Raw genomic sequence first — 144,179 nt, 5'->3', positions numbered from 1 at the left:
TTCAAAGTAGTGTCTCAAGAATATTTGAAAAATAGTCTTGGAATTTTTGTCTCCTAAGAAAGCCCATGGTCATAAAGTCTGAAATAATTTTACACTTCAAATATTTTCTTAGATGTTTCAGTATTGGAAGTTTATGGAATTGTGGAAATCGTAAGAATTATGTAGACATGTTTTCCAGAAAACTGATATCTCTTACTTTTAAAAAAATTTTTTTTAAATTTTATTTCTAAGTAATCTCTACACCCAACATGGGTCTCGAACTCATTGAAGAGTGGCATGCTCTACTGACTGACCCAGCCAGACACCTCAAGGCTGGTACCCCTTATTCTTTTTCCAAAAACTTGGATATCTCCCTCCCTATGTTCTTCTACCCATCTTTCTTTTTTTTTTTTTTTTAAGATTTATTTATTTATTTGACAGACAGAGATCACAAGTAGGCAGAGAGGCAGGCAGAGAGAGAGGAAGGGAAGCAGGCTACCTGCTGAGCAGAGAGCCGGACGCGGGGCTTGATCCCAGGACCCTGAGATCATGACCTGAGCTGAAGGCAGAGGCTTTAACCCACTGAGCCACCCGGGTGCCCCTCTACCCATCTTTCTAAGGAGAGATAGTACAATGTATTATAGTGGTTAAGTACTAGAACTTTGGTATCAGACTGCTTGGGTTGTTCACATATTGGTTTTTAACACTTACTGAGTGACCTTAGGAAAATTGACCACTCAGAGCCTTATTAGTTCATGAATAAAAGGAGGTAATAATTGTACCCTGTCTCATAAGATTTAAGGATAAATGAAAGCACCTTGAGTTACTGGCACATAGGAAGTACTTTGTAGGGTTATCCTAAAATTTGCAGCCTAAACCAGGACATTTCTTGAGAGTAAAAGGGAGAGTTTTAATAATTATGCCAGGACAATAGGCTTAAGGTGCAGCAGTCCCCAGCAAACCAGATCATACTATCAAAGTAGGCTGATAACAAAATACTTAAATAGAAGAAACTGAATGAAAGACTCAAGGTCATTAATTTCAGCTTTATAAGGTACTAGTATGCTAAGATTGTCTTGAAGTATATGGTTACTTTTTTTTAAGAGTTAATTTTTTTTTTGAAGATTTTATTTATTTATTCGATAGAGATCATAAGTAGGCAGAGAAAGGCAGAGAGAGAGGAGGAAGCAGGCTTCCCACTGAGCAGAGAGCTGGATGCGGGGCTCGATCCCAGGACCCTGGGATCATGACCTGAGCTGAAGGCAGAGGCTTTAACCCACTGAGCCACCCAGGTGCCGCAGTATATGGTTACTTTTAAGTGATTAGCCTCAGAACAGTCAACTTTGTATTTTTTTATGCTTTTTTTTTTTTGGTAACTTTTTTTTTTCCTTAATTAGGTAGAATGAGAGAAGTGGGGGAGGGGCAGAGGGAGAGAGACAAGCAGGCTCCACGCCCAGCATGGAGCCCAGTGTGGGGCTTTATCTCACAACTCTGGGATCATGACCCGAGCCAAAATCAAGATTCAGACACTTAACCAACTGAGCCACCCAGGCGCCCCTTTAGCTTTCCTTTTGACTTTAGAACTTGTAAACTCTCAGATACTGCATTTTGCTGTTAACAGTATGCTTTACTTATAGTGGCTTGTCTTAATTGTTGCTTCTCATCTCATGTGGACTTGGAAAGCCAGTTTGTTTAGAATTGTGCATAAGAAAGTGAATAGACTCATTATAGGCTTGAGAGCAAAGTTCCTGAACACATGAACCTTCTAATATTTCTTTTGGCTGTTTAAAGAAATTCAGTGTACTTTCTGAATTTTTGGTTTTTTAATAAGTATGTAAGACAGCTGAGCTGTAGATAAAAGAGGCATCACTGTATTCCTTTGAGGTGTCAAAAATATCATTAATATTTTTTTAAAGACATTTATTTGAGAGCATGAGTGGGAGGGGCAGAGGGAGAGAGAATCCCAAGCAGATCCTCTGAACATGTAAGGCTTGATCTCACAACCCTGAGATCATGGCCTGAGCCGAAACCAAGGGTTGGAAGTTTAACGGGCTGCACTACCAGGCGCCCCTATCATTAATATTTTAAAAAGTCATTTTTTGTCTTTGACAATACTTATATCGTTAAAGGCACACAAATGAACTTGTTCCCATTAAGAGAAAAGGTTTAGGGGCACCTGGGTGGCTCAGTGGGTTGAAGCCTCTGCCTTTGGCTTGGGTCGTGGTCTCCGGGTCCTGGGATCGAGCCCCACGTCAGGCTCTCTGCTTGGCGGGGAGCCTGCTTCCTGCCTGCCTCTCTGCCTACTTGTGATCTATCTCTCTGTCAAAAAAATAAATAAAATATTTTTTAAAAAGAGAAAAGGTTTATTCTAGATTATTGAAACAATGGAATATGAGAACATGCATTTGATAAGAAAAGTAACTCAAAAAACGTAAAATGCCAGTTGATTTTTTTTTTAGCTTATTAGGTTTTTCTTAAATGTACCCTAGACGTGTTCACTAGAAGTAGATTTGACTACTCTTCATCTAGATATATAGTTTCATTTACTTTTGACTTCTGATATCTAATTTGATTATGCATACACAACAGTTTAGTAGTTTATTTGGTATAACATGAAAGTTAAGAGTAGATAACAGAATTTAGAATAGATTTTTGTTCAAATGTATAATTTTATTTTTAAAGATTTTATTTATTTATTTGACAGAGATCACAAGTAGGCAGAGAGGCAGGCGGGGACAGGGTTGAGGGGGAAGCAGGCTCCCTGCTGAGCAGAGCGCCCGATGTGGGGCTTGATCCCAAGACCCTGAGATCATGACGTGAGCGGAAGGCAGAGGCTTAACCCACTGAGCCACCCAGGCACCCCCAAATGTATAATTTTCTAACATGAAAAAGCACTTAAGTTATGGTAGTATCTTCTTTTTCTTCATTTTACATAGTCTTTTTTTTTTTTTTAATTTTTTTTTTTTTAAAGATTTATTTATTTATTTATTTGACAGAGAGAGATCACAGTAGACAGAGGCAGGCAGAGAGAGAGAGAGGGAAGCAGGCTCCCTGCTGAGCAGAGAGCCCGATGCGGGACTCGATCCCAGGACCCTGAGATCATGACCTGAGCCGAAGGCAGCGACTTAACCCACTGAGCCACCCAGGCGCCCCTTTACATAGTCTTAATAGTGGAATTTCAAATATTTCCTTTGGGAAGTTGATAGTTATTGAATGAATCACAAAATTCCTGGGCATATGGCCCGTAGTTCCTATGTGTTCCTGTGAGCTGATGGGGCCTTTTTAAAATTATTAGCAGCAGCAAGCTAAATCACTAGATCAGTCAGTTCCCAAATTGGCATAATTAGTTTTATCAAAGGTAAAAATGGCAATAGAGTACTTTGTTCTAGAAATAATAAAACTTTGCTATACTGTACAAGGAATAAGATATGAGAGACTTCATGTAGATTTCATGAAATAAGTGTAAAAGAATTTTACGTGAAGATTAATACGTAAATCTTTTTTGTATAAAAAAGCTATGGATCAGGGACTCCTAGCTGGCTCAGTTGGTGGAGTGTGTAATTCTTTTTTTTTTTTTTAAAGATTTTATTTATTTATTTGACAGACAGATCACAAGTAGGCAGAGAGGCAGGCAGAGAGAGAAGGGAGGAAGCAGGCTCCCTGCTGAGCAGAGAGCCGGATGCGGGACTCGATCCCAGGATGCTGGGATCATGACCTGAGCCGAAGGCAGAGAGGCTTTAACCCACTGAGCCACCCAGGCGCCCTGGAGTGTATAATTCTTGATCTTGGGGTTGTGGGTTCAATCTCCACACTGATGTAGAGATCACTTAAAAATAAAATCTTTATTTTGTTTAAGATTTTATTTATTAAAAAAATTTTTTTATTTATTTGATGGAGAGAGAATGTACAAGCAGAGGGCGGGGGGAGAAACAGGCTCCCTGCCGTGCAGGGGACCCTCTGTGGGATTTGATTCCAAGACCCTGGGATCATGACCTGAGCCAAAGGCAGACACTGAACCGACTAAGCCACCCAGGCTCCCCTAAAAATAAAATCTTAAAAAAAAAAAAAAGCTTTGGGGCACCTAGGTGGCTCAATGCGTTAAACGCAAGACTCTAGTTTTCAGCTCAGGTCACGATCTCAGGGTTGTTAGATGGAGCCTAGTGTTGGGCTCTGTGCTCTGTGAGGGGTGTGCTTGAGATTCTTTCCCTCTGCCCCTCCCCTGTGTGCTCTCTCTCTAAAATAAATCTTTTTTTAAAATAATGAATAGGGGCGCCTGGGTGGCTCAGTGGCTTAAACCTCTGCCTTCGGCTCAGGTCATGATCCCAGGGTCCTGGGATCGAGCCCCACATCAGGCTCTCTGCTCAGCGGGGAGCCTGCTTCCCCCTCTCTCTGCCTGCCTCTCTGCCTACTTGTGATCTCTGTCTGTCTAATGAATAAATAAATTAAAAATAAAATAAAATAAAATAATGAATAAATAAAGCTATGGATCAAAGAAGTAGAAAGAGTGACAGTCCCTTTACTCATTACTGCTTATCGATAATTGTGTTACGAACAGATGTATAGTTACTTTATAGTTTCCATTTCAAAAAGTCTTTTACATGAGGGGGAAGGGGATGGGAAGGTAACAAAACTGGTGTTAGTCATTTCCTAATTTGCAGTATATTTAGATTATAGAATGTTTGTGGGTTTTTTAGGGTTAGTTGATTTTTTTTTTAAGATTTTATGTGTTTGACAGAGATCACAAGTAGGCAGAGAGGCAGGCAGAGAGAGAGAGAGGAGGAAGCAGCCTCCCTGCTGAGCAGAGAGCCCGATGCGGGGCTTGATCCCAGGACCCTGAGATCATGACCTGAACCGAAGGCAGAGGCTCAACCCACTGAGCCACCTAGGTGCCCCAGGGTTAGTTGATTTTTAAAATTAAAGTTGATTTACGATTTTTAATACTATTGCATATTGAGTTGTGTACATTTTAAATAATTGCTGCATTAGAATTAAGTTTGTTACGAGGTTGATTTAGCAGTACTTACCTCCTTATTTTTGCTTTGTTTTTATCTTCCTGCTGAAGAAAAATGCCTTATGGTTATCACTGAATAGTAATTTTTAAGAAATTAAAAATATTTTATTTTTATTTTATAAAAATATTTTTAAAATATCGGGTGATTGAATTAGATAATCTTGTGTCCCAGCTATAGAAAAGCATTGGGATCAGTTGAAGTGTCATTTAGCATCATTGCCACTACAACATAAAATTTTTCTTCTCTGAGCTGGATATTTTATTTCATTCAGATTTTCTCTTGGCAAGATGTAAAATAATGAATAGAATTCTGAAAAATGAGCCTTAGGTAAAACAGAAACTAATGACATTCTCATAGGAAAACCCTAAAAAATGGGCTAGGCTGGGGCGCCTGGGTGGCTCAGTGGGTTAAAGCCTCTGCCTTCGGCTCGGGTCATGATCCCAGGGTCCTGGGATCGAGCCCCACTTCGGGCTCTCTGCTCAGCAGGGAGTCTGCTTCCCCCCTCTCTCTCTCTGCCTGCCTCTCTGCCTACTTGTGATCTGTCTGTCAAATAAATAAATGGAGTCTTAAAAAAAAATGGTCTAGGCTAACATGGTTAATATTTTTCTGCATAACTTTTTTTTTTTTAAATATTCTACCCATTTATTTGACAGAGAGAGAGAACAAGCAGGGGGAGTGGCAGGCAGAGGGAGAGGGAGACTTCCCGCTGAGCCGGGAGCCCAATGTGGAGCTCAATCCCAGGACCCTGGGATCATAACCTGAGCTGAAAGCAGAAGCTTCAACCAGCTGAGCCACCCAGATGCCCCTGCATACAGAAAAGAGCAAATTAAATTAAATCATGAGCTGATTTTAAATATTGCAAACAAATTATTTGTTAAGCTATTATGAATGTATGGAGATATCTATAGCTAAAACTAGTTTTTAAGTCATTTGTGCATGCAGATAAAAGGGAAGACTTTATCCTTCAATATTGTTTGCGTAAATTCCTTAGTATTTTTTATGCAAGAAAGAGAACTTTGTTGTGGCTGTAGTCACAGAGGAGCAGGTTTGGAGCTAGAAAATAATGCATCCCACCTACCTGAATGCTTGCTGTATGACTTGGTGTTTTCTACCGTAAATATTTGAAGCCACAAAATTTCCCTGTATTTTTTATGTCATCTCCTTTGGTTTCTTTGGGACTTGATAAAAGGCACCCTTACATAACTTTCACTGTTCCCCAAAGGAATTATTTTACAAAATAGTTTCCAATATATATCATATATATATATATGAGATATTAGTATTTTTTATGCAAGAAAGAGAACTTTGTTGTGGCTGTAGTCACAGAGGAGCAGGTTTGGAGCTAGAAAATAATGCATCCCACCTACCTGAATGCTTGCTGTATGACTTGGTGTTTTCTACCGTAAATATTTGAAGCCACAAAATTTCCCTGTATTTTTTATGTCATCTCCTTTGGTTTCTTTGGGACTTGATAAAAGGCACCCTTACATAACTTTCACTGTTCCCCAAAGGAATTATTTTACAAAATAGTTTCCAATATATATCATATATATATATATGAGATATATATATATATCCAATATATAGGACTCTACAATACAAAATATTTTCCAGTATATCAGGACTCTACTTTTCTCCTGGTATGTGTATGATAAAGGTGAATAAATACTAGTTCCTAGTACACAGTGTAAACAAACCATCCTTTACTTTGTATCCTGTTAAAAGATTAAAGATAAAACATAATGTATACATTTTAAACTAAGCGAGGAGCTGGCTATATTTAAGCATTTGTGTTCTGTGTGCTATTCCAAGAGGGTCTGGTAATCCCTGTGATTAAAGAAACATAAGATTTATGTTTGCTGTGGAGAAACATGATCCTCCTGGCCACTGTGAATCATTCTGGAAACGTCCCATCTCTGTTTCCCAATTACTCAGATCATTAGATCAAATTTAGTTCACTTCAATAAACATGAAGCACTTTTCACGGTCTCAAAAAGTCTGTGGTGATACAGGAAAGGCAAGCCTATAAACCATTACAATGCAATGTGATAAGTAGCATGATATGTTACAAGACATAGAAGAGGGAATGATTAACACTGAATTTGGCTGGGCTTCAAGAAGGTTTTATAGAAGAAGTAATATTTGAGCTGGATTATAAAGGGTAATAGAGTTGACCAGAACTCAGTATGAGAGGATGGCCCTGGAGAAAGGAAAAAACCGTCCAGAGGCTCTGCAAATAGTTCTCACAGCTGCTTAGTCTAGCGTGAAGCCCTGCGATGAGAAATGCAGGAGAGATGAGTGTGAGCCATATCACTGAGGACCACGGATACTGTGCTAACGAACATGAAACCTGTGCCTGATAAGGAGCCAGTGCAGGGTTTTAAGCAGAAGAGTGTCATGATCTTTCTGAAACCCAAGTCTGATCATTTTATGACCATGTTGAGAATGTATGGGAGGGTGAGGAAACTGGAGGCAGTTAGGAGGCCTAAATTAAGGTAATGGAAAATGCACTTGGAATGAGTGTATTTAAGAGGCATGTAGGAGAAGTAACAGGACTTGATTGATTTCAGAATTAAAGGTTAATGGTTAAAAAAAATTAACCATTATTTGGAAAATGTTAGGTATATTTTTAGTGTTGTTGACATTTAAGATCTTTTAAACATCGGATTGGCTCAGAAGAGACTTAATAGGAAATTTATAAATGTGGAAAGAAAATATTAACACCTTTTTAATGAAAGTAGCATTTTGAAATAAACCATTGGTTAAGAAGTCATAGTTCCACTTGAATTTAGATTTCAAACCTGCTTTGCAGCAATGTTCATAAAACAATAGTTTTAATAGATAAGGAAAAATTAAAACTACCATAGCTATAAATAACATTTTTGAAGTGGAATATATCTTACAGTTTTTTAAATGATGGCTGTATTTTTCTATCCTGTGCTAGAGCCTTTATTGTAAAACTCTTATTTGATCACTTACAAGCCATGGCTGAATTCCTGGATCAAAAAGAATTTAGCAGTATTCATATAATTTGCTCATTATAGACTCATTATAGAAAGTCTGCCCCATTCTGCTGGTGATAGAAAATGGAATTTTTGGATTATCTGAAAGATCACTTTCTATTAAGGGAGAGTTTTAATTCTTACTAGTAAATAAAAGCTATTTATAAACATATATCTTAATTCCTTTCACCAAATAGTATCCAGAATCAAAGATTTCTCTTTTTGGGAGGCGCCTGGGTGGCTCAGTCATTAAGCGACTCAGGTCATGATCAAACCCTGCAGCTGGCTCCCTGCTCAGCAGGGAGTCTGCTTCTCCCTCTCCCACTCCCCCTGTTTGTGTTCCCTCTCTCGCTGTGTCTCTCACTGTTAAATAAATAAAATCTTTTTAAAAAAGATTCCGCTTTTGGGGCGCCTGGATGGCTCAGTGGGTTAAGCCTCTGCCTTCGACTCAGGTCATGATCTCAGGGTCCTGGGATCGAGCCCCACCGGGCTCTCTGCACAGCGGGGATCTCTGCGGAATAAATAAAGAAAAAAAAAAAAAAAAAAAAGATTCCTCTTTTTTCAGCACCTTGTAATAAATATTGCTTAACCATATTGGTTTTTATTATTGCTTTTACGGCAAATAAGTTCACTTTTGTGAAAGGCCTTATACATACCAGGAAACAATTATTGAGTGTCTATTTGTAGAACACTATTCTCGCCATCCTGAGAAATAAAATTCTCAAGGGCACTTTTATAATCCAGTTGGCGAGACAAAATAGACCTGTGAACTAGTAAGTATTCGGTGATAAGCAATTGGATAAGCACTGAGGGAATGCAGGAAAAAAGAATTGAAAAAGAAAAGATTTTGTAGAAGTGAGTTTTAAATAGCATTTAGAGAAAAATGTTTTTTTAATAAACATATAATGTATTTTTATCCCCAGGGGTACAGGTCTGTGAATCGCCAGGTTTACACATTTCACAGCATTCATCATAGCACATACCCTCCCCAATGTCCATTTCCCCACCACCCTCGCCCGTCCCCCCTCCCCCCAGCAACCCTCAGTCTGTTTTTTGAGATTGAGTCTTTTATGGTTTGTCTCCCTCCCAATCCCATCTTTGAGAAAAATGTTTTTTTTTAAAGATCAAGACATTTTCCCTTCAAATAAAGAATTATTATTTGAAATGAGCTTCCAACAGCCTCTTTCTTCACTGAATATCTCTTTAAAATTCAAAACAAAAAGGGCCTTTTTATCACCACTTCCCTTAAATCCTTTAGGAGAAGGACTAGGGCCAAAGTAGAGAACTTACTTTGGGAGTTCCGTGTTCCATATGGTTGTCACAGAACCCTGAGTTTCTACAGGGGTTCTTAACCTCTTCTTGTACCATGGATCCCTAGTTAGAATGTTTGAAAATTTATATGTATATCTGTATTTTATTTGTATATATATAAAATGTATCCACCAAAAGTGATACCTTAATATGTATGCTTCTTTATTAACACATTATGTAACAGTGTCTAGTGGCAATATAATAACTACCATAATATGTAGTGATGAATGTAAGTGATACTTTGAGATCTGCAATAACATAATATGACCTGAATATGTGATTTCTGTTGTGACGAACCCATAAGAACTGGTGATAGTACTGTGGTTTATGATCTATATTCATAATATCTTTTGGTCTATAGTCCATTTAAGGAAGTAATAGATTTCAAGTAGTGATCAGTTAAAGTAAAAATGTAATTTTTCAGGGCACCTGGGTGGCTTAGTCGGTTAAGTGTCTGCCTTTGGCTCTGGTCATGACCCCAAGGTCCAGGGATTGAGCACCCTCCCCCACCCACCCCCACTCCACTGTCTGCTTCTCCTTTTGTCTCTGCCCCTCCCCTGTGCTTGTGCTCTTGTGCGTGCACTCTCTTTTTTCTCAAATAAAATCTTTTTTTTTTTTAGATCTTATTTATTTGACACAGAGAGAGAGATCACAAATAGGCAGAGAGGCAGGCAGAGAGAGAGGGGAAGCAGACTCCCCGCTGAGCAGAGAGCCCTATGCGGTACTCGATCCCAGGACCCTGAGATCATGACCTGAGCCAAAGGCAGAGGCTTAACCCACTGAGCCACCCAGGCGTCCCTCAATACAATCTTTTTTTTAAAAAAGATGTAATTTTTCATAGGTCCCCTGAATTCTTTCCATGGGTCCCTTGGGCATCCAAAGACCCCTGGTTAAGAAATCCTACGGTAGGGGTTTCTGGCTAGCTCGGTCAGTAGAACATGTGACTCTTGATCTCAGAGTTCTGAGTTCAAGCCCCATTTTGGGCATGGAACCTACTTATTACAAAAAAAAAAAAAAAAAAAAAAGAAGAAGAAGAAAGGAAGAAAGAAAGAAAGAAAGAAAGAAAAGAAACCCCATGGTTTAGCAATTACCTGAGAGCCCCAGGAAGTAAAGGACTAAAATGACTAGGGTTCTCATCTATTTCAGAGAATCTGCTTTTATTTTGTTTTATATATTAGACTTTCATAAAAGATTTCATTTGGAATAAAAATGGTTTCTGGGACTAAATGATGTGTAATTTTTGAAAATCATTGTAAATGAAAACTGATTCTCTATTTATCTTGCTTTTTTAACTTAAACTAATTTCTTTTATAAATATCCTAAGCACATTAGTGTACCATCAAGTTTATAACCCCGGAAATACAGATTTAGAAGTCAACAGTGTATAGTCGAAACCATGGAACATCAGTAAGATTGCCCAGCAGTAATCTGTGTGAGTGTAACATGAGAAGAGAAACAGGCCAACAAGTAGGCAGAAGAGAAGCCTGGAGATAAAGAAGGAGCTGTTGGCGAGGTAGGAGAACACAACTTCTGTAATGTTACAGAAGCAAAGGGTGTCAAATGCTGAAGATGTCACGTAGCATGAGGACAAAAAAGAATCCACCAAATTCGGCCATAAAGAGGTCAGTGAAATTTCCTGTGGCATTTTCAGCAGAGTGGGGAAGGCTGATGCCTCTTTGAAATGGCTTGAAGACTGAACAAGGGATGAAGTGGAAACAGTGTGGTATAGACCAGTGCTTTTTGAATGTATGTGGTGAAGCACAGTGTCTGTAATTTCCGACCTGTCATGGACTGACAGTAGTCCTGCTGTGCGTGACTATAATGTCACTTGCACCTGGTGCAAGTTACTCTGAGAGTTGGATGATAGCCTAACTGGGTCTACACTCTCTTCAACAAGACGAGTTCATTGATGACAGGCTTGGAGGTCATGGTCACGTCAGATTGCTGTAAAAGTTTCTAAATGTTCATTCTTCATTCTGTACAATGGTAGAGGTATAGATTATTCTTTTTTTTTTAAAGATTTTATTTATTTATTTGATAGAGATCACAAGTAGGCAGAAAGGCAGGCAGAGAGAGAAGGGGGGAAGCAGGCTCCCCGCCGAGCAGAGAGCCTGATGTGGGGCTTGATCCCAGGACCCTGAGATCATGACCTGAGCTGAAGGCAGAGGCCCAACCCACTGAGCCACCCAGGCGCCCCTAGATTATTCTTTTTTAAAAAGGTGTATTTGAGAGCACGTGCACAAGGAAGGGGAAGGACAGAGGGTGAGGGAGAGGGAAAACCAGGCTCCCCACTGGTCAGGGAGCCCCACATGGGGCTGGATCCCAGAACCCCAGGATAATGACCTGAGCAGAAGATAGGTGCTTAACCACCACTGAACCACCCAGGTGCCCCTACATTATTCTTTCAAGAAAGTTATCTGTCAAGGAAGAGAAAGATTAGTCAGTAGTCTGTGAGGCCTTACAGGGTTGGGAGAAGGTTTCTACCAATATTGTTTCTTGCAACTTTATCCTCTGAATATTTCCTGATGTTCTTCGTGCTTCACATCCTTTTTAGCCCCGAGCTTGGATCTCCAGGCCCTAAAATAGTTCCTGGTATATAGAAAGCATTTAAATTAAAAGGTTGTTGAACAAGAGAATGAACTTTCGTGTAAACTGTGGAGGATCCAAGCAGTCCTGTGCTTCCACACTTTACGGTATATCCTGCCTCATTTAATCTCTGGGTATTTATTTGGCCTGTAGCGAGGGAATTGTCAGGGAGGCTCATAATCTTCATAGTCTTTGAGTGCATTAAAATGTTAACCTCATCTTCAAAGATGACATCCCTGACTTTTACTTAGTAGGACCAGAGGCCTTTTTCCCCCTCAAAACTGGTATTGGATTTCCTTTTTGCTTTGCCTTCCCTTGCCTCTTTAAGGGTATACAGTAACAAAGATGAGAGGTTTGGTACCATACCATGGCCGCAAAATAAAGAGAATTAAATATCCCTGCACAGAGCTCAAACCCAAAGATAATATCTTGCATAAAAGAACTCTTGTCTTGGGGCGCCTGGGTGGCTCAGTGGGTTAAAGCCTCTGCCTTCGGCTCAGGTCATGATCCCAGGGTCCTGGGATCGAGCCCCGCATCGGGCTCTCTGCTCAGCAGGGAGCCTGCTTCCTCCTCTCTCTCTCTGCCTGCCTCTCTGCCTACTTGTGATCTCTGTCTGTCAAATAAATAAATAAATAAATCTTTAAAAAAAAAAAAAAAGAACTCTTGTCTTTTATAAATCCCTTCACCTTCCTCTTTCTCTAATCAGACTGATTTTCAAATATCCCTCTTATTTTTTCATCTAAAGCCTTACCCCTAGTCCCCACGGTGGAACTCAAATCTACCTGGGAAAATGAGAATTCTAATACAAAATGTGGGCAAGATGAAGAGGAGCCAAAGGAAAGCAGACAATTCCAGTCATTCACGCAACAGACATTCACTAAATGCTTAGGATGTGCCAGACACAGCCCTGAGTGCCCATATGAAGATGCGCCTCAGGAAGGCATAGAACTCAGGTCCTGTTGGCTGGAGCAGCCCAGACTTCTAATCCACTGAGCCACCCAGGTGCCCCAGGCCAGACTTCTTTTAAACACTCGACTAGACTGGTTTCTCGTGGTAGCAGGAAGGCTCTTCACAGTGTGTACCATGTAAATACAGCTCTAGTACAGTCTACACTAGATTGTTACCCTTAATCAGGTGTTGTTAAACAAATTTAAGGAAGAAGCAGGAAAATCTCAGCTGTGTACACGTGTATGGTTTTGGGGCTAGGGTAAAGAGGAAGGAGATTAAACGGGAACTTTCAGTACTTCTGGAAATATATGGTAGTTCCATTTATAGCTTAATCAATAAGGATTATTAGGACTTTTTGTCCAAATCTGGGATGAGGAGTACCTGAACTCTTTAGCTGAAAATCTTCTCCACCTGGCTTTTAGCATGAAGTGCACAATCTGTAGGGAAATATATTGCCAGTATTAGACCCAGAAACTGTTGAAGTGTGCAGCTCGCATGTAATTGTTCATCTTCTCGTTCATTCACTCACTCGTTCAAAAACAATCGCGTGAATACATTCTATGCTAAGCCTCCTTCACTGCCCTAAAGGAGCTGGGCTGAGAAGAGAAGAAATATCTGTAAATAGCTGTTAACACAAGGTGGGAAGTGTTCTGTGCTGGACCTACAAAATACATGATTAATTCCATTAACCTGGCTGTAAAAATAGCCCAGGGCCATTCAGAGATACCACAGGGATAGATGGGAAATCTGCTTGTTTTGCACAGTGACAATTTGTCATCTTATGGATCCACTTTGTGCCAGAGGCTCAAACTAGAGCAGTTTGGGGGATATTAAATAATATCACTTTGGCATAAAAGACTATGTCAAAATTAGATGTGTTTTTTAGCATATTAATTTCTCACATGCAGTTACATAGTTCCTAAAGCACCTTCTATAAATGCATATTATACCACAAAAGATACATCTACTCTGGCAGGCAAAAGAATTATGGTGGAAAAGCCTGGCTTCTACAGTCATGTGTCGTCAGAATACCTGCTCCTATTACCTGTTAGGTGCGTGACTTTCAACAAAGTACTAACTTTTGTGGGCCTCAGAGTCCTCATCTGAAAAATGGGAATAGTACCAAACTAGGGTTATTGGATAGTCCGTCCATCATCATCATCATCATCATGGCCAACATTGATGGAGAACTTACTATGGGCACTTCACATAGATTATCTCACAGATTATTCCTCCAAACGAGGCTAGTAGTGGTGATATTATTTCTCTGTTTAGTTTAGAATCTGTAGCCTAGAGTTTAAATAACTTGCCCTAGGTTACATAATGAAGAAAGGATAGAGATAGGATCCAAACCCAGGCAGTTTTGACCTGTTGTCCTTTTTTTTTTTTTTTAAAGATTTTATTTATTCATTTGACTGACAGAGATCACAAATAGGCAGAGAGGCAGGCAGAGAGAGGGGGGGGGAAGTAGGCTCCCCGCCGAGCAGAGAGCCTGATGTGGGGCTCGATCCCAGGACCCTGGGATCATGACCTGAGCCGAAGGCAGAGGCTTAACCCACTGAGCCACCCAGGTGCCCCCTGTTGTCCTTTTTTTAAACAATTTTATTGAGATATAATCCATATGTCATACAATTTACCCATTTAAAGTGTATAATTTGGGGCACCTGGGTGGCTCAGTGGGTTAAAGCCTCTGCCTTTAGCTCAAGTCATGATCCCAGCGCCTGGGTTTCTCAGTGGGTTAAAGCCTCTGCCATCAGCTCAGGTCATGATCCCAGGGTCCTAGGATGGAGCCCCGCGTCGGACTCTCTGCTCAACGGGGAGCCTGCTTCCTCTTCTCTCTCTGCCTGCCTCTCTGCCTACTTGTGATCTCTGTCTGTCAAATAAATAAATAGAAATCTTTAAATAAATAAATAAAGTGTATAATTGAGTGGTTTTTAGTATAGTCACAGTTACATAACTATCGCCACAATCTAATTTTAGAACATTCTTATCCCCTATGCCCCACAAAAGAAACCCTATAGCCATTAACAATTACTCCACCTCAACCTCCTACTTTCAGCCCTAGGTAGCCACTAATCTGCTTTCTGTTTCTAGAGATTTTGCCTATTCTGGACATTTCATATAAATGGAATCATAAAATATGTGTTTTTTGTGACTGGTTTCTTAGCATAATTCTTTCAAAGTTTATCCACGTCATTGCCTGTATCAGAACTTCATTTGTTTTTATGGTACAGATATATCCCTTTGGTTTATCCATTTATCAGTTGATGGCCTCTTGGGTTGTTTCCACTTTCTGGCTATCATAAATCAGAACATTTGTGTACAAGTTTTCTTGTGTACAGATCAAGTTTTCATTTCTTGGCTATGTATTCAGTAATTATATGCTAGGTCATATGATAACTATATTTAAGTGGTTGAGGAAATTTTTTTTAATTGTGAAATCATAATTAAATTTCACAGCCCTGAAATCAAGAGTCACATGCTCCACCAACTGAGCCAACCAGGTGCCCCATAATTGTGAAAAAAATTTTAAAGTTGAATAATAGTACAGAGGACCGGGGCACCTGGCTGGCTCATTGATTCAGCGTCTGCCTTCAGCTCAGGTCATGATCCCAGCATCCTAGGATCGAGCCCCATACCTGGCTCCCTGCTCAGTGGGGAGCCTGCTTCTCCCTATCCAGATACCCTGTGCTTGTGTTCCCTCTCGCTATCTCTCTCTGTCATAAATAAATAAAAATAAAAGCTTTTTTAAAAAGTAGTACAGAGTACCTGAATACCCTCCATTTGGATTCCGAAATTGTTAACATTTTGCCAGTTTTATATCCCTGCTTCCCCCCACACGTCTCCCTCCCTTCCTCCCGATCTTTCTCTGTCTCCAATTTCATTTTTTAGAGCCAGCTCTCTTAACTACTACTTTTTTTTTTTAAGATTTTTATTTATTCATTTGACAGAGAGAGAGAGAGAGAGATCACAAGTAGGCAGAGAGAGAGGGGGAAGCAGGCTCCCAGCCGAGCAGACAGCCTGATACTGGGCTCGATCCCAGGACCCTGGGACCACGACCTGAGCCGAAGGCAGAGGCTTTAACGTACTGAGCCACCCAGGCGCCCCCAGAAAGATAAATTCTACAAATTCTTACATTAATAGAAAACAAAATAGACAAAATCCAAACCATTGCAACTGCTTGGGGCTTTGTTTTTGTTTTTGTTTTGTTTTGTTTTAGGATAGCAGGAAATTTAGCTACCAGGATACATAAGCCTATTCTAGAGCAAAATAAGAAATCCCATTTACCAATACAGATGTCCATATCCCCACATTATGTGTGGGGACATGAAGAAGCTATGAAAAAAAAACTGACCAAAGCTGAAGTTTTACCAAGAATGCTAACAAGAAGGGTTTATTTCTTCCTGGACAGTGACATAGAACACATGAAAAGTAGGACAGCACATGACCTACTTATTATTGATTTATTTAGAAAAATCAGTCATAACATTGGATCCCTGGGGCCTCTAGAATAATCTTCATGGCAGTGAAATTCACTTGCTTTCTAAGAAACTACAGGGATTTCTGGAATTTTTATGAATTTTATGAATACCATCCATAATTTTTAGACATCAGATCCTGAGGAGCCACTTCTCATCCAGCTATATTCCTGGAGCAGAGGTTTTCTCCTCACTGCTGAGATAAAACCTGGGATATTATGCCTACTGTTTGGTCTTGTAGACACCCAGGTCTGCTGCTTGAGTCCCACTGGGCCTGACCATGAGATTCTGAGACCTGGCTGTGTACCAAAGAGAGACCAATATTACACCTAACAAATTGATGGTTTCTTAATATAATCTAATATCTGATATATATTCAAATTTCCCTAATTGTCCTCAAAATGTCTTCCTACAGCTTGTGTATTTAAACCACTGTCCAACAAAGTCCACATATTACATTTGGTTTTTGTTATTCTTAAGCCTCCTACAATCTAGAGTAGTCTCCAACAACCTTTTTTCTTTTCTTCTTTTAATGCCACTAACTTGTTGAAGAAACTCAGTATGTCCTATAGAATGTCCCACCTTCAGGATTAGTTTGATGGTTTCCTTTGATGTCATTTCCCTTGTTTCCCTATTCCTTGCATTTCCTATAAGCTGGCAGTTAGATCTAAAAGGTTGGTTAGACTCTAGCTAAATATTCTTTTTTAATAAATTTTTATATTTATTCACTCAAGAGAGAGAGAGCACAAGCAGGGGGAATGGCAGAAGGAGAGAGAAGCAGACTCTCCGCTGAGCTGGGAGCTGGACATAGGACTGAATGTAGGGCTCAGTGAAGTCCTCGATCCCAGGACCTGGAGATCATGACCTAAGACGAAGGCAGAGGCTTTACCATCTGAGCCACCCAGTTGCCCCCAGGCTAAACAGGAATACTTCCTAAGTGATTCCGTGTCCTTCATACTGCATCACATCAGGTGCACACACTATCTTTTGTCCCACTGATAGTGAGTTCGTGATTGATCAGTGTGGGCAGATGATCACAGTCTGACCCCTCCCATTACACAGTTGCGTCTTCCCCTATGACCAGTAAACTGATCTGTGGGATGATACTTTGGTTCTTCTATTAACTGCCACCATGTGCCATGTGAGTCCTGGAAGATTAAAGGGAAAACAAAAGAAAGAATTATCTTTGCCTTTCTGGTTTGAATCAGTGGATTGAAACAAAATATGTTGTCTGATCACAATGTAGTGAAATTATAAATTAATAATGACAAGTAAATTAGGAAATCCCCAACTATGTGAAAATTAAACTCCTAAATTTTAAATTAAACCAAGATTATAAAAATTGGTTCTTGGCAAAAGAAGAAAAAGATTTCCTAACCCAGAGTCATGGAGGTACTACCTCCCACAAACTTGCTTTTTTGTTCATGTTCCTGATTGAAGTCTGTGCCTTTAGTTGTGCAACTCAGAATCCAGGCGGCAGTCCAACATCTTCTCCCTCACACTTCCTTAACCAATCCATCACCGTTCTCCAAATCTTCTCTTCTAGAAGATGTCTAAGACTTGTTCACCTCTTCCGTGGCTCTGGCCTAGGCTGCCATCATCTCTCGCCAGGATTCCTGTCAAGCTTCCTCACAAGCTTCCTCATGCTGCATCTCCCGCATGTCCTTCACACTGCAAGCAGAGGAATCTTTCCCAACTCGGAGTTCATCCTGTTTACAATGCTTCGATCTCTTTACATTTTAGGGTAAAGATCAAGATCAAGATCCTCAATGAGGGGCTCCTGGGTGGCTCAGTCAGTTAAGTGGCTGGCTCTTGATTTTGACTCAGATCATGATCTCAGGGTCATGAGATGGAGCCCTGCAGTGGGCTTCATGCTCAGTGGGGAGTCTGCTTGAGATTCTTTCCCTCGACTCCCCACCCCTATGCCCTGGCTTAGACTTGCATGTGCGTGCGTGACTGTGGTCTCTCTCTCACTCTCACTCTCTAAAGTCAGTCCATTAATAAATCTTTAAAAAAAGAAAAAGACCTTCAGTGAGACCGGTAGGCACCAACCCCCAACTCTTTTGCTACCTCCCCTACCTGTCTAGCTCCTATACCCTCTTGCTTTCCAGGCTACATCTACTCCAGCTGTGCTGACTGCTCCCCAAGTGCCCTGTGCTGCTTCATGTTACAGGACTTTTGCACCTCCTGTTCCCACTGTCTAGAATGCTCTCGTCCAGCATCCCTGTTCAGCTAACTCCTACCTTTCACTCAGATCTCAAGCCCATTATTACTTCCTTGGAGAGGTTTTCTGTAATCCCCCAGATGAGGGCAGACTCTCTGGTGGTACATGCTCTCAGCAATGTGTGCCTTTCCTTTTTATCACAGTATGTCTTTACAGGGTTTTTTGTGATCAGTGGTTTAATGTGGATTAAATCACCTTCACTAGATTGCTAACTCCCTAAAGGATGAGACCGTGCCTCTTTTGCTCACCATTGTCTCTCTTATACCTAGCACATACTAGGAGCTCAATATATATTTGACCATTCCTAAGAATAGAACAAAACTAGGGGCGCCTGGGTGGCTCAGTGGGTTAAAGCCTCTGCCTTCGGCTGTAGGTCATGGTCCCGGGCTGCTGGGATAGAGCCTCACATCGGGCTGTCTGCTTGGCGGGTAGCCTGCTTCCCCCTCTCTCTCTGCCTGCCTCTCTGCCTACTTGTGGTTTCTGTCTGTCAAATAAATAAATAATTAAAAAAAAAAAAGAATAGAACAGAACTATATGTAGATGTTTACCACAATTTTATTTATGATAGAAGAAGAGGTATCAACATAAAGATTAAATAACAGAAAATTTATATAATGAAATATTGTAGCCATTAAAAATCATGTTTCTGAGTAATATTTAATGATATTGGAAAACACTCGTTATATCATGTTAGATTAAAAAGACATGATGAGGGGTACCTGGGTGGCTCAGTAGGTTAAGTGTCTGCCTTGGGCTCAGGTCATGATCCCAGGCTCCTGGTCAGGCTTCCTGCTCAGTGGGGAGCCTTCTTCTCCCTCTCCCTTTGCCCCTCCCCCCCATTCATTCTCTCTCAAATAGAATCTTTTTTTAAAAGATTTTATTTATTTTTGCGAGAGAGAGAGAGAGAGAGAGCACGCAGCACATGAAGGGAGGGTGGAGAGGGGAAGGGGCAGAGGGAGAATCAGACTCCCTGCTCAGCAGGGAGCCACTGAGCCCCAGGTGCCCTTCAAATAAATAAAATCTTAAAAAAAAAAACAAAAACAAAAAAAAAACCATGATGAATGTGGAGTAAGAGTCCTATTTATTGATACTTTTAAAAGTAGAATGACTCAAAAAATAAATAAATAAATAAATAAAATAAAAGTAGAATGACAGTACAGTTTCATTCCTTGCTTTTCAGTTAACGTTGTATGAAAATATATATTTTATATATTTAAAAGATATATATGCAGAGGAAAAGGTTGAAAATAATGTTATTGGTGGTTTATTTCAGCAGACAGGATTTCAGGAGAATTTATTTCTTCAGACTGTATTTTCCAAATATTTTTCAATAAACACATAAGTTTTTATAATTAGGAGGCAGCTATAATCAAGAATATGGACTCTGCTATTAGCTAGACCTGAGTTCCAGCCCCAGCTCTACCTCTGCCACTGAGACATTGAGTGACCTGGGCAAGGTACTTAACTTCCCCTCAGAGCAGTACCTACCCACAAGGTGGCTGCAGGAGGCAAATGATATAAAACTTACAAATCACTTAGTACTATTTCTGCCATATCAATAAATAGCAGTTCTTGTTATAGATTCTGATCTGTTAAAATGTTGCTTTTAAAATTTAAAAAACAACAACACACCCTTCCCTTGGAAAAGAAAAAATGAAAACCAAGGGGTGGTTCAGTGTCTGCCTTCCGCTCAGGTCATGATCCTGAGACCTGGGAATCAAGCCGCACAGCAGTCTGTCTCTCCCTCTGCCTTCTGCTCTCTGTGCTTGTGCTCTCTCTCTGTCAAATAGATAAAAACAAAATCCTTATGTTACCAGCTTAAAGAGAGGTGAGAAAGCCAGCTTGGAGTGGATTCATCTACTGAAGTCCAGCTGCTACAGCAGAGCCCCTCAGCGCTGTTAATACTGTGCTCTCAAGCAGGAAAGAATTCAGCCAAACCGTTTGTCAACAACATCGCGATGTCAACATCGCGACCAGCTCTGGAAGCCAGATAACCCCCAATTCGAAGGATACAGACTTATGCGACCTCCAGCTTCTCCATAGCGAAGGCAATTTGGCTCCACAACCAGGTGGGTCAGATGTAAGCTATCCAAAATTTGTGTTCTGTGTTCCAGTCAGGGCAGTGTGGAGTCAAAGAGACCAATTTTATAACAAGGGTTAGGTTTTCTGTGTGGAAAGAGCTGGTTTGAATCTCAGCGCCCACGCTTTCCCAGTTTTATGACTTGGGGCTAAAACTTCATCACTCTTGAGCTTTGTTTTCTCCCCTGTGGCTGGGAATGATAATTCCTACCTCACCAGCAGGCTATGCAGAAGGAGGGACATGATGCTTGCAAAAGCTTAGGACAGAGCTTGACAACTGGCAGGAGCCATGTGTTACTTCCCACCTCCAGTGGTGACCCAGTGCGTGGGGCAGGACCAAGAGCACCATGCCTGTATCTGACCACAGGGAGACATGCGGCCCAATTTCTTCTCAGGGCACATGCCCAGCCAACGGGGCTTGCTGCCAAGTGGTGGAGGCCTTCAGGGAGGGGATTGATGCAACCCCCGCCTTCAGGAAGCAACATTCCTACAACATTCCACCCATTAGAACAGTTCAAACTGTTATTAGTTTTAAATAGACAATGATCACATCTGCTTTCTTGAATGGTTATACCTCCAAAATTTCTAAATATAAATTTAAACCATGATAACCCTTACGTACACACACACAGAGTCCTTGAATCAGAAGAGTGATTTTTCATTACCAGTCACAGCGTTTCCCCAACTTTTCTGTTTTTTTTTTTAAAGATTATTTGTTTATTTATTTATTTGACACAGAGAGAGATCACAAGTAGGCAGAGAGGCAGGCAGAGAGAGAGGGGGAAGCAGGCTCCCTGCTGAGCAGAGTGCCTGATGTGGGGCTCGATCCCAGGACCCTGAGATCATGACCTGAGCCGAAGGCAGAGGCTTAACCCACTGAGCCACCCAGGCACCCCTCCCCAACTTTTTCTTTTGAAAAATTTCAAACATATGGAAGAGTTTCAAGTAGTACAATGAATACCATGTGCTGTTCCGTTAGAGGTACCAGCAGAATGTCACCGCATTTGTTTTCTCTCGTTCTGCTTTTAAGTCTTAACTTTTTGGTGAACAATTGAAGAGTTAATTATAGACGCTGTGACACTTCATCCCCCAAAACGTGAGTTTTTCCTAAGAAGTGTATTTCCTAAGAAGAAGGACATTCCTTGTCCATAAACACATAATTAGTATCTCACTCAGGAAACTTAACCTAAATGCATTAGTATTATCTAGTACACAATCCATATTCAAATATTTCCAGTTATCCCTATAATACCCTCCACAGATTTAAAAAAGATCTTGACTTCAAAAAGAAAAAAGGAAAGAAACCACACATTGCATTTAATCGTCATGTCTCATCCTATTCTGAAATTTAGCACTTCCCCCTTTGGTGCTAAAGCTATTGTTTTCCTCTTAACTTTTATTTACATAATGGGTCTCATTACTAAATGTGGACCCTAGAAATTTTTCATCTTCCTTTCTGATCCAAGTACTTTTTTTAAAAAGTGGCTTGCACTGAAAATAATCCCACTCTTTTTCAGTTCTTAACTTTTTCAGTCCTTAGCACATTGAAATGGAATAACATATGTTAACAGCATCTACACAATGACAGGTTTGAGGAGGAAAGGGATGGGGCATTCAGCTTGGGACATGTTCAAGTCAAAATCATGACAGAACTTTCAGGTGACAAGCCCAATAGGTTGTGATTGGAGATGGGAACCTTATCCTCTTCCTAGGTAAGGTAAAGAAAGTCACTTACAGAGAAGTGAAAGGGGAAGCCACAGAATGGGTGACTTCCTCAGAAGAAGGACTATTCTTGAGGAAACTCGGGAGACTTCCAGGCCAGAGGCAAAGAAGCTGGGTATGCTAAACACCCAGCAGAACCAGGGGGCTGGGAGCAGAGGTAATGAGGAAGAAACAACAAATCCCACCCTTGAGCTGCTTACAGTTTTTAATTCCAGGTGCAAATTAATTCTCAAAACCAGGCCGGGAGAGGGGCTGGAGGACTCAGAGCTATGCCAGCTGAAGTCAGATCAGGTAACCGTCTGGAGGAACAGGGTAGAGGTTAGCCTAGACGTACAAAGCCTCAAATCTCCTGGGGCAAAACTCCCCTAGGTAAGGAAACCAGAAAAAGAACCAAGAATAATCATCAAGGGGGCGCCTGGGTGGCTCAGTGGGTTGAAGCCTCTGCCTTCGGCTCGGGTCATCATCTCAGGGTCCTGGGATCGAGCCCTGCATTGGGCTCTCTGCTCAGCAGGGAGCCTGCTTCCTCATCTCTCTCTGCCTGCCTCTCTGCCTACTTGTGATCTCTGTCTGTCAAATAAATAAATAAAATATTAAAAAAAAAAAAAGAAGAAGAATCATCAAGAAGGGAAGTTGCAGAGGAGACCGGGAAGGGACAAGCTGGGGGACAAAAGCCAATTCAGTTGGGATGGCCAGAGAACAAATGGAAAGAATCTGTGTCCTTGACAACATTGAGACACCAAATCAACCAACTCCAATACCGCCCCACCTCTGAACTTCTGGTTCTGTAAAATAATACATCTCCACATTATTAAAAAATAAGAGTTAACCTAAATCGATGGATTAAGAAACTCCCCAAAAGAGCCTATTTACCAAAAAGTCTTAAGAACCAAGAGAATGAGGTAAAAATATCAAATAGGTGAACAGAACATAGTCACAATGACTGCAGCAAATCTTCTTGGCTTATGAAATCTATCTTATACATAAGATTACATTAAAATTTATGAAGAACAAGCCTGTTAGGCAATAATTCGGTTTTTAAAATTTTTTTAAACATTTTATTTATAAGACAGACAGAGATCACAAGTAGGTAGAGAGGCAGGCAGAAACAGGGCGGCGAGGGGGGAGGGGAAGCAGGCTCCCCGCTGAAGAAGAGAGCCCGATGTGGGACTTGATCCCAGGACTCTGGGATCATGACGTGAGCCGAAGGCAGAGGCTTTAACCCACTGAGCCACCCAGATGCCCCGTTTTCTAAAATTTTTTGCTTATTTTTTTAAAAGATTTCTTTATTTAAGTAATCTCTACACCCAATGTGGGGCTCAAACTCACAATCCTGAGATCAAGAGTCCCATGCTCCACCGACTGAGCCAGCCAGGTGCCCCTTGGTGATTTTTCTTTCAAAGATTTTATTTATTTATTTGAGAGAGAAAGTTCGAGAGAACACAAGCAGGGGGAGCTGCCGAAGGAAAGAGAGACACAGACTCCCCACTGAGCAGGGAGCCCAATGCAGGACTCCATCCCATGTCCTTGAGATCATGACCTGAGCTAAAGGCAGACACACTCAACCAGCTGAGCCACCTGGGCACCTCCCCTCAGTGATTTCTAAAGGACCAGAGAGAAAAGTCCAGCAAAAGGAGAGTCTGCTGTATAGGCCCTCAGTTTCTTAAGACAAAACATATGAATATATATGTATATACATCAATGTATACAATACATAAATGTGTTTATTGTGTATACACCCACATATATGTGCATACACTCACATATACACACACACCTGCATGTAACACATTATGTATGCACATACACACAAAATTTGCCCTATGCAGGAGGCACTGATGAATACATAAACAGTTCTGATTATTCAGGTGGTGCCAGGGAATACCGACCACTGGAGGTTGAAAAGAAGTTTAGGGTGCTCTCGCCACCCAAGGAGGGGATTTTTGCCAGAATAACTAGAATAAATAGAGCTTTCAGAATGCTCCGGTTTTAATAAGGTTTCAAAAGCAGTGTGAGTAACGGAGGGGGAAGTGTCGTGCTCTCTTCCCATGGTCATGCTTCCCGGCAGTAAACTCTTCTCAGCGGATCCTGAATCATTGGGGGGAGATTAATAAGCCCTTTTCCTGTCTAACAATTAACCCCAGAGTACTTCGATGTACTGGTGCGGGTTTTACTTCAGAGCTGGTTACAGGACCGTGAATGAATTTAACAGGCTCTAGATTACAAATTTAACTGTAAAATTTTCAAACTTATTTCCTTCAGCGAATTATAAAGATAGTCTGGGGGCGCTTGGGTGGCTCAGTGGGTTAAAGCCTCTGCCTTCGACTCAGGTCATGATCCCAGGGTCTGGGATCAAGCCCCTCATCGGGCTCTCTGCTTGGCAGGGAGTCTGCTTCTCCCTCTCTCTCTGCCTGCCTCTCTGCCTACTTGTGATCTCTATCAAATAAATAAATAAAATCTTTAAAAATATATATAAAGATAGTCTGTGCTGGAGTTACAAAGAAGAAAGGCGGTGCATATTTTCACCCCTCTCACCCTCAAATCAACAGCACCACCATTTAAATGAGACAGCCATAGTTGATTTAGAGACTAGTAGTATTGACTAGCTCTTTCCTGCTCTCCAAACCCTCTAACCTCCGGGGGTGGTGCTTCTCGGGACTCAAACAGCTGCACATTTCCAACATAGTATTCCCTACATGGTGTCAAATGACAGGGGAGGAAGTTTTGGTGACTGGATGATTTATTCACTTAGTCATCGTTCCATCAGGGGAAACAATAAGAGGCTTTTGTTTGTGTTTCTGTGTGTAGGGTGTGAGGGATGAAGAGAAGAAAATAGCCATATAATGAAATCTTGGTCCCCTTTTTTCCTCTCTCAAAAGAGGTCTTTATCTTCAAACTACTGTACATGTATCATAAATATATCATAAAAAACTACACTGTGGTTGTTCCTACATTGTTTCTTCATATTTTCCTGGAAAGTTTCTTTTTTTCTTTTTTATTAAAAAAAAAGGAATACATGAATACGTTTTCATCATAAAACATTCAAACATTACGAAAGCATACAGAGTGAAAAACAAAGGTCTCCCTTCATTGCCCTCGCCCAGTCCTCCTCTCCCACCATTCAGCCCTTACAAAAAAGTTCTTTTTTTTTTTTTTTTAAACCTCGATTACCACAGTTTGGGGCACTTTCGTAACAACAGATGGCACATTGTAAGCAACAGGCAAATTCCAAAATACAAGCAATCAGAAATCACTGAACATGAACCTCACTGTGGAACACATTCCCAGAAAGGGCCAGGACAAGTCATGGCAGAGTGACTCAGTACAGATCAGGGACCCACTGGAAAAACAGGCACACGGAACCAGGAACATCTGGGTGTGCTTCTGGATGTCCTTGAACTAGCTTGATGTCCTTGAGCAACTTTTGTTTCCCCAGGTAGGCAAGTCAGGAGGAGCATGAAATCAGATTTGTGTGTAAGTGCCTGATGAGTGCTAAGTTTTTGGCATCTATTAGTTTTCCTCTCACTTACAGAGGAATTTCTAAAGCACACATTAGTTTATTTCTATTGAAGTTCTAGTTATGTCTGCATGTTTGTGGGGAAAATTATAATCCTATTTTATACACTGTTTAGAAAAGTTGAAAAAGAGCATGCTTTGCTCACCTGCCACGCTGCTCAAAGCTCATTGGTGTTTTTATGTAGAGGCTGATGTAGAAATAGATCTGCATTGTATTTGGGTTCAGGCAATGTATGTGGATTCAGGCAAGAGCATCCAGGATCAAGGAATCCTGATAATCATGTGTATGTTATCTCCCGGAATCCTGTATCATTAAGCGACTGATTCAAAGAAGTTGAGTAATGGGGCAACACTGATGCAAGAACATTGGATTACTTTTAAGTTATTCGTGTAATATGAACATGGCTTTTTGGGAGTTCAGAAGTTTTGGGTTTTGTCACCAAGAAAACTACTCAGCAATCATCCAAGAGGCAAGCTCATAATAAGGTGAAGAAAAGATGAAGGCTTCTGAACGGATCCACGAGCGTTTTCTGCAGTCTATGAAGCCTGGAGTGCCCTCTACTGGTTACCTTCCAGAAAGCCAGGCCTCTAATGGTTTCACGAAGGAGTCCAAGTTTTTGAAACACCATAAATATAACACGTTCTCTCTGTAACTTCTCTACCGAGTGACTTTTTTCTGAAGGCTTATCCTCTGAAAGAGAGAGCAATAACTTTTTGGGGGGGGAAACCAATTTGATTCCTTAATCATTAGTGTGTCTGAGATGCCATTTAAATGTGATCAATTATCTGCTATATCATAATTTTTTTTTAAGATTTTACTTATTTATTCGTGAGAGAAAGAGAGGCAGAGGCAGAGGGAGAAGCAGGCTCCCCGCTGAGCAGGAGCCCACTGAGGGACTCGATCCCAGGACTCTGGGATCATGACATGGGCTGAAGGCAGATGCTCAACCATCTGAGCCACCCAGGTGGCCGATTCTAATTTCTAAAATAATCAGCATGTTGGAAGAAAAACTAAATGCAATGAAGTGACCCCAAAATATTTAACTGGTTTTTACATTTTAAAAAATATCTTTTGTTGTAAGGTACACAGTTTCTAATGTACACTAGTCTCTCCATACTAGTTTTTCAACTTCCTGTGAACGTGTAATTATTGTAAGATAAGAAGTTGAAAAAAAAATCTAGTGACTACTTTGCAGCTTTAAATCATTGAAATCTCTCTTTGAACTTGTTGAACCCTAAAAGAAAGAGAATGCCAACAACAGATAGAAAAATGTGCGTTTGAGACTTGTATTCTCTGCTATTTTTCCTTCCCTGCTTTGGCTGGTAGCCAGTAGCCCTTCCTGATGTCGTGAAGGACCTGCAAGTGTCCAAGAACAGGGACGCCCACACTCATTGGCCATCACAGCTAACTGGACTTCTAATATGAACCAGCTCACTGCTTTTCACACGTGTGTTTAAAAGCAGAACCCTTATCTTCTAGTGCAGCGTAACCCAGAATTCATCCACTTTTCATTCATCACGCGTTCATTTGTTCCCGTTACTGAGCACCTATTCTCTCCCATGCTCTGTCGACATGTCATGAGGTATGTGCCGCTTCCACCAGACAGGGGTTCCAAATAGAATCGCATTCCTTTTAACACTAAAACTAAACAACTCTACCTTCCCCCCCAACACACACACCCCAATCCCAGGAACATGTCTGTTTTTCCTTCCTCAGAATTCTCTGTAAAATCCATAAACTCCAGGGGGCAGGCTCGGGCTGGGACCCAGTCTTCCTTTTGCTTGCCTACTGGTCTCTGCTGGGAGTGTGGAGACTCAGATTTGGACTAGTTTCCATCGCCCCCAGCATTGTTCTGGATTGCCCCCCAAACACACACAGACAGCTGCAATGAGTCCTAGAAGAGGGAAGGAGGATGTCCTTCCCCGCCCAGTTTAATGCACACAAAGGGCAGATATCCCAGACTGCTCTTTAAACACACACACACACACACACACACACACACACACACACACACACACGGCCAAAAGCACACCTTCCCTAGAGGACTGGCAGCTAGAATACCCAGTCTTGCATCCATGACCTCCAAAGTCTCTAAAATCAAGTAGCCTGTCTTTGATTTGGAACCGTCAGTCACCTCCTTGGTTACTTTGTTCCACATAAAGCAGACAACAGAGCTGCCTTGACTGAAGTAGGGGTGGGGCTCTGTCTCTTTCCTCCTGTCCTTTCTGTGTATCTCTCCCCTTCCAGGTTGGTGGGCCTTGAGGTACCACTTGGAACTGTGACGTTTTGTGAAATACAGATTGAAAGCCACTGATCTAGGGGCGCCTGGCCGGCTCAGTTGGAAGAGCAGGCGACTTGATCTCAGGGTTGTGAGTTCAAGCCCCCCGTTGGGTGTAGAGAGTACTTAGAAATAAAACCTTAGAAAGAAACAAAGAAGGCCACTAATCTATTTTATTTTTTTAATTTTATTTTTTATTTATTGGACAGACAGAGATCACAAGTAGGCAGAGAGGCAGGCAGAGAAACAGGAGGAAGCAGGCTCGGAGCAGAGAGCCTGATGCGGGGCTGGATCCCAGGACCCTGGGATCATGACCTGAGCCGAAGGCAGAGGCTTTAACCCACTGAGCCACCCCAGTGCCCCCACGAATCTATTTTAAAACTCTTATTTTACAGATGAGAAAAATGAGACCCAAAGTATTGTAAACTGTTGATCTGGAACTCAAGCTAATTTCTGGTTTCACACCCCTTGCTCTTCTGGTTGTATTATATTGTTTCTTTTTTTTATCTCTATGAAGATTTATTTGTTTTATGTCTCATTCCCTCCAAGAACAATTTTAGGTAGTTATACCTTGAAAAGAAATCTCATAAACTAATTTATAATTGGATGTTTATGGCCAATAATATCTTGGTAAATTGCTTCTGTCAATCCTGGGTGGCCCGGTGGGTTAAGCGTCTGCCTTTGGCTCAGATCATGATCCTGGGGTTCTGGGATCAGGCCCCTGATCAGGCTCCCTGCTCAGCAGTGAGTCTGTTTCTCCCTCTCCCTCTGCTCTTCCCCCATTCATGCTATCTCTCTCTCAAATAAATAAAAATTTTTTTAAAAATGTATCTAAGTCAGGAGGAAACAGCATCCTCAAATGAGGATAATTCAAAGTAGTTTAATAAAGGTACAATTTACACAAGTGTGTGCAGTGTGTAGGGAGACCACCAGGGGTAACTGTATCAGGGCTAGTCCCACCTGTTGGCCAGGGAGGGAGCACACTCTCCAGAGAGATTTAGAGCCTGTCAGAAGAGGAGTGTGACCTTTGGTCAAGGGACCTGAAGGTGGATAATTATAACACCACCTTCACTGTCTTCTCTTCCCCTAATCTCTACTGGAGATCTTCATTGGCTGAACCCAACTGGAAGTCAAAGACATTCAACAAACCATATGGGCCAGTCACTCTACAGAGCATGGTGAAGAAGAATGAAAAGTAAATCTGGAGAGCAAATGGTAACCTTTCTACAAAATTATACAATTCAGCAAGTAGTCAGAGCTGGGTATTACACCAAGATTTTAGAAGGGAAACACACACACACACACAAACCGTTTTAGTCCCTACCTTTCTTGCCATAGCCTATCAGTCACTTAATGGAGTCAATCCTATCTTCTATAAACACTTCTTTATTTTTTAAAGATTTTTAATTATTTGAGAGAGAGATCACAAGCAGGGGTAGGTAGGGGGAGAAGTAGACCCCGGCTGAGCAGGGAACCCAAAGCAAGACTCGTTCCCAGGACCCTGGGATCATGACCTGAGCCAAAGGCAGATGCTTAACTGACTGAGCCACCCAGGCGCCCCTTATAGACACCTTTTGGTCCATTTTGGTTTGCCACTCAGTTTTGGTCCCTACCACATCAAACTTGGATGTACGATAGCTTCCTAACTAGTGCCCTGCCTTTAGTTTCCCAACTTCCACGCCACAGATGGCATCATTTCTAAGGTGCAAGTCTGACTATGTACTTCTCCACTTAATACCCTTCAATGACTTGACATCACCTCAATGCATTCTGGATCAGTAACAATTTATCTTAAAATGTAGTGCCTTAAAGCAACAATAATCATGTTTTCTCTCTCACTGTTTTTCTGAGTCAGGAAATTTGGAAAGGGCTTGGCCGGGAAGTTCTTCCTTAGAGTCTTTCATGAGGACGCAACCAGATTTTGGCCAGGCTCACAGTTATCAGAGGCAAGGATCCCTGGGGGCCATCTTGGAGCCTGGCTATGACACATACCTGGATAACGTCTAATCCTAAGGTTTCCTACAGGGCCATTCTCTCTTGTCATCAGGAAAAAGGACCTGCCATGTCCCAGCACATCTCAAGTTTGCTATTTTAGAAATAAAATATTTCTTAATTGATTCATTTACTCCTCAGTCCCAGAAATTAGAGGTAAGGTGTATACTCTAGTTGATTCATTTATTTTAATGTTTTTGGGGAAACCATGTTAGTGCCACTTTAAAAGAAAGCATTCTTAGAGCACCTGGCCAGTGGACAATGCAACTCTTGATCTCAGTGTTGTGAGTTTGAACCCCACATTGGGCAGGGAGATTACTTAAAAAAAAAAAAAAAGTTTAATTTAAAATATAAAGCATTCTTTGATTAGTGTTATTGAGAAAGGCAAAATTATCTCTGAGTCATGTATATAAAACAATACATTAAACTAAATAGGCATATTAGAGCAACATAACATATTTAGTTTAACTCTTTTAATGTAATTGATAATTTAGATATAACATCATCAGGGGTGCCTGGGTGGCTCAGTCCATTAAGCATCTGCCCTCAGCTTGGGTCATGATCTCAGGGTCCTAGGATCGAGCCCCACATCAGGATCCCTGCTCAGTGGGGAGCCTGATTCTCCCTCTCCCTCTTCTGCTCACCCTGCTTGTGTGTGCCCTCTCTGATAAATAAATAAATAAATAAATAAAACATAATTAGCATTTAAACCCAAAATTTTGTTAATAAAATTAAACTTACTGCCTCCATCAGAAAGGACGAATACCCAACTTTTGTAGCAACATGGACAGGACTGGAAGAGATTATGCTGAGTGAAATAAGTCAAACAGAGAAAGTCAAGTATCATATGGTTTCACTTATTGGTGGAGCATAACAAATAATGTAGAGGACAAGGGTAGATGGAGAGGAGAAGGGAGTTGAGGGAAATTGGAAGGGGAGGTGAACCATGAGAGACTATGGACTCTGAAAAACAACCTGAGGGTTTTGAAGGGGCGGGGTGGGAGGGTGGGGGAACCAGGTGGTGGGTATTAGGGAGGGCACAGATTGCATGGAGCACTGGGTGTGGTGAAAAAACAATGAATACTGTTATGCTGAAAATAAATAAAAAATTTAATTTTAAAAAAAATAAGAAAAAAAAATAAAATTAAATTTACTAAATATTTTTCCTCTGCTTTCTTTTCCTAAGACAAGATAATCCCAACATTCTTCTTTATTTCCTCCCATAGCAGCTCCCAGCCAAATTCTTGGTACAAAGCAAATGGTCATTAAATATTTGTTGAGTTAGACTGAATAATACAAGGAGCAAATAATCCCCAGACTTTCCTTTGTTGTTCCTTCTGAATTTCTTAAGAGCAGTGGACACTCTTGTGTTGTAGGCACTGTGCTAACAAAGAACAATGAAAAAAAGAGACAAACCAAAAAGCAAACTCTTAACTACAGAGAACAAACTGATGATTACCAGAAGGGAGGTGGGTGGGAGGGATGGGCGAAATAGGTCAAGGGGATTAAGAGTACACCCATTATAACGAGCAGTGAGTGATGCATAGAGTTGTTGAATCACTATATTGTACACTTGAAACTAAGATAACACAGCATGAGAACTACACTGGTATTTTTAAAAGAAATTTTTAGTTAAAGCCACATCATCAAAGCAAAGAACTGTGATATGTTAAAATAAATAAAAATTTTTAAAAAATAAATTTTGAAATCAGTAGGTTATTGTTGATGTGAACGTTTTATACACTGCCTTTTTTGTTTCCTTCCTATGCTGTCAGTATATCCTAGAATTGCAGAAATATATCATGTCAAAGATGTGGCCCACGTCTCTTGCTTCCCTGTGGTTTGTCCAAGAATGTGATGACTATGACAATTACATATGCTGTGTAAAGCTAGACTGACATCCTGTTGTCTTCCAGGAACTTCCCAGCTTTCTGCCGCATATATACATTTGCAAAATGCATCTGCAGATTAAGCATTTTCAATCTTGAGAGTATTGTGCACTTTAGAGTAAGAAGAGGGGAAAAGCACTTTAGAGACTCTGGTTTCTATTCTGTAGTAAACATGGGTATAATATGCAATCTCTTACATGTTAAAGAAAGGACCGTTGATTTTCCTGGAAAAAACATTTTTCTCTTCATATAATAGCTTAAGCATATTTATTTACTTCAGGGCTGTTAGTCATTATTTCATCATTATCACCATCATTATGATATATGTATAGTGAGGGGGAAAAAATTAACACCCCATTGTTCCTTCCCGAGTTAAAGCTTTTCTACTTTAGGAGCACTTTTTTTTTATTTTTTTCAAGTTTTTATTTAAATTCCATTCAGGTAAGGGGCACCTGGGTGGCTCAGTCGGTTAAGCAGCTGACCCTTGATTTTGGCTCCGGTTATGATTTCAGGGCTGTGGGATTGAGCCCCACACCCCAGCTGGGCTCCACACTGAGCAGGGAGTCTGCTTGAGATTCTTTTTCCCTCTGCCTCTCTCACTCATGCTCCCTCTCTCTCTCTCTCTCAAATAAATAAATCTTTAAGTTACAGTTAGTTAACATACAGTGTAGTATTAGATTCGGGTATAAAATTAAATGGTTCATCGCTTAAATAGAACACCCAGTGCTCATCACAAGTGATACCCATACCTTCTTCATAACCGTCACCATCTAGCCCATCCCCTCACCAACTTCCCCTCCAGCCGCCCTCAGTTTGTTCTCTATAGCTAAGAGTCTGTTTTATGGCTTGCCTCTCTTCTTTTCCCCCTATGTTCATCTGTTTTGTTTCTTAAATTCCACATACGAGTGAAATCATATGGTATTTGTCTTTCTCTGACTGACTCATTTCGCTTAACATAATACACTCTAGCTCCATCCACATTGTCGCAAATGGCAAGATTTCATTCTTTTCTATGGCTGAGTAGTATCCTCTTGTGTATATATACCACATCTTCTTTATCTACTCATCAGTCATCAGACATCTGGGCTCTTTCCAGAATTTGGCTATTATGGATAAGACTGCTATAAACATCAGGGGCATGTATCTCTTTGAATCAGTATTTTTATATCCTTTGGGTAAATACCTAGTAGTGCAATTGCTGAATTGTAACGTTGTTCTGTTTTTAACTTTTTGAAGAACCTAGGACACATTTTTAAATTAATTATGAAGATGAGACTTTGGGGAATAACTCGGATGGCCTCGAGTCAGTAAAGGAAGAGCTAAAGTGCTCTATAAGAAATGAACAAGAGGGGCGCCTGGGTGGCTCAGTTGGTTGAGCCTCTGCCTTTGGCTTGGGTCATGATCCTGGCGCAGTGGGATCAAGCATTGGGATCCCAGCTCAGCAGGAAGTCTGCCTCTCCCTCCCCCTCGGGCCCTCCCCCTGCTTGTGCTCTCTCTCTCAGTCTCTCTCACTCTCTGTCAAATAAATAAGTAAAATCTTTAAAAAGAAAAGAAATGAACAAGGGGCACCTGAGTGGCTTAGTTGGTTAAGCATCTGCCTTCAGCTCAGGTCATGATCCCAGAGTCCTGGGATCAAGCCCCATGTTGGTCTACCAGCTCGGTGGGGAGCCTGCTTCTCCCTCTCCCTCTGCTGTCCCCCTGCTTGTTCTCTCTCTCTGTGTAAAATGAATAAATAAAATCTTTAAAAGAAAGAAAGGAAAAACGAACGAACAAGGATTTGGGGGGTTAAGGACAAATAAGTTAGGGAGGGATGAAGGCTAAGCAAGATGAGGGGGCACTGGGGCTGAAATCTGGCCCACTTTCTGCTGTCAAGCTGTGAATTGCGAGGCCTGCTAAAGGAGAGCTCCTTTTTTCTAAGTGTGCACAAAGATGTCACATGGGTCAGCAGTGACCCCAAGAGGGATCCAGCATAATGCCAGGAGACTGCAGCCTGAAAGGAAGAGATACAGAGTGATTTCTTCATAAGAAAGAATGGACCAGGGATTTTTAAGTTCAGAAATGTTAAAATCCAATTTAGGTCAGTCTGCTCTAAATATCATCTCCTCCATGCCTCTCTTCCTTTGATAATATCTGCTCACGTACATTACAGTTGAGTAGTGCTTCAGAGAGAAGAGATTGAGGCAGTCTCCAGTGAGGGGGTGAGGTGAGGAAAAGAAAGAAGCAACACTGAGTCCAGGGCCTGTAATGTGGCTGGAAACACGACCTCAACCAGAGGACACCAAGAGGAGACTAAGCTCCAGAGAATCCTCAGAGACATTGGGGATGAGTATTTGAACCAACTGCTATTTGAATTTCAAGTCCATGCAGCTGACATTTATATTATGCATACATAAATATCACCTAAGATCATTTGAGTTTTCAACAAATGGTACTGGAACAACTAGACATCTGCATGCCAAAAAAAAAAAAAATCAATCTAGACATAGACCTTACATCCTTCACAAAGAAATCACTCAAAATGGATCACAGACCTACATGTAATATACAAAACTATAATACCCCTAGAAGGTAATACACGAGAAAATCCAAGTGACCTTGAATTTACTGATGACTTTCTAGATACAACACCAAAGGCACAATCCATGAAAGAAAAAACTGATAAGCTGGACATTATTAAATTTAAAGTTTTCTGCTCTGTGAAATATACCGTTAAGAAAATGAAAAGATAAGGGGCGCCTGGGTGGCTCAGTGGGTTAAAGCCTCTGCCTCCGGCTCAGGTCATGATTCCGGGGTCCTGGGATCGAGCCCCGCATCGGGCTCTCTGCTCAGCAGGGAGCCTGCTTCCTCCTCTCTCCCTGCCTGCCTCTCTGCCTACTTACACTGTCTGTCAAATAAAGAAATAAAATCTTAAAAAAAAGAAAATGAAATGATAAGCCCCAGACTAAGAGAAACTATTTGGAAAAGACATTTCTCTGAAAAAAACCTGTTATCCAAAATATATAAAGAACACTTAACACTCAACAATAAGAAACAGACAACCTGATCCAAAAAGGAGCCAAGATCTTAACAGATACCTCACCAAAGAAGATATGCAGATGGCATGTGTTCTGTATGCTCCACACTGTATGTCATCAGAGAAATGCAAATTAAAAGCAACAATGAGATATTCTGGATGGCCAAAATCCAGAACATTTCCAACACCAAATGGTGGTGAGGATACGGAGCAAAAGGAACTCCATTCATTGCTGATGGGAATGCAACTGTAGAAGACAGTTGGGCAGTTTTTCACAAAGCTAAAAATACTCTTGCCATATGATTCAGCAATAATACCCCTTGATATTTACCCAAAGAAGGTGAAAGTTATGGATCCACCAAAATCTACACACAGATATTTATTGTAGTTTGTTCATACTTGCCCAAACCTGGAAGCGACCAAAACATCCTGCTGTGGGTGAAAGGATGAACTATGAGACATCTAGACAATGGAGTATCAGGCCATGAAAAGACATGGAGGAAGCCTAAGTGTATTTTACTAAATGAAAGAAGTCAATCTGAAAAAGTACAGACCTGGGGTGGGTGGGTGGCTCAGTCAGTTAAGCATCTGCCTTCAGCTCAGGTCATGATCCCAGGGTCCTGGGATCGAGTCCCACATCAGGCTCTCTGTTCAGTGGGGAGCCGGCTTCTCCCTCTACCCCTCCTCCCTCCCTCCCCCATCATGTTCTTTCTATCTCTCTCTCAAATAAAAAGAAAAGGAAAGGAAAAGAAAGGTACTGTATGATTCCACCTCTATGACATTCTGGAAAAGCCAGAACTATGGCGACAGTAAAAAGATCAGTGGTTGCCAGGGTTTGGGGATGAAGGAATTGATGAAGAGGTAGAGCACACAGGATTTTTAGGGCAGTGAAACTACTCTATGATACCATAGTGGTAGATACGTGTCACTACATATTTGTCCAAACCCACAGCATGTACAACACAAAAAGTGAACCGTACTGTACACTGTGGACCCTGTGTGGTAATGTGTCAATGCACATTCACCAGTTGTACCTAATGTCCCACTCAGGTGGGGGATGTTGAGAATGCAGGAGGCTACGCATGTGGGGGGGGGGGGCAGGGAGTATGTGGGGAATCTCTAACTTCCACTCAACTTTGTTACAAACCTAAAACTGCTCTAAAAAGTAGTCTACTTAAAAAAACAAAACAAAACAAAACAAAAAAACCACTGAAGGAAATGAGATCTGAGAAGCTAACAAACTTGTTCCGGGAAAAACAGCCCATCTGTGATTGAAGTATGGCTCCTGCAACTTCTGCTTTCTGCCATGAGGAAATAAGAGGAACCAAATTCGCTGCCTGCCTTAAACATTTTTTTTAACTGGGCAAAATATTTGAAACAACGGTTTCAGACGTTGGATGAGAGGCAGTAGAGAACAGTAATCTCTGAAGGGAAATAAAAAGATGAGGCCTATGGTCGCTCTGGCTTCCTGCCTGGGACGTTTCCAGGCAGTGGCACAGAGGGGCAGAAGCTAGGTCACGCCCTGCAGTCTCCCCGAGTGAAGGAGACAGAGTTGAGAATTTGTGAAGACTCAGATGGCTGGAATTCTCAGGGCAGAGCACCAGAGAGCCTGGCTGCAAAGAAAGAGAGAGCGAGCTCCGAAGATCTCAACAGGGTTCCCATCAAGTCTTCATGTGTGAGGAAACTACTAAAATATTCTAGTTTGGGAGCTCAGAAGTGAAAAAGAGTCTCATGGGGCTAAAATGAAGGTGTCAGCAGGGCTGAATTCCTTCTGGTGGCTCTAGGGGAAAATCTGCTTCCTTGTCTTTTCCCTCCCACAGCTGCCTGCATCTTTTGTCTCAGGGCCCCCTTCCAGCCATATTGCCCCTCTCTCACACTGTCACCTCTCTGGGTCTCCTCTTCTGCTTCTGTCTTTCATTTACAAGAAGCCTTGTGATTGATTACACTGGGCCCACCTCATATAATTCAGGATCATCACCGCTTCTCAAGGCCAGCTGATTAACAAACTAAATTTCATCTGCAAATTTAACTCCCCTTTGCTTTGGAAGGTAACACGTTCCCAGGGTCTATAGATCTCTTCAGAGGCCATCGCTCTGCCTACCATGTCGTGTAGACTACTTGGAATTAGAATTGTGCCACTGTAGTGCCATTCATAAGGAAGACAGGAAGTCTGTTTTGGAGGGCAGTCTTGAACTTTGCTAGAAAACGAACTTAATGTCCTCAGGATGTCTTTAGAACTGTAGGAAGAAGTTTTTGAGCACTTCCAGATCCCTTTTAGGAGCACTCAAACAGCAAACCCATTTATTACTGTATTATTAGTACACTTAATTTCTACAAAGGACATGCAAAATATTCTCGTACTATTCCTTGCCCTTTTATTATTAGTTAATTAATTAATTTGTTTAGTGCTCGCTTCGGCAGCACATATAATAATTAATTTGTTTATTTATTTGTTTACTTTTAAAGATTTTATTTTGGGGGCCTCTGGGTGGCTCAGTCAGTTCAGCGTCTGCCTCCGGCTTGGGTCATGATCCCAGGATCCTGGAGTGGAGCTCCATGTCAGGCTCCCTGCTCACCAGCAAGCCTGCTTCTCCCTCCCTCTCTGCCTGTCGCTCCCCCTGCTTATGCACTCTCTCTGTCAAATTAATAAATAAAATCTTTTTTTAAAAAATGTTATTTTTAAGTAATCTCTACACCCAACTATAAAGATTAAGATCCTGAGATCAAGAGTCGCATGCTCCACCAAATAAGCCTGCCAGGCACCTTGAGAAAACATCTTATTTTATTTATTTATTTACTTACTTACTTATTTTTAAAGTAGGCTCCATGCCTAATGCGGGGCTTAAACTCACAACCCTGAGATCAAAGTCACATGCTCCACTGAGCCAGCCAGGCACCCCTCTTGCCCTTTTTATTTTTTAATATTTGTTATTGAATTATAGTTGACATATATTATGCCTTATCCTAAATGTTATGAAATAATGAGCCAGTTGATAGAAAAGCCGTTATCCAATAAATGTGCCAGTGGGAGATACTTTTGCATGTGCACCTAATTCAGGCCGTGTTGAAGTACCCAGCCAGTGTCCCAGGGCGTTGGTTCACTCAGCAGAAGCTTCAGTGTAATCTCACAACATTTGTGATTTAACGAAACCTTCCCATCCCCACTGCCTTTCTTCTTCTTCTTCTTCTTCTTCTTCTTCTTCTTCTTCTTCTTCTGGGGGACTAAATCGGACAACTGAGATCAAGCACAGCTGATCTTTCCAAGGAAGATGTCACCTCCCAATGGCTTCACCCTCTCCTGGTTTCCAGACAACTTCTGTTGACTTCTGTTGACGTCTGAGGTCTCCCACTCCTAGTACTCCTCACGGGGTCATTCTAGCATTTCTGAATATTCTTCTTTCCGAAGTTACCTGATGTTTGGCTTCCCAGTCTCAAAATCAGCCCCCCTTATTCAGTGGTGGCTCGGGCCCTTGGCTCATAGTCAGTCTTCCATTCCAACTCAAGTTCTGTCATTGTCTTTGCTCTGCTCATGTCCAGTGACAATGCTTCCATTTAGTTTTAGCCCCTCCTCCCTTCATGGTTATACCCTGACCTTGCTGTCACTGGGAACTGCTCCTCCACTGGAATAATAGATTCCAACTCCCCACTCTCTGGCCAGGGCGTCCCATTCTTCCATCTCCCTCCCTCTCATTGTTCTCCCAGCTGCCTGTCATAAACAAGTTAAAATCTCAGTAGTTATGTTAGCTAACCTTTGCTATCTAGTAAGCCTTCCTAACATTTATTGGTGTAAAACAACAACCATTCCGTTATGAAGCACTCGGCTGGGCCTGTGGCAATGGCAGAGGCAAACGGGGGCATGTGGGTGCGCGAGTGACCTTTAAGGCCTGAGCACACTGTCAGTCACCTCTGCTCACAGGCTGCTGGCCAAAGCAAGTCATACTGTCAAGCCCAAAGTCAAAGGGCTAGGAAGTACACTCTGCCCACAATGAGGCCATTGCAAAGGTGTTGACACGGGTGTGGGGGAGGAGGAGGTTAAATCGTCGGGGCCAACAATTCAGTCAACCACAGTGGCTCACCACAATGAAAAGATTTTTCTCCCTCATTTCACAGTTCAGTGTAGTCAGCAGGAGAACTGTGTTCTACCCAGTCACTCAGCCACCCAGCCTTCTGTTATGGGACTTAACCATCTCTTTTGGCTTCATCGTTCTCTGCAGGTGTGGAAAGGCAAAGTATGTCGGAGGATCACCGCAGTGTGTCCCCAGTGATGTCCATGTCCCGATCTCCAGGATCTGGGAATGTTATCTTACATTGCGAATGGGGCTTTATAGATGTGATTAAGGATCTTGAGATGGGGAGATGATCCTGGATTGTCTGGGTGGTCCCTTAATGTAATCACTAGAGTCCTCAGAAGAGGGAGGAAAAGGTCAAAGGAGGAAGGAGGAGATATGAGGATCAAAGATGTTGGGGTGAGGAAGGAGCCATGAGCCAGAGCACACAGGCAGCCTCCAGAAGCTAAAAAAGGCAAGGAAATGGATTCCCCATTAGATCCTCCAGGAGGAACGAGTTCTGTGCACCTCCTGACTTTAGCCCAATGAAACTGATTTCCAACTCACAGCCATAGAAGTAAGAGAACAAAACTGTGTTGTTTTAAGTAACTAAATCTGTGGTAATTTGTCACAGAAGCAGTAGGAAAATGAATACAATCATAAAAGAAGTTTTTCACAGGCAGCCCTGTGCACATCTTTTTCACTCACAACGTATTTGACTTAGTCACACAGCTGTTCCTATCTCTATGGGTTTGGGTAATGTAGTCTCTTCGGCCAGGGAAAAAAAGAAGAGGGTTTTGGTGAATATCTCCTCCGCAGCCCCTCACAGATCCACTGGCCAGACTGAACGTCCCTCCCCTCCTCAAGGGCACCGCCCTCCTGCCCCAGACCAGACTTATACAATTACTGCAATCGCCACAAGATGGCGAATCCTGTGGCAGGTAATGGTGGTCTTCACCCAAGTTTATGCAAGGTATGGGTTCAGTTAAATGCGAGAGGGGGAGAGCATTACCTTTAATAATTTAGGATTTAATGGATGCCTTTAAAATGAGGATGCACGTGTTCTGGCTTTCCTTTTTAGAAACTGCAAGGCAAAGGAAATTGTGTAAATAGCAAGGTCAGAGACGTGACTTAAAAATGTGGTTGTAGAATACAAAAGAGTGAATAATTCAATACATTTGCTGAGTCAAAAAGCAGAAAGAAACCTCAAGAGGTCATTTGGCCCAACTCTCTGCTTCTGGGAAAGCTCGGACCAAAATCATCCCAGCTGGGGCAAGGGTGGGGTGTGGAGTATGGGGCGGGGGAGGGATGGAGACAGGAAATAGGGGGTGGGGGTAGGGTCTGTTCTGTTCTATGATCTCTAGGCATGGAGGAGGCATTGTATAGATCTTTTCAAAGTTTTGTCTGAGTCTTCAGATTATCTCTACAGTAGCTAATATGTGCAATATCTGCTAGGTGCCTTACACACGGAAGACCTGTAGGCACCCAATTTAGCTGTCTTCTGACTTTGAGGAATGGCTGAGGAGTGGGGAAACTTCTGGGCCTTAACCATATCGCAAGGAAAGCTAAACCTCAAAACTTCTTTCTGCCTGATAGGACTGAACTGCCAGGTTAGCATGGGGGCAGCCTTCTGGACAACTCATCTCTGAGTCCTCAAACTGATCAAGAACAGGAGTGTCTCGGGGCATTTGGGTGGCTCAGTTGGTTCAGCGTCTGACTCTTGATCTCAGGGTCGTGAGTTCAAGCTCTGCATTGAGCTCAGGCTCCACACCCACTCTACATAAAAAAAAGAAAAAGAAAAAATGAACAAGAGTGCCTCCCTATTACCAGCTTGTGTATCAGTGCGTCTGATGCCCCCATTCCTTCAGACGTAAAGTCTGGAGAGAGGAAATCAGCACCTGCGAGTCTGTCTATGCCCTCCTCTTTTCTTGCTTTCTTTTCCCCCCACGTCAGGGTTGAAGAAGGCTGGAGCTACTGTCTCCCTTGCACTCCAGCCTCCCAGTAAGGTATAAGGAGCAGGCAGGAATCTCTTGTTTACATTGTCAGGGGAGCTCTATGTTCGAACTCCTCCAATGGCCAAGTATCCTGCAACTAAGACCAAGTGACTGCTCTTCCTTGCTCTGGGGCAGTAAGCCTCAAGGCTCAGGCCAGAGATGGAAAGGTAGGGAATAAAACTTAGGAATGTACTTATATTTAGTATTTTAATATTTACAGAAGCAAGTCCTGTTTTATTAAGTGGAGGAGCTAGAACTCAAATGAGTTCTGTCTGATTCAAGTCTTTGCACTTCAGAAGTTATTCTTGAACTTTTTTGCCAAGATCAGTCTGGCTTCCTAATATATTTCCCAGCTTTTTCACTCCGTTTTATTGCAACTTAATTAAAACCATTTGTTGAGGATCCATTAAAGATCTATGTTACTGTGATGGCGGACTTTCTGCCCTCGAGATTTCAATCCTTTCAGGCTTCCGCTGGCCTGGGTTCTCCTGGTCCCGTTCCTGCCTTATTGCCACCTTCAGGTTTGAACTTTTTCCCTCTATAATCGAACCCTCCTTGAATCTCTTAATCTGAGCATGACATCTGTTTCCTATTAGAATCCTGACCGAGAGACAGGAAATCCATAACTCGCCTGTCAGAACTCACATGGTAGATGGCTAGCTGAGTTGTGGGGCCTTCCACAGTGCAGAGTTGTTGCCCAGTCCGGGAGTTACTGTCATTTCCCAGACCTTCCTGTGCCAAGACCGACCATGTGACTGAACGTAGGCAGAAGGCCTGGCCTGCAGAAGCTTCCCACTTGTTCCTGCTGCTCTCTCTGCCCTGGCCCAATACCCTCTGAGGCTCTAGGGCAGGCATTAATCCTTTTGTGCTGTGGATTTCTGAATCTCTTTTCAGAATCATGCTTTTTTTTTTTTTTTTTAAGATTTTATTTATTTATTTATTTGAGAAAGAGAGAGAGAGCAGGGGGAAGGGCAGAGGAAGAGGGAGAGAGAATCTCAAGCAGACTCCCTTCTGAGCATGGAGCCCAACTCAGGGCTTGATCCCATGACCCTGAGATCATCACTGGAGCCAAAATCAAGAGTCAGATGCTTAACTAATGGAGCCACCCAGGCATAACCTCCCCCATTTTTAATAAAGCTTTTATTTTGGAATAATTTTAGATTTACAGAGAAGTTGCAAAATAGTGTCTTACTCCATTTGGGCCACTATAAGGAAATATCATAGACTGGATGGCTTATAAACAACAGAAATTTATTTTATACAGTTCTGGAGGCTGAGAAGTACAAAGCAGGGCATGGCCAGATTCGGTGTCTGGTGAGGGCTCACTTCCTTATAGGCGGCCTTCTTCTTCTAATTCTTTTTTTAAAGATTTTATTTATTTATTTGACAGACAGAGATTACAAGTAGGCAAAGGCAGGCAGAGAGAGAGAGGAGGAAGCAGGCTCCCCGCTGAGCACAGAGCCCGATGCGGGGCTTAATCCCAGGACCCTGAGATCATGACCCGAGCCGAAGGCAGAGGCTTAACCCACTGAGCCACCCAGGCGCCCCGTAGGTCGCCTTCTTCTTACTGTAACTTCAAATGGCAGAAGGGATAAGGGGTCTCTTTGGGGCCTCTTCTATAAGGGCACTAATCCCATTCATGGGAGGCACTAATCACCTCTCAAAGAGCCCATCTCTTAATACCATCACATGGGGCATTAAAATTTCAAAATATAGATTGGGTGGTGGGGGTGGGGGGACATAAACATTCAGTCTATTGCAATAGTGAAGAGTATTTCCTTTTACTCCCCACTCAGTTTCAATGACCTCCAATCTTACATTACTGAGGTACATTTGCCAAAACTAAGAAACCAATATTAGTATATTATCATTAACTAACCTCCAGACTTTATTCACATTGAGCTTGTTTTCCCATTAATGTCCTTTTTCTGTTCCAGGATCTAATCCAAGATAATATGTTGTACTTAATTGTTAAGTCTTCTTAGTGTTGGAGATCTGGGGGGGGGGGGGTTCAGCCAGTTAAGTGTCTGCCTTTGGCTCAGGTCATGATCCCAGGGTCCTAGGATGGAGTCCCACACCAGGCTCCTTGCTCAGCAAGAGCCTGCTTTTCCCTCTCACTCTGCCTGCCTCTCCCCCTGCTTGCACATGTTCTCTTTCTTTCTCTCCGACAAATAAATAAAATCTAGAACAAAAAAAAAGTCTTCTCAGTGTCCTTTGGTCTGTGACAGTATCTGTACTTCCCTTTTTTTTTTTTAAGTTTATTTATTGTTTTTAGTAATCTCTACACCCAATGTGGGGCTCAAATCCATGACCCCGAGGTCAAGAGTCACATGCTCTTCTATATAAGCCAGCCAATCACCCCTGTTTTCCCTTATTTTCATGACATTTGACAGGTACTTTTGAGGAGTATCAGTCAAGTATTTTGTAGAACTCCAGAATAATGTTTTAAATGCATAAAATAGGATTATAAAGAAAACAACTCATATTGAAATACAGTATTGGAATTTTTTTAAGTTGTAATACAATATCGTATGGGTTTTTTTTTTCTTTAGATTTTATTCGTTTATTCATCAGAGAGAGAGAACACAAGCAGGGGGAGCGGCAGGCAGAGGCAGAAGCAGGCTCCCTGCTGAGCAAAGAGCAGAATGCAGGACCCGACCCCAGGACCCTGGGATCATGACCCAAGCCGAACGCACACACTCAAGGAACTGAACCACTCAGGTGTCGCTCATATGGGTTTCTTAATTAACACATCAAATAATTAGAATTAGTGGTAAGTCTAGTAACTATCATAACTTTTAAATAGTGGTGAGTATAAACATTATTTCAAGATTTTATAACATCTGTAATATAACATGAAAATATCTGTGACTTCTTTTGGTGGCACAGTCTTGAATGCTACTGGGGTTTGTTGCCTACAATAAAAGCTACAGAAAATGAAGATGTAAATTTCTTTCCCATCCAGTTTACAGATTCTCTGAATTCTGTGACCTTCATGACTGTCCTAAAAGGGATGGCAGAACAAGAAGATGGGAGGAGACCGAGTTCCTGAGTATCTACATACAGCAGGGAATCCACTCCCAAACTCTCCCCTATTGCTGAATACATTTTGCATATGTAAGAAATAAATCACACAGGGTTACACCATTTACGTTTTGGATTTTTCTATTAAAGCACCTAGCATGATTTTAACTATTATGGCTCTTACCCACTAAACGTGATACACATACATAATAAGTAATACAAAAGTACATATATTAGTATTAATTGAAACTTTTTTTTTTAACAAGTAACCAAAAGCTTCACCAAAAAGGGAGATGATACTGGGAAAGTACTGGAGTATTTCACTGAATACAAAGAGAAGTCAAATCATGAGACTTCTTAAAGGGGAAGGGTCAGAGCAGCACCAGGGACCTCAGCAGCAGTATTCTGGGGCGCTTTTATCTTATGAAGGCCCTGCCATTAAATTCACTCAGCTTCCAACTCTATCTCTACATGTCTCTGCTTAAATTCTTTTTTTATCCCTGCTAAAATTCTTTTTAAAAAAAAAGATGTATTTATTTATTTATCTATGGGGGGGGGTGGGGCAGAGAGAGAGAGAAAGAAAGAATCTCAAGCAGACTCCCTGCTGAATGTGGAGCCCAACATGGGGCTCGATCCCAGGACCCTGAGATCATGACCTGAGCTGAGATCACAACCTGAGCCTAAACCAAGAGTCTAGCACTCAACTGACTGAGCCATCCAGGTGACCCTCCCCTCCTAAAATTCTTAAGAAGAGGAATCTGATTGGCCCAGGCAGCTTGAGTCAGCTGTCCTCCTCTGGTCCAATCAGTTGTAACATGGGTTTACTGTCCATGATGGAAACAGGGCTATGGGGGACCCACTTATCTGGAGTGGACAGGTAGTTCTAAGAAAATGGTAACAGTATCATTATAACAAACATCTCAGCTTTTGCCTTATGTCTGATACTCTTCTATGTGCTGTATATGGATTATTTTAAACCCCCTTGAACCTTTTGAGATAGAGGTACATGTTATTTATTATCCTCATTTTGAAGAAAGAGAAAACTTGGGGCGCCTAGGTTGCTTGATTTCAGTTCAGTTCTTATGGTCGTGAGATTGAGCCCCACATTGGACTTTGTGCTGAGCAGGGGGTCTGCTTGAGATTCTCTCTCTCCCTCTCCCTCTGCCCCTCCTGTTCCTGCTCTCTCTCAAATAAATAATTTTTTTTTAAAGAGGGGGGGCGCCTGGGTGGCTCAGTGGGTTAAGCCTCTGCCTTCAGCTCAGGTCATGGTCTCGGGGCCCGGGGATCAAGCCCCGCATCAGGCTCTCTGCTCAGCGGGGAGCCTGCTTCTCACTCTCTCTGCCTGCCACTCTGCCTACTTGTGATCTCTCTCTCTGTCAAATAAATAAAATCTTTTTAAAAAATTTTTTTTAAAGATTTTATTTTATTTATTTGACAGAGAGAGACACAGCGAGAGAGGGAACACAGCAGAGGGAGTGGGAGACGGAGAAGCAGGCTCCCTGCGGAGCAGTGAGCCGGATGTGGGGCTCGATCCCAGGACTCTGGGATCATGACCTGAGCCGAAGGCAGACGCTCAACGACTGAGCCACCCAGGCGCCCCTTTAAAAAATTTTTTTAAAATAAAAAAAAAAAAAAGGAGAAACCAAAGAACAAAACTGTTTAAGAAAATGTCAAGACTCCACAATAGTTAAATGGCAAAGCTTAGATTGCCACTCAGGACGTCTAACTCCAGACACTATGTTATTGTTGCCATATTATGTATGAAGACACTGGCGCAGAGAGAGAAAATGGCTCGCCCACAGTTATAAGTCACAGGGCCAGCATCTAAACATAGGAGATGATCCCCAGAGCCATCCTTTCTTAACCATTACAGGTGAAGAAGGAGTGGTGATGGAGGCAACTCTTGGATCAATCTGGAAGGATGAATAGGTTTGGAAGAGGTAAAGATGAGAAGAGAAGTCAGTTCAGGCAGTGAGAACAGAGAAGGACCTTAATACCACCTACCCATACTGAAATCTGGGCAGCTCCCACTTCTAGACCAGACTAAACTTCAAGTCTTTTCACTATAGTGAGTAGGAAAATTCAGCACCACAAATCAAAGGGCTTCCTAGACCTGCCATTTTATTCTTCATGGAACACAATGACCAAATACTGTTTACACCCACTCCTGAATTGGAAAGCTTCATGTTTCTGGAACTCTTGGACCCAGTTATGTCTGAGCAACAGCACCAAAGGGACAAACAGAAGGGGGTGCCCAGGGCCTATGGCTGAGTCTCCATGGGGTGTTTCTAGGCCTTTTGTTCTGGGAGCTGGAATTGTTTCCTGATCCCTATACATTTCCTTTCTTGAGACTCCTATGGTAGAGGTTGCGGCCCCCTCCCAGGCTTGCTGGGACTAAACCTCATTAATCTTTGCTGGACAATGTTTCTTGCCCAGCTACCCTTTGATCCTAAACAAAGGGATAAGCTACTCCTAGAAAGATTAAAGCAGTAGGGTGAGACAGCAGGTTTTCCAAACAAGGCATGGGGTTTGTATACATAACTCATTCTCCTTTAGGCAAACATACAGGTATCTTTTCAGAAAAGAATGCTGTGACCTTTTGAAATATCTTCTTTAAAACTGTGTGTAAACTCCTAAGAAATAAATTCCCTGAAGTCACTTCATTCTTTTTTTTCAAATTGAGATATAATTCACATACTATAACCTGCCCTCTTTTAAAGTATGCTATTCAAGGGCACCTGGGTGGCTCAGTTGATTAAGTGTCTGCCTTTGGCTCAGGTCATGATCCCAGGGTCTTGGGATGGAGCCCCACATCGGGCTCCCTGCTCAGCAGGGAGTCTGCTTCTCCCTCTCCCTCTGCCTGCTGCTCCCCCTGCTTGTGCTCTCTCTCTGTAAATAGTATATTTTAGTATATAACATAGTATATTTTAGTATATTCACTTTGTGCAACCATCATAACTATCCAATTCCAGAACATTTTCAACACTGTAAAAAGAAACCACATACCCAGTAGCAGTCACTCCCTATTTCTCCCCCGACCCTGCCCAGCCCCTGTCAATTGCTATTTACTTTCAGAGGCGTATGTGTGTAAAGAGATAATTTCAATTTCTTCTGACCTTTCTCCTTAAAAAACACACCAGGTAAGATCTGGCAGAGCACTTTTTTTTTTTTTTTTAAGATTTTATTTATTTAGGGACTCCTGGATGGCTCAGTTGGTTGAGCGGCTGCCTTCGGCTTGGGTCATGATCCCAGTGTCTTGGGATTGAGTCCTGCTTCGGGCTCCTTGCTTGGCGGGGAGCCTGCTTATCCCTCTGCCTCTGCCTGCACTCTGCCTGCCTGCGTGCAGGCTCTCTCTCTCTCTGACAAAAAAGAAAAAAGATTTTATTTACTTATTTGACAGAGACACAAAGAGAGGGAACACAAACAAGCAAGAGAGTAGGAGAGGGAGAAGCAGGCTTCCCACTGAGCAGGGAGGTCAGTGTGGGGCTCGATCCGAGGACCCTGGGATCATGACCTGAGCCAAAGGCAGATGTTTAACGACTGAGCCACCTAGGTGCCCTAGCAGAGCACATTTGTAACAAATGCTTTACAAAGCATGTTTATAGGGGCACTGGTCTGGCTCAGCTGGAAGAGCATGACTCTTGAGCTCAGAGTCTTGAGTCTGATCCCCATGTTGGGGATAGAGATTACTTAAAATAAATAAAAATTTAAAAAAAATAAAGCATGTTTATAGAAACCTGTTAACAGTCCCATGGAACTCTTTTTGAAAATTGCAGTACCGGGGCACCTGGGTGGCTCAGTGGGTTAAGCCTCTGCCTTCAGCTCAGGTCATGATCTCAGGGTCCTGGGATCGAGTCCCGCATCGGGATCTCTGCTCGGCGGGGAGCCTGCTTCCCCCTCTCTCTGCCTGCCTCTCTGCCTATTTGTGATCTCTCTCTCTCTCTGTCAAATAAATAAATAAAATCTTTAAAAAAAAAAAAAAAGAAAGAAAGAAAATTGCAGTACCTCACTCATTGTTGCACATAAGAGTACTCAGTCCAGAGGCACTGGGTGGCTCAGTTGGCACTGGGTGCCATCAGGTTATGGTCTCAGGATCATAAGATCGAGCCCTGGATCAGGCTCTGCGCTCAGGCTCAGCAGAGAGTCACCTTGAGATTCTCTCTCTCTCTCCCTCTGCCCCTTCCCTGACTCATGCTTTCTCTCTCTTGCTCTCAAACAAATAAATCTTTTAAAAAAAAAAAAAAAGAGTGCTCAATGCAGCTACCAAATTGAAATTTCATCTAGGAAACCTCATCTGGTATTGAAAAAATTTAGACGCCATCTATGTCAGCATAGTGAATGTAATTGTCAACATTAAGGTTAATTATCTGTTCATCAACCAAAAGAATGAAAGGACCCAGCTCTAAAAGTTAATGTGATACGACTATGACTGAGAGAAGACACGGGATTTCTCAGCTCCTGAATTCAATCTTTAAAAGATGAAAACATATAGCATTGATGTCAGTGTGAGTAGAGGGAGTATCCAAAAATGATTTGAAGTTGCTGAGTTTTGCTTTTTGGATTAATCACTTTTTCAGGAGACATCTTGGGTCAACATTCTTTGCAACAAGGACTTTTAAAAATATCCCAGGTTCCAAAATACAGGGAAAAGTGGAAGTGAAAATGTTTCTCTCTCTCTCTCTCTCACACACACACACATGCACACACACACACACACACACACACACACACGGACATGAAAGAAAAAGGGTGAAAAATCCCTAGAGAAGTAGTAGAATATCTTATGTGGGGGAAGTGTAGATTTGTTCTGAAGGCAGAAATTCTTAACTAGGAAAAAAAAAAGCAAGAAGTGTTTAACTAGAGAAACAATGGGTTATGTGTGGCATAGCGTCCAACAGTTTTGTTAGCTCTTTTAAAATTTTTTCAAATTAATTTTATTTCAAAAATTGTTTGGAAGATTTGCACTCTTTGTTTCTGCTTTCCCTGTAGGGCCTGAATCCTCAAGTGAAATAATGGAATATAACAAAAGATGAAAGAAAATATGTCTAAACATAACTTGGTTTCCCTTCTCCTAAAGCATTTCACATCTGGGATTAGAGGAAATCTTAAATTATTTTAATACTATTTTAATTTTTCTAACTACTTATGAGTGTCATGTGTTAGGCACCTCCCTGTATTTCTTGCAGGTTTCTGTCTCCTCCCTCCCCTGCAGCTCTGTGATGGAGGAATGAGGGCATCAAATCATCAATATTGAAAGACGACTTAGAAATGATTTAACATAATATATATGCTGCTTTTGTTCTAGGCATGGAGCAACACTAAACTGTCCTCTATGTCTCTGTCCTTATCAACTCGTGTTTAAATCAAAAGAGGGAGCCTGGGTGGCTCAGTCATTAAGCATCTGCCTTTGGCTCAGGTCATGATCCCAGGGTCCTGGGATCGAGCCCCACATCAACCTCCCTGCTCTGCAGGAAGCCTGCTTCTCCCTCTCCCACTCCCCTTGCTTGTGCTCCCTCTCTCTCTCTCAAATAAATAAATAAAATCTTTAAAAATAAATAAATAGAATAAAATAGGCAAAAGAAAGTGTGCTAGACTTCAGTGTAATGATCTTTGGCTTCTAAATGGAATTCTTCCAAATAGAATTAGAGATATGAACATTAATCAATAAATCTACATGTGCCTTGGGGTCAGGGTTCTGTAGAGATGATGTCACTTTTTCTCTTGGTCCTCAGGCACTATGGTCAAGATTATTTCAGCTGGTCCACGACTGGTACTGATTCCCAGGGCTGAATCCCAGGAAAGTGGGAGTTGATTTTGTTTCTCTAAGAGTAATTTTCATCTCTGGAACATTCACTTTTCCACCTTCATTCTCCTGAGACATGACTCTTTATTTTTTGATCTTTTATATATGGTGTCTGTATTGTTTGCTTGCTTATTGATTTATTTAAATAAAGTGTGGTTTATGAACCACAGCTCCCAGTTGACCATGCAATCACAAGGGTAAACAACCAATACACTTACAACCATTCTGTACCCATGCAACCATTCTGTTTTTCACTTTCAGTACAGAATTCAATGAATACATGAGATATTCAACCCTTATTGTACAATAGGCTTTGTGTTAGATGCTTTTTGCCCAACTGTAGGCTAATATAAGTGTTCTGAGCATGTTTAAGGTGGGGTAGGCTAAGCTACGATGTTGAATAGGTTAAGTGTATTACATGAACTTTCAATTATGGTATTTGTAATTTATGATGGTTTTATCAGGTTGTAACAGCATCATAAAGTGAGGAAGATCTGTACTATGCCTAGAGACTCCTTATTTTTTGTTGTGAGATCACACATTTCTGTACTGCTCAGTTTATTCGAATTGATGCTTTCTGTTACTTGCAGGTAAACACACCCTGACTGATATAATTGGAAAAAACAGGGTTCAGCAATCTTTCTGTAGAGAATTTTGTTGTAATATAACTCCCAGGGAGGAGAGAAGAATTAGGACCCAAAGGTTGTCCAAAACAAGAAATGGTCTAGAATTTGAGGAAATGAGGAGTTGATAAAAATGCATTTGGTGAAACTTTCTTTGATCAGAACATGATAAAAGGAATTAAAGAGTTTTCTTCTAAATCTAATTAAATAATCATCATTTCAGATTTTTTAAGTTTTTCTTCTAGAAAAAAAGTTGGTTTTTGTTTGATAAAAATGTTCGAAGCAAATACATTTTTCTATTTTCCCAAAATTTAAAAGTGATTTATTTATTATCCTCTAAAAGTTTACTTTTCTCTAAAATCTTCCAATACATTTGTTTTTGAAACACTATTGAGTATCTACTTCCAACTGTAATATTTTATTTTTATGTAGCTAAATCTATGAAATAATCAGATTGTGAGGGGCACCTGGGTGGCTCAGTGGGTTAAGCCCCTGCCTTTGGCTCAGGTCATGATCCCAGGGTCCTGGGATTGAGGCCCGAATCGGGCTCTCTGCTCAGTGGGGAGCCTGCTTTCTCTTCTCTCTCTCTGCCTGCCTCTCTGCCTACTCGTGATCTCTGTCTGTCAAATAAATAAATAAAATCTTAAAAAAAAAAATCAGATTGTGATTCAACACAATATGCTTGTGAAATTTATATAGAAGTAGGTAATTTAACAAAAATCTATTAAAACAAGGTGAAAAATTGATTATTTGGCTAAAAGTACTAGGGAAGGGACTCCTGGCAGGGGAGGGCACAGTCAGTTAAGCAACTAACTCTTGGTTTTAGCTCTGGTCATGATCTCAGTCAGGGTCCTGGGATCGAACCCCATGTCAGACTCCACGCTTGGTGTGGGGCTTTCTTGGGATTTTCTCTCCCTCTCCCTCTGCCCCTCCCACTCATGCTGTGAGTGTGTGTGTCTCTCTCTCTCTAAAATAAATAAATAAATCTTTTTAAAAAAGTACTAGAGAAGTGGTTCGGTTTAGTATCTTCTCAAATTATTATATAAGTAGCAGAAAAATCTGTTGTGTGAGCTAATTTTAATCTCTTTTCCTTTGATATTCCTTAAACTCTGTAACTGCCTTTTTTTTTTTTTAAGATTTTAACCAGGCACCCCTGTAACTGCCTTTCTGATAGTTGTTAGTATCTGTAACTGATAATTCCTTCTTATCATTACAAAGTATAGTTTGAGACCTTTACCCAGATAGATAGGCTCAGGTATTAATGAATAACTTTATTATTTCAAGGTTGGGTTCTCTACTCATGTGAGTTTTCAGCCATTGATTTTTTTTTTTTAGAAGATTTTATTTATTTATTTGACAGAGAGAGACACAATGAGAGAGGGAACACAAGCAGGGGGAGTGGGAAAGGGAGAAGCAGGCTTTCCACAGAGCAGGGAGCCCGAAGTGGGGCTCAATCCCAGGACCTGAGCCAAAGGCAGACGCTTAATGACTGAACCACCCAGGCGCCCTCAGCCATTGATTTTTTTTTTTAAAGATTTTATTCATTTATTTGACAGAGAGAGATCACAAGTATACAGAGAGGCAGGCAGAGAGAGAGGGGGAAGCAGGCTCCCCGCCGAGCAGAAAGCCCAATGCAGGGCTTGATCCAGGACTCTGAGATCATGACCTGAGCCAAAGGCAGAGGCTTAACCCACTGAGCCACCCAGATGCCCCATCAGCCATTGATTTTAACTGAAGTAATTATTAAATGTCTTTGTTGATAATTTTATTTGGCTACTCATATTTTAAATCTTGTTTTTCACTAGTGATTTCTAAGTTTAACATTTGATAATTTGAGTGTTTCTGTACAATGTTTCCGGTCTTGGCTTAAGTCTTGAAACCCTTGGTTAATGATCAGAGACATTTAGGTGGTCCTAGGTGACACTTCTCAACCTTTGTCCACAGGACACACTTACCCTCCCACCAGCTGTATGCAAATCCCATTCATTAACTGTAGCTCCATCCTCTCTTCATCTAGGAAGCAGAGCTCTACAGGCATTACCTTCAATCCAAAAACAAAATAGTAAATATTGGCCCTTTTCACCAGCAACAAATTACTAGAACATTCCTCCTGACACTTCATCACACTATACTGACACCACATGATGCCTCATGACTCCCAGTGGAAAAAACACTCCTCCAGTAGTTACTACAATGCACTGGAAAACAAGAAACAAAAGACAAAAAATAAATCCACCCCCTACCCAAGTGGAGAATAACCCTTGTTTGGGCAGTAACTTAACTTCTCTATGCCTCAGTTCTCCTTACATACAAAATGAAAGCTACAAGAAGTTCTCAAGAAATTATTAATAGTTTAACGTTATTGTTTTAAGAGCTTCAATTCAACAAGATAGGACAGAGGGCCTGGCAGAATAGGGAGAGAGTCAAGTGTGGAGGCAGAGGAATTGGACCTTAATGTAATAAAAATGTGTAAAGATCATGGACAGGGTAGCAGCCTTATCATTGATGTCTGTGTCTTAGGAGGAAAACTGGAGGGGCACCTGAGTGGCTCAGTCGGTTAAGCATCTGCCTTCAGCTCAGGTCATGATCCCAGAGTCCTGGGATGGAGCCCCACCACTGGGTTCTCTACTCAGCGGGGAGCCTGCTTCTCTCTCTGCCTTGCTGCTCTGCCTGCTTGTGCTCCTCTCTCTCTCTGTCAAATAAATAAAATCTTGAAAGAAAGAAAGAAAAAGAAAGAAAGAAAGAAAGAAAGAACAAACTACTAGTGGCAGGATGTAGAACGAAGGAGAGAGAGATGAAAATAAGAAAAGTTAAGAGTATTTCAAGGGTCCAGACAGATACTGAGGGTAATTGCTGTGGAAGGGAGGAGAGGAAGGCTGGGACCAATTTAAGAGATGAGACAATAAATTACAGATGCAACAGAATCTGTTACTAAATGGAGTGATGAGTGAGGGAGAAGAAGGAAGGATTTGAATAGGACTTGGAGGTTTCTGGTCTGAAAAGTGAAAGGATGCCGATGCCATTAAGTGACTGGAAGCACAAGGATGGCATGTACGTTTGCGCGTGTGTCCGCATGCGTAAAAGGTGACATGGGGCAAAGGTTAAGGAACGATTTTGTCCCGTCTTTTAAATTGCCTGTGGACACCCATGTGGTGCTGTCCCGCCGGACAGTTAAGAGTAGGTCTGGAGGCGCTCGTTCATAAAAAGGAAAGAAATGCTCTTGTAAGGCGAACAGCTCACTTTTATAGTCCTTAACCATTAGCACCCTAAACCCTGAGGTTATTACCTCACCAACCGTAAAAGCTTGATTACAGCTCACTGTGCGAAGGCCCTTAGTTCCCACAATTTCTATAGGCAAAATATTAATTGTGATTAATTATTGTGTGGCATAATACAAAGACTAGGCGATTTATTGTGGCTTCCGGAGGGCGCTCGTTTGGTTTTTTTCCGCTGCAGCCCTAAGGGAAAGGAAACTGGACAGCTCCCCAGGTGGCATTCGGCCCCTTCCGGGTCAGAGCCGGCCAGCCGCGACCTGCCCGCAGCCATGTGGGTCTGGGCCTACGGGCCCTTTCCGACTGGGGTGATCCAACCTCGGGCGGAGGGCCCTGCTTTCCTCCTTCCTACAGCTTACCGCCCCCGGCCCCCCGCGCCAGGGCGGGGCGGGGCAGGCTGCTTCGAGACCCCGCCTCCTCCTGCCGCCACCAGCCCCGCCTCTCCCGCTACTGCCGGCTCCCTCCGGCCCCGCGGTGCGGTGCGCGCGTGCGCTGGCCCTCGCCTCGGAGCAGCCATGATGGTGGGTGTTCCAGCGGCGCCGAGCCCTGGGCGCGCGGTGGGGGCGGCGGGCGCGGGGCGGGCGCGGGGGCCGCGCCGGCCTAGCACTAATGTCTCCCTTTGTGTCTCCCCAACTCCATCTTCTCTCCTGGTGCGCCGGGTCCCGCGACCCTGCAGGAAGGCCTGGACGACGGCCCCGACTTCCTCTCGGAGGAGGACCGCGGAGTAAGTTCTGCCTTCTTCTCGCTCACGGGACCCTTCCGCCCCCGCCTTGGCCCCTGGGTGTGGTACCAGGAAGGGTCCCCAGTCGCGCGGCACCTTCTCCCCGGCGTCCTCCTTTCGGTTTCCTCGCTGCACCGCGCCCCGCCCTCTTGCAGCCGTTCCTCCCTCGGGGCCGCTCGGTTCTGATTTCCTGGGGACCCACAGCAGCTTTCTTGTCCTCCGCCCCGCCTCAGACCCTCCCTTGGACCTCCTCCCCCGCCCGGCTTGGGGCGCAGGTGGGAAGTGGAAGTGGAGGCCGGAGCTGGATCCTTACCCCCCGGCCCCCGACACTTTGAGGGGCTATGAAAACCCATTCTCAGACCTTGGTGGTGGCACCCTCAATTTTCTCCCGTTGTAGACGTCGAACCCGCTGCCTCCCACTTTTCTCACCTTCTAAAACAGATAAAGTACAGGCTTTTTGTAAATTACCCGTTTGCAAGGGATTTTACGGTTGCCGAGCCTTAACTCTTCTTCAATATCCTACCAGATTTTGCAAAGTGCTGGAAGCTCATGGTGCCTTCACGTTTCTTAATATCCAAAAACATACATTTTTTTGCGGAGTTACCTCGGTGGTGGTTTGAGGCCAGTTGCCTGCCACTTAAGAAAGGGTCTCCAGACTCTTGATTCCTCCCTCCTGTTCTCTCCCCTCTTTTGCCTTGTCTGAAGCTGGGAGTTGGGGGGTACGTTGTACGAATAAGCGCCTGAAAAATATTGATATATGGTGATTGCAGCTCAGCAAGGTTCCTTGGGTCCATCACATTTAACAGCCTGCACTTCAGTTTTCCATTTTGCCTTTACTTATTCATGTTAGGTAATGTGAGAGACACATCAGTTCGTCGATTTTTGGCAGGTGACAAAATATTCTTGTAGGATATTACTGTTTTTTAAATAAAAGATGAGGTAGGTAGTATTAACTGGCGAGCTTTATAAAGTTTTCAGATGGTAAGAAGGATAACGGGGCTGCCTACTTTTATAAGTGATGTTTTAATAAATTTCTCAGTTTACTGGAAAGCATCATTTAGAATTTAGTGTGTGAAAGCATCATATAGGATTTCTGGTTATTTCTAAAAAGTTTAGTTTCTAGTGAGTTTTTAAAAACTGTGTAGATGTGTATCTATATGTTCTGGGATAAGACAGTAGCATTAGATGGCCACTTAAAAATTACATTTTGGTGGTGCACCTGGGTGGCTCAGTGGGTTGAGCCTCTGCCTTCACCTGGGGTCTTGATCTCTGGGTCTTGGAATCAAGCCCTGCACCCTGCTCTCTGCTCAGCAGGCAGCCTGCCTCCCTCTCTCTCTCTCCCTCCCTCCCTCCCTCCCTGCCGCTCTGCCTACTTGTGATCTCTCTCTCTGTCAAATAAAATCTTTTAAAAATTACATTTTGGGGGCGCCTGGGTGGCTCAGTGTGTTAAAGCCTCTGCCTTCGGCTCAGGTCATGATCCCAGGGTCTTGAGATCGAGCCCTACATCGGGCTCTCTGCTCAGCGGGGAGCCTGCTTCCTCCCCTCTCTCCTCTGCCTACTTGTGATCTATGTCTGTCAAATAAAGAAATAAAATCTTTAAAAAAAATAAAAATAAAAATAAAAATTACATTTTGGATTTTAAAGTAGAAAAGACAGTAGAGTTGTGTAATGAAAGGAGATGAATTGATTATAGTACAATTAAACTGATTTTTCTAAATATAAAGCAGTTGGCATTCTTTATTTAGATGACTTTGTCTCTAATTTTTATGGTCTACCAGAAAAAGCAAACAGAATTTGCTCTCCTGTAAAATCTGGCTAATGTTCAATAAAAGTATTAATTTTTTGAGTATTTATTTTGATATGAAAAGCAGAGTATTTTCTAGTTAATATTTGCTTTCATTGCCTTACGCCTTTGGTAAGATTTGATTATAAAACTTGAAGCACGTAATGTAATATGTTTAAAAACTTTTTTCAGGGGCACCTGGGTGGCTCATTGGGTTAAGCCTCTGCATTCAGCTCAGGTCATGGTCTCAGGGTCCTGGGATTGAGCCCTGCATCTGGCTCTCTGCTCAGTGGGGAGCCTGCTTCCCCCTCTCTCTCTACTTGTGATATCTCTCTCTCTCTCTCTCTCTCTCTGTCAAATAAATAAATAAATAAAAATAAAAAATGAAAAAAACTTTTTTCATATATTACAAAATTAAAGGGAAAGAGAGACAAAGAGCATGCCTGACCAGAAGGAAATGGAAAAAACATTACCATGAACTACAAAGCATTTAGGTTGTCATGGTTAATATGTATATATGTCCAGTTTTTCCTTATTTTTTGTCCTGTGGAAGTGGGTGAATCATAGTAATAATTATAGGTGGGGACTGTGTTAAGTACTGTATAAGCATTGTTTCATTATATTCTCTCATCATCCTTATGAAACTTTTAGTATTCGCCTTTTACAGATAAGAAATCTGAACCTTGGGGAAACTAAGTAAGCGGTGTTAGGTCACACAGCCAATGAGGGGGAGAGGTGGACTTTAAACTAAACCATGTTTCTGATACCAGAGCCAGTACAAGTATTTCTCAAAGTGGCCTTGAAACATTTGCTTCAGAATCACCTGGGGTGTTTGGAAAATAAAACAAGTTTCTGGGCTCTGCCCTAGTAAATCAGAATCTCCCGAAGTAGGGAGAAGGACAGATAACTACTTCTTTTTTTAAATCCTGTGTAGTTGTCATATACTACTTTTTCAACAAGCACCCAAGATTCTTTTGTGCACTGAAGTTTGATTACAACTGCATAGTTATCCTGCTGTTCCATCATTTCAGGAACAAATATCTGGCCTGTTTAAATTTCCTTATATTGTGTTTGTTCTGATAGAAATAGATTGCCATAATTAGAACTTTTAGACGTTCTTTTATTTTAGGTTATTGTGTTCAGCCTTTTAAGAAACTCTTGAGAGAGAAAAAGCATGAAGTGCATGTATCAATAGGAATTTTTTTTTAAGATTATTTATTTATTTATTTGATGAGATCACAAGTAGGCAGAGAGGTAGGCAGACAGAGAGCGGGGGGGCGGGGGGCGGGAAACAGGCTCCCCGCCCAGCAGGGAGCCCTATGCAGGACTCTATCCCAGGACCCTGAGATCATGACCCAAGCCGAAGGCAGAGGCTTTAACCCACTGAGCCATCCAGGCACCCCTCAATAGGAATTTTGATATAAATCACAGATTCGAAAATAATGTAAGCATTCCTACAGAGCAACAAGTAAGCAAAATTAAAGTTAATATATTTAAATACATTCTTAAGGAGCCTTAAATTTTCATCATGATTTTTGGATCAGAAGAGAACCTTATTGGGGCACCTGGGTGGCTCAGTGGGTTAAGCCTTTGCCTTCGGCCCAGGTCATGATCTCAGGGTCCTGGGATCGAGCCCCACATCGGGCTCTCTGTTCGGGGGAGTCTGCTTCCCCCCCTCTCTCTGCCTGCCTCTCTGCCTACTTGTCATCTCTCTCTCTCAAATAAATAAATAAAATTAAAAAAAAAAAAAGAGAGAACCTTATTGCCTTAAAAAAATACTGTCTTGTGAAAACTTAAAAAGCAGGCTTTGAGAAATACACAATATTGAAAATTACTGGCCACTCTTCAGCCATACCTCTGTATAATAGGCCATTTTTCCCCAAAATGAAGGACAGTAACATATTATTTAGTAAACAAATGAGCCCTTTGAACTGGACAGTTTGCTCAGATGTGCTTGTTAAATAAAAGCAGTGAGTGCCAACACATTGTTGGCATAATCTGCTTAGCATTTGCTTTTAATTGTAAATAATATGTTTACTGTTTTCAGAATTACTTCAGGTGGAGTAACTACACCTCTTCTGGATTCCTAGCCTTCCTCCTCCCTCTCTATCTCTCATCTTTGTCATATTATCATTTTCTAGTCATGCAGGCAAGAAACTTCTGAATCCTGTACTTCATCTCCATATCAGAATAGTCACTGAGGCCAGTTAACTTTTTTTTTTTGAAGGTTTTATTTATTTATTTGTCACAGAAAGAGCACAAGCAGAGGGAGCAGGCAGGCAGAGGGAGAGGCAGGCTCCCCGCTGAGCAGGGAGCCTGATGCCTTGGGATCATGACCGGAGCCGAGGGCAGACATTTAACTGACCCAGGTGTCCCCAAGGCCAGTTAATTTCATCTCAAAAATGTTGTTTAGCCAATCTTTAATGAGCATGGCCCCACTTAATGTCCTTGCTATTTCTTATCTGTCATTAGTCTCCTTTCTGTGTACCTTCCAGTCCAGCTTCACATTATTTAAAGTTTCCTGACTTTAAATGATTAAATCATATAATGACACTAGTCAAAAGCATTTTCCTGGACCCAGTTCTTCTTGCAGTAAGGTTCAAAGTCCTTGGGCTAGCATTAAACACCGTTCATGACATTTTCAGGCTGGCTTCATTTCTCAGTATTTCTGTCCCACTAGACATACTCTAGTCTGCTTGTCATTGCCAGGGCACTTTAATGTCTGCTTTATCCATGCCTATTAATGTGGCAGAATGTTTTTTTTTCCCCCTCACCTTTTTTTTTTCCCACTTGAAATTTGATTTATCTTTGAAGACTTGGCCACATGTTGGCATTTTCTTTGGTACCTGCACAGCATTTAGTTTGAGCATATTCCACATTTATTGATACTTAAGATAAAAATGTGACATCGATTATGTTGGCAGAGGATAAGATGAATGTTGGCAAAGGAAAAAGAGAAAGTTCCTGCCCTAAGACCATCACAGTGTAGTGGCAGACTTATGATAAAGTGCCATAGAAGTACAAAGGAAGGAGTGTTTGCCTTTGGAAGAAGGGGAAGTAGTGAAGACATAATGATAGCTGCATACTGACTTAGCATTTACTGTGGGCCAGGTACTTTCCATATACTCACTCAATTCTCAAATCCCTGTTTAGTAGCTGCTACTTTCTAGTTTGGAAAGGAGATCTGAGGTTCAGAGAGATTAAATAACTTGCCCAAGGTTGTAACAGCCAATATGAGCTGAAGTCAGACTCAGGCAGTCTAGCTCCAGGTCTGGCACTCTTAACTGCTGTGCTGTCACCTAAATGAGCAAAGCCTTAAATATTGACCAGGAATTTTGTAGGCTCTCATGGAAGGGAAAGGCTTGCCAGCAGAGTGGGTAGCCTGGGTAGGTAATTTGGTTCCACCTGGAGCACTTGTTCTCACAGAAAGCAAGGGTAAATAATGGATAGTATAGATCAAGTATAAATTGCATAATAATTAAGATTCCAGGCAGTGGGAAGTCCTTGGGGATTTTAAGCTGCGAAAGACCTATGCCTAGATGAAAATAGCATTGTAGATTACTCTGATATGGAGGTTGATTCTTCCTTTCACAAAGCAGAGAAGCCAGTTAACAGGCTGTTGTAATAGTCCAGATGAAAAATGATGAAGGTATAATTAAATCAGAAGAGAGGGTGAAGGAAGGGACATAGCACAGAGATGCTTAGGAGGTAGAATTGGCAGGGTATAGTGACTATAAGTACATGGGCTGGGCAGAGGAGAAGGAGAAAATGAGGAATGCAGGGTAAAAGAACTGAGGTAGATAATATGTTTGGTTTCATGTACATCGGATTTGAAGTACCTATAAAGTATCTGATCCCTTTCCTGCCAAAGATGTGAGAGGGTAAGGATTATGTCTTTTCAATGCTCTATCCCTAGCTCCGAGGACAGTGGTTTTGCACATTGAAGGCGCTCCAGGTTTTTTTTGTTTTTGTTTTTTTAAAGATTTTATTTATTTGACAGAGATCACAGGTAGACAGAGAGGCAGGCAGAGAGAGAGGAGGAAGCAGGCTCCCCGCTGAGCAGAGAGCCCGATTTGGGGCTCGATCCCAGGACCCTGGGATCATGACCTGAGCTGAAGGCAGAGGCTTTTTTTTTTTTTTTTTTTTTTGGAAGGCAGAGGCTTTAACCCACTGAGCCACCCAGGTGCCCTGGCACTCTGTTGTTTAATAAGCGACAGATATGTCTAGGCAGATATGTCTAGTTGGTACTGTGAAAGTATGATTGGGAATTTAAGAGGTTTGAATTGATGATAAATATTTAGGAGTTACAGTCGAGAATGGCTGAGATTGCCCAGCTTAGATAGCACCTGTGGAAACCAACATTTAAGGGATATAGGGAAGAATAGATCGATTGATAGGGCTGAGAGAGGTAGGAGGGATATGAGAGAAGTCCCCAGAAGTTGAGAGAGTTTAAAGGAATTAGAATGATCACTAAGGCAAAAATACTGCAGAGAGGACAAGAACAATAAAAAGTTACTGGATTTAAAAATTAGGTACTCAGGGGGCGCCTGGGTGGCTCAGTGGGTTAAAGCCTCTACCTTCGGCTCAAGTCATGATCTCAGGGTCCTGGGATCGAGCCCCACATCGGGCTCTCTGCTCAGCGGGGAGCCTGCTTCCTCCTCTCTCTCTGCCTGCCTCTCTGCCTACTTGTGATCTCTGTCTGTCAAATAAATAAATAAATAAATCTTTTTAAAAAAAAAATTTAGGTACACACTGAGTGTGTGAAGCTAAGACACACGTTTGTGAGACAGAGTCTAACCTTAACTAGAAGAGCACTGTATGAGCAGGTCCTGAAGCAGACAGCAAAGTTAAATGCTCAGGTGAACAGATGGACGCTGCTTATGAAAAAGTGGAAAAGATGATGAGGTTAGATTTTTTTTTGTAGGAGAGTTTATTGATAGGTCTGAGGGAAAACAGCTGCTAGTGTTGTTTATTTGGGATGTGGGAAACCAGGTCACTTGTTGAGAGTGAGGGTGGAAATGTAGAGGGTTGAAGTAGTAGAAGTTGAGAGTAGTTGCTGAAGGGAATCAGAAGGGGAGCTGAGCAGATCTATTCAAGAGTGTTGAGTGGTTTTAAGAGCCAAATGCAAATCAAAGACCATTAATTTTGTAGTAGATCAGTGTAAACAATTGTGTCTTTTCTGTAGCCACACCAGCTGCTCAAAAAGCAAAGGCGATTGTTGAATTGATCCTGAGTGGGAATTTGCAAGCCAGGTATGGCAAAAAGAGCAATGAGAGTTGACAGGACCAGTAAGAAAGATAGTGGAGTGACGTATCATGCAGTGGTGTGGAAGAGGAGAGAAGCAGAGAGGGTAATACACTGCAGACGTATAGAAAGGTCACAGAACAGGAGATACTGATAAGGTTAAATTGTACACAGGGTACAGTCTGTGAGGAAGAAGAATGGGAAGTACTTCCTTTTGTGTTTTATTACATAGTTGATTGTCTCCCTCACTACCGATTTCTTGAAGGCACAGCTTTTTGTTCACCTTACGTGCTCCACAGTACCCAAGATAGTTGTTTGAAATCTATTAAAACGAGATGAAAAATTGATTGTTTGGTTAAAAGTTCTAGGGAAAGGGTTTCTAGGTGGCACAGTTGGTTAAGCGTCTGGCTCTTGATTTTGGTTCTGGTCATAATCTCAGGGTCCTGAGATCCAGCCCCCGTTGGGTGAGGTGTCTTGGTGAGGTGTCTGCCCTACCCCCCACTCATGCTCTCTCCCTCTCTCAGATAAGTGGATAAATCTTTTTTTTTTTTTTTTTTTAAGTTTATTAAAGGGACGCTTGGGGCGGGGGGGCTCAGTCAGTTAAGCAATTGCCTTTGGCTCAGGTCATGATCCCAGGGTCCTGGGATTGAGTCTCACATCAGACTCCTTGCTCAGCAGGGAACCTGCTTGTCCCTCTGCCTGCTGCTCCCCCTGCTTGTGCTCTCTCTTGGGTGCCTGCACGTGCTCTCTTTCTCTCCCTGATAGATAGATAGATAGATAGATAGATAAATAAAATGGTAAAATCTCTTTAAAAGTTTATTAAATAAATGCATATTAGTATATTGTCTATAGGGTAAAGTGTTATATTTGTACTACCAGTAGTACTAACTGTGACTTGGAGAGAATACAGGCGTTATTATGAACACCGTTAGTACTATTCTAATAATAACTTAGTAATGTTTTATTGTGTCTGGTATGGTATGTGAGAGGAAATCTGGTTGCAAATGCCAGTTACCGCTTTCTCTAGCTACACTCAGCAGCTCAGAGTGTAAAAGCAGAGAGTTGATGGTTGGGTTAATAACAGTTACGAGAATTTGCAAGCAGGGTATGGCAAAAGAGCAGTGGGAGTGTGACACCAGAAAGGCTTTGGATGGGGCTCCTGGAGGGTTCAAGGCAGTTAAGCGCCTGACTTTTGATTTCAGGTCAGGTCATGTTCTGAGGGTCCTAAGATCCAGCCCTGCCTTGGGCCCTGCACTCAGTGGGGAGTCTGCTTCTCTTCCTTTCCCTCTGCCCCCTTGTGTGCATATGCTCACTCTCTCTAAAGTAAATTAATACATCTTAATTAAAAAAAAAAAAGTTGGAGTGATATATCATATAACCTTAGTAATGTTTTGTTGTTTTTGGTATATGAGAGGAAATCTGGTTTCACACACCAGTGTCCAGAAAATGTATATATAATCAACCATGGATTTGACTGCTCAGTATAAGACATACAATAATAATAGAAATGATGTTTTACAGGACTTCCAAAATCATATCTGGGCTAGAAGTTAAGCAGATTTAAAATTTGGCCTGAATTAGTGAGACTAATGGAATTTACTTCTATCTGTCTCAGAGGTTTTCCATTGATTGTACTATAATTACATTTTCTTAGCCCAGTTATGATTACCACCTTTCTTTCTGCCCTTTTCTACTTTCCATTCAACATGTAGTTATTAAAGTCTGCCACTGGGAATATAGCAATGAACAAAACAAAAATCCGTGTCCTCACAAAATTGGCATTCTAGTTAGGGAGGACTATTAAAAAAATAAAATACAGTAGATGGTAAACAAATGATATGAAAAAAAAGGGAGGGATAGGGATTGTTTGGGAGTGGAAAGGAGTTGAGCTGTAGTCTGAAGGTTGCCAGGAAGGGCCTTCCTGAGAAGGTGACGTTTTGGTAAATAGTTGAAGGAAATGAAGGAGTGAGTCCTACAGATAGATATCTGGTGGCAGAATATTCCAGGTAGAGGTAACAGTAAGTGCAAAGACTCCTGAGGTAGCAGCATGCCCCAGTATTAAAGGAACGACAAGGAAGACGTGGCAGGTTTACAGTGAGCCAGAGGAATGGTAGGTTAGCCTAAGAGATGATGTCAGATACAGATTTTATATTGCCTGGGAGACCCCTGTAAGGACTTTGGCTTTTCTCCAAGTGGGGACCCCTTGGGTTTTTGAGCAGAGGAATGATGTTTAGTTTAATGGGATCTTCTGGTAGCTCTGTAAGGAATAGAATAAAGTAAGGGGTAGAAGCAAGACACCAGTTGGGAGTCTGTTGCAATAGAGTTATTTTCCTTTTCTTCATCCATCCACTCATGTCTCTACATTTGCTTTTCTGGCAGAAGATGGAACTAATTTTTTAGGAATGTTCTAGGGTACATACTTTCTAGTAAATGAGTCAGTATAGTAAATTAGTAATGAATGTCTTCTTTACTAAATAAGTATATGTGGAAAATTAATCAAAAGGGCTTTGTCTTTAAATTATCTTTCTTATTTTATTTTTTTAGATTTTATTGAGAGAGACAGAGAGCACAAAGGGAGGGCAGTGCAGAGGTTACAAGCAGACTCCCTGCTCGGCAGCTCATTGTGGAGCCCGTCACTGACACTCAATCCCAGGACTCTGGGATCATGACCTGAGCCAAAGTCAGATGCTTAACCAACTAGGCGCCCCTAAATTATCTTTCTAATGATATATATTTATGTTGTTTAATCCATTTTCCCTGCCAAGTCTTTCTCATGGCCTTGACACAGTGTTTAAAGAATTAAACCAGTGAATGTCATCTAATGAGAATTTCCTCACACCGACCTTACTAATTTCAGACAGTTAATTAAATGTTGATGAATCACAAGTTGTTTGCTTTCATTTTCCCTTAATAAAAACTCTCTAATATTATTAACTTTAAAGAAAGAAGAAAATACACCTGAAAAATCCTGTGTACATTTTATGTAATTAACATTAAATTTACAATATAATACTTTATCAAATCTGTGTACCACCAAGAAAAAAAAATATTTCCAGTTAAACTGAAATTTGTTGTCAGTTGCAAGGCATTCCTGTTTCAAATGTTAAAATGCATAAAATACGCATCTAGAATTGATGAAATATAGCAGATTAGCTTTCAGTGGAAATTTTGTATTTATGTGGGGGATGATTTCATTTTATTGGCTGACTTTTCCATTATACATCTTAGTTATTAGAAAACAGGACTTTGAAAAAAAAAAATCCTAATGTGTGTGAAGCAAATCTTACTGCCAAACAAAATAATTCCTTTATGTGTCCTTTTCTCTGTAACCTCAGGAAATGGAAAAAAAAAATTGAGGTATGAAGTGTATACCATACTGACTGTGGAAAAATGCAATATCAGGATGAACACTTCAGCTGATATTTTGAATTTACTATGAAATATAAATTAAAGGAGTCACAGTATCACCACCAGCATTTTGCTATGACCGCCTTATGATTCAGGCACTTTTCCTGAGATCAGTTCTAGAACATAGTTGCTAAAAGAATGAAAAAGACAAATGATAGATTGGATTAATGGCCATTAAGGCAATATGTGAATGGCTACCAGCTTTAATAACGCATACAAAAGATAATTTACAGAAGAGGTGGAAAGCAAAGAAGTAGAAACGTCAAAGGAGGGAACTCCTAGAGATGATTGTGGTTATGATCACAGGGATGTTTGTGCTCACTTGCGCCCTCTCTCTCTCTGACAAATAAATCTTTTTTTTAAAAAAAGGTGAGGGGCGCCTGGGTGGCTCAGTGGGTTAAAGCCGCTGCCTTCGGCTCAGGTCATGATCCCAGCGTCCTGGAGCCCCTTATAGGGCTCTCTGCTCAGCAGGGAGCCTGCTTCCTCCCTTCTCTCTTTGCCTGCCTCTCTGCCTACTTGTGATCTGTCTGTTAAATAAATAAAATCTTAAAAAAAAAAAAAAGTGAAATGTCAGTGACTAGGTGAGATTCCCGAAATAAGTCCCGGGTTTAACTACGGTATTTGAAGTAAGCTAGGTAGTTAATTAGACTTTAAATAATTTCGTATCTTTGCTGCCAAGACTTCATTTTCATCTTGTAGTGAATTTGATTTTTTTTAATAAGACTCCAAATTAGCCAAACATTTTAGAATGTATATTTGTTTAAAGGGAAGAAAAATTGATGAAATTTAAGAATTATAAATAGAATTAATGATAAGCATTGTAAAGTAGAGGGGCATCTGGCTGGCTCAGTGGGTGGAGCATGTGACTTTTAATCTCCGGGTTGTGAGTTTCAGCCCCACATTGGGTATAGAGTTTTATTTATTTTTTTAAAGAATTATAAGTAGAGAAGTCTTCTCGTAGGCAAGTAAATGAAAGCACTAAATTTAGAACATATTCAATTATTTGAACGTAGTAAAGCTTGTAGAGTAAAATGTGAATTTAATTCATACCACAGGCGGTAGTTGAGTATTCATGTTACCATTTTTCTTAGCGCTTTACATATGTAATATCTTTAATTGTATTTAATAGTTTCACAGTTTATTCCTGTATTAAGCAGTAGGATTATTAGCCAATATTCTTTTCATTATTTTTCTTGTTCTAAAAGGTAGATACTTGGTGCCTGGGAGGCTCAGTCAGTTAAGCGTCTGCCTTTGGCTCAGGTCATGGTCCTGGAGTCTTGGGATCGAGCCCTGCATCAGACTCCCTGCTCAACAGGAAGTCTGTTTCTCCCTCTCCCCCTTACCCCGCTTTCATGCTCTCTCTCTCTGTCTCACAAATAGATAAATAAAATAAAAAAAAAAGAAAGAAAGAAAGAAAGAAAAGAAGGGGCACCTGGGTGGCTCAGTCAGTTAAGTGGCTGCCTTCCACTTGGGTCGTGATCCCAGATTCCTGGAATCAACCCCCCACTTTGGGCTCCCTGCTAGGTGGAAAGCATGCTTCTCCCTCTCCCACTTTCCTGCTTGTGTTTCCTCTCTTGCTGTGTCTCTCTCTGTCAAGTAAATAAATAAAATCTTTTTTAAAAGAAAAAAGAAAAGGTGGATACTGTCCTTACTTTTAGAGCACTTGAACTTTAATGGACCATCTTCTCCGAAGATAGTTAATTTTATGTTTGTTTGGTTTTTTTTCAAACAAAAGTTCTCACGTATTTATTACTGAACCAACCAACTGGTGCAGAAGAATAGTAACAGAAGAATCCTTTCCCTGATAAAACGTGTCTATTGCTCAGGTAGTAGTGATGTTACAGAGTGATAGGATATGAGTTTGTGACCATGCAGCATAGATATGTGTGCCATCCCATGTGCTGTTGCTTATAGACCAGCTTGGTTCTTCTCGAGTGCCTTCTCTGAAGTTGTACCTAATTTTGTTATTACCAGTTTTCATCTGAATCCACTGGGGAATGGGACAGTTCTGCTTTTGTTTCTTTGCCAGAAATTGCTTGATGGGCCTTGTGAGAAGATCCAAATCAGAGTATTAATGTGCAGAGATGGGATTCAAACCCAGGCTGTCCAAGCTCCTAGGTTAGGGTGACTTCCAGACTTCCCTGTGGTAGTCCATGGTGAGGAATAGTCAACCACACATACCATGATGGCAGAGAGTAAGTTAGAGAAAAAATATATTATAATGAATTTATAATGAATTTTGAGTGAAATTATAATGAATCATGGTTAGCACATCGACTCATACAAAGCATAGTTGAATGGTATAGAACGAAAATTGATTAGGATAATAACATACCCAGGCCGCCTGGGTGGCTCAGTCGTTAAGTGTCTGCCTTTGGCTCAGGTCATGAGCCCAGGGTCCAGGGATGGAGCCCTGCATTGGGCTCCCTGCTCAGCTGGAAGCCTGCTTCTCCCTCTCCCACTCCCCCTCTTGGTGTTCCCTCTTTTGCTATGTCTCTCTCTGTCAAATAATAAATAAAATCTTAAAAAAAAAAAAATAGTAACATATCCAAAGCACCTGCCTCCCAAAATATATATGAGGTTTAAATGAACTTGATAACCTTTTAGATTTAAGATTATTTTACTTTTGTTCTGTTTTTGCATTGTCTTAATGTGTGAGAAAATAATGAAATTCTGTATAAGCCCACAGAACTTTTCATTAAAATATTATCTTTTTCTAGCTTAAAGCAATAAATGTAGATCTTCAAAGTGATGCTGCTCTGCAAGTGGACATCTCTGATGCTCTTAGTGAAAGAGATAAAGTAAAATTCACTGTTCACACAAAGGTAAATGTGATTTTGAACATGTATTATTTCAGCTATTTATTGTGCAAATGTTACATATGTAATAATACATTGACTGGAACCTTGGTTTTGAACATAATTAGAAACCATATTTTAGTTTATAATTCACTGCTTTTAACAGTTTTAGTGAATGTACTTATTTTAATGTACTTTTTAAAGATTAACATTTAAGAATCACAGAACCTAGATGTAATGCACATTTAATTTTCTTTAGACTTATTAACATGTTTCACTATTCTTGTTTTCAGTTTTGTTTTGTTTTTTTCAGTTAATTATATTACTGTCTTACCGAGCACCTGGGTGGCTCAGTTGGTTAAGCCTCCTACTCTTGATTTTAGTTCAGGTCATGATTGCAGGCTTGTCCCTCTCCCCCAACCACCCTCCTCTCTCTCTCTCTCTCTCTCTCTCTCTCTCAAATAAATAAATAAAATCTTTAAAATTAAGTAAATAAATTACTGCCTTACAAATTATTTTCTTCTTGGATTTTAGTTCTCAGGCACATTTTCAGATCATAGATTTATTTTCTTTTGAGTAGTTGAGTTTGATATATATTAATAACCTTTAAGTAATGGTGGCAGTCCAATATAATAAGAGGCTGTGAACTTACTTTTTCAGAGTTGCCAGGATAATTTCTTCTGGGTGTCTCAGAGTTTTCATTATAGATTGTAAAAGTGATAATCATTCATGATAATCATTCATGATAATCATAAAACTGATAATCATTCATGTAAGACTAATTTAAGAAAATAAGATTAAAAGTGTTTATTAAAAGCCTTTTAGTATAATTTTGATTTTTCTTCAAGAGAATCTCTATCTTTGCAGAGTTCATTGCCAAATTTTAAACAAAATGAGTTTTCTGTTGTTCGACAACATGAGGAATTTATCTGGCTTCATGATTCCTTCATTGAAAATGAAGACTATGCGGGTTACATTGTAAGTGTTGGGGTTCCATTTTAATCCCATTTTCTAGGCGCTTTTTAGATACCTTGTTATGTGTTAAATCTTGTTTAGCATTTTAGTGAACTGATGTGATTTTTAAAATTGTCAGTTGCAGGGACGCCTGGGTGGCTCAGTGGGTTAAAAATTGTCAGTTGCAAAACACAATTGACTACCACCTTTTATCCTGAATTGTCTAGTTTGAGAGTGTGAAGATAATGGATATCTTATGCTCCTTCATTTAAATTAAATTCTTACTGTTTATTGGAATTAAAACAGGCTTTTCCTTGAGATTAAAGAGGGGGATGTTATAAACCATACTGGTTTTGAACCCTTAGGTAGACAGATATTTAGGGTTGGAGGGTCCCTTAAGAGGTTATTTAGGTATCCATCAGGACCTGACCATGCTCAGATTCCTGAAATTTAGTTTCATTTCTTCTCCTTGAAATCATCCTGATCTGATTCTGTCTCCATCCTTGTGGCCACTCCTTCTCAGTCATTTGCTCTTTCTTTGTATGACTCAGAATTTGGGGACAACTGGCAGTGCATTCTTTTTTTCTTTTTCTTTTTCTTTTTTCTTTTACAAAAACTACCAGTTTATATAAAGAATCAACTCAGGACAGCCAAAAGAAAGAGATGCATAGGACAAGGTACAGGGAGAGGGGGTTGGTGCAAAACTTTCATGTTCTGCAGGTGTACCACCTTTCACCTTCCCAGCATGTCAGTGTCTTCACCAACCTGGAAGCTCTTCTTTTCGCATCTTATTTCCACCTTTTCTTCCTCATCTTGCCTGATGACATTTTCTTACTACCATGTCCTTTTACAGACTAAACACTCCTCAAAGAGCAAGACCATGTTTTCTTTAGGGTGCTTGGGTGGTTCAGTTGGTTGAGCGCCTGCCTTCAGCTCCGGTCATGACCCCAGGATCCTGGGATCAAATCCCGCATCAGGCTCCCTGCTCATCAGGAGTCTGCTTCTCTCTCTGCCTGCAGCTTCCCCTGCTTGTGCTTGCTCACTCTTTCCACTCTCTGACAAATAAATAAAATCTTAAAAAAAAAAAAGATCATGTCTTATTTATCTTTATATGCACATTGCTCAGCATCATTCCTGGCACACAGTAGATGGGTGTATGTGTGCTCAGCTATTCTTGATACTTCCTTCCCTGTTGCTTTCCTCGAGCATAACCCTTTTCCTGTGTTCATTCTGTAGCTTTCCCCTACTTATCTGTTCTTCCTTTTACCTTCTTGGTTTCTTTACTTCCATCATTTCCCCTAAACACTTCTTACTTGTAGGCCCTTCCTCTTAAGGTACACTTTCTCTATATTATTCCTTTGAATGATAGGGCTCTTCTAGATATTTTATTTTTATTTACGGTAAGTGTTTACTTACCCACTGTGAGTAAACAGAATGATGTTAGTCATTAATCCCTGTCTTGTTCTCTTGGTTTTAAGTCCATACTTTCTGTTTCTGATCCACTCCTCCAGTTCAGGAATCCTTTTTAACATTCCTTGCTGGATCCTACCGTTGGGATTCATGAATTTTAGAAACAGAATAGCATAAAGCTACTATGAATTCCTTAATTTAAAAAATATTTGTATTTAATCGAACCATTTACATAATTCTGAAAAATGGTATGCGTCTTCTTTTAGTATATAGTCAGAGCTTAATGTGCATATAATTTGAGGACTCTAAGTTGCCACATAGAAATCTGCAGATTAAAGTGTGGGAACGAGTGTTCTAATACTAGAAAATAGTGCTCTGCTGTTGGCACAAAGGACCTAATCAAATTCTCTACCCTGAATTGACATATTTCTGGTGTTGTGTTCATTCAGGATGTCTTTAGCTCTCTCAGATTCAGTCTTTTATGGTGGCAGCAGTACAGCTGCTGTGAAAAAGAAAATAGTCTTTAAATGAGTGACTTGGTTCTCTTACAGATCCCACCAGCACCACCAAGACCTGATTTTGATGCTTCAAGGGAAAAACTTCAGAAGCTGGGAGAAGGAGAAGGGTCCATGACAAAGGAAGAGTTCACAAAGATGAAACAGGAACTGGAAGCGTATGTGATTTTTCTTACTGCTTTGTTAATTGTGCTTATTTTAATGCCTTTTTCTGTGCTCTCTGATATCCCATCCTTTTAATCATTTCACCACAGTGACCCTTTCTGAAAGATGCAGGTTAAAGCCAAACAACCAGTTTTAACGATCATGATCAGAGCCTACAGGAAAATTATGGAATAATTGTCTGCATTGTTAAATTCTTTAAATTAATGTTTTAAATAGACTCTGAAAATTGAAAACAGAGGATCCAAAACCTTATTAAAAAATAATAGAAAGGGAAATACAACCTTTTAAAAACAGAGTGTAACTTGTTTTGTTTTTTATTTACAAGGTCTTAGTCATTGCCAAACTGGTTTTCTTTTTTCGATATGTGCATACTACCCAAACTTCTGTTTCTCATAGAAATATGCACTGTGCAACTCTGCATATATTCTGTTTTCTTTTTTAGAAAATATGTGTGTGTGCGTGTGTATATGTATAATTTTTGCCCTCTTTTTCTCTGCCTCTGGCTTCTGAGGAGGAAGAAGAATAGGAGCAAAGTAACAAGAGAATAGTTTTTAAAATGTTTTTCGTTGAATGATTATTAGTTTCACATATACTGGAAATGTATTAAATCCTTGAAAAAATTTGAGATAGTTTCTATTTTATTTTTAGCATGCTTGCTAAAAATACCAAATCTTTACTCTTTTATTAGACATTTGAAATAATTTTAGATTTGCAGTGTATTGTTTTTCTTAATTTGGGGAGCTATACAAGGAAATATTTTCCTTGCATCATCATCACTTCCATCACTCTTTTTCTAGTCATTTCTCCTCTTCATGCATTTCCTTTTCTCCTGTTCCACTTAGTTTCAGCTTTTAAGCATGTATCCCCGTGGCCACTAGCCTCCTTTTCAGAATGCTAAACTCATTTGACAGGATAAATTAGCAAAGTAGATCTTTTTTGTCAAAGTGTAAGGTGCCAGGTATTTTAAGACTTTTGTCTATGCTGGGTGCAAGCAATAGTCTGAGAGCAGACAGAGATCTATACTTTTAGAGTTATAAGACTGAAAACTGGAAATTAGCAGAGCACATTAATATTAAAGAATCTGTGGTTTTCCAGTGGCCCTGATCATGATTCTTTTGTGGTCTGGTTAGGGGTTGGATAACAGAGAACCTTGGGTTTATCCTACTGCTACCTCCATCCTCTGCATCCTTCTTTTTTGTCTTCACTGAATGACTACCCTCACAGAGATCAAACTTCTCCCAACATTGGTCCTGCTGGTTTGCTGGTATGTAAAATTTATCCTCCTTGCACGTAGTTGAAGCAACAATATTGGGCCTTTTCCTTGAATGTTTCTTTTTTTCAAACTGACATGTATTACTATATGATCGCTGTGATTCACTGATATTAAAATATTTTAAATACAGTTTTTCAATGTAATGACAAAAATTAGTCTCTCTGTGGTATGCTTTTTTTCTTGTGTGTTTGGGTCATTAGATGAAAATAATTATTAATGTCAAAAATGTGTACTGAGGTTTGGGTTTTATTTTTTGTATACAAGTGTTTAAATGCAGTAATTATCTAGAAATTGAGTCAAAAAGATTGTATCAAATAATTTGTAGTGTACTTTCTCTGGAGCTGAAAACAAATCCCTCTGTAGTTACTTTTAACATCAACTTGCATAGGAAGAAAGGTTCATAAAACCTAAAAATATTAACATTTAAATATAATAAATATTATTAACTAGCATGAAGCCTTTTCAGAGCTGGGTTTTACATATTTTATTAACAGTTCAACTAAAATCTTTGTTTATGTGGATTTTATCTTTATATCTTTAATTTTGCATTCAGTATAATTCAGAGTATTTGTTGAAAAACTTGTTGCAGATGATTTTCTAGTTGATGCAGTGTTTTACCTTTAACTTTGTATATTGTTTCTAGTGAATATTTGGCAATATTCAAGAAGACTGTTGCAATGCATGAAGTGTTCCTATGTCGTGTGGCAGCACATCCTATTTTGAGAAAAGATTTAAATTTTCATGTCTTCTTGGAATATAATCAAGATGTAAGTATTGATTAAAGTAGTGATCAAGGTTTATTTTTAGAGTTACTGGAAAAGGCAAGAAATAGATGACCTCTTTTTGTAACATTATTATATTTCAAAGCAGTTTAAAATGATACTCTTGTATTGATAATACAGTATTTCAGTAGAACTTGAGTAGATTAATTGAAGAAATGAGGGTAAATCATGTTACTACAGGGGATATTGATTTTTCATCCTGAATTGTGAACTTCTTAAGAAACAGGGTTATCAATTTGATTGTTTATTAAATTTGAGTTTGGAGTCCTCTGAAGGTCGTATGGGGAATCCCAGCCAGGTGTTAGAGCTAAAGAATTCCAGGTTACTTTAGGATTAATCATTGACTTTTGATCCGTTTAACTGACCTTCTTTAGTGTGATTGCTCCTAATCTTTCCTCCCTCTCTGCGTGAAAACTGTTATAGTGCAAATAGAAAAATTGATGCAATTGAGCTTTAAAGATTTCTTCATTTGTAGTACTGGCAAAAAAATTTTAATGGGTGGGTGATATAGATATTGGGATTTATATTTGGATGACAAGATTAACTCATAATTTTAGCAAAAAACAAGTGTAGCATAGTACTAGTTTGCTTAAAAGTCAAAATCAAGATCAAAGAGTTTTGTATATATAAATTTGTCTTTCTGGTTTGGTTTTAGTTGACATGACCATGACAATAAAATGTCCTAAGTCTAGCAGTAGAGAGAACACATTTTTTAAAAGGGTATGAAGTACCTCAAGATCACAGAAATAGGAGCACCTGGGTGGCTCAGTGTTAAGTGGCTGCCTTTGGCTCAGGTCCTGATCCCAGGATCTTGGGATCAAGCCCTGTCAGGCTTCCTGTTCAGCAGGAAACCTGCTTTTCCCTCTCCCACTACCCTTGTTTGTGTTCCCTCTCTTGCTGTCTTTCTCTTTCTGTCAAATATATAAATAAAAAATCTTTAAAAGAAGAAAAAAAGATCACAGAAGCATAGCACTTAAGCATGGGTACTTTCACAAGCATGTATGTGGTGATACTGGTATGTGGTCATTTGTAACTAGGAATTATAAAGAATGCTGGCTATATCATGAATTATAAGTGAAAACAGTTTGTGAGTAGGGTTGCCAAAGTGATATAGATGCTATCATCAATCTTTTACCGTTATGTGTCTGTTTTTCCTCAACCTTATTCGTGGCCTGGGCCAAAACCTTAATAATAATTCGTAGAGCCACATAGGTATCCTGGCGTGGTATTGTCAGCTTAAGGCCGCTCGTGCTAGAGGAGCCTCATGCTCCACACACTCTGTCCCATCGCCAAATCCCTTAGTGCTATCTGAAATTCTGTATCTTTTTTTTTTCTTTTTTAGGATTTATTTATTTTAGAGAGAGAGAGAGAGCAGATGCACGAGTAGGGAGTGGAGGGGAGCAGAGGGAGAGGGAGAGAATCTGAAGCAGATCTTGTCATGGGGTTTGATCCCAGGACCCTGAGATCACAACCTGAGCCAAAATCAAGAGATGGACACTTAACCGACTGAGCTACCCTCGTGCCCATATATATCTGTATTTTTAAAAGTTCTGTATTTATTATTTGTCTCCTGCTACTAAAATATAGCCTCTCTGGAAGTATGCCTTTTATTTTTCACCACTGCATCCTGAGCACTTTAGAGAGGTGGCTGACAATTAAGATATAATAAAATAAGTATTTGTTAAAATGATAAGTGAATGAGGTGCACCTGGGTGGCTCAGTCGGTTAAGCATCTGCCTTTTGCTTCTGTTACGATTCCAGCGTCCTGGGATCAAGTCGCAGCGTCAGGCTTCCTGCTCAGTGGGGAGCCTGCTTCTCCCTCTCCCTCTGCCACTCACCCTGTTTGCGCTCTCTCGCTCTCTCTCAAATAATAAAATCTTTTTTTAAAAAAAGGTAGGTAAATGAGGGGCTCCTGGATGGCTCAGTGGGTTAAGCCTCTGCCTTCAGTTCAGGTCATGATCTCAGGGTCCTGGGATAGAGCCCCGAGTCAGGCTCTCTGATCAGCAGAGAGCCTGCTTCCCTCTCTCTCTCTGCCTGCCTCTGTCTACTTGTGATCTCTGTCTGTCAAATGAATAAATAAACTCTTAAAAAAAAAAAAAGGTAAGTGAATGATTATTAATTGTTTAGATCAGCTTTATGAATAGCCTTCAGAGGGGTGCCTGGGTGGCTCAGTGGATTAAAGCCTCTGCCTTTGGCTCGGGTCATGATCCCAGGGTCCTGGGATCAAGCCCTGCGTCGGTCTCTCTGCTCAGCAGGGAGCCTGCTTCCTCCTCTCTCTCTGCCTGCCTTTCTGCCTAGTTGTGATCTCTATCTGTCAAATAAATAAATAAAATCTTTTAAAAATAAATAAATAAATAAATAAATAGCCTTCAGAAATCTTAGGGTTTCATAAGTTTTCTCCCATCAATGTAGATTTTTTTTCCCTCCCAAACTAATACATGCTTAATAGAAATAATGATGTGATGTGTTGTAATAACCCTTTTAATATCAGCATATGGTGTTTTGGAGAAACTCTGAAAAGACAGGACAGTGTTTTGCAAATATTCTGTAATAACAGCAGGACACCTGGGTGATGCTCTTGATTTCGGCTCAGGTCATGATCTCAGGGATGTGAGATCAAGCCCTGCATCAGGCTCTGTGCCCAGCATGGAGTCTCTCTCCTTCTACCACCTCCCCAATCCACTCATGTTCTCTCACTCTCTCTCAAATAAATAAATAAATCTTTCTAAACTATATAATTAGGGGCACCTGGGCAACTCAGTCGTTGGGTGTCTACCTTCCACTCAGGTCATGATTACAGGGTCCTGGGATCAAGCCCCGCATCTCCCTCTGCTTGACCTCCTCCTCCTTGTGTCCCCTTTCTCACTGTGTCTCTCTGTCAAATGAATAAATAAAATTTAAAAAAATAATAAAATAGGGGCCCCTGGGTGCCTCAGTGGGTTAAAGCCTTTGCCTTCAGCTCAGGTCATGATCCCAGAGTCCTGGGATCGAGCCCCACATCGGGCTCTCTGCTCAGCGTGGAGCCTGCTTGCCCCTCTCTCTCTCTGCCTGCCTGTCTGCCTACTTGTGATCTCTGTCAAATAAATAAATAAAATTTTTAAAATAATAATAATAATAAAATATATAATTAATTAATAGCAGTACATTAACAGGTTATAGAAGATCATAGGCCCAAAGCTAAAAAGTTTTTTTCAGTCTTGTTCTGATGCTGTTTCTCTGATCTTTACTCACTTCACTGGGGCAGGAAAAGCAATCTGTATGTGCTATTTTGTTATCCTAAGTTTTAGAGGGTCATGGGACCAATGAGCTGTTAAAGTGGAACTAGGGTGCTTGAAGTCTAAAAAGGCCATGGGGCATCTGGGAGGGCTAGAAAAGCTTGTTCTAGCTTTTAGTTCTGTGAGGAGTAGTCACTGTTGTAATGACTGCCTTTAGTGTTGCTTTACTTAGGTAGCTATATACCTTTCCTCTTTCTGCTAGGTATAATCTGAGTCTGCTTAACAGTAGATTAAATATTTAACCTAATTAACACCTTAAGCCCATTCAATTCTTGCTACGTTATCAGTGGCCGCACCCAGGACCCTGCCTCCTGTCTGAGTTCTTAAACTCTAGTATTAACAGATTCCGAGCATAAACAACTCTGTTTTTACCCATTCTTATTTTGGCTGTTCATTGACTCACTGGTATGTCTAAACCCTTGACTTATCCAGCATTTTGACCCTGTTAGCAGCCCTTTTGTCTTTATATCTTTCTTATCTACCCTAGATTGCCTGCTCCATTTATAACAAGGTTATGACTTTAGATAGCTCTCTCCATTTTCCATAAAAGCTCATTGTAGGGGTGCCTGGGTGGCTCAGTGGGTTAAAGCCTCTGCCTTCAGCTCAGGTCGTGATCCCAGAGTCCTGGGATCAAGCCCCGCATCAGGCTCTCTGCTCAGCAGGGAGCCTGCTTCCTCCTCTCCCGCTGCCTGCCTCTCTGCCTACTTGTGATCTCTGTCTGTCCAATAAATAAATAAAATCTTTTAAAAAAAGAAATTAACGAGTTGAGAGAGAGACTTTTAAGCGGGTTCTACATTCAGTGCAGAGTCAGACACCAGGCTCCATCTCAAGACCCTGACATTATGACCTGAGCCGAAATCTGGACTCGGATGGTCTTAACTGACTGAGATACGCAGGTGCCTCTTGCCTGGATTCTTGAAACGGCCCCTGACTGTTCATTCAGCTTCCAGTCTTACATTTCTCCTCTCCTAAGTCTGTATTGAGTTCCCTTGGTGTTCTCCTAGTGCCCTGTGGATTCGCTAACATTGTACTACTCACCCCATGGTAAATCATGTGTTTCTCTGTATTCTCCTCTGCACCATAAATTACTCTTAAGAGTCAGCACCACCTTGAGGCATCTGGGTAGCTCAGTCGATTGAGGGCCTGACTTTTTTTTTTTTTTTTTTTTTAATTTGAGAGAGAGCATGAGAGGGGGGAGGGTCGGAGGGAGAAGCAGACTCCCTGCTGATCAGGAAGCCCAACGTGGGACTCAATCCCAATCCAGGATGGGACTCAATCCCAATCTGGGATGGGCGCCCCGAGGGCCTGACTCTTGATTTTGGCTCAGGTCATGGTCTCAAGTTGCTGGGATCGAGCCCCGCATTGGACTCCATCCTCAGCAGGGAGCCTACTTAGGATTTTCTCTCTCTCATTCTCCTTCTGCACCTCTTCCAGCTCACGCTCTCTCTTACGAGCTCTCTCTCAAATAAATAAGTCTTTAAAAAAAGTAGTAGGGACCACCTCATAATCATCTTTATATCCTGAACACCTAGCGCAGTGCCTGATTTTATATACATTTGTCAGTGGTTTATTAAATGAGTGAATTAGTGAATTAATCTTAAAAATGCAGTTTAAGAAAACACCCAGCATGTATTGAGAATCCTAAAGATAAAGCAGTTTGGAAGGGTTTCATGAAGAGATGTGTTTTAATTTGGATGTTTAATGATACCTGAATAGAATTTTTGGTAGCAGGAGAGAGAGCATTTCAGGTATAGAGGAGTCTAAAAGTTCAGAGCTTCTTTTGAGAACTGTTTGGAACATAAGGTTCTGTGGGGGTAGGGTGATAGATGGAAAGATAAGTTGAACCAGATTGTTGAAAGTCTTGAATATCATGCTAAAGGGATTGGTTTTCAATCTCTGAACATTGTGAAACTGTAAAAAATTGAGTAAGGAAGAGATGCTAAAAATTTGATTTTGGAAGTCATCAACAGAATGAATTGAATTGAGGAAAAGAGACGTTAACAAGTAGTACAGTATAATGGTCCAGAAATAATAAGGTTTATTATTATAAACCTTATTAAAATAATAAGGTTTTCAGGCATTTGACGATAGAATTTGAGTTGTGAGAGACAAAAAAAAGTTGTAGATTTTCAAGATTTTTAATGAGTGGTGTGGGGTTTAAGGGAATATGTTGAAGAGACTGGTTGGATGGAAGGACCATAGATAGGGATCCAAGAAGAAAAATTTGGAGATTAGATTATAATGAATACTGTCTTAATCTAAGGTGGGTTTAGCAGAATCTCCATATAAAGATATGATACAGGCATTTGGAAATAGGGTCTGAGGTTCAGGAAAGAGCTTAGGGGTAGTAATCATGATTGTGAATCATTTACATAATGGTGAACATTGGAGCCATGGCAGTAGATAGGAAAATTAGATGGCATGTTCCATTGTGGCACACCCTGATGTAGCAAGTGGTAAAGTCAAAGAGTTAGCTGCTTCTCAGTTTTTTTGTTTTGTTTTTTTTTTTAAACAGTTTTATTTATTTATTTGACAGAGAAAGATCACAAGTAGGCAGAGAGAGAAGAGGAAGTAGGCTCCCCGCGAAGCAGAGAGCCTGATGTGGGCCTTGATCCCAGGACCCTGAGACCATGACCTGAGCTGAAGGCAGAGGCTTAACCCACTAAGCCACCCAGGCGCCCTGCTTCTCAGTTTTGCCTTTAGATAACCATTCTTGCCATTTGGGAGTCACCTTCTGTGTCCCTTATAAGTTGCTAATCTCCAGAGCAGGATAAGACATGATATTTGGATGAGTACAGAGTGAAGAATTTGCAGAATATGGGGTGCCTGGGTAGCTCAGTAGGTTAAGCATCTACCTTTCAGCTCAGTCATGATCCCAGAGTCCCCAAATTGAGTCCCACATCAGGCTCCCTGCTCGGTGGGGAGTCTGCTTCTTCATCTGCCCCTCACCCTGCTCATTCTCTCATTCTCTCGCAAATAAAATAAAATCTTACAAAAAAAAAAAATTTGCAGAATGTGTTTTCAAAGCTTTTACAGAGTCATATGATGGTGTATGACTCCATTAAATTTTGCATCTTTTTTTTTTTTTTAAGATTTTATTTATTTATTTGACAGAGAGAAATCACAAGTAGGCAGAGAAGCAGGCAGGGGAGGGGAGGGGAGCAGACCCCCTGCTGAGCAGAGAGCCTGATGCGGGGCTTAATCCAGGACCCTGAGATCATGACCTGAGCCAAAGGCAGAGGTTTAACCCACTGAGCCACCCAGGCGCCCCTAAATTTTACATCTTTAAAGGAACTCCTGGATTAAATTTGTAGTTGTCTTTATATATTACTATATATATGATGAGAAGGCTACTTGCAATGGGATTATCAGATGTACTCACAGAATTTGAGATAATCTAGGCATTATTGTAGACCACCTGAATCTGAATCTTTGAGAGTGAAGCCAGCCTCCTCTTTAGTACCCTAAAGTTTGAAAGTCACTGATACACATGATGAAATTGCCAATTTACTAAAGTTTAAAAATCAGGATCCCTTTGTGGTTGCCATTTTGATGTCAGAGAATAAAAGAGGTGTTACTTTATTTATTTTTTTTTAAAGATTTTATTTATTTATTTGACAGACACAGATCACAGGTAGGCAGAGAGGCAAGCAGAGAGAGAGGAGGAAGCAGGCTCCCTGCTGAGCAGAGAGCCCGATGCAGGGCTTGATCCCAGGACCCCAGGATCATGACCTGAGCCGAAGCAGAGGCTTTAACCCGCTGAGCCACCCAGGCGCCCCAAGAGGTGTTACTTTAAAAAAAGAAAGTATGACTTCCCATTTGTAATCTAAAAAAATTGCCAACTTAAGTTTACATTTCTTTCAGCTGAGTGTGAGAGGAAAAAATAAAAAAGAGAAACTTGAAGATTTCTTTAAAAACATGGTAAAATCAGCAGATGGAGTAATTGTTTCAGGAGTAAAGGTAAGATTTTATTTGATTAATAGAGGTATTGGTTTGAGAATCTACTTCTTTTAAGAAGATAGATTGAGATTTCAGATGTGCAGATGACTCTGTTGGAGTAAAAGAGAAGTTTGGACAGTAGAATGCTTAGGCCTGGGAATCTGGGCCCCCTGCCTTCGATTCTACTCTTTGGAGAACTTCCTTTTCCCAGGGGTGAGAGATCTGTAGGTCCAAGGGGATTTACCCACCTGGAGTGCATGCCCTTCCCTCCAAACTAGACCAGGCTTTAGGGATCTGGAACCCCATATTTCCTTGCCTAAATCTGAAGCCTACTTTAACTTTTCCTCTTCTGTGGGCCTCTTCTCTGAGTTCATCCTCCAGTGTGTGCATTCATGGGTGGTCAGGGGTGACCATGGAACAGCTGGGGAGAGGGTGGGCACAGGGGAGAATATCCATTTACATACGTATGTGAGGTTTCTCTGGGTGCCTTACAGAACTGCAGGATAGAGCATGAAGAGGGACTGCCTCCATTTGTACATTTGTCCTTGGCCTACAAAATCTTAGGAGCAGACTTGGGTTCAGATAGGGAGTTAGAAGAGCTCCTTTGAGGTTTTAGTCTTATGGGCAGGGGTGGGGGATGCCTGGCTCATTTGGTAGAGCATATGACTCTTGATCTCAGGGTCGTGAATTCAGGCCCCACGTTGCGCATGGAGCTTACAAATAAACAGGTGTATTCAAAATTAAATAACACCCAAGTATTTCTTAATGATGTTCTTAAAAATGGTACAAGAATTAATTTATCTGAAGACTCTTACCATTAAAAGAAAAAAGTGTTTATATTACATTATCAAGCAGATACAAAGAAAGATAAATGCTGCTTTGTCATCATTGCCTATTTTTATAAATACATCTGAAGTAAAACTTAGGTGGGAATTACTGTTTATTTGATTTATACTTCAGTTTTTCAGAGACAGGTCAGCTGGTATGTTGACAGTGCTTGTGCCATGGCTACTCTCTAATAAGGACTCCACTTCCTTTCATTTTGATGCTACTTATGCATTAATATTGAACATTTTTCTTAGCGTTAAGTATAAACCACTGTATGGATTATGATTTTGGTGAAGAAGTAACTAACATTTTTTGAACATTTACAGTGTGTTCGTTGATCCATATTTTGTTTACTCTTCAACCCTACAAGTTGGGTAGTTTTATCCCCATTTTAACAGTTAAGAAAATTTATACACATGAATTACAAATTTTACACTTGATCTTAGCCAAAAGGCCGAGAAGCGATAAATTACAAATTTTAAAGAAATTTTGTTAGTACCAACTTTTCTTTCCCAAGTTCTGTTAATGTGGATTTGAATTACATCATTTTAGCTGGTGCTTTTTCAAAAAAACGACTGCTGTTTTAGAAAGGAGGAAAGGACTTTGAATAGTTTTATTTTTAATGTGTATCTGGCTTTGTTTCAAAAAAGATAGAATAATTGCTTCCAGAAGGCTAATTTGGCCGTATTTCCCCAAAGCAGTCAGAGAGGGCTGTAATGACAAAGGCTTGGCAGCCTTCAGGAATGGCTCATAGAATACATAGTAGACCAAGAGAAATAGATTGAGACTTGCCTATCAAAATTTTTTTCTTCTCAAATGTAATAGATTACTTCCCCTGGCAGTAATGTATCTCTTGGAGAGGCTGGACTGTAGACACAACATGAGTAGGAAGGAACACATTTCAGAGTTCAACATGTGAACATGAACCATTGTGGAAGGATCTAAGCTTTCATCTGCAAAACCATTCCAGATTTCTTCCTGGATAGATAGTGCATGTCTGTATAAAGTCTGAATTTGTTGGTAAAATCATTAGAACATCTTATTAGAGGATAGCTGTGCTGTTTTATTGATCTTTTATGATTATAATGGTAAAGTGATTTATGTATTACACTAAAGCAAATAAGTGAAAAATTATATTTTCTTTTGACCCTATAGGATGTAGATGATTTCTTTGAGCATGAACGAACATTCCTTTTAGAATATCATAACCGAGTTAAGGATGCATCTGCTAAATCTGATAGGATGACAAGATCCCACAAAAGTAAGGTTTTTCTCTGTGGCTAAAGCTTACATTTTTTTTTTAATGGAATAATTATAAAGTTATTATGTTACTTAGAGTTTATAAAAGTCTTGATGTAGAACAGTGTTTCTCAAACTGTGGTCTGTGAAGTCTGGACCCTAAGGCTCTTTTTATTTTTAGCAAGTCTGTGAGGTCAAAACTATTTTCTTAATAGTCCATGGTGCATTTTGTATTTTTCACCATGTTAACATTTACACTGATAAAGCAGAAGCCATGGTGGATAAAATTACTGATGCCTTAGCACAGATCAAGGAGGTGGCATGAAATTGTGCTAAGAGTCACTATATTTCCAGCAGTGCATTTACAATTAGAAAAGAAAATTTCAATTAAGAATATCTTTGATAGGGCGCCTGGGTGGCTCAGTGGGTTAAGCCTCTGCCTTCAGCTCGGGTCATGATCTCAGGGTACTGGGATCAAGCTGCATTGGGCTCTCTGCTCAGCAGGGAGCCTGCTTTCCCCCCCACCCCCACACCCTGCCTGCCTCTCTGCCTATTTGTGATCTCTGTTGTCAAATAAATAAATAAAATCTTTGATAAAGCAGTTAAAATTACTAATTGTAATAAACGCTTCCCTAGAGTTCACATTTTTAATATTCTGAATGGTGAAATGAAAGTATACATAAAGCACTGTGATTCCTTACTGAAGCATAACAGTTTTCTTTAGAAAAGCCCTTTAGTTGCAACTGAATTAGCTGCTTCCACCCCCACCCTCCCACCCCCTGCCAAAAAAACACCATTTCTAGAGGGCACCTGGGTGGCTCAATTGGTAAAGTAGCTGCCTTCAGCTCAGGTCATGATTCCAGGGTCCTCGGATCGAGTCCCACATCAGGCTCTGTGCTCAGCAGAGAGCCTGCTTCTCTCTCTCCCTCTGCCTGCAGCTCTGCTTACTTGTGCTCTCTATCTCTCTGTCAAATAAATAAATAAAATCTTAAAAAACAAAACAAAACAAAAACACCATTTCTACTTGAGAGAACAGCTGACAAACTATGATTATTCAGATTTGAGTATTTGATAGACGTTTTCTTAAAAATTAAATGAGTCTGTTACTTTAAGGAAAACAACTGACAGTATTTGTTGACAGTGTTAAAGGTCAAGCTCTCCAGCAATAATTAGAATTTTGGAAAACTTGTATCCATCCTTATGAACTTACTTCACAATAATTAAAGACTTCTCTGAGGAGATTGATAATCATATGTGAATGTGGTATTTTTGATGTTGTTTGTATAAATAATGAAGTTTGTCAACATTTTGGAAGATTTGTGTAATTCACTGAGCCGATATTTTCTGCAGTCTTCCGTTCTACCAACTGAGCTATCGAAGGCTCCGCTGAGCTGATATTTTCTAAATGATCAAATATATGGTGTTACAAAGTCATGTACGTAAAAGATTCATTCAAAGTTCAAGATAGACTGTTTTCTTTTAACAGCTTTATTGGGGTATAAGTTGGTATCAGTAAGTTTCAGTGTTCAAAGTATACAGTTTGGTAAGTTTTGACATATGTGTAAAATCATCACTACAGGGGTATCTGGGTATCTACAGAGGCTCAGCGGGTTGAGCCTCTGCCTTCGGCTTGGGTCATAATCTCAGGGTCCTGGGATCGAGCCCTGCATCGGGCTCTTTGCTCAGCGGGGAGCCTGCTTCCCCACTCTCTCTCTGGCTTGCATCTCTGCCTACTTGTGATCTCTCTGTCAAATAAATAAATAAAATCTGTAAAAAAAAAAAAAAAATCGGGCGCCTGGGTGCCTCAGTGGGTTAAAGCTTCTGCTTTCTGCTCGGGTCATGATCCCAGAGTCCTGGGATCGAGCCCCACATCGGGCTCTCTGCCAGGAGAAAGCCTGCTTCCTCCTCTCTCTCTGCCTGTCTCTCTGCCTACTTGTGATCTTTGTCTGTCAAATAAATAAATAAAATCTTTTTAAAAAATTTTTTTAAATCATCACTATAATTAATATAATAAACATATCCATCACCACCAAAAATTTCCTTACAGCCCTTTGTATTCCCTCCCTTTTGCTCTGTCCACAGGCGACCATTGATCTGCTTTCTGTCTCTGTAGATTAGTTTGCATTTTCTAGAATTTTAAATGAATGGAATTATACCATATGTACTTTTTATTATTTGGCTTTAAAATTCAGCAAAGTTATTTTGAGATTCATTCAAGTTGTGTGTTTCAAGAGGTCATTCCTTTTTATTGCTGAGTGTTATACTGTTGTATGGATATAAACAGTCGTTTATCCATTCAGCTATTGGTGGACATTTGGGTCATTGCTAGCTTTAGGGTGTTATAAGTAAAGCTGACATGAACCATCTATACGTAAGTCTTTGAATGGACATGTGCTTTCATTTCTCTTGGGTAATACCTAAAAGTAGAGTGGCTGGATCATGTGGTAAGTGTATAATTAACTTCTTAAGAAAATGCCAAACTTTCTCCCCAAAATGAAATGATTATACCATTTTACATTCCTACCAGCTGTACAGGAGAGTTCTAATTGCTCCACATCTTTTCCAACAAGGATACTCATTCTTTTTCCTTTTAGCTGTTCTCATAGTCCTCTCAGTGATTTTAATTTGCATTTCACTAATGATTGATAATGTTGAACATCTTTTCTTATGTAAGTTCTCCAGCTTTATTCTTCTTTACCAAAGTTGTTTTGGCTTCTCTAGGTTCTTTATATTTTCATATGGTTTTTAGAATCAGCTTGTCACTTTCTACAAAAATGGTGTCTGGATTTTGATTGGGATTATGTAGAATCTGTAGGTCAATTTGGGGAATATTGACAATATTGATTCTCTGATACATGAATATAGTGTATTTCTCCATTTAGTTAGGTCTTCCTTAAAGTCTCTCAGCAGTATTTTATAGCTTTCATTGTACAGATCTTTCATACCTTTAGTTAGATTGATCCCTGATTATTTTTGCTGCTGTTGTAAATGGTGTTGTTTTTTACCGTTCATTTTCCAGTCGTTCTTTGTTAATACATAGAAATACATTGTATTTTCTATATTGGTCATATATCTGGCTGTCTTACTAAATAAACTCACTTAATTGGTTCCAATAACTATTTTATAGATTCCTTCACGTTTTCTACATAGATGATCATCTGATGATAGAAACAATTATACTTCTTTACGGTTTAGACTGCATTTATTTATTTTCTTTGCCCCATTATACTGAAGCTATACCTGTAGCTCCAGTACAGTGTGGATGGAAGTGGTAAGAGCAGCCATCTTTGCCTTCTTCCTTATCTTATGGGGAAGGCATTCATTCTTAAACCATTAATTATGGTATGTGGTGTAGATTTTTCCTAGATGCTTATCAGGTTGAGGAAAGTCTCCTATAAATTGCTAGGTTTTGAAGTAAATAAATAAATGAATAAAAATTGCTAGTTTTGTGAGAATGTTTTTCTTTTATGTCAGGAATGAATGTTGGAATTTTATCAGATTTTTTTTTGCAGTTATACTGTTGAGACAATCATATCATTTTTCCTATTTTCTATTAGTATGGTTAATTGTATTGATTGATTTTCAGATGTTAAACCAACCTTATGTTCTTGGGATAAATATCACTTACACAATGGAGTTTAAATGTATTAGAGTTCAGGGATGCCTGGGTGGTTCAGTTGGTTAAGCAGCCAACTGTTTTTTTTTGTTTGTTTGTTTGTTTGTTTTTAATTTCTTTACAGTGTTCCAGAATTCATTGTTCATGTACCACACCCAGTGCTCTGTGCAATACGTGCCCTCCATAATACCCACCACCAGGCTCACCCAACCTCCCACCCCCAACCCGTCCAAAACCCTCAGATTGTTTTTCAGAGTCCACAGTCTCATGGTTCATCTCCCCCTCCAATTTCCACCAACTTCCTTCTCCTTCTCCTCCATGTTATTTCTTATGCTCCACAAATAAGCAAAACCATATGATAATTGACTCTCTCTGCTTGACTTATTTCACTCAGCATAATCTCTTCCAGTCCCGTCCATATTGATACAAAAGTTGGGTATTCATCCTTTCTGATGGAGGCATAATAGTCCATAGTATACATGGACCACATCTTTCTTATCCATTCGTCCGTTGAAGGGCATCTTGGTTCTTTCCACAGTTTGACCACTGTGGCCATTGAAGCAGCCAGGTCTTGATTTCTGCTAAGGTGGTAATCTCAGGGTTCTGGGATCCTTCCTCCATCAAGCTCTCCTTCTGCCCCTTCCCTTACTTGTGCTTTCTCTCTCTCTCTCAGATAAATAAATCTTTTTAAAGTTAAGTGGTGGCTCAATGGGTTAAAGCCTCTGCCCTCGGTGCAAGTCGTGATCCCAGGGTCCTGGGATCGAGCCCCGCATCGGGCTCTCTGCTCAGCAGGGAGCCTGCTTCCCTTCCTCTCTCTCTGCCTGCCTTTCTGCCTACTTGTGATCTCTGTCTCTCAAATAAATAAATAAAATCTTTAAATAAATAAATAAATAAATGGGGGTGCCTGGGTGGCTCAGTCAGTTAAGCGTCTGCCTTTGGCTCAGGTCATGGTCACAGGGTTCTGGTATCGAGCTCCGCATAGGGTTCGGTGCATAGCAGGGAGACGCCTTCTCCCTCTCCTCTGCTGTTCCCCTTGCTTGTGCTCCATGCGCTCTCTTGCTTTCTCTGTCAAATAAATAAATAAATAACCCCAAAAAATAAAATTTTAAAAAATAAATAGATAGGGACACTTCGGTGGCTCAGTTGGTTAAGCATCTGCCTTCAGATCAGGTCATGATCCTGGGGTCCTGGGATGGAGCCCTATCTCAGGCTTCCTGCTCAGTGGGGAGTTTGCTTCTTTATCTGTACCTCCCCTGCTCATGCTTAGTCTCTCAAATAAATAAATAAAATCTTAAAAAAAATTTTCAGGTGAAATAAAAACGAAAAGCAAAAAATTACTGTGTACTGTAATCAGTCCTGTAATCGAGGTGTATATTCATGCTGTGGAAACATAAAGAGCTGTAAAGGTAGACTGTCATCTGTTAAGAAAACTGAAGAAAGGGGTGCCTGGGTGGCTCAGTGGGTGAAAGCCTCTGCCTACGGCTCAGGTCATGATCCCAGGATCCTGGGATTGAGCCCCACATCGGGCTCTCTGCTCAGTGGGGACTGCTTCCCTTCCTCTCTCTCTGCCTGCCTCTCTGCCTACTTGTGATCTCTGTCTGTCAAATAAATAAATAAAAACCTTAAAAAAAAAGAAAACTGAAGAAAATATTAGTGATTCTGATTTATTTATTTGGCCAAATGGAATGGTGCTTTTAAGAAAGATAGTTGTGAACCTATTTACAAAGTCATAGTTACTACATATAATTTATTACATAACATACAATTTTACAGAATTATAAAATAAAAATTATTTTTTCATGATGCATGAACTTAGCCTAGACTATGAAAATTAAGTTTTCAACATCACTGTAATATATAAAATCAGGGCAGTTTGCTTATTTTCTGTGAACACATAATGATGTAACAGCTAAGGGGCGCCTGGGTGGCTCAGTGGGTTAAAGCCTCTGCCTTCGGCTCTGGTCATGATCCCAGGGTCCTGGGATCGAGCCCCGCATCGGGCTCTCTGCTCAGCAGGGAGCCTGCTTCACCTTCTCTCTCTCTGCCTGCCTCTCTTCCTACTTGTGATCTCTGTCAAATAAATAAATAAAATCTTAAAAAAAAAAAATTATGTAACAGCTAAAGAGGGTAGTGTCCTATGAGCCAGATATTAGGATCCAGGAATTTCTTGCTCTAAAAAATAATTTTAGGGTCAATTTATGTATAAAATATTAATGTAATTGATATCAAACACAAATAATTTTTAATTAATTTTTGTGTGTGTGTTCCAGAATTCCTTGTTCATGCACCACACTCAGTGCTCCACACAATACATGCCCTCCTTAATACCCACCACGAGGCTCACCCACTCCACCAACCCCTACCCCTCCAGAACCCTCATTTTGTTTCTCAGAGTCCACAGTCTCTCATGGTTCATCTCCCCCTCCAATTTCCCCCAACTCACTTCTCCTTTCCATCTCCCAATGTCTTCCACAAGTAAGTGAAACCATATGATACTTGACTCTGTCTGCTTGACTTATTTCACTCAGCATAATCTCCAGTCCCATCCATATTGATATAAAAGTTGGGTATTCATCCTTTCTGATGGAGGCATAATACTCCGTTGTATATACAGACCACATCTTCTTTATCCATTTGTCTTTTGAAGGGCATCTTGGTTCTTTCCACAGTTTGGCAACTGTGGCTATTGCTGCTATGAACATTGGGGTACAGATGGCCCTTCTTTTCACTACATCTGTATCTTTGGAGTAAATACCCAGTAGTGCAGTTGCAGGGTCAAAGGGTAGCTCTATTTTTAATTTCTTAAGGAATCTCCACACTGTTTTCCAAAGTGGCTACACCAACTTGCATTCCCACCAACAGTATAAGAGGGATCCCCTTTTTCCACATCCTCTCCAACACATGTTGTTTACTGTCTTGTTGATTGTGGCTATTCTAACTGGTGTGAGGTGGTATTTCAGTGTGGTTTTGATTTGAGTCTCCGTGATGGCTAATGTTGATGAACATTTTTTCATGTGTCTGTTAGCCATGTCTTCTTTGGAGAAATGTCTGCTCATGTCTTCTGCCCATTTTTTTATGTAATTATCTGTTTTGTGTGTGTTGAGTTTGAGGAGTTCTTTATACATCTTGGATATCAGCCCTTTGTCTGTAGTGTCATTTGTGAATATCTTGTCCCATTCCGTGGGTTACCTCTTTGTTTTATTGACTGTTTCCTTTGCTGTGCAGAAACTTTTGATCTTGATGAAGTCCCAAAAGTTCATTTTTGCTTTTGTTCTTTTACGGACATGTCTTGAAAGAAGTTGCTGTGGCTGATGTCGAAGAGGTTACTGCCTGTGTTCTCTAGGATTTTGTTGAATTCCTGCCTCATGTCGAGGTCTTTTATCCATTTCGAGTTTATCTTTGTGTATGGTATAAGAGAATGGTCTAGTTTCATTCTTCTATACATAGCTGTCCAATTTTCCCAGCACCATTTATTGAAGAGACTGTCTTTTTTTCCACTCTGAATTTTTTCCTTCTTTGTCAAAGATTATTTGACCATAGAATTGAGGGTCCATATCTGGGCTTTCTGCTCTGTTCCACTGGTCTATGTGTCTGTGTTTGTGTCAGTACCATGCTGTCTTGGTGATCACAGCTTTGCAGTAAAGCTTGACACTTGGTCTTAGCTAAACAGCCAAGAAGTGATTGTAGTAAAGCTTGAAATCAGGCAACGTGGTTCCCCTGTTTTGTTTTTCTTTTTCAACATTTCCTTAGCAATTCGGGGTCTCTTTTGGTTCCATATAAATTTTAGTATTGTTTGCTCCAGCTCTTTGAAAAATACAAGTGGAATTTTGATCGGGATGGCATTGAAAGTATAGATTAATATAGACATTTTAATAATGTTTATTCTTCCTGATCCAAGAGCATGGAATGCTTTTCCATCTTTTTGTGTCTTCTTCAGTTTCTTTCATAAGTGTTCTGTAGTTCCTCGAGTACAGATCCTTTACCTCTTTGGTTAGGTTTATTCCCAGCTATCTTATGGTTCTTGGTGCTATAGTAAATGGAATTGATTCTCTAATTTCCCTTTCTATATTTTCATTGTTAGTGTATAAGAAAGCAACTGATTTCTGTGCATTGATTTTGTATCCTGCCACATCACTGAATTGCTGTATGAGTTCTAGTAGTTTGGGGGTGGAGTCTTTTGGATTTTGCATAGAAAGTATCATGTCATCTGCAAAGAGAGAGAGTTTGACAAAGAACTTTGCCAATTTGAATACCTTTTATTTCTTTTGTTGTCTAATTGCTGTTGCTAGGACTTCTAGTACTATGTTGAACACAGTGGCGAGAGTGGACATCCTTGTCAGAACACAAATCATTTTTGATTCCTGCCTCAATAAACCAACTTTTACATGATTTTTAAGTGTTATTTTTTTTAACTTAAACTTTTAGGATAATAGTGAACAATCTCACATGTAGAAGTTACCATTCAGAGTCTGAAGTTTGTATTCACAGTGTCTTTATGGGGACATCTGGCTGGCTCAGTTGAGTAGAGCATGCAACTCTTCTTTAAGTTTGAGCATGGGAGCCCACTTCAAAAAAAAAAAGATTCTTTGGGGTGCCTGGGTGGCTCAGTGGGTTAAGGCCTCTGCCTTCGGCTCGGGTCATGATCCCGGGGTCCTGGGATTGAGCCCCGGGTCCGGCTCTCTGCTCAGTGGGGAGCCTGCTTCCTCCTCTCTCTCTGCCTGCCTCTCTGCCTACTTGTGATCTCTGTCAAATAAATAAATAAAATCTTTTTTAAAAAAAAAGATTCTTTATGAAAGATATAAAAATAGACGTGTTTTGAATTTTTTTAAAGATTGTACTTATTTATTTGAGACAGAAAGAATGAGAGAATAAGCATGAGGGGGAAAGGTCAGAGGGAAAAGCAGACCCCCTGCTGAGCAGGGAAAGATGCGGGACTCATCCCAGGACTCCAGGATCAGGACCTAAGCTGAAGGCAGTTGCTGAACCAACTGAGCCACCCAGGCGCCCTGTTTTGAATAATTTTAAAAAGTAAATAGAGTCACCAAATTTCAGTCTTGTCTGTTGAATGTAACTTTGTACAGCATAAGAAAGTGTAGTGTAAGGATTACTGTTCTTTTAAGAGAATAAACACATTAAATCTTATAAAAAATACTACTGGCATAAGTGGGAATTTCCATACAAAGTAGACATGTCTGGGATTTTGTTAATAATAGCAAACATTTGTATAATACTGTACTTGCTTTGTGCCTATATAGTAACATTCATTAATTCATTTAGTCCAAGTGATCACACAGAGCTGGTACCATTATTATCCCCATTTACAGATGAGGAAAGTAGGGCATACACAGGCTAAGTGATAAGGTCAAGGCCATATAGCTGGTAAATTGGGATTGGCAGTTTGGTTCTAGTTCCATGCTCTTAATTAACTGTTGTACTATACTATCCTTTTTCTGAAATGAGTAATCTTTTCTCAACAAATTGTCCTATGGGGTGAGCCCTGGGAAGAGTGCTAAAGTTGAATACTTGGCTTCCTAGCACCCAAGGATAATGATGCTACCACCATTCATCTAGCTTCCCAAGCTCCTTAATATTTCCTCCTACCTCAGGTCTCTTGTTTGTAAATCCTGCGTATTAGGTTTCCTAAATATCTTCCAGCTTTGTCCTTCTTCTCTGCTGTCACTCTTCTTGCTAACTTGATCCTGACCATCAGTATCTGACACAACAAATTCGTAGGTGGTTCCTCTGCCTTCTGTGTCTCCATTTCTAGTCTTTATTCGAGGCAGAAGAACTTTTATCTAAAAATCCTTAATGGTTATTTTTAAATATTATTTTTAAATGTTTATTAATACCCATTCTTACAATATCAAATCCAAACTTTATCATGTCTTACAAAAACCTGTTTTTCCCCCAAGATACTTCCAGTTTATTTTTCCACCTTCAACTCTATCCATTCTCTTCTGTACTCTAAAGGGCCTTCTTCCTGGACGGCTGTCTGAATATACTGTACTCTTTTATGTCTCATTGGCCTTTATCCATGCTGTCCCCTCCATTTTGCCTGGTAAAGATTTGCTTATCCTACAAGTTCTGACTCACTCAGTAGTGTCTGTAAATCCTTCCCTAACTTACTCAGGTGGAATCATCTGTTTCCCCTGCTCCCAAAGTAGTCTGTTCCTATGTCTAATATAATATTCATCAAATTATATTATAGCTGTTGTCATTTCCTTCACCAGACTTGGGTTATTTACATTCACATTGTTTTCCAAGTAGGTGCTCAATAAATATTTTCGAATCAGTGAATAAATATATTAAATTCTAAAAATTTTTCCCATAGGTGCTGCAGATGATTACAATAGAATTGGTTCTTCATTATATGCTTTAGGAACTCAGGATTCTACAGATATATGCAAGTAAGGATTCTGATTTAAAATAAATAAAGCAAAAATTTTACTGGTAGCCTGAACACACAGAATATTTCTGACCCAAGAGGCATGTAGAATATCTTCTTTAAAATACATCAATAATGAGGCACTTCTTACAAACTTGGTTCAGTGTCATTTTTTTCTCTACCATTTCTCTCTTTTTTAAATCTGAAAAGTAAAAATTGACTTTAATATATACAATTTTAACATTTACAAAGTTTTGTTTGATGAAAATTGGCTGATTTATGTATGTGAGGAAGAGGGAGACAGAATTTATATCAAAATGTTCTCAGGAAAAAAAAATGTTCTCAGGTTTTGATGAAGTTTATTATAAATAAACGTTTTGGAATTAGAATATAATATATATATGTATGTATTTCTTTGAAACCAGGTTGACTTTTAAAGTAAAATGTGGTGCTGTCAGTTTATACTTTTTAAAGAGGCTCGCTATTCTAGTTTATAAGTTTAATGAATCTTAGGGCAGTCCTAGAGTAACCTGATGGGAAAGTATCATACATGTTAATATAGAAATGCTCTCTGGATATTTGCTTATGTAGCTGTCCTTTATTTACTTTATACTAGTTTTTCACATTAATCTAACCATAGTTAATTTTAGTTGCTCCTATAATATTGTTTAAATCCAACTCCTCACTGAAAAATAATCCGAACTTTTTTTTTCAATTTTAAGTGGCAAAACTATTTTCACAGTTTATGCCTTTTTCTAAACCACATCCTTGAACTTTTTTCTAGTATATCCTGTCTTAGTAGACATGTAAAATCCAAGTTTTTCAGCAAAACAGGATACTGTATATAACTTATTACATGAACATGCTACCTTCCCAAAGAGTCAGTCTCTAACACTTTAATACAAAGAAAAAGTCATAAATGAATAAAATCTTTAAAAAAAAGAAAAAGTCAACCTTGCTGTGAGTTACTGGACATAAACCTGTCAAAGCAAGTTCTTTTTGGTAAAACAAAGTTCATAAAATAGTGTTTTAGCTTTTAGTAATACTTGCCTCAATCCATTTATAACATCACCAGTAATTACATATTATTTCACAGAATACCCTTTTAATAGTTTGGCATTGGGATTTTTTTTAGTTGGTGTCAGCATTTGAGAGATAGGCTATTTAGTTAAAAGTGAATTCTGAGATAGAGATTGGTTATTGATTTCTGTTATTTTCTAAAACAAAGCAGCTCTGCTTGAAGATGTTTAACACATAAGTATCAGATAACTTCAAGAGCTGCTCCAACTTTAGTTTTTTCCTTTTAAGTCAGCCTCTTTGGATCTGATTGTTCTGTACTTCTATAGCAATTTGAAGATACAGGCTTTATTTAATATTATGTGGCATATTTCTAAAGAATATAAGGAAAAAGTTTTTTAATTTAAATGCATGGTTTAGAGTGCCTGGCTGGCCTAGTCAGTGGAACATGTGACTCTTGATCTTGGGGTTGTGAGTTCAAGCCCCATATTGGGTATAGAGATTACTTTAAAAAGTACATACTAAATATGGGGTGCCTGGATGGCTCAGTGGGTTAAGCCTCTGCCTTCTGCTCAGGTCATGATCTCAGGGTCCTGGGGTTGAGCCCCACGTCAGGCTCTCTGCTCGGTGGGGAACCTGCTTCCCCCTCCCCCTCTACCTACTTATGATTGCTCTCTCTCTCAAATAAATAAATAAATGATTTTTTTTTTTAAAGTACATACTAAATAAATAAAAGTATGGTTAAGACTGTTACCTTGAAATGGGAAGATTTTTTTGTAACAAGAGTTTTCAAGTAATCTGTTATATGGATGGAAGTACAGAGGTGTTGAACTAAATGAAGTCTGCAGTGAATAAGATTGTTAAATATTACTGTAATGAAATAAGAAAGTTCATTATTAATACAGTTTTGGGGACATATGCTCTGAACATTTGAAATGAAAAATCATTTCAAAGCTGACTTCTGATGAAATATTTTTCCCTTCCAGGTTTTTTCTCAAAGTTTCAGAACTGTTTGATAAAACAAGAGTAAGTACTATAAATTAACCTTTGGGAGTCTCAATCCTTGCGTATAGTAATGTGTTACGTGTTGTGGTTGTGTTTAACTTTATTGAGAAAGATGAGCTATACTTCAGAAGGATGAAGAGACAGATTTAGATTTGAAAATTTGATTTTTTTTTCCAGGAAATTCATTTTTTGGTTATGGCCTTCTGGTATTTGTGTAAAAGTTCATATTCTTGATCAGAGAACATGTTCATTATGAAACAGCGTTTATTTTTATGAAGAATGATCTTTTTCTGGGGCTGTGTAAGATAGAAGAAAGTGTTAGATTCATTGTGATTTTACCAAGATGATACTGTTTTTGATCCCCCATGACACTGGTTTAAAAATGAGTTGTATCAGAGCACCTGATGGTGGTTCAGTAGCTTAAGCATCTGCCTTCAAACTTGGGTCATGATCCTGGAGTCCCAGAATTGAGCCTGGTGTTGGGCTTTGCGATCAGCGGGGATTCTCCTTCTCCCACTCTCTGGCCCTCCCTGCTCGTGCGCTCTCTCTCTCTCTCTCACTCACTCACTCTCTCTTAAATAAATAAAATCTTTCAAAAAATTAAAAAATAAAAATGAGTTGTATCAATACAAGACAAATATGCAATTGTAGAAAGGTGTACTTCATAGTAACAATGTTGACATAGTCTTGATTTTCAGGGATCAATCTTAGATGCAGTAATATTTAAACACTTTGGGCGCCTGGGTGGCTCAGTGGGTTAAAGCCTCTGCTTTCGGCTCGGGTCGTGATCCCGGGGTCCTGGGATCGAGTCCCGCATCGGGCTCTCTGCTCAGCGGGGAGCCTGCTTCCTCCTTCTCTCTCTGCCTGACGCTCTGCCTACTTGTGATCTCTCTCTGTCAAATAAATAAATAAAATCTTAAAAAAATATATTTAAATACTTTGATAAAGTTGATAGAATAGTGAAAATATTTATTATAAGTTTAAGAGTACTTGGGCGCCTGGGTGGCTCAGTTGGTTAAATGACTGCCTTCGGCTCAGGTCATGATCCTGGAGTCCCAGGATCGAGTCCCACATTGGGCTCACTGCTTAGTGGGGAGCCTGCTTCTCCCGCTGACCTTTCCCCTCTCATGCTCTTTATTTCTCTCTCTCTCTCTCTCCTCAAATAAATAATAAAATCTTAAAAAAAAAAAAAAAAAGAAAAGGGAAGCTTAAAGGTACTTAACTGAGAGTGGAGGTGTCTGGTCCATTGTAGAAATCTGAGTTCAGCGTGACTTTATCAATTGAATAATGTGTAGTGAAGACAAGGAAAGGAGACATTCTCTCACAGAGGAAAGAGTCATTAAATACATAAATATTGTTATACTGGGGTCCATTATTCTGCTTTGGTTATTTGTACCAATGAGCATTTTCTGGGAAAATATCATTGATTTCTGTGTGTTTACATCAAAAGAACAGGGATTTATCACAAAATAGCTTTATGTGTCAGTAGATGTGCAAGTAGATGTCAAAAGGATTTAGATGTGCAAGAGATTTATTGGGAAGAACAAAGAGGAAGGAGCAGGATAGACATGAAGAGCCTTTAGACCATAATGCAGGTCTATACCTGTGAAAGGAGAGGGTAGAGGAAGAGGGGACTGGGTAGGAAGAATTTCAGATCGTAGCGTAGTTCTAAGAAAGTTTTGTCCAGGTGAGCCCAAGTGGCTCATTAGAGGGACTGCTGTGTCAGGCAGGACAGGCTGGCACTGCTCCCCCTGTGCTCTGTCATTGGGTGCAGGGGAGGATGCGTCAGAACCTTGGGATGCATGTTGTTTTGGATCTAGAAAGATTGCAGTTGGGACTCTGAACCGTATATGATCCTCACAGCAAGCAGTTGCTCTTGAAGGAGATCTAGGTGGCACGCTGCCGTAGCCACAACAATCTTTATTTTTTTTAGTGTTTTTGTGGTGGTCTGGTTTTTTGCTGTGTAACAAACCATCCTAAAATCGGGAGCTTAAAACAACTTTTTATTATGCTAATGAAGTCTTTAGGTCAAGAATTCAGAAAAGACAGAGCAGAGATGGCTTACCTCTGCTCCATGATGTCTGGGGCCTCAACAGGGAACATATGAAGGCTAGAGACTGGAATGAGCTGAAGGCTCTTTCAGATGTCTGGGGGGTGATGCCGGCTCTCAGCTGAGACTTCAGCATGGGCTGTTGGCTAAAACACCTGCATGGTGCTTATCCATGGAGCTTCTTAGGCTTCCTCACAATATGGTGGCTAGGTTCCAAAAGCAAGCGTTCCAAAAGGTAGGAAGCAGAAATTGCCAGTTTCATTAAGGCCTGGAAACTGGCAAAGCCTTACTTCTTTATTGGTCAGTAAGTCTTAGGGCCCAGATTCAAGGGGACAGGATACATACCCTACTTCTTAATAGAAGGAGAGGAGCCATATTTAAAAGCACCCGACATCCAACTAACATGTTACCTAGATTTATATAAATCCATTTATCTAAATTTATCTAACTCAATTTGAATATACTTTGTGCATTTATCTGTTAGATTAAGAAGTTTCAAAGTTTGGGGTGCCTGGGTGGCTCAGTGGGTTAAAGCCTCTGCCTTTCAGCTCCAGTCATGATCCCAGGGTCCTGGGATCGAGCCCCGCATCGGGCTCTCTGCTCAGTGGGGAGCCTTCTTCCCCCTTACCCCTGCCTGCCTCTCTGCCTACTTGTGATCTCCGTCTGTCAAATAAATAAATAAATTCTTTAAAAAAAAAAAAAGTTTCCAAGTTTATTTCTCTATTATAAAGGAATATTTCTTTCTTTCTTTTTTATAAATAAGCCGTTGATTTTTGTTTGTTTTTTGCTTTGTTTTGTTTTAAAGATGTTATTTATTTATTTATTTGACAGACAGAGATCACAAGTAGGCAGAGAAGCAGGCAAAGAAAGAGGAAGAAGCAGGCTCCCTGCTGAGCAGAGAGCCCGATGCGGGGCTCGATCCCAGGACCCTGGGATCATGACCTGAGCTGAAGGCAGAGGCTTTAACCCACTGAGCCACCCAGGCACCCCTAAAGGAATATTTCTTGAGAAGCTTCAAGTTTTTTTCTTTATATTGAAGTATACTATATACATAGGAAAGTGCACATACCAGAAATATACAGCTTGTGAAATTTTACAAATTTCACACACCCATATAATGAACACCCAGATCAAGAAATAGAATTCTTGGGGTGCCTGGGTGGCTCAGTCATTAAGTGTCTGCCTTCAGCTCAGGTCATGATCCCAGAGTCCTGGGATCGAGCCCCACGTTGGGCTCCCTACTCAGCGGAAAGCCTGCTTCTCCCTCTCCCACTCCCCCTGCTTGTATTTCCTCTCTCACTGTCTCTCCCTCTCTGTCCAATAAATAAATAAAATCTTAAAAAAAAAAGAAAGGAAATAAAATTCTTGCCAGCAACCCAGATACCCTGACCCTCTTCAGCTGCTTTTTATGAGTTACCCCCTCCCTCAAGGGTAGCACCATCTTAGCTTCTAACAGCAGAGGTTAATTTTATTTTCATATTTTATATAAATGCTTTATGCAGTATGTATTCTTTTATGTCTGGTTTCATTCACTCAACGCTATGTACATAAGATTCATCAATGTTGTTGCATGTTTATATAGTTCCTTCATTCTTCTTGCTGTATAGCTTTCCTTTGTAAGAATATACATGAACTTACTCATCTGTTCTACTGTTGGTAAGAATTTGGACAGTTTGTGGCTGTTTACAAATAGTACTTCTAAGATCATTCTTGCATATCTTCAGCTGAAAATAAGCGTGTATTTCTATTGGGTGTGTATAACCAGGTGGAGAATTAGGGGTCATAGGGTCTCCATGTGAAAAGCTTTTGTAGATAGTGCCGAACTGTTTCCCCAAAGTGATTGTACCAGTTTACATTCCCTCCAGAATAAATGAGCAGTGGGTTGCTACACAAGTTTACAATACTTGTTATCTTTTTTATTTTAGTTATTCTGCTAGATGTGTAGGGTTTTTAAATTTTAACTTTATTTCAGCAGTAATTTCAGACTTACAGAAAGATTGCAGGAATAATACAAAAATTATTGTGGCTCAGTCAATTAAGCATCTGCCTTTGGCTTGGGTCATGATCTCAGGGTCCTAGGATTGAGCCCCATGTCAGGCTCACTGCTCAGTGAGGAGTCTGCTGCTCCCTCTCCCTCTGCGTTTCTCCTCCACTCATGCACGCCCTCTCTCTCTCTCAAATGAATAAATAAAATATTTTTTAAAAAAGAATAATACACCTGGGGCGCCTGGGTGGCTCAGTGGGTTAAAGCCTCTGCCTTCGGCTCGGGTCATGATCCCAGGGTCCTGGGTCATGATCCCAGGGTCCTGGTATCGAGCCCTGAATCAGGCTCTCTGCTCGGCAGGGAGCCTGCTTCCCTCTCTCTCTCTGCCTGCCTCTCTGCCTGCTTGTGATCTCTGTCAAATTTAAAAAAAATAAGAAGAAGAATACAGGAGCACCTGGGTGGCTCAGTGGGTTAAAACCTCTGCCTTCGGCTCAGGTCATGATCCCAGGGTCCTGGGATCAAGCCCTGCATTGGGCTCTCTGCTCAGCAGGGAGCCTGCTTCTCCCTCTCTTTCTGCTTGCCTCTGCCCACTTCTGATCTCTTTCTGTCAAATAAATAAATAAAATCTTAAAAAAAAAAAGAATAATACAAAGAATTCCTGTACATGTGTCACCCAGATTTCCTGAATGATTAACATTTTTTGCATTGCTTAAAGTGCTTTTTCCCCTGAAGTCCATATTCATTTTTTTTCTACCCTTTGTGCATATCTCTTTTTTTAAAAGATAAGAATTAATTTTAATATAGTCAAGGGGTGCCTGGGTGGCTCTGTTGGTTGAAGGCCTGCCTTTGGTTTAAGTCGTGATGTCAGGGTCCAGGGATCAGGCCCCACAGCAGGCTCCTTGCTCAGTGGGGAACCTGCTTCTCCCTCTCTCTCTGCTCCTCCTCACCACTCAAGTTCTCTCTCTCCCTCTCTATCTCAAATAAATGTTAAAAACACTTTAAAAAGAATTTAATATAGTCAATATAATTATCGATGATTTCCCCTTATCATCATCAAATATTGAGTATATAGATACAGATGGCTTTTTACAGTGGAGTTCATTTGAGTTAGGGTTCAAACAAGGTCCCTGTTTTGTATTTGGTTGACATAACACATCTTTTTTTATTTCCTGTCTCCAAACTGAATTGAATAGTTTAATCTTTTTAGTCTAACACGGCTGCTTCCCTTTTTATCCCAGTTCAAACTAACCACATCTGTTTATTACTTTCATGTCTTCAGGCACATTTTGTTAATGTTTTGACTGTTTTCTGGTTGTTATCAGTAGGAAGATTGATTTGAATTTCCTAGTCTTCCTTCACTTTTTTTTTTTTTAAGGGGGAGGGGCAGAGGGAGAGGAAGAGAGAATCTTAAGCAGGCTGCACACGCATCATGGAGCCCAGCATGGGCTCAATCTCAACGACCCTGAGATCATGACCTGAGCCAAAATCAAGAGTCAAGAGACTCAGCCACCCAGGAGACCCATTCTTTATCATTTTAAAATCACGTATACATATCACTGAAATGATGTAACAAGAAAGAAATATAAGTGATGCTGAAAGATGATACTGAAATTCATTATTGCCAAGAACTTGAGTCAAATATAGAGTTCTTCCATAAATTCACTAATCTCATTTGATTTCATTCTTTTTTCTGTTCATTTTTTTGTCAGAGTCCTGAAGTAAAGTAATAGGCTAGTAGAAAGGAGAAAGCAGGGAAATTTAGGTTAAATAGGAATGGATAATGGATACTGTAGTTATTTTTAACTTTAATTTTTTTAGAGTAATTAAAGAAAACATTGGCTGTAGAATATAACTGTTAATTAAATGCTGGATTTTCCCCCCCTTTTTCAGAAAATAGAAGCACGAGTGTCTGCTGATGAAGACCTCAAACTTTCCGACCTTTTAAAATATTACTTAAGGGAATCTCAAGCTGCTAAGGTAATTTGAATGTTCATTGTTTTTTAAAATGGACTATTTTACAAAAAAGCCATCTCTTTACAAAAAGCCAACCTCTTTAGAGGTTGTTAGACTTAAGATTGTTAATGATTATCTCTTGATTTTAAATTAGATTTTCAAGTGTGAATTTTTTGCTGTCCTTTTACAAATTGTTGGTCAAGGATCCCCACATAAAAGTTTACTCTGTAAGGGCGCCTGGGTGGCTCAGTGGGTTAAAGCCTCTGCCTTCAGCTCAGGTCATGATCCCAGGGTCCTGGGATCGAGCCCTGCATCGGACTCTCTGCCCAGCAGGGAGCCTGCTTCCTCCTCCCTGCCTACTTGTGATCTCTCTCTGTCGAATAAATAAATAAAATCTTTAAAAAAAAAAAGTTTACTCTGTAAACTTCTGATATAGTATAATCTAAAACTTTTTTTTAATGAATTTGGTATATTCATTTGGGTAAGATGCCTACAAAACAAAAAGTAATATCCCCAAATAACAGTCTCTATAGCTAAAGGACTCCTGAGTCCTTTGTTGTAAGTGAGAGAACTGTAAAACCAGGGTATATTTTATTTTAAGGCAACTCAAATTTCCTTTTGGAAGTCTGTCTATGTGCAAGACTAAAACTCTTAACTAATCCAAAAAAATGTTTAACAGAAACATCTGAAAAAGCACTAAAAACTTAGTGGCTCAGATAGTCTTAATTCGGGGTGCCTGGGTGGCTCAGTCATTTAAGCATCTGCCTTCGTTCAGCTCAGGTCATGATCCCAGGGTCCTGGAATCAAGCCCCACATGAGGCTCCCTGCTCAGCGGGAGCCTGCTGCTTCCTCTCCCTCTGCTGCTCCCCCTGCTTATACTCTCTTGCTCTCTCACACGTAAACAAATAAAATCTTAAAGAAAAAACAAAAAGAGGCTGGGGTGCCTGGGTGGCTAAGTAGGTTGGGTGTCTTGCTTTCGGCTCAGGTCCTGGGATTGAGCCCCACGTTGGGATCTCTGCTTAGCGGGTGCCTGATTTTCCCTCTCCCTGCCACTCCCCTGCTTGTACTCTCTCTCTCTGTCGAATAAATAAAATCTTGGGGGAAAAAAGACATTCTAAATTCAGTGTTAATTTATGAATTGATATATTGTACAAAAAATTCCCATGTGATCAGTGGTGCTTTGAACACCAGTTTTTCATTCCTTATCAAGTTATAAATAACCCTTGGGGCACTTGGCTGGCTGATCATGCAGCTCTTGATCTCAGGGTCTTGAGTTCAAGCCCCGTGTTGGGCATAGAGCTTACTTAAAAAAAATTATAGGAGTGCCTGACTGTCTCAGTTGGAAGAGCATATGATTCTTGATCTCGGGATCGTGAGTGCAATCATCATGCTAAGTGGAGAGATTTCTTAAGGGGTGCCTGGGTGGCTCAGTCGTAATGCATCTGCCTTCAGCTTGGGTCATGGTCTCAGGGTCCTGGGATCAAGCCCCGCATCCAGCTCCCTAATCAGCAGGAAGCCGGCTTCTCCCTCTCCCACTCCCCCTGCTTGTGTTCCCTCTCGCTGTCTCTCGCTCTCAAATAAATAAAATCTTAAAAAAAAAAAAAAGAGAGAGATTACTTAAACAAGTTATAAATAATCTTTCTAACTTTGAGGACTTAGGTACTTGTAAATATACTGTCCACATCAAATTATTTTACCAGATTGTGTCTTACAAACCATTTACATTGGGGTGGATAGGGATAAAATGAATTATTCACTTTAAAGACGAAATTCATTATTTTATTATAATATTATAGTTGTTAATACATAACTTTTTAGAACATGGCTTTAAAAGGAAATCCAGGGATGCCTGGGTGGCTTAGTCGATTAAGCTGCTGCCTTTGCCTCAGGCCATAATCCCAGAGTCCTGGGATCTAGTCCTGCATCAGGCTCCCTGCTCCACAGGGAGCCTGCTTCTCTCTCCACCTCTGCCTGCTACTCTGCCTGCTTGTGCGTGCGTTCTCTCTCTCTCTCTCTCTGACAAATAAATAAAATCTTTAAAAATAAATAAATAAATAAAAATTTAAAAAATAAAAAATAAATGAAAGTAAATCTAGACTTTTTAGTGACCATAAGAAGGAATTGAAATTTAATTGCAAAAATTAAAACTACATACAGCAGAGGGAATATAGGAATCAATGATAGTATAATAGCATTGTATGGTGTCAGATGGGCATTAACACTTGTGGTGAGCACAGCATAGCATAGAGTAGTCAGATCACTGTTGCATACCTGAAACTAATGTAACATTGCATGCTAACTGTTCTTGAATATAATAAGTAATTAAATAAGTAAATAGCTATTTAAAAGATATTTAATATTTATTGAACAGCTTGGGGGGAGAACCACACACCTTTTTTTTTTCTTGTTTTAAGATTTATGTATTTATTTTAGAGAAAGCATGTGTGTGCACATGTTGGGGGGAGCAGTGGGAGAGAGAATCCTCAGGCAGACTCCCCACTGATCGTGAAGCCCATCATGAGGCTTGATCCCAGGACCCTGAGATCATGACCTGAGCCAAAGGCATGCTCAACCAACTGAGCCACCCAGACGTCTCTCACCACAGGTGCCCCTCAATGAGAATTTGGCTAAAATGAAAAAAAAAATTTTTTTTTTAAGATTTTTTATTTATTTAATGGAGAGAGAGCATAAGCAGGGGGAGCAGCAGAGGGAAAGGGAGAAGCAGACTTCCCGCTGAGCAGGGAGCCCAATGTGGGGCTCAATCCCAGGACCCTGGGGTCATCACCTGAGCCGAAGGCAGACACTTAACAACTGAACCACCCAGGCACCCCTAGAATGAAAAATTCTGACAAAAATTATAGCAACTAGAACTTTCATATCCTGTTAGTTGGAATATGATACAATATTTTGGAAAAGTTTTATAGTTTCTTAAAAAATTAAACATACATCTGTGGTCCAGTCATTCTAATCCTGGGTATTTGAGAGCATGTGTTCCCACAAATGTTCACAGCAGCTTTATTTGTAATAGCCAAAAACTGCAACAGCCCGAATGTCCACCAAAAGCTGAATGGATAAAGAAATTGTGGTGTATATATACAGTGGAATCCTACTCAGCGATGAAAAGGAATGAACCATGGAAACATGCAACAATATGGATGAATCTCAGAATAATTTTGCTGAGTAAAAGAAGCGAAACAATAAAGATCATGGTTTACACTAGAGCTACTGTTAGTGTTACATATTCTTTTTTGTTTGGAGAAATGTGTAATGATACTTATCTACCATTATAAGCATCACCATTATAAGTATCATACAGAATAGTTTTCACTGCCCCAAAACTCCTCTCCACTCCATCTATTCGTCCTCTTTCCCCTTAATTTTTTAATGTTGATTTTTTTTTTAATCTCCATAGATTAGCCTCTTCCAGAGTGTCATATAGTAGGGCCTTTTCACATTGACCACTTCTTATTTATTTACTTAAGACAGAGCACATATGTGAGCACAAACTGGGGGAGGGGCAGACTGAGAGGAAGAAACAGACTCTGTGCTGAGCAGGGAACCCTATGTGGGGCTCAATCCCAGGACCCCAGGATCATGACCTGAGGCAAAGGTAAACCAGCCGAGCCACCCAGGCACCCAGTCAGTTGATTCTTAACAAAGGTCCTAAGACAGTTTTGGGGGGAAAAGAACAGACTTTTCAATAAATGGTACTGTGTCATCTGAATAGTCACATGAAAATAAAGCTAGACCCCTTCCTCATACTATGTATAAAAATTTGCTCAAAATTGATCAAAGACCTGGGGCACCTGGGTGGCTCAGTGGGTTAAGCCTCTGCCTTCGGCTCAGGTCATGATCTCAGGGTCCTGGGATTGAGCCCTGCATCGGGCTCTCTGCTCAGTGGGAAGCCTGCTTCCCCCTCTCTCTCTGCCTGCCTCTCTGCCTACTTGTGCTCTCTCTGTCAAATAAATAAATCAAATCTTTTAAAAAAAAATTGATCAAAGACCTAAACATAACAATTGTAATATTTTTAGAAAAAAACAAATGTTAATCTTGTGACTTCTGATTGGACATTGGTTTCTCGGATATGACACCAGGAGCACAGGAACCAAAGGAAAAATAATAAATTGGACGAACTTTATTAAAAGTAAAAACTTGTGTGTGTGTCAAAGTACACCATGAAGAAAAGTGGAAAGACAACCCATAGACTGGGAGAAAATATTTGTAAGTCATACAAGTCCCTAATTAAGCAACTGGTATCCAGAAAATATGAACTCTTAATACTCAGTGAAAAGACAAATAGCCCAATTAAAAAATAGGCAAAGGACTTGAATAATCCTTTCTCCAAAGAAAACATACAGCCAGCCAGTGAATTCGTAAAAAGATGCTCAACAACATTAGCTATCAGGGAAATGCAAATCAAAACCACAGCGAGGGATACCTGGCCAGCTTAATAGGTAGAACATGCGACTCTTGATCTTGGGGTTGTAAGTTTGAGCCCCACATTGGGTGTAGAGATTACTTAAAAAATAAAAGAACAGAACAAAACCACAATGAGATACCATATCACACCCACTAGATGGCTTTAATCAAAAGGACAGATAAGTGTTGCCAAGGATGTGGAGAAATTAGAACCCTCATGAAGAGTCATTGGATTGTAAAGTGGTGCAGCTGCTTTAGAAGTCTGGCAGTTTCTCAAAAGGTTCAACATAGAATTACCAAGTGACCCAGCAATTCCACTCCTAAGTAATGAGATATGAAAGAGAAAGGAAAACATGTTCAAAACAGCATTATTCATAATGGGCAAAATGTGGAAACAAACCAAATGTCTTATCGATTGATAAGTGGATAAATCAGTGTGGTATTTCCATACAATGATATGTTATTTAGCAATAAAAGGAATGAAGTACTGGTTCACACAAAAACATGAATGAACTTGAAACTTTATGCTAAGTAAAGAAAGCCAGACAGAAAAGGCCACATATTATATGATTCCATTTTTTTTTTTAATAAAATGTCCAGAATAGGCAAATGTATAGAGACAGCAAATTAGTGGTGGGGGTTGAGGGGTACATGAGAGGAAATGAAGAATGACTGCTAATGAATATGGGGTTTCCTTTTGGGTGACAAAATTGTTTTAAAATTGATTGTAGTAATGGTTAAACAATTCTGTGAGCATGCTAAAAACGTTGAATTGGCACTTTGAGTTACATGTATGTGAATTTATCTCAGTAAAGCTGTTATAAAAACAGTTGAGAGGAGTAGCTGGCATGTGTGGTATTCATGGTTTAAGTGTTTGCTCTGATGATGGTGGTTGCGGGTAACTATTAGAAACATGCAGCATATATTACTGTGAAGCATTCTGTTTTACAGGATCTCCTCTATCGAAGATCTAGGTCACTAGTGGATTATGAAAATGCCAATAAAGCACTGGATAAAGCAAGAGCAAAAAATAAAGATGTTCTGCAGGCTGAAACCTCCCAACAATTATGTTGTCAGAAATTTGAAAAAATATCTGAATCTGCAAAACAAGGTACTGTTACCTTACCCTTTAATCATAAGGTATACTTTAAACTATTATATGAGTTAAATGGTTAATCCTAATTTCTTTTGTTCACAGAACTTATAGATTTTAAGACAAGAAGAGTTGCTGCATTCAGAAAAAATTTAGTGGAACTGGCAGAGTTAGAACTGAAGCATGCAAAGGTATTGTCATATTAAAGGTTTACTAATTTAAGTGACTTATAATTTAGAAATGAGTCCGTTATGTGGTGCCTGGCTGGTTTAGTTGGGAGAGTATGTGAATCTTGATCTCAGGTTCATGAGTTTGAGCCCCATGTTGGGCATGGAGATTACTTTAAAAAAAAAAAAAGGAAGGAAATGAATCCATTATGGAATGATAGTGATTCTTTAATGACAGTTTCCTTCTACAGACATACTGTAAGAAATATTACTGAATTAGAATTAATTACAATTGGATTATAATTTTTTTAAAGATTTTATTTATTTATTTCACAGGCAGAGATAACAAGTAGGCAGAAAGGCAGGCAGAGAGAGAGGAAGGGAAGCAGGCTCCCTGCTGAGCAGAGAGCCCGACGACGCAGGGCTTGATCCCAGGACCCTGGGATTATGACCTGAGCTGAAGGTAGAGGCTTTAACCCACTGAGCCACCCAGGTGCCCAATTTTTGAAGGTTATTTTACTGCTTCAGAATAATGTGGTTTTAGGAAATATCCTTCTTCCAGGGTTTTTTATGGTATTTGTTTATTTCAAATTAATCCCTTTCTTATAGTTAATAGGAAGATAAAGCTTCGGGGATGCCAGGATGGCTCAGTTGGTTGAGCATCCAACTCTTGGTTTTGGCTCAGGTGGTCATCTTAGAGTTGTGGGATCAAGCCCTGCATTGGGCTCCAGGCTTAACGTGGAGTCCACTTAGGAGTCTCTCTCCCTCCCACTCGTGTTCTCTCTTTCTCTCTCTCTCTCTGTCTCTGTCTCTAAAATAATAAATAAATCTCTTTTTGTTTGTTTGTTTGTTTGTTTTTTAAGGATAAAGGTTGGTCCAAACCTTACAGTAATTTTAAAACTTGAGAATCTTAGGGGCGCCTGGGTGGCTGAGTGGTTTAAGCTTCTGCCTCTGGCTCAGGTCATGGTCTCAGGGTCCTGGGATGGAGCCCCACATTGGGCTCTCTGCTCAGCAGGGAGCCTTCTTCCCTCGCCTTCCGCCCCTCTGTCTGCCTCTCTGCCTGCTTGTGATCTCTGTCTGTCAAATAAATAAATAAAATCTTAAAAAAAAAAAAAAAAAAACTTGAGAATCTTAGAATTGAGAGGGATTTTACAAGTCATCTAATTCAAACAAGAATAATATCTACAGTTTCTCTAAATGGTCAGCTCTGCAAGACTCTAGTACCTAATATGGACTAGCTAAAAAAAAAAAAAAATCTCTCTTTAATAAAAAAAATTTAGGGGCACCTGGGTAGCACAGTCATTTGGGTGTCCAACTCTTGGTTTTGGCTTAGATCATGATCTCAGGGTTGTGGGATCAAGCCCTGAGGTGGGCTCTGTGCTCAGTGTGGAGTCTGCTTGGGATTCTCTCTTCCTCTCCCTCTGCCCCTCTCCCTGCTCGCTTACTCTCTCAAATAAATAAGTCCTTAAAAAAAAAACTTAATTTACTTAACATATGCTGTCTTCAGTCAGAGGGACGGAAAACTAAAAGCATATTCAAAATTCCTCAAACTATAAGTATTAAATTTAAATCAACTTTTAAGTGTTTATTTTTTGATATGTTTATAGCATTTACCCTTTGAAAGTCATTAAAAAGTTTAAAACTCCACCAAGAGTTTTGGGATACCACATAATGAACATGAACACAAATCTGCTTCTGTGTAAACTTTGACAAATTGGTCAAAGTTTTGTCATCTAAAATAAGAAAGATAAGTTTAATTTCTTTTATAGCTTACCCTCAAATATTTAAATAGTTTATATTCTGTATATATATTGTCTCCTCCAGGCTACACATCCTTGGGCTAAATATTTTTTATCTCCTACATTTCAATAAGCTTTTTATGTTATTGCCCTCCTGTCATTGCTGCTTTAAAATATTACACTGGGAGCCCCTCCTGGGTGGCTCAGTGGGATAAAGCCTCTGCCTTCAGCTCAGGTCATTATGCTAGGGTCCTGGGATCAAGCCCGGAATAGGGCTCTCTGCTCAGCAGGGAGCCTCCTTCCCCACCCCCCACCCGTCTCTGCCTGCCTTTCTGCCTACTTGTGATCTCTGTCTGTCAAATAAATAAATAAAATCTTAAAAAATGTATATTACACTGGGAAATAGAAGCACTTCTGTACACAGGCTGATTATTGTGCACATTTCTTCTTACAGTGTGCTTTATATGTTACAAGGGTTTAAGGTGCCATCTCATACCAGCTTGATTTGGCCTATAGTCACACCTTCTCTTCTTCTTCAGAGTCTTTTCTGTTTTTTTAACATTTTATTTATTTAGTTGTCAGCGAGCACAAGTATTGGGCTGCAGGCAGAGGGAAAAGCAGACTCCCTGCTGAGCAAGGAGCCCGATGCAGGACTCGATCCCAGGACCCTGGGATCATGACCTGAGCCAAAGGCAGAGGCTTAACTGGTGGCTGAGCCACCCAGGTGTCACTTGAAGTCTTTTCTTAAGCTCCAGCCAGTTGTGTCTTTCATTTTTTTTTAGTCATTTTTTTTCTTTTTTGTGGTAGAAAACACATAAAATTTACCATCTTTTTTTTTTTTTAAAGATTTTATTTATTTATTTGACAGAGATCACAAGTAGGCAGAGAGGCAGGCAGAGAGAGAGGAAAGGAAGCAGGCTCCCCGCTGAGCAGAGAGCCTGACACGGGGCTCGATCCCAGGACCCTGGGATCATGACCTGAGCCGAAAGCAGAGGCTTTAATCCACTGAGCCACCCAGGTGCCCCAAAATTTACCATCTTAACCATTTTTAAGTGTGCAGTTCGGCAGTGTTAAGTATGTTCACATTGTTGTGCAACAAGTTTCTAGAAATTCTTCAGTTATTGAGCATTTAATTTTTAAAATGTAATTGTAACCATATTTATGTCTATTAAATTTTAGCTGGCTAGTTTTAGCCTAGTGTGATATCTTTGGGAAACTTCAGTTCAATCATATGGTACTTGACTATTAGAGTGATTATTACTCCCAAGTGATAGACATTCGTAATTTGTATGAATTTCCCTTTTATGTCCTTATCTAAATTTTAATTTAAAGGATTGATCAGGGGGCACGTGGGTGGCTCAGTGGGTTGTGTCTGACTCTTAATTTCAGCTCAGGTCTTGATCTCAGGGTCATAAGTTCAAGCCCTGCAATGATGGAGCCTACTAGGAAGGAAGGGAGGGAGGGAGAGAGAGAGAGAGAAGAAGAGAGAGGGAGGAAGAAAGGAAGGAGGAGAGAAAGGGTCCTGGGATCAAGCCCCACATTGGGCTCCCTGCTCAGTGGAGAGCCTGCTTCTCCCTGTTCCTCTGTCTGCTGCTCTGCCTACTAATGCTCTCTTTTTATCTGTCAAATAAATAAATCTTAAAAAAAAAAAAAAGAGAGAAAGAACGTGTTTTGATAAAGCTGGCATGATTGGTTTCTAATGTTCACTATTTTTGTTCTTTTTAAAGAGGTTATAAACTATCAAGGATTTTGTTAATAAATTAAGGAGGGGTTGGCAAATTACAACATACTTTTGTAAAGCCTGTGAGTCAGGAGTGGCATTCATGTTTTGTTGTTTTTGTTGTTTTTAATTACTTTGGCAGTCATTTTTTTTTTTAAAGATTTTATTTATTTATTTGACAGAGAGGTAACAAGTAGGCAGAGAGGCAGGCAAAGAGAGAGTGGGGGAAGCAGGCTCCCCCGCTGAGCAGAGAGCCCAATGCGGGGCTCAATCCCAGGACCCTGGGATCATGACCTGAGCCGAAGGCAGAGGCCCTAACCCACTGAGCCCCTTGGCAGTCATATTTTTAAGTCATTATTTTAAGCAAAGGAATATCATGACATGTGATAATTTTATGAAATTTATATTTAATTTATAAGTAAAATTTTATTAGGATACAGCCAAGGTCATTCATTTATGCTTTGTCTATGATTGCTTTCATACTACTACTATAGCGAAGTTGAATAGTTAAAACAGAGATCAAATGTCTCTCAAAGTCTAAAATGGTTTTGGGGGGGTGCCTGGGTGGCTCAGTGGGTTAAAGCCTCTGCCTTCAGCTCAGGTCAAGATCTCAGAGTCCTGGGATCGAGCCCCGAATCGGGCTCTCTGCTCCGCAGGGAACCTGCTTCTTTCTCTCTGCCTGCCTCTCTGCCTACTTGTGATCTCTGTCTGTCAAGTAAATAAATAAAATCTTTAAAAAATAAAAATAAAATGGTTTTTGGTTTTTTTAAGATTTTATTTGAGAGAGAGAGTTAGTGGGAAGAGAGAGAAGCAGGCTCCCCACTGTGTAGGGAGCCCAACACGGGGCTCAATCCCAGTATCCTGGGATCATGACCTGAGCCAAAGGCAGATGCTTAACCTACTGAGCCACCGAGTCACCCTTCAAAGTCTAAAATGTTCACTACATAGTTAGCCCTTTACAGAAAAAGTTTGCTGACTGCTACTATAGATTGATGTCAACCTCTAATTTCCAGATTTTGTACTTTTCAAATCCTTTCTGAGACGTGTTCTCTGTATTCACATTTCTTTTTTTTTTTGTTTTGTTTTGTTTTATTTCTTTGGCAGAGAGAGAGATCACAAGCAGGCAGAGAGGCAGGCGGCGGGGGGGGGGGGGGTGGGGGGTGGGGAGCAGGCTCCCTGCTAAGCAGAGAGCCCGATGCGGGGCTCGATCCCAGGACCCTGAGTTCATGACCTGAGCCGAAGGCAGAGGCTTACTTAACCCACTGAGCTACCCAGACGCCCCCCTGAACATCCTTTTAATTTATGGGAAAAGAATGACAGGTTTTCAAGAAACTATCCCATGTTTTTGTGAGTTTTTTGTTTTGTTTTGTTTTTTAAATATTTTATTTATTTATTTGACAGTGATGACAAGTAGGCAGAGAGGCAGACAGAGAGAGAGGAGGAAGCAGGCTCCCTGCTGAGCAGAGAGCCAGATGTGGGACTCGATCAGAGGACCCTGAGATCATGACCTGAGCCGAAGGGAGCGGCTCAACCCACTGAGCCACCCAGATGCCCCTTTTGTGGGTTTTGTTTGTTTGTTTGTTTTTACCTCCTGAATGTTTTCACTTAAATCATCCCTTCAGTTCAGGAGAGACAGTCATTCACCAAACCATTCACTCACCTCCCACTGCACTGTGCCCACAATGGACTGGGTTACAGGAAGACCAGCCCGTTGGGACCTCTGCTCTCAGAGTTCATGGTCTAATAAGAAACGTGTCCAGGGGCGCCTGGGTGGCTCAGTGGGTTAAGCCTCTGCCTTCAGCTCAGGTCATGATCTCAGGGTCCTGGGATCGAGCCCCGCATCGGGCTCTCTGCTCATCAGGGAGCCTGCTTCCCCCTCTCTCTGCCTCTCTGCCTACTTGTGGTCTCTGTCTGTCAAATAAATAAATAAAATCTTTAAAAAAAAAAAAAAAGAAACGTGTCCATGTGTCCCTCAGAAAGAATGTTATAATTAAGTTTAACCATAGTAAGTACCTCCCTTTGCCAGGGGCCATGGGAGTGGTAGGGCAGGCCACACAGAGCCAGCGTTTAAGGAGTTCCTGGCCCAGCAGAAGAGACAGGAAGACACTGAAACAGAGGAATCCTAGGTTTTTGTGACATTCCTGGACCAGCAGCCACAGTAACCTCGGGGTTCTTGGCCCAAGTCTCTCTGGCAGGGGCTGGGCAGAGCCTCTGGAAACTGAGTTATTCCAGGAGCAGTGAGGGAAACGTTTGTGGGTGAAGGAGAAAGAAAAGAAGGTGAAAAACAGATGGGCTCTGGGGAGGGCAGGGGTGAGAGTCAGTCCGCAGGGTAGAGAAACTGCTGTTATGGTGGCTTGGTATATCCTCCATACCAGCAGTTTCTCTACCATGTCAATTTGGCTAGTCAGTTTGAATACAAAAACGAAGGAAAACCCTCCAAACCTGTGTACAGTCCCTCAAAACACAGTACAGGCTTGGTAAAACTTTCGTGCATTTTTTATCATAGCAAATACAGAAAGGTACAAAGAAAATAAACATTTATTTATGACAGAATGACTGTCAACATTTCTGCCATACATAATTTATTCACATGGATTGTTCCTGTGGAATCAGAGCTCAGCAAATGGATGGGCTTCCAAATGGGGGAGAATGAATTTTGGAGTTTCCTTCAGCAATGTTATGTTTAAAAGTTGCCAACCTTCGAAGCAAATTTTATCTGATGCCAAAAAAAATTTTTTTTTTATCTGCTGCAAAACGGGTTTATTTGGGAATAACAGGAATTACAATTCAGGACAAGCAAGCTATAGCAAAAGCCGCAGGCAAGTGCAGAGAACAAAGGACAGGAATGCTCTTTTATATAGGGAAGGGGGGAGTTGGGAAAGGTTGTTACAAACTAAAAGTCCACTAAAGTAAACTGCGGGTTGGAAGTGTCGTGGCTTTTCATTGGCTTAGCTGTGACAGTCTTGCCTTGTGGGGGCCATTGCTGGACAAGGAGACCACCTTTCTTTCTCTTGCTGGGGTAGTAACATGGGTTTCCTCCTGTTGAGAATACAGGGTACTAAAAAAAAAAAAAAAAAGAAAAAGAATGCAAGGTACTTCACTTCTCTTCTCTTCCTGATGGGTCTACAAAGTCTGCAATCAGTGGTAGGATCTGAGGGCTCCCCTTCTGGCTTCCCAACTCCATTTTATTTTAAGATTTTACTTATTTATAACAGAGATCGGGAGAGTGAACGCAAGCAGGGGGAGCTGGAGAGGGAGAAGCAGACTCTCCGCCAAGCAAGGAACCAACACTGTGTTGGGTTCCCTGCTCAGTAGGGAGTGGCTGCTCCCTCTCCAGCTCCCCCAGTTTGTGCGCTCTCTGTCAAATAAATAAAATATATTTTTTAAAGATTTTATTTATTTATTTGATAGAGCTCCCAAGTAGGCAGAGAGGCAGTCAGAGAAGGTGGGGGGTGGAAGCAGGCTCCCTGCTGAGCAGAGAGCCCGATGTGGGGCTCGATTCCAGGACCCTGAGATCATGACCTGAGCCAAAGGCATAGGCTTAACCCACTGAGCCACCCAGGCACCCCAAATAAAATATTTTTTAAAAAATAAGTAAATAAAATGATGTCTGCAGGTTTCTCAGTGGCAAAGTTACTGTTTTATACTTTGAAATTAACAAGTATTCTGTGGTGAGATACTTGGCTTGGGACTATGTAAGTTAAACAGCCATCACTTAACTGGCACTGTCCCGTAGAATTTTGTGTGATAATGGAAATACTCTATAATCAGCACTTCCAGTATGGTAATCACTAGCCACATGTGGCTGCCAAATGCTTGAAATATGCGTAGTGCAACGGAGAAGCTCAAACTGAGTTTTTATTTAAGTTTAATTAGCAGAAATTTAAGTGTTCTGTAGCATGTACCTAATGACCACAGTATTAGCATTTCAGCCTTATCTTATTTTTAGCATCCAATCCTGACTTTTGCCTGAGTCAGTTTTTATGATGGTGGCCAAATGGTGATCAGTTTCTAATCCCATCATTGTACACATTTTAGTTGGCTTTCTACTCTAAGGAAGTTTTCCTTCTCCCCCATTTATGAGTTGATGTAACCTATATGTTTACATTTGTCTTTATACATATCTGAATTTGGGGGCCAGTTCACATGTTTTACAGATGCTACACAGGTTTGCATTTTACAGAATACGTTTGTATGTGATCTTACTACTTTATTTTTACTTTTTTTTCTTTTTTTTTGAGAGAGAGAGGGAGATCATGAGGGTATGGAGGGGTGGAGGAAGAGGGAGAGAGAGAATCTTAAGCAGGCTCCACACCCAGCATGAGCCCAGTGCAGGGCTTAATGTCACAACTGCAAGATCATGACTTGAGCCAAAATCAGCAGTTGGTCGCTTAACCAACTGAGCCATGCAGGCAGCCCCTTATTAAAATTTTTATTTAAATTGCTATAACTTACCACTTTAGTCATTAAAATATACATTATATTAATTATATATGTAATATAGTACACATATTTTAATGGCCAGAGGAGAGTGATAAGAACCTATCTTACTGTCAGGAATGTTCAGGGACACCTGGGTGGCTCGGTTGAACTGACTCTTGGTTTTGGCTGCTCTGTGCTCAGCAGGGACTCTGCTTGAGATTCTCTCTCCTTCTGCCCCTCCCCCTGCTCTCTATCTCTCTAAATAAATATCAGTAGTTTAACTTGGACACACAGAGCATATTTTATCTCTCATTAGATCATGCCAGGCAATTCAGAACAATAATATTCGTCTAGATGGAAAATTACTGAAGAATCTGGTATGTGGGAAAATTGTACATGAAACAAAGTATATAGTTTTATGTCTTTAAACAGTTATTTTTGGGGATGTCTGGGTAGCTCAGTCATTGGACATCTGCCTTCAGCTCAGGTCATGATCCCAGGGTCCTGGGATCAAGCCCCGCCTTGGGGGTCCCTGCTCAGCGGGAAGCCTGCTTCTCTCTCTCCCAGTCCCCCTGCTTGCAATCCTCTCTCACTCTCACTCTCTCTCAAATAAATAAATTAATTAAATAAATTAAATCTTAAAAAAAAAAAGTTACTTCTGTATAATGAGTAGCTTGTTACCAAAATTCTGTTGCCTTAATAAATTTAAAGTTACGTGATTTCTAGTGCTGTATATTTTTTCAGTACAATTCTTCCAGGCTCTTTGAGCTTCATTATTTATTCTCCCTTCCCTTGTAGGGTAACCTACAGTTGCTGCAGAACTGCTTGGCAGTGTTAAATGGAGACACATAAGCCACACTCCACCTTCGGTTAAAAAGGGCTGCCTTCCTTCAGATTTTATTTTTGTTTTCTTAATGATATTAAGCATTTACTGCTCACTGGAAACAAAAGAAACAGCTGACAAAGTGCATCTACTCTCCTTTTTTCTGAGAAACCACGGAGCGTTGCCGTCCATGGGCTCTGCCAGTGTGTGCGGTGGGACACAGCATCCCTGCACCTGTGTGCTCCCTGCGACAGCTGTCCCTCACCGTACGCGCCTCCTCTCCCAAAGCCCAAAGTCCAGTCTTGTTTTAAGTAGCCTCTGTAACTGTGTTTATTTTATGAATAGTATTCCTTATGGCTGCCAGTCTTACTTACTTTTAAGTACTTTCTGAAGTTTAACCCTTTTAAAAATACATTGCTCAAACGAGATAAAGATTGCCATTACCTTTTTTTGAATTTTGTTTTTAAAAAACATTGTATACCACCTTAGTTCATTCATGTATCCTGGTAAAGCATCTTAATCAGACTTATTTTTAATTAATGAACATTTCTTAGAAGTTTTGGGACAGATTTTATGTAATCTTTATAAGTATGATTTCTGATGAAAAGCAAATGCATTAGTATGTTTGCCTTAAACTTGTAGACTAAACCAACTATTATCAAATAAACAGTGATAACAGTGATAGTTTTTAACTCTGTGGTCATTGTATCACTCTAAAATTTGGAGTAGCTATAATAAATCTACTCCTTTATTATGCTTTACAGTGTAGGTCTTCGTTTTTCGTTTTTCTTTTTTTAAACAACATATTGAACCAAGTTCACCAGTCCCTTTACAAAAGAATGAACTGCTTCTCTGTGTGCGTTTAGCCTTTCATAGAAGCTGGACCTGGGCAGAGGCAGGTTAAAAGCAGACATTTCTAAAATATAGGAGCAGACAGAATGGTCTGTTACGGTTTCCTGACGTCCATCTCTAGCTCAGCCAGTGAACCATGGGATGTGCCATTGAGCCCACTCAATTGTTACGCTGGTGTATAACTTGGTGTGTGGAGAGAAAGAGTGCTGTAGAGAACAGCATTTGTCGGTGGGGGAGAAATTGGAATATTTGAAATAAATTGGGTACAAAAAAGGATATTATTGGCCTTTTTAATGTAAATTAACATCAAGTTATTTCTAATTTAAAATTAGGTTGTGTGGTTTGATTTTTTCACTAACTTCTCTTGCAGTTGGAAACCACAGGTATTTGGGTTGGTCACGCCTCGTTTACATTTTCCCAAACCCTGGTCTAGGTCTTAAAAGAGTAGTCACCGTGATTCCAGCCTTGCATGTTCTGTTGCCTTACTGGTGTGCTGGTTAATGTTTCGTTCATTGATGTTGTTCCCTGATGCCATTTGAACTTGATTTTTCTGTTGCCTGAGAAATCTCTGTGTTTTGTCCTCCTTCGTGTCTCCACTGGTGAAAATAAGCCTATGCGATGCTCTCCAGTGGGTGAACATGGGACAGAGCCCTAGCTTCTAGATTTGGGTGCAGTCCCTTCACTGGCTGCCCCTGTGGCCTCAGGCAGGTTTGCTTGACCTCTGTCTGCCTCAGTTTCTCTACTACAAAGGATATATTGACCTACCTCACAGGGGTGTTGTGAGGATTAATAAACATTGGTACAGTGCTTTGGAAATGTTATGATGCTGTGTAAATGCTAATAAATAGTAAGTACACGGGCACCTGGGGGGCTCAGTTGGTTGAGCATCTGCCTTTGGCTCAGGTCGTGGTTCCCGGGTCCTAGAATCAAGCCTCACATCCGGGCTCTCTGCTCGTTGGGGAACCTGCTTCTCCCTCTCCCCACCCCCTGCTTGTGCTCTCTCCCTTACTGTCTCTCTCAAGTAAATGAATAAAATAATTTTTAAAAAATTGAAAGAAATAGCAAGTACAGGGCAAAAGCTGTATTGTTAGGTCTTTTGGGGAAAAAGGGTAGGAGAGTGCCCCCATCCCTTGGTGCCTGGTTACATTTTTACATTTTCACAATGTGTGTTGGGGCGGGGGTAGACTGGAAGCAGCCGTTACATATTAGAGCATATGTGGGAGGGTGCTTAATGAACACATACAAATGAGTTGACTGTGCTCTATGCAAGGGCCTTCTCACAAAGCACAAGATAAAGAACATATGTTACTCCCTCAAGGACATACTTTAGGAGAGGTTCTACTTTGTACTTCCAGAACAGTTGAAACATTCCATAGTTCACTGCTAGTTCCTGATAATTGCCTTGGTTTCACTGCTCTTGTGCTGTGGCATTCATTAAACATTTATTGGCCATTGTCGTATGCCTGGGGGACACAAAGGACAAACAAGGAGGATGCCCAGGAGCACAGACAAAGCCCTGCACAGGTAGTATAGTGTCTGCCACAGGGAACACTTTATGCTCTGAGAGGAAGAGAGCAATCTAGGCATTGGGAATGACCCAGGGTGTGAACGGGGTGGGCAGGGGAATGAAGGTTGTGGGGTTTTTGCAGTGAGGGTGAGATGGCAAGAGGAAATTGCAAAGGAAAGTGGGTCACGGCAATTGCACTACTGGGTATTTGTCCCAAAGATACAAATGTAGTGATCCGAACGGGCACCTGCACCCTGTTTATAGCAGCAATGTCCACAATAGCCAAACTATGGAAAGAGCCCAGGTGTCCAATGGATAAAGATGTGGTATGTACACAAACGCACACACAGGAATATCACACAAAAATCAAAAAATGAAATATTGGGGCGCCTGCATGGCTCAGTGGGGCCTCTGCCTTTGACTCAGGTCATGATCCTAGGGTCCTGGCATTGAGCCCCACACGGGGCTCTCTGCTACCAGGGAGCCTGCTTCCTCCTCTCGCTCTCTGCCTGCCTCTTTGCCTACTTGTGATATCTGTCAAATAAAATCTTTAATAAATAAATGAAATCTTGCCATTTGCAACAACATGGACAGAACTAGAGGGTATTATGCTAAGTGAAATAAGTCAGAGAAAGACAATTAATTATATGATGTCACTGATACATGGAATTTAAGAAACAAAAGAGGATCATAGAGGAAGAGAGGAAAAAATAAAACAAGATGAAACCAGAGAGACAAACCAAAAGAGACAATCATAGGAAGCAAGTTGAGGGTTGCTGGAAAGAAGGAGGGTGGCGGGATGGGGTAACTGGAGGTTGGACATAGGAGGGCATGTGATGTAATGAGCGCTGGCTATTCTGTATGACTGATGAAGCACAGACCTGTACCTCTGAAACCAATAATGCATTATATGTTAGTTGAATTAAAATTTTGAAAGGAAGGAAGAAAAAGAGTGACCCTGGGCAAGATGTCTGCACCTGGTTTGGAAAAGCTTATACAATATTAACTATAGAAGTAGAGCTCAAACTGATCTTTTTGAAGAGAGGCACTACACGTTAAACAGAGTTTAAAGTATTAGTAAGACAAGTCTGGCTGGTTTAAGAGGAAAACTGCCTTAGCAGAATTAGAATGGTTCAAGGCCTTATAAAAAACACCAAGCAGAACTTAACTTGCACACCATCTCTGTATGGAACTACCTGAGACAGATGGTACACTTACCTCAACTCCACACACAAAAAACGGATTTCAGTACTACAACATATCTTGGGTTATATAAACAACTTAAATCTTCGTTTCAGACTTCCCAATCTAAAAACCACGGTCAGAAAGCATCTATAAACTCCAAATTCAGAACTCCTACTCACACCTCAGTAGAACCAAAACTCAAAGGCACGAATACGTTTATTTGTGTGAGTTTTTGTCTTAGAAATCCTGTTTTGACAGAAACACAAAAAAAGGCAAAAAGTCGAAACGAAAAAGAAAAAAAAACCGTTGCTCAACAGAAAATTCCAGGCGTTAAATCAGCTATATGAACCGAACCTTGCAGCTTAAGTTAGACACAGATCTAAAGAACTGTCTAATTACCAAAACGCTTTGCAAAGTGCTTTTCTAAGACATGTACTCTAGCCGCTTCTTCCGTTAACCACGAATAAGCCAGGGGAAAGCGCGAACGCAGTCCCCCACTACCACAAATTATGCAGTCGAGTTTCCCACATTTGGGGAAATCGCAGGGGTCAGCACATCCGGAGTGCAATGGATAAGCCTCGCCCTGGGAAAACCACCTTCGTGATCATGGTATCTCCCCTGCCAGGTAAGTATGAGTTGCTCCCCTCGCCCCCTCACACACCCTCGCGCCCCACCCGCTCCTTACACACGGTCACTTCCCTCCCGCCGCCCCCGCGACCCCCGACCCCCGCACCGCCCCCGCCGCCCCCTCGCCCACCCGCACAACCACGGCGGGCGCCTTCGTCGGGCCCCACGCGGGACCCGCGGCCTCGGGCGGGGCGGGCCCGGCAGCCTCTGCGCGCCTGCTCCTCTGCATACGCCACGCCCTTGTCGTGACGTCCCCCAGCCCTGTCGCCTGCTCTGGGAAACCAGACGTCCGCCGAGACCGCGAATGCCTGAGGGGCAGGGGGGGCGGGGTGGGGACGGGCGGCGAGGGTGTCAGGACCTGGGAGACCAGAGAAGACGGGTCCCGAGGCGCCCAGAGGTTGAAGGCCCCACGGGGAGTGGTTAGGCCTCGGGCTTGACCTCACCTTCCTTTCAGCAAAAAATTATACGCAATAGCAACGGAGAGTCAACTAAACGTTAAAATACTAAGATGGGAGTTTTGTCACCAATTTAACAAAATTATTTTAACCCCCATTATGACCTTTCAGATTACGTGGTAACCCAATCTTGCAACAGCGAAATAACATTCAAACAGAAAGCATCAGGGCAAGGAGTCCATTCGCAGAGTAGATGCGTGGACTGGGGACGGGTATTGAATAGTCTCTGAAAACCAAAGGAAAAGAAATGTCACATTTCCATCCTGCAGGGTGAGCTTACCTCTTTCAGGCTGTCTAGATTTACCTTTTCTTCTTCTATACAAGGAGATCCTATCTGGATATCAAGTGGAGGTAAGTGTAAATATCCTTTCCAGATATGACCAAAATGATTGAACTGTTGTATGTCCCTGGGTGACTGCTGCTCAGGAACAAAGCAAGGCAAGAGACAGGACTAGAGATTATAGGGTTAGCAAAGACTTCCCTGAGGTTCTAGCAGCATAAAGATCCAAGGAAACATAGTAAAGCTTTTTTTTTTTTTAATTGAAAAAAGGAAAATTATCAAAATCAAGAAATTCACACTGATACAATATTATTACTCTACAGGAGTTATTCCTTTCCATCAGTTGTCCCAATAATGTCCTTTATAGCAAAGGAAAATTCAAAATCACATATTGCTTTCAATTATCAAGTCTCTTTAACCTTCTTTAATCTGAAATAGCTCTCAGGTAATTCTTTGCATTTCACTATGTAGGCATTTTTGAAGACTACAGTCCAGTTATTTTGTAGAATATCCTTCAGTTTTTGATTTGTCCTATGTTTCCTCACAAGTACATTCAGGTATGCATTTTTTTTAAAGATTTTACTTATTTATTTTAAAAAAATTTACTTGTTTATATATTTACTTACTTACTTACTTATTTCTATGAGCAGGGAGCCCGATGAGGGGTTTGATCCCAGGACCCTGAAATGATGACCTAATCCAAAGGAAGACACTTAACCAACTGAGCCACCCATGTGCCCGTCAGGTATGCATTTTTGACATGAACACCACATAAATGATATTGTGTCTGTTATGGGTTGGCTCATGTCCCTCCCCAAAATATGCTGAAGTCCTCAACCCCAGTACCTATGAATGTGACCCTATTTGGAAATATGATCTTTGCGGGTACCATCCAGTTAAGGTGAGGTCACTAGAGTAGGCCCTGATCCAATGTGACTGTTTTCCTTATAAGAGGAAAATGCCATGTAAAGATATTTGCACACAGAACAGTATCTGATAACAGAAGCAGCGATGGTAGTAATGTAGCTGCAAGCCGAGGACTGACTGTCACCACAGGAAACTAGGAGATGGCAAGGAAAGGTTCTATGCAAAGTCTCAGAGAGACTGCAGGAAACTTGCCTTTGGACCTCTAGCTTCCAGAACTGTGAGAGAACACATTTCTGCTCTTGTAAGCCATCTTATTTGTGGTACTTTTTATGACAGACCTAGCAAGTTAACATAGTGTCCTCCTATGGGCATCACATTCGGAGGCACATGACTCAGTTTGTTCAATTATTGGTAGTATTAACTTGATTACTTAGGGGTGGCTGGGTGGCCCTGTCCATTAAGTGTCAGCTAAAGCTGGCCCCCTCAGGGTCCTGGGATTGAGCCTCCCAATGGGCTCCCCACTTAGCGGGTGTCTGTTTGGCCACCTCAGACAAGTGGTGGGAGGGGCAGAGGAAGAGAATCTTCAGGCAGACTTCCCACTGAGTGTGGGAGCCAGTGAGGGGGACGGCGGGGGGTGGGGAGCAGTGGAGGGTTCGATATCAACACCCATGAGATCATGACCTGAGCCAAAACCAAGAGTCAGACCCTTAACCAACTGAACCACCCAGGCGCCCCTCTGACAAGAGTTTTTAGCATTCATTGATGACTCTTGCATCATAATTGACAACTGTTGATCTTCTAATCCTATCACTCATTCATTTATTAGTTGACATTGTATTGTAAGAAAGAACTTTCCCTCCTTCCCTATGTACTGTCAATATAAACTCATGGTTGTTATTTTATTCAGTTGTTTGTAACCCATAACTGTTTTAAAATTTATTTTGATGTTCAATGAAAGCCCCTTTTAGGGGGCACCTGGGTGGCTCAGTGGGTTGAGCCTCTGCCTTCGGCTCAGGTCATTATCTCAAGGTCCTGGGATCGAGCCCCACACTGGGCTCTCTGTTCAGCAGGGAGCCTGCTGCTCTGTCTGCTTGTGATCTCTCTCTCTGTCAAATAAATAAATAAAATCTTTAAAAAAAAAAAAAGCCCCTTTTAGGGGGGCTACTGTGGATTGCTGCTTGGCCTTTGGGCTAAGATCAAGTGCCAGGTGGCTACTGTATACTTTTGACATGCCCATAAAATTTTTGGAGCATTTCCTTATCTTTTGGCACAAGATGTTCCAGGGCCATTTTGTACCTTTCTTGACTCCTGAAAATTATCTATTTCTCCGAAGAGGCCTGGTTCTTTTCAGTGGAGAATGGCATTTAGAAAGCAATATCATGGTAGTAGGTATACTTAATGCTAAAAATACATGTTTCCTACACATATCTGTATCTCTTAAAAATAATGAGCCCATACTGATACCTTCAATTCCGACTTTCACTTGAACACACATGGTTCCCCTTTTACCCTCCATTATTCCATATTTATATCTCTTTTCCTCAGCAGTGAGGACCTTGACTCCCCAACATCCATTTACTCATTAGCTCAACCTACAATACATGCAACATTAGTACAGAATGATTACAACCAGGTAGCTATGAAATACAAACCTACTATGGGACAGTTCAGTATTTGTTTGCACTTCTTGTCTTTGGACTTGAAGATTCTTGTCTTTGGACTTGAAGATGTTTATAGTCAATGTACTATGTCCAAAAGCCATTTCAATTGGTATTTCTGTCTATTTCAGTGTGGTTACACCATTCATCTAAGATAGTTAAGTTCAATTATGCTCATATTCAATTTTAGAGATTTCCCCGCTGCAATTTAATAATATATGTAAAACATTAATAGAGTTCCAAAACTCTGAATTACAAAGAAGGTGACCCAGTAAAGCATCACTCCTTCTGTTCACAGGACCCCCACTCACAATACTATCATCACTTCTGGTTTATTTATTGGTTTTGTGTTTCTTTTTGTATAATTTTCTTGTTTTCACATTTTTGCTTGACAGACGGGAGGATACTACATTTATTTTTGGACTTCATCTTTTTCACTTAACATAGTTCACGTGTCATACCTTGGGAAACTTTCAAGTCAAGCAGATCTGTCTCAACCTGCTTCAGACCACGGGTCAGCCAAAGAAAAGCTAAAAGCAGAAACCCCTGGAGGACTGAATAGCCCAAAGACTGTGATTTCTCTGTGGGGAGAGGCTTCGAGAAAGATGGTGAGAGAATGAAACGCCTAAATCTAATTTTAAACTACACGCTAATGTGGGGCGCCTGCCTGGCGCGGAGAGTAAAGCCTGCGCCTGCGGATAGCTGTACAGATTACCTTGAGGGGGAGAAAAAAAAAAACCACAACGAAAAAAACTATATAAAGTTCATTTTAACTAGAAAAAACACAGCAGATCTCTCCTGCGTGATCTATTTTCATTTCCCCAAGCAGTGCGAAGACTAGCACCGGGACGTCACAAGGGCGAGGCGTATGCAGAGGAGCAGGCGCGCAGAGGCTGCCGGGCCCGCCCCGCCCGAGGCCGCGGGTCCCGCGTGGGGCCCGACGAAGGCGCCCGCCGTGGTTGTGCGGGTGGGCGAGGGGGCGGCGGGGGCGGTGCGGGGGTCGGGGGTCGCGGGGGCGGCGGGAGGGAAGTGACCGTGTGTAAGGAGCGGGTGGGGCGCGAGGGTGTGTGAGGGGGCGAGAGGAGCAACTCATACTTACCTGGCAGGGGAGATACCATGATCACGAAGGTGGTTTTCCCAGGGCGAGGCTTATCCATTGCACTCCGGATGTGCTGACCCCTGCGATTTCCCCAAATGTGGGAAACTCGACTGCATAATTTGTGGTAGTGGGGGACTGCGTTCGCGCTTTCCCCTGGCATCTCTGGTCTTGCAAAAGCAGTTTTTGTGAGCTTTCCTCCCAGCGGCGCCTCCCTAAGGGTGCACCTTCACGTCGCCAGCGGGAACCTGCGATGTTCTTTTTCCGTGTATGACGTACTCGTTCTACGGATTCCCGGCGGCCGGTGTAGTTGAAGTGCCAATTGTTCAGCCAACAAGGAAGCCGCTTTCCGAAAGTTCTTCACTGTTTCTAAGGGAAAAGCCCCTTTTCAACGCTATTTCCTACTCTATTCTAATCTTCTTTGCGGAGTTACTTGCAAGGACTTGTCACCTTGGTTAGCGTGGTCCGTCGCCCAGCGGTCTCAGCATCCTCTGGTCCCGTGGGCGCATGCTGGAGAGCTGCCCCGTCCTAGAGGCTCCTGGGTGGTGCAAGGAGTGAAGCGTCAGGTCAGACTCTTGCTTTCAGTTCAGGTCATGATCTCAGGGTTTCCGTGGAGCCTAAGACTCACTCTCTCCCCCAAACAAGGAGGCAGCATCTGAGGCCTCACCTTGGCACCATCTACCGACCATAATCAGCAGCTTAACAAGAGTCCCCATTCGGTTCTATAGGCATTAAAGTTTGAGAAGCACTGATCTAACATAGTATATATATTTTTACCCGCCTGGGATGTAAGTCCCCCAGGGCTGGGATTCTGGTCTATTTTGTTGACGCTCCATGCACACTTGCCTAGAATAGCCCATGGGCATATGATAGGCTTTCAACATACTGAATGAGTTCACTTATTGATCTCAGGCTTAAAAAAGTGGATTCCAGGCGGGTTCTGGATGCTAGCTCCTGAGCCCAGGTAAGATGACCAACACTCTCCTTCCTACAGAGAAATCACAGAGTTGGAAGCACTCCCTGTCCCGTTTCATCAGTAGTACCTCTGAACATCATTTGCCGGAGCCCCTAAAAGAGCTGTACAGAACAGTCCCTGAGCTCAGGGAGAGGATCCTCTAGTCTACACCCTCAGCATCCAATGTAGCCTCCGTCAGCCCCCTCTCACACGAGAGAAGAATGGGATCATTTTCCAGACATCAGAAAGAGGTAAGTCAGGGGTTAGCACCTTATATCTGTCACATGCCTGCCTCTCTTGTTCATCCTTTGCTTCACCCTGGATCAAACGGTTGGGGACACGGACTTTATTTCTATCCTTTTGGGGTCTCCACAGGACCTGAAAATTAAATGGACATAAAACAGAATAACAGGAGGCGGGACTGGGTGACTCAGTCCACAGAGTGTGTGCATTCAGCTCAGGTCATGATCCCAGGGCCCTGGATTGAGTTCTCCGCCGGGCTCCTTGTTCAATGGGGAGCCTGCTTCTCCCTCTGCCTGCTACTCCCCCAGCTTGTGCTCTCTCTCTCTGTCAAATAAATAAAATCTTAAGGCATTTTAAAAACACACACACACACAAAACAGAATAAGAGGAGGCAAGCGTACAGATTTTTACATGTACATAGGAGACCACGTAGTAAAATGAAGACCCAAAGAGGTAGCTAGGCGGGTCCCCAAGAAGCTCGGGTTCCTTTTACTTTCTCTTTTATTTATTTGAAGACCAAGATCTGGTGCTTCATGGTCACGGATACTGGTGTGTCCTGGCGCCTATTTTATTCCACAGATTATAATGCATTATTTTTTTTAAAGATTTTATTTATTTATTTGACAGACAGAGATCACAATTAGGCAGAGAGGCAGGCGGAGAGAGAGGAAGGGAAGCTTCCCTCTCTGCTGAGCAGAGAGCCCGATGCAGGGCTCGATCCCAGGACCCTGGGATCATGACCTGAGCCAAAGGCAAGAGGCTTTAACCCACTGAGCCACCCAGGTGCCCGATTATAATGCATTATTATCCTTACCTTGATTGGGCCAGTGGGAAGCCTTTCAAACTGGCCCTCGTGTGCCTGACATGTCCACGTCGGTCACCGCACGTTGCTCTACTTTTTGGCACAGCTACGCATTCCGGGGCTTGACGAGGCCGGTGCAGACCCAGCCGTGAGGGCCATGCTGGCGGCGTGGCTCCTTGGACCCTCCCTTGCCCACCGACCTGGATTCCTGAAACGGGTCAAGATTCTCTGGACTTCCCGGAGAGGCCCTGGAGTCAGAGGGAGAGAAAGGAACGCCAGTGCCCGGGATGGACTCCCTGCCCTGGCTCCCCTGTATGGTAACAAGCCTCTCCGATCCCATCTAGTGTGTGCCCGAGACCACTCCCCCCACCCACTGAGAGTCCCACAGAGGCCCAGCAAGCCACAGGTGCACGGCCTTCCCTTGACTGAGTGCCGCCACCGCCTGACTGGGTAGCAGGTACCTCTGCACTTGCAAGGCTGGGGGGCAGCACCTTGGAAGCCCCCTGCTGCTCTCCATGACACCCCAGCCGGGAAGGGTCGGCCATGCTGGGGCCCACGCTTGCATTGGCTGGCCACCAAAACCCACTGCCCCCCCCCATCCCTCCACCCCTCACCCTGCTCTTTCCCCAAAGCACCGAAGCTAGGTCCCCAGGGGTGCCACCCCTCCACATCCCATCAGGGGCCACATCCAGTGAAGGTCTTAAGGTGTTCTCCTTGGTTCCTGTCTGCTGGTCTCTGTAGGTAGCGACCTTGGAGGCTGGGGTTTCTCTGTGGCTTCAAAGCAATCACATCTTCCTGAAGGTCTTCACCTGTTGGGCTTCCCTGGCAGGCCCTCCTGAGCCCGTGGAAAGTATGGCTCAGTCCATCTCAGTTAGCAGTGGCACAGTGGATACTGAGACTGGGTTGGGGAGAGAACCAAGAGGAGCTTGCCAGGAGAGGAAGACGTGTGGGGAAACACAGTCTTCAGTCTGAGAGGCAGAAGCAACAGCAAAAAGGAGCCCTTGGGCTCCGAGGTCAGGGATGGCAGTGGCTGGGTCCCCGAGGCTCCCAAGCGCCACACTCCCCTTGGAGTCCCATTGGAGTCCCCTCTGGGATGCGCTCCACCTGTACTTCGAGTCTCTGGAGTCTCCTTCCCGCAGGAAGGAGGAGAACAGGGAGAACCATTCTCTGGAGTTCTCCGCACCCACACTCCTCCCCCCAACAACCTGGCTCTGGCTCCAAGGTGAAGCCCATGTTCTCCGCGGTGCCCTCTGGCTAGGCCTCAGGATCTTGCTCTTCAGGCCCTGCCAATCTAGCCTGAAGGCCCAGCGCTAAGTCAGCCAGCTGCTCAGGACCCACAGGACGGCCAAGGAAGTGAACGTGCGTGCCCGTCCACGCTGGCAGCTGCCCACGCCCCACCCCACCCCTACCCCCCACTCTCCTGCGCCCTGCCTTCAGCCCTCATTGCCCCGACTCTCTCGGGCTCTGTCTGAGCTCTAAGTCTGCGCTGTGGCCGCCGATCTCACTCCGTCCCCCATCCCTTCCTACAGGTGGAGACCCCTGCGGTCAGTGGCCAGAAAGCGGGCAGGATGGAAATATCTCATCTGTTTCTACCTCCCTCCATCAGGTGTAGCCAGAGAATCGGAGAATCGGTGTGGGGGGTTTACCGCACCCCCAGCGCAGTAGGGAGGAGGCTTGTACCGAGTGTGAGGGGTCCGCGCTCCCTCCGCAGGAGCACCTGCCTCCCACCCTCCCCACACAACACCCCCGCCCCACCCGACGGCGGGCTGGGAGAGCAGGTGCAAAGCCGCGGGAAAACGGAAGGGTACCCGGGCCGCACCCCGTCCTCACACGGACGGAACCCTGAAGGCGCCTCCGACGTTCATCAGCCACACTGGCCAGGCCCATGGAGGCAGGCCCCTGCTGCACTTCGCTCCTGCCAACGTCAGCCTCCAAGCAAGCGCACGACTGGCGATGGCTTGGAAAACCTCAGGGTGACAGTTCTGTCCCACGAGCAAGCAGATTAAGCGGGTCCGCGAAGAGGCTCTTCTGGCGCCGTAAGTCTGGATGTTTCTACACCACCTGAAGGACAGGGAAGGAGACAGACAGACAGACAGACAGACGGCGGCTGGGAGAGACAGAAGCGGTGACCGTCCCCGGAGGCCGGGCAGGAGACGGCCCCAGCTCGAGAGGGACAGTTGTCCTGAAGGAAGCCGCGGTGCTCCCTGCCCCGTGGGAGGACCCGTCCGCTTGTCAGCCGCGCGGACTGGCGGGAGGCAGACCCTCTCGGGCCACCTGCTGGTGCGGAGCCGGAGTCGCTGGGGGGAAACCAGCGCCGAGGGCGTGGGACCGGGCGGCGCCGAGCCGAGGCTGCAGCCGCGTGGACCCGGAGCCTGCCGCAGAGCACGTGGCGGCCCACGGCGGCAGGAAGGCCCGGGGTGCTCCCCGGGCGGCGGCACACCCGCAGCCGAGGAGGCGGGGGTCCCGAAGGGCTTCTCGCCTCGGGCTGGGAGGGCGAGGCCGCCGGGGGGCCGCCAGCGGGCCTGGGCCGGGCGCGAGGGGGCGGTGGCTTCCCCCGCGGCGCAAAAGCGTCGGGCGCGTCCTTCGAGCCGGAGTCGAACCAGCGACCTAAGGATGTCCACGCCTCTCCGGCCTACAGTCCTCCGCTCTGCCAGCTGAGCTATCGAAGGCTGCGCGCTGGCGGGCCTGGGGCCGGGCTTTTTCTCGAAATGACGGAGGCCACGGCGCGGCCGTGCGGGACGTCCAGCGGGCCCTGACGAGCTCCGAAGCCATCCCGGAGAAGAGCCGAGTCCCCGCGGCCGCAGCGCCCGTTCCGCGCGGGGCAGCGAGTCCCCTGCGCCCGGCGGCCGCCCGGGGCGGAGGGCAGCATCCCGGGCGCGGCGGCCGAGACGCCTGGGCGCGTGCTCTCCCCCGTGGCCTCAGGTGCCCTCCCGGCGCCCCCTTCTACAGGTGGGGCCACCAGGGTCCGTGGCCCGGGAGCGGGAAACAGGGGGAGGAGGGGCGTTGGCGAACCCCACGCGCGGGCTGGGCGACCAAGGCCTTGCGGAGCGGAGGAGGGGACCCCACTGGATTGCGCACCAGGTAGGCGGCTTCGAACCGCCCAGCTACCTGCTGGTTTGTGCGCGCCTTCAGGCCAAAATAACCCTTGGGCCAAAATGACACTTGGTGGTGGTGCGGCAGATGATGCCGGCGTTCGCAGCCAAAGCGTTCGCAGCCAAGATCGTCTCGTTCGGATTCCTCAGGTCTCCTAATTTCCCTGCTTTCACCCTTGCAGCCAGATTTTTTTTTTTTTTTAATTTAATTCATTATTACTCCCCTCCCACCCACCCCCACCCGCCCCGTGCCAAGAGGAGTGGGAGGGGGAGGATTCAGATCAAGCCACTCCTCTGCTCCAAACTTTTCGGCTTGGGGGTACCTGGCTGGCTCAGTCGGTAGAGCATGTAGCTCTTGATCTCGGGGTTGTGAGTTTGACTCCCCACACACACCACACCCCCCACCCACTGGGTGTAGAGCTTCCTTTTTTTTTTTTTTTTTAGATTTTATTTTAAAGTAATAAGCCCGGGGGAGGGGGGGAGATCTTACTTAAACAAACAAACACAGAGCAAACCAACCAACCAACCTTTTGGTTCACTCAGATTGCCAGTTTTAATGATCATCGGGGAGTGCAGTGGTCGCTGGAGCTGCGGGGCTGGTCTGTTCTGAGGAAAGGCCCCGCAGGGGGATGGACCCGGCCAGGGAAGGCTCACACCTGAGAGGGACTACAGATGGCACTACCAGAGGTGGAAGTCCAAGTCAAGAGCGTCTGGCAGCTGTACCCAAGGTGATCTCAGCAGCAGTAAGTACCTGTGGTAGAATTCCGGGCGAAACGGAGCCGGGCCTTCTTGGCTGAGACACCAACAGCTGATTAAAGCAGTGTTGGAACGTCCAGGTAGCTGAATTCCAAGGGGAAATACAAATATTATCCACCAAGGGCGCCTGAGTGGTTCAGCGGGTTGAGTGTCTGATTCTTGATGTCAACTCCGGTCATGATCTCAGGGTCGCGAGATCGAACCCCAGGACCGGCTCTGCACTGGGCTTGGAACCTGCTTATGCTTCTCTTTCTCCTTCTCCCACTGCCCCTCCCCTCCCTGCTCTCTTGTTCTCTCTTAACCCCCCCCCCCAAAAAAAGCCATAGAAAGGTAGTCCCACAATGATCTTCAAGCCCCTCATGGTCTTACTCCCACCTAGTCACCTCTCTGACTTAATTTTGTACAACCCTTCAATGTTGCTCTAGACACAGGGCCTCCTTGCTATTCACACACAGTCCTACCTGGGCCTTTGCTCTAGCTGACCTCTGTGCTCTGGATGCTTTTCCCCAGATAGCCCATGACCCACTCCCTTACCTCCTCCCAGCCTTTGCTCACAGAGCACCTTCTCAGCATGGCCTCCTCTGACCACCCAATCCACCTCACTGCCTGTGCCCCTAACTCCACTCCAGATCCCCTCTCCCTCCTCAGTGCTTTCTTTTCTCAGCTCCTAACACCTACCAGAGTGCTTAAGTACCTACTGTGTCCATTGTCAGTATTCTCCCACTCCCTCTGCCCCTCCTACAAAAGAGGAGTGCCCAGAGGCCTTTTTGTCTTTTGTCACCCATTCCCGGAAGTATGCGTATATACTCAGCCAGGGGTTGTTGAATGGACAAACTCTCCATGTCCTCGAAGAGGCAGTGAGACTGCACAAGGAGGCACCAGGAGCTGGGGTTCAGCCAGGGGGAGGTGCAGAGTTACCTTGTTTGATCACGGAGCGGAGCGGGGTCTCTTCAGTTGAGAACTGTAGAACTCTCTGCCCATAACAACCCCTCCAAACTGTTGCCTCTTCTGAGATCTGACCAGGTTCTGGCATAGCTTCTAGCAGCATAAGGTTCTGTCCCTAAGAGTGACCTCCCGCCTGAGAAAGGTAGACACCTGACACACAGGCCTCCAACCTCTCTTTATTACTGTGTGTGTGTGTGTGTGTGTGTGTATATATATATATATAATTTTTTTAAGACTTCATTTATTTAAGAGAGTGAGCGAGCACAAGCAGGGGGAGCAGCAGGCAGAGGGAGAAGCAGCCTCCCGGCCAAGCAAGCAGCCCGATGCTGGACCCCACCATCCCAGGAGCCTGGGATCATGACCTGAGCCAGAGCAGACGCCCAACCGACTGAGCCACCCAGGCGTCCCTCTTTGGGCATTCATTAAAAAGCGCTTGAAGGGGGCGCCTGGGTGGCTCAGTGGGTTGAAGCCTCTGCCTTCGGCTCAAGTCATGATCCCAGGGTCTTGGGATCGAGCCCCACATCGGGCTCTCTGCTCAGCAGGGAGCCTGCTTCCTCCTCTTTCTCTGCCTGCTTCTCTGCCTACTTGTGATCTCTGTCTGTCAAATAAATAAAATCTTAAAAAAAAAAAAAAAAAGCGCTTGAAGTTGTGACCCTGGGTCTGTCAGGACTCCAAAGGATCCTTCTCAAGGCCTGAGAGCCATTCCTTTGAGATGTAATGGTGAAGGCTGGGGCCTTTGTCCCAGTCTCTGGGGGACGGTAGCCCCCTAACCTGTCAGTTCAGCTGTCAGGTAACACACACAGCTGCCCAACAGCGGTCCTACTGAACGACCGGGGGTCACTTTTCACTTCTCTGACGGTCCCGGGCCCCCTTCGTCTCATTCTTCCCGTCCAACGTCCAGGCCACCTGCGCACAGATGCGAGTGGAGCTCAGCTCTTTCCCCTCCTGTCAGCAGTTCCTGAGGAAAGTCTTTGTTCACCACTGTAGCTGTCGTCTGCTGCGTTCATCTTTGACAGAGTCCGAGTGGGAAAGGACCAGAGGGCACGGGGTGGGGCCAGCCTGTGCGCGGGCTGCCGGGCTGGACCGCCGGGGCTCCCCGGGGACACCCGACATGCTGCGGCGGCAGGGCACCGCTGAGCGCTTTGCTTCATGTGCTTGCTTCAAAACTCAGCAGGACGCTTTTCCTTCCCGCGTTCCTGGATCAGGCGACTGCATGTTGGGGCGCCGAGTGAAACTTGGGAAGACCCCAGAAACACTGCCACGCAATCTTATTGGAGCGGCTTAGCCCTTAACGTCGGCCGTCAGAAAGGCCTCTCCTGAGTTTTCGACTCGGTTTGAAAATGAGTCTCGAACAGGCGAGGACAAAAAGGGGCTGAAATTTTCTTTTCGCGGAAAGGAAGGCGAGACCAAACCCGAGTCTTGAGCCACCACCATTCCCGCTGGGCTCCGGGAGACCCCGCGTTCTCGGGTCTCCCCTCCAGGTGCGGACACCCTCGGCGCCCGCCCCCCAGGCATCCGCGGCCTCGGCGGGGACGAGGACATCCGCTGTCCCAGAGCGGGGGGACAGGGCTCGGGGACGTCACGACATGGGCGTGGCGTATGCAGAGGAGCAGGCGCGCAGAGGCTGCCGGGCCCGCCCCGCCCGAGGCCGCGGGTCCCGCGTGGGGCCCGACGAAGGCGCCCGCCGTGGTTGTGCGGGTGGGCGAGGGGGCGGCGGGGGCGGTGCGGGGGTCGGGGGTCGCGGGGGCGGCGGGAGGGAAGTGACCGTGTGTAAGGAGCGGGTGGGGCGCGAGGGTGTGTGAGGGGGCGAGAGGAGCAACTCATACTTACCTGGCAGGGGAGATACCATGATCACGAAGGTGGTTTTCCCAGGGCGAGGCTTATCCATTGCACTCCGGATGTGCTGACCCCTGCGATTTCCCCAAATGTGGGAAACTCGACTGCATAATTTGTGGTAGTGGGGGACTGCGTTCGCGCTTTCCCCTGGTGTTACTTGGTGAAAGGAAAGACTTTTTTTTCTGCTCTCTAGTGGCGTGAGTGGCCGAAGTGTGCCTTGTCGCTTAAGCTTGCGGCGCGTTGCGTTTAGCTGGGCTTCCTAGTGTCGCTCGTGTCGGCTTATTTCTATTGACCCGCACCCCCTCCCACCCCCACCCAAACAAAACACACGCAGTGAGAGAAACTACACAAGCGATGGGACGGGACACGGGGGCTTCTGCAGCCGACCAGGGAACCCTCGTCATGGAAGATTGGACCCCAGGACCCCGGGATCACGACCCCAGCCGAGGGCGAACGCTTAGCCACTCCCCCACCCCAGGTGCCCCCGAGCTGAGCTTTCTCTAGTCAATACGGGGTGGTGGCCAGTTCTTAATGGAAGGGAAGTTAGGAGGGAGGTAGGCGGGTGGGTTCTTGCAGCAGGGGAGCTCCCTCCACTCCACGTTGAAGGTGGGGAAGACGATAAGGACTGTTCTCCAGAAGGTCGCTCACCCACTGAGAATCCGACACCCAAACTGGCCAGGTAACAGGTGGCTGGGGAGGAATGGGAGGCCCTTGATACGGATGCAGATTTGCTCTTCACGTGGGGCGCGAGAATTTCTTCTCAGCAGAGAGAGGAAGATAGGCCGGGATCCAGAATCGCACCGCAGTCTGGTTTAACGCTTTTGTCACAAAACTGCTGCTTTTCTTCCCCCCTCTGTAGAGCGCATTCACAGAGTTGGCAGGAGCAATCTGGCGTTGAAAATAGGACTGGTCTGGCGGTTCTTGATTTGAGTGAATCAGGTAAAAAGTCTTGTGGCCACACAACAGGTAGGAAACGCCAAATTACTTAGTAATAAAAAAAGTCGGGTGCCTGGGTGGCTCAGTCGCTTAAGGGTCTGCTCTCAGCTCAGGTCAGGAGCCCAGTTCAGCCACCCTGCTCAGCAGGGGAGTGTACCTCTCTCTCCCTCTTCACTCCCCGCCACCCCTTCTCCCCCAATTTCCTCTGGATGCTCTGTGGGCTAATAAATAAATAAATAAATAAATCTTTTAAAAAAATGTTTGTAGAAATTAAAATTTTAAAAAAAGTCGTTTCACTGTGTACATGTGTTATACACCCAAAGAATGGTGGTTCTTTTTATTTTTATATTTTATTTATTTTAGAGAGAGGGAATGAGAGGGGGAAGGTCAGAGGGAGAAGCAGGGAGCCTGATAGGGCACTCCATCCCAGGACTCTGGGATCATGACCTGAGGGGAAGGCAGATGCTTAACCAACTGAGCCAGCCAGGCGCCCAAGTATGGTGATTCTTGATGGGTAACACCATTTAATAGGGCCCGGCATGATAAAGGGTCATTATGTGAGTGTGGTCTTTCAAAAACTTTAAAGTGTCATCTCCACCCCTATGGGTGTATCTTTACCATTATCTTTGCAGCTGTAAGTAGTTATATTGACTCAAACCAGGACCACAGTGAAGGTGAGAGGAAAACTCACCAGTGGGCTTATTTACTCCTACAGTTTTGTATAGTTAAGGGCGATTTCTTTCTTCTATAAAGAGCCCTCCAATCAAGGCAGTTAACAAAACATTTTTGTGTCAAATTCAGGGCTGGAGTACCTCTCTGGATACATAGTAGTTTTATTTTTGTATTAGAAAAGGTTACTAAATGATGGCTCACTTTAGCTCTGCTAGTAATCACCAATCCTTGAATTGCTGGGCTTAAACCTGACCATATCTATATACTTAGAGTTCGAAGTGGAAGTAATTGAAAATATGATGTAACTGTAGGAATCAGTTCCTTTTCAGTTGTGTTTAGTACCAATGTTAGTTATTCTAGAAAATTTCAGGTGTCAAGTCCTTTTGAAAACCATAGTCCAGTCCTCCTGAAGGGCTGGCTTCACTTGGAAAGCATGAATCCCACTGTTTTTTCTTTCACTTTGAATGCAAGTAAGTGACCCCAATCAGCTTTTACCAAAAGCGTAGCAGCCACTGGCACAGCTTAGTTATCTCCTTACTCTACAGTCTGGTCCCAGTATTTGAGTTGACTCCACTAGCACCACCTTTACTGTCATGACAAAATAAGTGGAAAGGTTTCTTAAAAATCTGGAAAAAGGGGCACCTGGGTGGCTCAGTAGGCTAAATGTCTGGCGCTTAGGTCATAATCCCAGGGTCCTAGGATCAAGTCCCGGATCCAGCTCTCTGCTCAGAGGGGCACCTGCTTCTCTCTCTACCTCTGCCTGCTGCTCTGCCTGCTTGCATGCTCCCTCTCTCTCAATCTCTCTCTGGCAAATAAATAAATAAAATCGTTTTTTAAAACCTGGAAAAAGTTGATGGAATGATGATAGCGGATTTCATTTCTTTAAAATACTTTGTCCTGGGGCGCCTGGGAGGCTCAGTGGGTTGGAGCCTCTGCCTTCAGCTCAGATCATGATCCCAAGTTCCTGGGATCAAGCCCCACATGGGGCTCTCTGCTCAGTGGGGAGCCTGCTTCCTCCCCCCTCTCTGCCTGCCTCTCTGCCTACTTGTGATCTCTCTCTGTTAAATAAATAAAATAAAATCTTTAAAAAAAAAATAATACCGAGAGGTCCTGCACCAACAACAATGGCTGTCGCGTCTTCGGCGGCCCGGATGCGGCTGGGCGTGTGGGGCTTTAGGGCCATGCAAGCCCGAGGCTTCAGCTCCAAACGGTCAGACTCCAGCGCTGGCTCGATCTGGGAGGCAGAAAGAGAGAGCAAGCAAGCTCTCTTCAGAAAGAGAGAGCAAGCTGAAGAGGAACAATACTTCTGAGCACGCACTAAAGAACAACTGGCAGCCCTGAAGAAACACCATGAAGAGGAGATCACCCATCACGTAAAGGAAATTGAACATCTGCAGAAAGAAATTGAGCAGCACAAGAAGAAGATCAAACATCTAAAAGACGACGACGATGATTAAATGTGTGCAGTTCCCATAGAATAGCTATATATCATCGCCCACTTCTGTGGAAACATAGTTCTGGTTTTACTAATATCTATCTGTGTGCTGCCAACAGATTATAATAAATCATCATCAATGAAAAAGAAAAAACAAAAATACTTTGGCCTAGGGTCGTGTGGGTGGCTCAGAGCCTTCGGCTCAGGTCATGATCCCTGGGATCCTGGGATCGAGCCCTGCATTGGGCTCTCTGCACAGCAGGGAGCCTGCTTCCTCCTCTCTCTCTCTGCGTTCCTCTCTGCCTGCTTGTGATCTCTCTCTGTCAAAAATATAAATAAAATCTTTAAAAAATAAAATAAAATAATATACTTTGTCCTAGGAATCGAACTACAGGATCTAGGAAGTGTTGTCAGTGGTATTGCCTGTTCTGTAAACGTGGAAACCTACTGTCTACAATACCTCAATGGTATTGGTCCACCAAATTTAATATTTTTTTTTTTTGGTAGACTGGTTTACTGCAAAATTGGGTGACTTTGAGATTGTAACTTTGTAACACTTTGTAGCCTTTAGCTGACAACACGTCCCAAATAGTTTACTTCAGTTTCACAATTATTTCAATGTGTCTGATGAGGCCTTATATCCCTTTGAAATAAGGGATTGTAACAAATCCAGTGTCCATTTCACATTGGCCTATAGTTTGGAAGGCTACCAGCAAATCATCTACATATTGAATTATTATAGATCCCTCTAAGTGGGACATATTTCTCTAAGCGTTCCTATAAATGACTACAGAAAATACGAAAGTCCTGATTTCCTTGAGAAAAATCCTCTCCATAAAGATGGGATTCCACAAGGAAAAGCCAAAAGAATTTAGACTTGTTCACCAGAGGGGCAAAAAAACAAGCAGAACATAGATCAACTGCAGAAACAAGTTTTGCAGATGACCATACTTAAGGCCAACATAATAATTCATAGTCTGTCCTTATGTGAGAGAGAGATTACCTAAGAGAAAGACCTACCTCCTGCAAAATATCTGGCTTCCTATATTTTCCCACCCTCATAGCTCATACTGTCCCTTGTGGTGTCTCTCTAGATCACATGGGGTACCCAAATGTGGCGTGATGTTTTGGTGGAAAGCGGTGGCTTGGGCAGTCGAAGAATTCACCCGAGCAGAACAAAGGAGAGAGAAGTTGATGGAATACATCACAAGGGAGTGGAGGGCAGGACAGCAGAAGAGACCGTGTCTGTGAGGAGACAGTGGGTAGGGGCTGTTTTCAAAAGGGGGAAGGTGAAGAGGTATAGGTGATATATGGGATTTCCCCCTTTTTTGGGTAACTGTGCCTATAAGTAGCTCACTGGTTAGTTAGGGCCTACAGATATTTTGAGGTGGGTCGCCTGATGGGCTTTCTATTCCTCCGGGAGCTCACTGTGGGCCCTTTCTACATTCTATCACTCAAGCCTGTTTGCCTGAAAGTGGCACCTACATTCCTAACAAGACTTTAAAGCGTATATTACCCATTCTTACTCAGTATCTTAATATTGGAGAGGATCAGAAAGATACGAAGGAGCAAGGGAGTTGTTGTTGTTGTTGTTTTTAAGATCTTATTTATTTATTTGACAGAGGGGGCAGGCGAGAGAGAGGGGGAAGCAGGCTCCCCGCTGAGCAGAGAGCCCGACGTGGGGCTCTTCCCAGGACCCCGGCACCATGACCTGAGCCAAAGGCAGAGGCTCAACCCACTGAGCCACCCAGGTGCCCCACTTTTGTTATGCCCGAGTTTTCGGGTCCGAGAGACTGCCAAGGAGCCAAGCACCACCGCCAAGAAGCCAAGCACCGATGCAATCACACGAGGGTTTATTTGACAAGCTTAAGCTTGGGCCCAAGTATAACCGACACAGCGGAGTAGGGACTTGGACCCCGAACCAGATTACAGTCGGTTTTAAATTTTTTTTTTAAAGATTTTGTTTATTTATTTGACAGAGATCACAAGTAGGCAGAGAGGCAGGCAGAGAGATAGGAGGAAGCAAGCTCCCCACAGAGCAGAGAGCCCGATGCGGGGCTCGATTCCAGGACTCTGAGATCATGACCTGAGCTGAAGGCAGAGGCTTTAACCCACTGAGCCACCCAGGTGCCCCTACAGTCTGAGTTTTAAAAGGCAGAGTAGGGGTGGACTCCTCGGTGGGTGAGGACAAAGGGGACTATGGATGATGTAGGTCTCCAAAGACTTTCGGAAGCAAGGTCTCCAGGACCTTGAGGGGCTAGCTATTGTTAGGAGAAAGGTTATTTATTACCAATAATAAAAATCTCGTGAGACCCTTTAGATGTATATCAGTGGGCCATATGCTTGGGAATGATTCTCGACACTATCTTGGAGGTTTAGAGATAAAGTTTCATAAAGGAATTGTTAAAGTAGACTTAAAGGATTCTGTTCGGACCTGTTGGGGTAGGGGGTTGGTCAGACTACGATTGTCCTTAGCAAAACCTCAAGGTAAGGGCAGTTAAGTCCCCAGGGGAGAGCCACTCTGTTTCAAGGGCTTGTCAGTAGGTAAGGAATTTTAATGATTTTCTTCTGCCTCTGTTTCCCACATCAGCTAAACATGAAGTGGGATGGCCCTTTTTTGGCCTCCACACTTTTTTGTTTTATGTTTAAAGATTTTATTTGAGAAAGAGTGAAAGAGCACTAAGAGCGGCAGGGATGCAGAGGGAGCAGGAGGCTCCTCAAAGAGAAAGGAGCACAACAGGAGATCCATACCAGGACCCTGGCCTCCTGACCTGAGCTGAGAGCAGACCCTTAAGCGACTGAGCCACCCAGGCACCCGACTTTTTTTATTACTAAGTAATTTGGCGTTTCCTACCTGTTGTGTGGCCACAAGACTTTTTACCTGATTCACTCAAATCAAGAACCGCCAGACCAGTCCTATTTTCAACGCCAGATTGCTCCTGCCAACTCTGTGAATGCGCTCTACAGAGGGGGGAAGAAAAGCAGCAGTTTTGTGACAAAAGCGTTAAACCAGACTGCGGTGCGATTCTGGATCCCGGCCTATCTTCCTCTCTCTGCTGAGAAGAAATTCTCGCGCCCCACGTGAAGAGCAAATCTGCATCCGTATCAAGGGCCTCCCATTCCTCCCCAGCCACCTGTTACCTGGCCAGTTTGGGTGTCGGATTCTCAGTGGGTGAGCGACCTTCTGGAGAACAGTCCTTATCGTCTTCCCCACCTTCAACGTGGAGTGGAGGGAGCTCCCCTGCTGCAAGAACCCACCCGCCTACCTCCCTCCTAACTTCCCTTCCATTAAGAACTGGCCACCACCCCGTATTGACTAGAGAAAGCTCAGCTCGGGGGCACCTGGGGTGGGGGAGTGGCTAAGCGTTCGCCCTCGGCTGGGGTCGTGATCCCGGGGTCCTGGGGTCCAATCTTCCATGACGAGGGTTCCCTGGTCGGCTGCAGAAGCCCCCGTGTCCCGTCCCATCGCTTGTGTAGTTTCTCTCACTGCGTGTGTTTTGTTTGGGTGGGGGTGGGAGGGGGTGCGGGTCAATAGAAATAAGCCGACACGAGCGACACTAGGAAGCCCAGCTAAACGCAACGCGCCGCAAGCTTAAGCGACAAGGCACACTTCGGCCACTCACGCCACTAGAGAGCAGAAAAAAAAGTCTTTCCTTTCACCAAGTAACACCAGGGGAAAGCGCGAACGCAGTCCCCCACTACCACAAATTATGCAGTCGAGTTTCCCACATTTGGGGAAATCGCAGGGGTCAGCACATCCGGAGTGCAATGGATAAGCCTCGCCCTGGGAAAACCACCTTCGTGATCATGGTATCTCCCCTGCCAGGTAAGTATGAGTTGCTCCTCTCGCCCCCTCACACACCCTCGCGCCCCACCCGCTCCTTACACACGGTCACTTCCCTCCCGCCGCCCCCGCGACCCCCGACCCCCGCACCGCCCCCGCCGCCCCCTCGCCCACCCGCACAACCACGGCGGGCGCCTTCGTCGGGCCCCACGCGGGACCCGCGGCCTCGGGCGGGGCGGGCCCGGCAGCCTCTGCGCGCCTGCTCCTCTGCATACGCCACGCCCATGTCGTGACGTCCCCGAGCCCTGTCCCCCCGCTCTGGGACAGCGGATGTCCTCGTCCCCGCCGAGGCCGCGGATGCCTGGGGGGCGGGCGCCGAGGGTGTCCGCACCTGGAGGGGAGACCCGAGAACGCGGGGTCTCCCGGAGCCCAGCGGGAATGGTGGTGGCTCAAGACTCGGGTTTGGTCTCGCCTTCCTTTCCGCGAAAAGAAAATTTCAGCCCCTTTTTGTCCTCGCCTGTTCGAGACTCATTTTCAAACCGAGTCGAAAACTCAGGAGAGGCCTTTCTGACGGCCGACGTTAAGGGCTAAGCCGCTCCAATAAGATTGCGTGGCAGTGTTTCTGGGGTCTTCCCAAGTTTCACTCGGCGCCCCAACATGCAGTCGCCTGATCCAGGAACGCGGGAAGGAAAAGCGTCCTGCTGAGTTTTGAAGCAAGCACATGAAGCAAAGCGCTCAGCGGTGCCCTGCCGCCGCAGCATGTCGGGTGTCCCCGGGGAGCCCCGGCGGTCCAGCCCGGCAGCCCGCGCACAGGCTGGCCCCACCCCGTGCCCTCTGGTCCTTTCCCACTCGGACTCTGTCAAAGATGAACGCAGCAGACGACAGCTACAGTGGTGAACAAAGACTTTCCTCAGGAACTGCTGACAGGAGGGGAAAGAGCTGAGCTCCACTCGCATCTGTGCGCAGGTGGCCTGGACGTTGGACGGGAAGAATGAGACGAAGGGGGCCCGGGACCGTCAGAGAAGTGAAAAGTGACCCCCGGTCGTTCAGTAGGACCGCTGTTGGGCAGCTGTGTGTGTTACCTGACAGCTGAACTGACAGGTTAGGGGGCTACCGTCCCCCAGAGACTGGGACAAAGGCCCCAGCCTTCACCATTACATCTCAAAGGAATGGCTCTCAGGCCTTGAGAAGGATCCTTTGGAGTCCTGACAGACCCAGGGTCACAACTTCAAGCGCTTTTTTTTTTTTTTTTAAGATTTTATTTATTTGACAGACAGAGATCACAAGTAGGCAGAGAAGCAGGCAGAGAAAGAGGAGGAAGCAGGCTCCCTGCTGAGCAGAGAGCCCGATGTGGGGCTCGATCCCAAGACCCTGGGATCATGACTTGAGCCGAAGGCAGAGGCTTCAACCCACTGAGCCACCCAGGCGCCCCCTTCAAGCGCTTTTTAATGAATGCCCAAAGAGGGACGCCTGGGTGGCTCAGTCGGTTGGGCGTCTGCTCTGGCTCAGGTCATGATCCCAGGCTCCTGGGATGGTGGGGTCCAGCATCGGGCTGCTTGCTTGGCCGGGAGGCTGCTTCTCCCTCTGCCTGCTGCTCCCCCTGCTTGTGCTCGCTCACTCTCTTAAATAAATGAAGTCTTAAAAAAATTATATATATATATATACACACACACACACACACACACACAGTAATAAAGAGAGGTTGGAGGCCTGTGTGTCAGGTGTCTACCTTTCTCAGGCGGGAGGTCACTCTTAGGGACAGAACCTTATGCTGCTAGAAGCTATGCCAGAACCTGGTCAGATCTCAGAAGAGGCAACAGTTTGGAGGGGTTGTTATGGGCAGAGAGTTCTACAGTTCTCAACTGAAGAGACCCCGCTCCGCTCCGTGATCAAACAAGGTAACTCTGCACCTCCCCCTGGCTGAACCCCAGCTCCTGGTGCCTCCTTGTGCAGTCTCACTGCCTCTTCGAGGACATGGAGAGTTTGTCCATTCAACAACCCCTGGCTGAGTATATACGCATACTTCCGGGAATGGGTGACAAAAGACAAAAAGGCCTCTGGGCACTCCTCTTTTGTAGGAGGGGCAGAGGGAGTGGGAGAATACTGACAATGGACACAGTAGGTACTTAAGCACTCTGGTAGGTGTTAGGAGCTGAGAAAAGAAAGCACTGAGGAGGGAGAGGGGATCTGGAGTGGAGTTAGGGGCACAGGCAGTGAGGTGGATTGGGTGGTCAGAGGAGGCCATGCTGAGAAGGTGCTCTGTGAGCAAAGGCTGGGAGGAGGTAAGGGAGTGGGTCATGGGCTATCTGGGGAAAAGCATCCAGAGCACAGAGGTCAGCTAGAGCAAAGGCCCAGGTAGGACTGTGTGTGAATAGCAAGGAGGCCCTGTGTCTAGAGCAACATTGAAGGGTTGTACAAAATTAAGTCAGAGAGGTGACTAGGTGGGAGTAAGACCATGAGGGGCTTGAAGATCATTGTGGGACTACCTTTCTATGGCTTTTTTTGGGGGGGGGGGTTAAGAGAGAACAAGAGAGCAGGGAGGGGAGGGGCAGTGGGAGAAGGAGAAAGAGAAGCATAAGCAGGTTCCAAGCCCAGTGCAGAGCCGGTCCTGGGGTTCGATCTCGCGACCCTGAGATCATGACCGGAGTTGACATCAAGAATCAGACACTCAACCCGCTGAACCACTCAGGCGCCCTTGGTGGATAATATTTGTATTTCCCCTTGGAATTCAGCTACCTGGACGTTCCAACACTGCTTTAATCAGCTGTTGGTGTCTCAGCCAAGAAGGCCCGGCTCCGTTTCGCCCGGAATTCTACCACAGGTACTTACTGCTGCTGAGATCACCTTGGGTACAGCTGCCAGACGCTCTTGACTTGGACTTCCACCTCTGGTAGTGCCATCTGTAGTCCCTCTCAGGTGTGAGCCTTCCCTGGCCGGGTCCATCCCCCTGCGGGGCCTTTCCTCAGAACAGACCAGCCCCGCAGCTCCAGCGACCACTGCACTCCCCGATGATCATTAAAACTGGCAATCTGAGTGAACCAAAAGGTTGGTTGGTTGGTTTGCTCTGTGTTTGTTTGTTTAAGTAAGATCTCCCCCCCTCCCCCGGGCTTATTACTTTAAAATAAAATCTAAAAAAAAAAAAAAAAAGGAAGCTCTACACCCAGTGGGTGGGGGGTGTGGTGTGTGTGGGGAGTCAAACTCACAACCCCGAGATCAAGAGCTACATGCTCTACCGACTGAGCCAGCCAGGTACCCCCAAGCCGAAAAGTTTGGAGCAGAGGAGTGGCTTGATCTGAATCCTCCCCCTCCCACTCCTCTTGGCACGGGGCGGGTGGGGGTGGGTGGGAGGGGAGTAATAATGAATTAAATTAAAAAAAAAAAAAAATCTGGCTGCAAGGGTGAAAGCAGGGAAATTAGGAGACCTGAGGAATCCGAACGAGACGATCTTGGCTGCGAACGCTTTGGCTGCGAACGCCGGCATCATCTGCCGCACCACCACCAAGTGTCATTTTGGCCCAAGGGTTATTTTGGCCTGAAGGCGCGCACAAACCAGCAGGTAGCTGGGCGGTTCGAAGCCGCCTACCTGGTGCGCAATCCAGTGGGGTCCCCTCCTCCGCTCCGCAAGGCCTTGGTCGCCCAGCCCGCGCGTGGGGTTCGCCAACGCCCCTCCTCCCCCTGTTTCCCGCTCCCGGGCCACGGACCCTGGTGGCCCCACCTGTAGAAGGGGGCGCCGGGAGGGCACCTGAGGCCACGGGGGAGAGCACGCGCCCAGGCGTCTCGGCCGCCGCGCCCGGGATGCTGCCCTCCGCCCCGGGCGGCCGCCGGGCGCAGGGGACTCGCTGCCCCGCGCGGAACGGGCGCTGCGGCCGCGGGGACTCGGCTCTTCTCCGGGATGGCTTCGGAGCTCGTCAGGGCCCGCTGGACGTCCCGCACGGCCGCGCCGTGGCCTCCGTCATTTCGAGAAAAAGCCCGGCCCCAGGCCCGCCAGCGCGCAGCCTTCGATAGCTCAGCTGGCAGAGCGGAGGACTGTAGGCCGGAGAGGCGTGGACATCCTTAGGTCGCTGGTTCGACTCCGGCTCGAAGGACGCGCCCGACGCTTTTGCGCCGCGGGGGAAGCCACCGCCCCCTCGCGCCCGGCCCAGGCCCGCTGGCGGCCCCCCGGCGGCCTCGCCCTCCCAGCCCGAGGCGAGAAGCCCTTCGGGACCCCCGCCTCCTCGGCTGCGGGTGTGCCGCCGCCCGGGGAGCACCCCGGGCCTTCCTGCCGCCGTGGGCCGCCACGTGCTCTGCGGCAGGCTCCGGGTCCACGCGGCTGCAGCCTCGGCTCGGCGCCGCCCGGTCCCACGCCCTCGGCGCTGGTTTCCCCCCAGCGACTCCGGCTCCGCACCAGCAGGTGGCCCGAGAGGGTCTGCCTCCCGCCAGTCCGCGCGGCTGACAAGCGGACGGGTCCTCCCACGGGGCAGGGAGCACCGCGGCTTCCTTCAGGACAACTGTCCCTCTCGAGCTGGGGCCGTCTCCTGCCCGGCCTCCGGGGACGGTCACCGCTTCTGTCTCTCCCAGCCGCCGTCTGTCTGTCTGTCTGTCTGTCTGTCTCCTTCCCTGTCCTTCAGGTGGTGTAGAAACATCCAGACTTACGGCGCCAGAAGAGCCTCTTCGCGGACCCGCTTAATCTGCTTGCTCGTGGGACAGAACTGTCACCCTGAGGTTTTCCAAGCCATCGCCAGTCGTGCGCTTGCTTGGAGGCTGACGTTGGCAGGAGCGAAGTGCAGCAGGGGCCTGCCTCCATGGGCCTGGCCAGTGTGGCTGATGAACGTCGGAGGCGCCTTCAGGGTTCCGTCCGTGTGAGGACGGGGTGCGGCCCGGGTACCCTTCCGTTTTCCCGCGGCTTTGCACCTGCTCTCCCAGCCCGCCGTCGGGTGGGGCGGGGGTGTTGTGTGGGGAGGGTGGGAGGCAGGTGCTCCTGCGGAGGGAGCGCGGACCCCTCACACTCGGTACAAGCCTCCTCCCTACTGCGCTGGGGGTGCGGTAAACCCCCCACACCGATTCTCCGATTCTCTGGCTACACCTGATGGAGGGAGGTAGAAACAGATGAGATATTTCCATCCTGCCCGCTTTCTGGCCACTGACCGCAGGGGTCTCCACCTGTAGGAAGGGATGGGGGACGGAGTGAGATCGGCGGCCACAGCGCAGACTTAGAGCTCAGACAGAGCCCGAGAGAGTCGGGGCAATGAGGGCTGAAGGCAGGGCGCAGGAGAGTGGGGGGTAGGGGTGGGGTGGGGCGTGGGCAGCTGCCAGCGTGGACGGGCACGCACGTTCACTTCCTTGGCCGTCCTGTGGGTCCTGAGCAGCTGGCTGACTTAGCGCTGGGCCTTCAGGCTAGATTGGCAGGGCCTGAAGAGCAAGATCCTGAGGCCTAGCCAGAGGGCACCGCGGAGAACATGGGCTTCACCTTGGAGCCAGAGCCAGGTTGTTGGGGGGAGGAGTGTGGGTGCGGAGAACTCCAGAGAATGGTTCTCCCTGTTCTCCTCCTTCCTGCGGGAAGGAGACTCCAGAGACTCGAAGTACAGGTGGAGCGCATCCCAGAGGGGACTCCAATGGGACTCCAAGGGGAGTGTGGCGCTTGGGAGCCTCGGGGACCCAGCCACTGCCATCCCTGACCTCGGAGCCCAAGGGCTCCTTTTT

At 43.0% G+C, this 144,179-nt stretch overlaps 1 protein-coding gene and 1 pseudogene across 2 annotated transcripts; both read left to right on the top strand.

The window, feature by feature from the left end:
* Positions 1-53,925: 53,925 nt before the first annotated feature.
* SNX6 (sorting nexin 6) lies at positions 53,926-116,412 on the top strand. Its single transcript, XM_080808018.1, has 14 exons — positions 53,926-54,311; positions 54,467-54,514; positions 67,667-67,771; positions 68,612-68,722; positions 70,660-70,781; positions 72,705-72,828; positions 79,983-80,078; positions 82,041-82,146; positions 92,072-92,147; positions 94,129-94,168; positions 100,072-100,158; positions 105,505-105,664; positions 105,752-105,837; positions 114,493-116,412. The coding sequence occupies exons 1-14, from the start codon at positions 54,063-54,065 to the stop codon at positions 114,544-114,546; spliced, it is 1,464 nt and encodes a 487-aa protein (XP_080664144.1). The 5' UTR covers positions 53,926-54,062; the 3' UTR covers positions 114,547-116,412.
* A 17,993-nt stretch (positions 116,413-134,405) lies between these two features.
* On the top strand, positions 134,406-134,738 carry LOC308345991 (ATPase inhibitor, mitochondrial-like; annotated as a pseudogene). The gene has a single exon. The product of its transcript is annotated as an ATPase inhibitor, mitochondrial-like (transcript).
* Positions 134,739-144,179: the final 9,441 nt, after the last annotated feature.

Source organism: Martes martes, assembly GCF_963455335.1.
Source record: "Martes martes genome assembly, chromosome: 7".
In the NCBI taxonomy this organism is placed as follows: domain Eukaryota; kingdom Metazoa; phylum Chordata; class Mammalia; order Carnivora; family Mustelidae; genus Martes; species Martes martes.
This window is presented reverse-complemented; position numbering and strand designations above follow the sequence as displayed.

What these genes read in the sequence shown, in the direction of transcription:
- SNX6 (XM_080808018.1), top strand. Translation starts at nt 54,063, where the DNA reads ATGTGGGTCTGGGCCTACGGGCCCTTTCCGACTGGGGTGATCCAACCT. An exon ending in GATGACAAGATCCCACAAAA is followed by an intron (nt 82,147 to 92,071) that starts GTAAGGTTTTTC and finishes TTTTTCCCATAG; the next exon opens with GTGCTGCAGATGATTACAAT. An exon ending in AACTGTTTGATAAAACAAGA is followed by an intron (nt 94,169 to 100,071) that starts GTAAGTACTATA and finishes CCCCTTTTTCAG; the next exon opens with AAAATAGAAGCACGAGTGTC.